The sequence below is a fragment of the Crinia signifera genome, chromosome 4 (genome assembly GCF_055691185.1).
Source record: "Crinia signifera chromosome 4, ASM5569118v1, whole genome shotgun sequence".
Classification (NCBI taxonomy): Eukaryota; Metazoa; Chordata; class Amphibia; order Anura; family Myobatrachidae; genus Crinia; species Crinia signifera.
In genome coordinates this window covers 87,750,818-87,894,996 of record NC_139220.1, presented here as the reverse complement: position 1 = coordinate 87,894,996, position 144,179 = coordinate 87,750,818, and the positions used below count along the sequence as shown (strand labels likewise).

The window sequence follows — 144,179 nt, the reverse complement described above, 5'->3', positions numbered from 1 at the left end:
CTTGATATTCAATACCGATACAACTTTTGGGCAATTTTCGGGTCTAGTCCAGTCTATTCAACTGGACTAAATCATCTATTACACCACTTAGGGGCAGTATTCCGAATCCTCTCCCAATGCAACTCCCACTTCCATGGTCCAATACTTTTAAATATTTAGGTATGTGGATCACAAATAAACCCGAGTCCTATATCCCTCTAAATCTGCTCCCACAAATCACTTATCTCCGCTCTAAAATACCAATATGGAGTAAATTGCTACTAACCGTTACTGGAAGAATTAATATGGTGAAAATGATCTTCCAACCCAAACTACTCTATATTCTCCAACAAGCCCCAATCTATATCCCTCAGAAATATTTTAAACAACTTGAAAGCTTACTCTCCTCGGTTATATGGGCGGGCAAGCGCCCTAGAGTTAATCTCCGGACCCGCACTAGAACCAAGAATTCTGGTGGGCTTGCTCTTCCAGATTTGAGGCACTATTATTATGCTTTATATGGGAATGGTTAAATGTAAAAGATGATACTACTCTTCATATGCAGCTGTTTGCCCAGCATTGTCCAGAACTCTCACCTTTACAAACCTTACTAGGGGGCACTAGTAAAAGTGTCCGAGTCCCTTTAATAAAACAAGCAATTATTATATGGCGACTGGTGCACAAATCTATGGGGGGGTCAGGGGTGGGATCCGGAAGTTTCTTTACTGAATACTTGTGCCCTACCTGAACTATCCTCTCTAAAAATGGAGAACACATGGAATAGATGGAATGTATGTAACCTGGGATATTTATACTCTAATAACACTCTTAAAACCTTTTAAGAACTACAAATAGATTTTCCCATTCACAATTCACAATTTTACAGGTACCTTCAGATACGACATGCCCTCATAAACCAACTGGGAATATCCTCCCCAACTATTATCAATTCCCTTGTTTAAACATTGCTACAGAACACCCCGGGCAAACACTTGGTATCCACTGTGTACTCAGCTATACAGCAGAGATGCCACTCGGACCTTCTCCCCTCCATTAGATCAAAATGGGAAGCTGATTTGGGAGTGATGACCGACGAAATATGGTCTAGTGCCTTAGAGGCCCATAGGTTATCCTCGACAAATATCAGATACCAACAGATACAATTCTACACCGAGTGTACATGACTCCAACCTTACAACACCGTATAGGAGGCTCCTCCTCCTCGACATGTCAGAAGGTACTTTTTTACATTTATTGTTGTCGTGTCCTAGGATAACGTTATTTTGGAAAACCGTTACTGACTTAGTCAAGACTGGTATCCCTAGAAATGTAATAACTCCTACTTCTTGCTTACTCTCAGCTATTGATGAGGAAACCCTCAATACCTCAGATAAACGATTTATGATTAATATATGTGCCTTGGCTAAGGTGGTTATAGCCAGACTGTGGATGGGCAGGGAAGCACCGAGCATACTGGCCCGGATCTCCATAGTCAATGAAACTGTGGGCCAGGAGAAATTTGTATATCTCTCCAGAAATAATAAACAAAAAATTTCATTCCATGCGGTCAAAATGGCTAGAATCTAACTATTCAACAAAAAAGGCTCCTAAGAATTATCAACATATGACATATACCTTACCCAGGGTTGCCGACTTTCAAAAAATCCTCTCCGGGAGAAGCCCGGAGAGGAATCTTGCATTACGCGTTTTGGGGGCGGGGCTTAACGGTGACATCATTAAGCCCCGCCCCCATTACAACAAATAGCCGAAATAACAGTTATCCGTGGAGGGGGCAGGGCTAAAACGGCACGGTTGTGCCGTTTTAGCTCCGCCCCCTCCCCTGAGACCCGCGGATTGCGGCATATAAATGCCGCGATCAGGGGGCTCAGTGGAGGTCCCCCTGATTCCGGGAGGGTTGCCCACCCTTCCGGGGGGCCGGGAGGAAGGACCCAATTTTCGGGATACTCCCGCAAATTCCGGGAGGGTCGGCAACCCTGACCTTACCCCATAAAACTTATCTTATAATGAATAATAGCCAATGTGATTTATTTCTAGGGCTATATATATTATATATATCTGCACCCTGACATTCAGCCGCTATTGTCTTCTACACCTACAAGTGAATCTATGCACTTTTCAATGGGACCTGATTATAATATGTGAATTTTCCCGATCTTATCAGACAAAAAGGGACCACATGTGTAAAATAATATATTATGTTGGTATACTTTATAGTCTTTATTGTTCTGATGACAGTGGTGATTGTCCATTTATTGTGGGTTACTGTGCCATCCAGCTTTTCTTTTGAGACCATATATATGTATACAAAATGATCTTGATATGGAATACTTTGTATCTATATATCTTTTTCTTGCTTTGTTTGTTTGCTTGTTTTCATGTATTTGAAAATCAATAAAAAAAATCTTGAATTAAAAAAAACCCTGTCAGGGCGTGTTGGGATGTGCAGTTTAACAGCAGTTAGAGAGGCAGAGGTTAGACAGGACCACTGTATGTAGAGTTGGTCATGACTAGGTATGTTTTAAAACTACTGTATGTTTTAAAACTGCTGTTTGCTTTTAAAATAAGCATCAGCATATAAAATGACCATAGTTATCTCTTACAGATTATTAAGGTGGGTATATCATTATATGTAGAAGTGAAAACCTAAGAAACAAAGAAAAAAAGGAATCTTCTGAATGCATTAAACATATTGTAATGCAGGTGCTTTTACACAGATGTACTTAACGAGTTCCCTAGTATTTATTTTACCATAGCAAAAAGAAGAGAAATCTGTAAGAGAAGTGTCCTGGAGTGATGAGGACTGCATAATTAGCTGTTCATGAACAATAGCTATGAGCTGGCGGAAAGCTCTTGTCTGTTGACAAAACAGGTTCTGGGCTAGTGTCTGAAGCTGTGGGTGAGATTTAATAGGATGAGAGATTCAAAAAGTGAGAGATTTGGGAAGAAATCTCTCTCTTTTTTAAAGCGGTAAACATTTACACCGCAAAATCAAACTGGTTTTGCAGTGTAAATGATTGCCGCTTTAAAAAAACCTGGAGATTTCTTCCCAAATCTCTCACTTTCTGAATCTCTCATCCTATTCAATTTCACCCTGTATTTCCACCACCTCCGACAACACCTTCGCTGGTGGAATTTTTTTATGCAAGTGCACTGCCAAATGACAGGATTTACCTGTAGATTATGTAAAAGCATATTGACCTTTGTGGTGACCCAAATGAACCCATGAATCATTTTTGTAATTTTCCAGCAGCTCTATTTTAGTTCCAGTCTTCCTGTATATAAATGTGCTCCACCAAAGAGACAATGAGGCGGGTCCTTAACCCCTTGAGTGGTGGGTTTTGCTGGGGCAGGTTTGTCCTGTCCCAGTAAAACTCACCACAAGATGTTGGCAGCCCCCCTCACCTCCGCAACGCCGGAGCTTCCCTGCCGCGGCTTCCCCGCACTGCCTGTCACATTCAGCAGTGATGTCAGCGGCAGGCTGGAGGATGTTCGCAGTGGCTCGGGAGGACTCGGGTGCCTGAGCGCTCCTGAGTCCCTCCATGCCGCACCGAACATAATCGAGCCTGCCTCTGACGTCACTGCTGCTGTAAATTGAGTGGCGGCATGGTGGCTGGGTCAGAGGAGCATCGGCGTACGCCGGAGCAAAGGTGATTGGGGGGGTGGCACTGCTCCAGTGGTATGCCCAGAAATTTTCCAGGACAGCCCACTGCGGGAAATTTCTGGGCATACCACCCAAGGGGTTAATGCTGAAAATCAATTTGTTGGTATGTTGCAGAAAACCATGGCTGCCTTTAGTGCTCACATGATAAGAACTCTATGCAGCAAACAAAATGGGTTCCAGATAGCTGACAGACAATGGCCCTTATTCCGATCTGATCGCAGTACAAATTTGTTCTCAAAATGGGCAAAACCATGTGCACTGCAGGTGGGGCAGCTATAACATGTGCAGAGAGAGAGTTAAATTTGGGTGGGGTGTGTTAAAACTGAAATTGCAGTGTAAAAATAATGCAGCCAGTATTTACCCTGCACAGAAACAAAATAACTCACCCAAATCTATCTCTGAATGAGAGTTGCGCATTAAGAGAAACTGTTCCGACCCCCTATCCTTTGAAAAACAAGCAGATGATCTCATTCTATCCTTTTTAGATCAGGGATATCCTTTTGAAGTTCTAAATTCAGCTCTAGAAGATGTCAAGAAAATTGATAGAGACTCTTTACTTACAGTTTCAAATGTTAAAACTCTGAATACTGTAGATAATACCTTTGAAAATAGCCAAGATTTTAATTTTAAACCACTGTTTATCTCGAAATTTAATTCTCATTCTTTAGAAGTGAAGAAGATTATTAATAAAAATTATAAAATCCTAAAGACTGATAGACATCTTGCTACAGTTTTAGAAGATAGACCAAAAATAGTGTTTAAGAAAAACCTTAATCTTAAAAATGCATTGGCTCCGAGTCACTTCAAAACATCAGAGTCCCCTAAAATTTCAACACAAACTGTAGGCTGCCACAAGTGTGGCAGAAATAGATGCATAACTTGCAAGTTCTTGATAGATAAAAGTAAACAATTTACGTCCTCCTCTAACTTATCAACACATAGAATTACCAGTTTTTTGAATTGCAACTCATCGTATGTGATCTATTTGATCACTTGCGAATGTGGGTTGCAATATGTAGGTCGAACTACCCGCTCTTTAAATATAAGGTTCCTTGAACATAGAAGAAATGTGATTAACCAAGTAAGAACCCACAGCATATCTAGACATGTTAAAGAGAAACATCAGGGAAATGTGGAGGTTCTTAAAATCCAAGCAATAGAAGGAATCACAAGTTCAAAAAGAGGTGGTGATCGGTTTTCCATCCTTTGTAAACGTGAAGCTTTTTGGATTTTCTCCCTAGGCTCCCTAACTCCCCTTGGATTGAATGAGTCCATTGAACTTAATAATATAGGAAACTGAATCCAGAGTGTATAATTATGTTTATCCCTGGTTCTTGCACTCCCTCCACTATACACCATCCTCAATAGTTTAATTATAACATGCTTATTGTAGCCTGATTCTTTTTGGTCAATTTTTCTAGGTGTATTGATTTGGAATACGAAGTGGTCTATTTGTGACTATTTATAGATTTTGGATTGACGATCATGATATAATACTAATATATTCGACTCTACAGAATTATGTGCATAAAATCTCTAATGTTATTTAATAGTGCTATATATAATAGCAATAAGTTTATATATATACACCAACTGTGTTTGTCACACAATTAAATGGATCCAACTCTTAGAACCCATGCCTAATATTAAAATTGATATATATCTGCTTGCCCAGTTAATTAATAATTATTATATGCTATACCTCTCTTCTGAAAATCTTCATATAGTGAAATCTATCCCCCTGACCTCTGGAAATGTACGGGTGTGTATATTACATCTATAGTAAAAGTTCCTTTTGGAAAAGAAAAGAAAGAATATATATATGTATTTTTTTCTATATATTTTTTAGGTACTTATGTATTATCTGGGCTCCCATGTTAAATGCACCCCATTTTTTCATACCCCTACTATCCAACTACGCATGGAGTTGATTTTATATAGTGTGGCGAGCGCAGCGAGCCACCGTGCCTGAAGCGTGGCGAGCGCAGCGAGCCCCGCGAGGGGACGCGGTCTCATAAAAAAACGGGAGCCCAGATATTACATAAGTACCATTTTTTATAATTAAAAGGTTTGTTTCTATTGGGAAACCCTCCCTCCCCCCCCCCCCTTTTTTTCTGAAATAAAAGATTCTCTTTGATAATGATAAAAATAAAAAATAAAAAATAAAAAATGATGATTTAGATTTGGTTATAGTTTTGTTTAGACAGAAATCTTGCGTAAAAATAAATTTATGGATTTTTGTATATATAAAAATTGTATCTAGTAATCCTTTGGGAATTATTTATTTATTTAATTAATTAATTACTGATTTTTATTGTTATTGGGATTATTATTATTATTATCTGTATGTTTTTTAGGGGGATTCTTTTCACTTAAATAAGTATAAAACTGTGGAGAATGAGTGTGTATATATATGCACGCCCGCATCGAGTTCTATTGGTGAAGAGAGAGAGGAATAAGGGCTAAATAAATTAATAAATAAATAAATGGCTATATAAATAATGAATAAATAATGCGTAATTACTTTTGGAGTCTAAAAAATATATATTAAATATCCAGGGTATTGTTCCTATTGTTATATATGTATATATGGGAGTTTGTTCCTGGATGTCCTTAGCTGCAATAGAACCCTGGTTTCCTATGTGCTTATGTCTCTGCCTTGAGCGCCGCGCCACAGCCTCCGCACTATGTCTGATGCTATTGTCAGATATCTCAACATGCTGACAAAGGGTACTAAGTAATGTGAGAAGTTCTTCGTCCTCTTTTTAATTATACTTTGTGTTCGTTTTATGCCTCTGATTATGATCAACAATGTTAGTATTACTGTCTTAAACTAAATATCTTGTTAATATATATATATATGTCTTTTCTTTTGTGTGTTTAAAGTAGGAAACTTGCCATTGAACTACATATGATTGAGATCATACTGTTTGATTACATTGATACTGCTTTAATTACAAATGCAATTCAGGTGATCCTTCTAGCCGTGCTATTCTGATTGGTGAACCACCCTTTAAATAATCACAGCGCAACAGTGGGAGTATCTTCTGAGGAAACCGTCAAATCTATATGACGGAGAAACGCGTCAAGATTCTCCCCTGCCATTGATGCCTTGATGTCCGTGAACTGATCCGTGTCCTTTGTTCACCCGCTCTCCACCACGCTCACAGAAAGCTTTGTCTCCAAACGACACAGAGGTCTGCGCACTATCGCTGGTGACGGAGTGCAGCGAAAATTACTTACAAGACCCGTCGGGAGCTGAGGTATTATCAACAGCTATTACAGCCATTACAACTATTCCCCTGCAGCGTCCGTCTGAAGGCGGTCGGCTCCCTGACACAGCGAGCGGGTCTCAGTGCTGTGGTCAGGTGTGGAATTCCTTCACAAGGTTCTGAAGGTAGCTGATATCAACACAAACATTATCTATGTTGACCTCATGCCGACTAAGTGAGTGAGCTATTTACGGGTGAATATAATATTCTGTTTCTATACCACTGACTCTCTATACAAAAAAGTCTAAGTTACGGATCAATTGCAATATCCATGTTACTGGCAAGTGCTGGACTCTGTAAACTTCAAATCATCTATTAAGACACAACTGATTACAGATAAAAACAAGTGGATACAATTATTTCAACTAAACAAAATTGCCATTTAAACACATTACTGCCAGTGTTCTGACAGTTATTGGCAAATGGACACGGCTCTTCTCTAAATGATATTTTTATTATTCCTTCAATATTCTTAAAAAGGATCATTGTAAAAAATTGCATGTTTTATGTAATGTTATTTCTATTTTTATTTTTTATGATCAATTAAATTTGTATTTTTACATGGTTAAAATCTGTAGTGTTTCTTGCGCTCTCTAGAGAAAAATTACTCTATCTGTTTCTTGTATTCAACTTTTTTAAGGTTTGCAGAGAGCCTTAATTGAGAGCAGCAAGACACACTTCTTTCAAATTATTTTGAATTAATTAAACCGATAAAATCGATTGCTGTGCGCCCGATTAACTGGTCCTTCTCACCTGCTTCGGGTGTTTTCCCTGGGACCGTGTGTCTAAATTTATCACACGGGTTCCTTGGATCACCAGAAGAGGTGTTTGGAGGCCCATACCTGTGTTTTATTGTGTGTCACAAATCTCTCTCTCTCTGCACATGTTACATCTGCCCCACCTGCAGTGCACATGGTTTTGCCAATTTTGAGAACAAATTTGTACCACGATCAGACCTGAATAAGGGCCAATGTCTAGTCAGACAGTCAATAGGTAGCCACCAAAATTTAGACATGCATTAGTCAGGCATTGACAAAAGTTAGACATGCATTAGTCAGGCATTGGCAAAAGTTAGACATGCGTTAGTCCAGCATTGACAAAAGTTAGACATGCATTAGTCAGGCATTGACAAAAGTTAGACATGCGTTAGTCCAGCATTGACAAAAGTTAGACATGCATTAGTCAGGCATTGACAAAAGTTAGACATACATTAGTCAGGCATTGACAAACGTTAGACATGCATTAGTCAGGCATTGACAAAAGTTAGACATGCGTTAGTCAGGCATTGACAAAAGTTAGACATGCATTAGTCAGGCATTGACAAAAGTTAGACATGCATTAGTCAGGCATTGACAAAAGTTAGACATGCGTTAGTCAGGCATTGACAAAAGTTAGACATGCATTAGTCAGGCATTGACAAAACTAACAACACAAGTAAAATGTTGACATGCAAACAAAATTGCACTGCCAAGGGAAGAGCAGTGGTCTGTGCAAGGCAGCTCTTTGACAGGTATCTGGATAATAGAATGACAGTGGATACGTTGACACTGTTTGGTCAACATGCAACAAAAAATCGATAGGTACAAGAGATTTACGTTTTTTTATTTGGTCCCAAATTTTGGATCTGCTTTATTTTAATATTCGCAGATATCTTGGGAATAGTAACCTGCGGCGAGCAAAGCAAGCTAACATGCCTGAATTGTGCCCGCAAGGGTATAAGTATCTACTGGTGGTGGTCAGATAACAGGAAATATGCTACATTTGGGGCAAAATGTATAGAAATAAAATCGTCAATAATGTTCGTGTTGCCCATTTTCATATATACATTTTGTACCTGTTCAACTTTATTACTCTCTACCTAGACATTGTTGTTCTATTATTCTACACCCGTGTGACATGCCTCCGAATACGCCCCACACTCTGGATCACACACTCTATTACTTTAAATAAAAAGCTCCTTACTTTAAATTATATTTTTATGGATCAATTACTTGAACAGAACCGATCGCTCGGCTGCAAATTTTCTGCCTGAGCGAATATTGAAGGGCCGCACATGCGCACGGTTCGCAGCCAGCTATCTGTGCGACCACAGTCAGAGAGAGCTAGGCATTGTTGGATGTTTGCAAGTTGAGTGGGGAACACCATTCGATGGTGAGTGATTGCGAAGGATTTTCTTCTACAATCCCCATGGCAGCCATAACACCATTTCCCTCTCCTCCTTAAGTTAGACATGATGTTTTCAGGGACTGCCCACCTCGAGTATATTATCCTATCCCTCCCCTTCCTGTATGTCTTTTCGCCTGTCTCCTTGTTAGTTAGGCAGTAGGGAGTGTAGACATTTTTTCCATTTCTGGGTTTACCTCAATTCCAGGAAATGGCTGAATGGGAGGCTCCCCTGGGAGGAATATTGAAGGATTAGTGTGGCCTCATATAGAATCCTGCCTCCTTGATACATACAATATACTTTGGGAGTATGGCCCCTTTAATTATACTGTGTTACCTGCAGACTCTGCAAGCCCGGAGCCAGCTTTGAATGTGCTTCAACTGGAAGTGCCATGATGCCTCCTACCAGTTGGTCCAGTGTGAGAGAGTCATCCGCCCGAGAGTGCAGCGGTTCACTTTAACCTGTGTCCATGTCGACTGTGTCGACATTCAGGGGAAAAAACTGTGAAACCCCCATGTTGACCTTTTGACCATCGACCTTCCCCATGTCGACCTTATGTCTGTGTCGACCTTTTTGAATGTCGACCTTTTACATGTCAACCTTTCTGCATGTCGACCTAATAATGTCAACCTGATGGTCACATCATGCACTGGGTCAACATATACCTGGAGGGGGGACATAAATCTGTGGAGAGCGAAGCAAGACACAGTACCCAAAGTGTGGCGAGTGTACAATCCAGATGAAATTAAAGAAAATAAACTTTTTCGAAGTTATAAATAAGGGCCATGTAAACATGTGTAATGTATGCATAACTATAGTCACACATGGATTTGTATATGTACGTTGGTGTTTTGTGCACTCCCCTTTTGTGTAACAATAGGAAGGCTTTGTTACGTTACGAAGTGGGCATGCATGTGTGCGGTTGCGAATGACTGGTGAGTGTGTGTGGAGCTTATGAGCAGGCAACAAGGGACTCTGCTCTTGCCTATGTATTTTTCTAAAGTGATTCCACTTTAAAATAAATATGTATTGAATTCGTAATATCCAATTTAATAGGCCTATGGATACTTGTCTTTGATTTCAAAGTCTGTATTTTTGTTTGTTTACATTCCTGTTTTTTTTTATAGCTGTGTACACATGGTGTTATTCTGGCTATGGAACTTGACTAATACTGCTTTTAGACTGCAAATGCTGGGTTGCACCTGGGTTTAGGAAATGGGTCCGTCCCGAAGCGACCCTGCATTTGAGGCTCTCAGCAACCTGGCTTAGTGCCGGATCGGTGTGGGGGGGGGGGGGGGGGGGCAGCACTGGTATGATGCTGCTGCCTCCTACATAGAAGTGATCAGGACCAGGGTCGCTTGACTCAGGTTACCCGTTAACACTGCCCAGCAACCTGGGTCCGATCCGGGTAGGACCCTTCTTTTTACGCGGGTCGGATTACTGTGTTGCTGGACCCAGTATTTTTCAAAATGCCCTTTCACACAGCAAAGTGACCCGGGTCGACCCGAGTTGGACCAGACTTATTTGTGCTGTGTGAAAGGGGTGTATATATTCAAAATAGAATAGAAAGTTAGGTACCGTATATACTCGAGTATAAATCGACCCGAATATAAGCCAAGGCACCTAATTTTACAACAAAAAACTACTCGAGTATATATGTTACTTGTTTCCTAGCATGGCGCCCATGATTTTAATCTTATGACATCGTTTTGATTGCATCGATCACATCGCATGCGACCAGATCGCATGCGATGCGATGCAATCAAAACGATTTTTTCATTGTACAGGCACCCTGATGGGTGATTACTATGTTATATGCACCCCCATTGTTAACGCCACCCCCACTATGAACGCGTCCTCCGACCTTTTCATACGCCCACTATCCACGTCGGCGTGGAGTTGATTTTATATAGTGTGGTGAGGGGACGCGGATTACTTCACATGTATTCCGCGTCCCCTCGTGGGGCTCGCTGCGCTCGCCACACTCCGGACTCGGTGGCTCGCCACACTATATAAAATCAACTCCATGCCGACGTGGATAGTGGGGGTATGAAAAGGTCGGAGTATGCGTACCGCCGCTTCGGGTTGGCGTTGATAGTGGGGGTGGCGTTAACAATGGCGATGCATTTAACATAATAATCACCCATCAGGATGCCTATACAATTACAAATCGCATGCCAGTGTGATGGCATGCGATGCGACGCAATATTAAAATTGTACAGTGCGGCTCTTAGGACCCGAAAATCGGGTCCCATCGCATACCTTAATTAGTGGTATGCGATGGCATAAGATGGGCGCCGTGCTAGGAAACAAGTACCGAAAGTTAGTCTGAATTGCACAGTGTTTAGCCACATTTGATGCAGATTCAATGTGCCGGCAAGTCTATCTCACATGAAGAATGCAAATTGCAAGATAATGTAGTCTAAATCTACAGCACATCTAAAGTACAGTTAGCCAAAATCAAATAGTCATAATTGGATAGTCAAAATCTGCCATGAGACAGAGGGGGTTATTCAAGTTCTTTCTGTCCTCAGTGAGGACCGATGTTGCGCGTCTGTGCATGTGCAGACGTAGGGTGTGTGCACCCATGGCGAACTTTTGGTTTGCCGGGTGCACGCACCCATGCCGGCGTGCTGTGGGGGGGGGGGGGCGGCGGAGAAGGGAGGGGGGCGCCGGGCTGCCCTATTCCCATTGGGAATGCACAGAGTTCCATGGGCGTTTTCATGAGAACGCTGGGCGTTCCATTGGTAATGAAGCGGTGACATGGGAGTAGGAGACTGGCCGCCCATATCTGTGCCAGCGTGCACGCATATGTAAGTGACTTAAAAGTCCCTTTTATATGCCTGAACCATGTTGGTAACGACAATTGTGAGATCACTACTGGTATAGACCAGTGCCCAGATATCCCGGCTTTCCAACTGTACCAGCACCCAGAACAGGGAGGACTCTCTCCCTGTTTCGGGCAGACCCGCTGCACATGACCATGCTCATCACTCTCAAAGCAAATATAAGCAACCCGCAAATCAATCTTGGAGAAGATTGACACCTTGCATAACTGATCAATTAAAACAGTGATAAGAGGAAGTGGGTACGGATTTTTAACCGTGATGAGGTTCAATTGCCTGTAATCAATACAGGGGCGTAAAGATCTGAACTTCTTGCATACAAAAAAGAAACCAGCTCCAACTGGGGATTTAAAAGGCCTGATGAACCTATTTTTTAGATTCTCCTCTATATATTCTTCCATGGCCTTAGCATCAGGTAATGACAAAGAGTATAAATGACCCTTGGGTAGCTTAGCATGTGGAAGGAGGGAAATGGCACAATCATACGGGTGGTGAGGTGTTAAGGTGTCAGCCTCCTTACAAAAAAACATCAGAAAATGAAGAATATTTAGGGAAGAAGAGAAATGTTATACGAACAGGTAATGTCAAACACTCAGAAATACATTCATTACCCCAGTGTATGAGTTCTCCTGTCGAATACAGAATGATGCTTCTTTAGCCAAGGTAACCCTAAAACTACTGGAGCTAAGGGACTATGAACATTGAAAAAAGACAATTCCTCTGAATGGGTAATCCCTATACTCAAGTCCAGAGGAATGGTGTGTAATGAGTCCTCTGGGCAAGAGATTACCATCAAGTCCATACACCGAGACTTCAGAGGTTAAGGGAGTGAGAGGAATTCCACGATCCTGGACAATTTGATGATCAATGAAATTCTCTGCAGCCCCACTGTCAATAAAAGCTTGACACTCCCACTTGTCCACACCGAAACCTAAGTGAACAAGTAGCAATACTGAATTATTTGGAGACAAAACTGATAGGCCCGAGAGGATGTCTCCTTGAACTCCTGGGCCAGAGGTAGCCAACTCCAGTCCTCGAGAGCTACCAACAGTTAAAGTTTTCCATGTCTCCTCACATAATTGCAAGTGAAGTATTTAGCTCCACCTGTGGATCTTTTAAAATGTGTTAGTCTATAATGAGTGCACCTGTGTACCTGTGAGGTGAGCAGGAAAATGTGAACTGTTGGTAGCTCTCGAAGACTGGAGTTGGCTACCCCTGTCCTAGGCCTTGGCGTTTCCCGGCCGATCTGGACAAGCTTTCACCACATGTCCCCTGTCCCCACAATAAAGGCAGAGACCCTGTGCAAGACAAAGGGCCTTCTCCTGAGTGGATAGACAAGTAACCCCAATCTGCATGGATTCTCAATAGTCTACACTGAGATCCTCAGTAGTGCTGGGGCAGAGAGCAGGGAGCGAATCTCATTCAGAACACCTCTTGCGGAGTCGCCAGTCAATATGAATAACCAGCTGCATGAGCTCATCCAAAGAACTTGGCACAGGATATTGAACCAGAAAATACTTTATCTGGTCCACCAGGCCTAGCCGGAACTGACTGCATAGAGACGAATTGTTCCAGGCGGAGTCATTGGTGTACCACCGGAATTCAGGACAATAGGATTTTGCTGTACGACGACGCTGCTTGAGGGACCGAAGATGGGACTCTGCAGAAGCTGCTTTATCCGGGTCGTCTTACAGAATGCCCATTGCCTGAAAATAGGAATCCACAGAATGAACTGCTGGATTGTCTGCTTTTAGACCAAACACCCATGTCTGTGGATCCCCCTGAAGGAGGGAAATAAGGAGACTTCTGAGCTTCAGAGCCCGAGAAGAGGGGGTGTAACCGGAAATACAGTTTACAAGTTTCCTTAAAGTTAAAAAAACTGGTTCATACCCCTGTGAACCGATCTGGCAGGTTCATCTAGGTAAAGCTGTGTACACACGGAGGTGATATATTGCTCAGAATTATAGTGCTGAGCAATATATTGCTCAGTGTCTCCTTTTTTTTATCAGCGACCAGAGATGGTCGCTGATGAAAGGGAACTTCTGCGGGGGGAGCCGCAGAGAGAATCAGCTGGTCGCAGGAACAAGCTCCTGTGACCAGCGATCGTAAGGGGGCTAAAAACGGGAGCGCGTCCCCAGCGATTTATCGCTGGTGCACACTCCAATCTCTGGCAATATGGCGCTCAGCGACCATATTGCCAGCGTTAAATGCCCGTGTGTACGCACCTTTAGATAGGTTGAACTCTATGGACTAACGTCTTTTTTTCAGCCTTAATTACTATGTAACTATGGGCCTTATTTTGGTTCATTCTTTCTGACAAAATCCTTCTTAGATGGGCAAAACCATGTGCACTGCAGGTGGGGCAGGTGTTACTTGTGCAGAGAGAATTAGATTTGGGTGGGGTTTTACTTCAAAGTGAGATCTATATTGCAGTGTAAAAATAAAGCAGCCAGTATTTTCCCTGCACAGAAACAAAATTACTCACCCAAATCTAATTCTCTCTGCACATGTTACATCTGCCCCCCTGCAGTGCACATGGTTTTGTCCATCTAAGAAGGATTTTGTCAGAAAGAAAGAACCAAAATAAGGCCCTATGTTACTTTAACCTGAGTTGCCATTGCAGGTGCAACTCTTCTGATCTCCTCCTGTGATTCCACCCTCAAGGTAAGATCCTGGAGTTGCTGGGTTAAGTGGTGGATCTGGTTGGGAAATACTTTGTCTTTATATATGGCCGGTTTTAATGTTAGGCAGGGGGTGCGCAGGCACCTTGTTGCACACACCCGACTGTTCTGTTAGCCTCCTGCGAACTATGGCTTCACCTATAACAACCACGTTCGTGGAGGTAGATTAGTTCCACCCCCACCCCTGTGCCTCAAGGTCTTATGGGTGACAAGGCTACTGCAGGAGGCAAGGTGCCGCAAGATGGACTAGCTAGCCTGAGTGCCCAAACCCTTCAAATTATGAAATAACCAACAAATGCAACAATGCAAGAAGACTTTACCAGATATAACAAAACACAATGATAAGTAAATGTAACAATACACAAGATGGAACCGTGAAGTAATAAAATGACTGAAATGCAACAATGCAAGAAGATAACACCAGAATAATACACAAAGAGTTAAAGCAGATATCTCCTGACTTATCTGTGAGGTGGAAATGGCAGACCAGAGCATGAGACACACACAGCTGGTTGGCAGGGAGCTGGAACGTTGGGACAGCAACCACAATGGGACCAGGAACACTCAGGACTGCAGCACAAGCAAAGCTAGGGCTCAGGATGCTATAACCGGCGTCTGACCCATGAGGAAGCTGGCTTATATTCGAATCACCCCACTAACAGGCGTGGGTGACGTGCGCTGCTGCCGCTGGGCGGATGTTCGGGGCATTGCCTAGCAAAGTCCTAACGCTTCCCTGCTGTCCATTGCGGGGAGGAAGTTCGGGGCTCCCCGCTGCCTGCATGACCGCCGACGGGCGCCGACAGCCCCTGTCCCTTAGGCTCCAGCAAGATCAGCACCCAGAGCGCTCAGGGACACAGAAGTTAGCCTAACAGGAATGCCTCTATATCATCAGCTGGGGTGAGCTTCAGTAGCCTTTCCCGTTCTGGCTCACTTTTTCTCATTGCCTTTTATTCCTCATGCAACATCTGAATTTGGGCATGTTGTTTAGCAGCCAGATGCTATTGCCCTGCATGTATCATTTGGACCAGAGCTTGTTGCCCGTCAGGTATCATTTGGACCTGATCCTGCTGCCCAGCTGCCAGTTCAGCAAACTTTTTGAGTTAATCCTCCATATTGCCCTGCGCTTCCCCTTTAAGGGCCAACCAGGAGGTTTAATATAATGTGCCAGACTTATCAAACAGACCAAGCTGACACCCGCCTTCTTTGCAGGCTATTTAACACATAACAACAAACAATCTGTTAATAATGTGGTGGCCCGCCCCATCCCCTCTGAGCCGTTTGTTAGCAGAGTTTGACCTCTATGACGTCTGGAGGGTCAAATCCCCCTCAGTTAAGGATTATACCTTCTTCTCCCATGTACATAACTCTTACTTCCGCATAGATTTAATTATACTAGATGAGTGGATCCTTCAGCACACCTCCAGAACATATATCACCCCAGTGGTGTGGTCGGACCATGCAGCCGTGACTTGGTCCTGGAACCTACACCTCTCTAAGATACCTCCCCGACCTTGGAGATTGCAGGATTATATACTTAAATCCCCTGAAGCCCTCACAGCTATCACCGAGGCCCTGCACTCCTATCTAGCTACCAACTCTCCCCTAGACACATCTATACCAACCCACTGGTGTGCCATGAAAGCTGTATTACTGGGGATAATCATCCAAACAGGAGCTAGACTTAAAAAGCAATATTTACAAAACAGGAAGACCTGGAGCGTCGCTTACTCCAAGTCGAATCTTTAAATAGATCACAACCTTCTCGCCTACTGAAGAGGGAATTAGTCTCCATACGTAACCAACTCCAGGCTTTATTCCTGCAGCGTATGAAGTACGCTTATGATAAATTACAACAGAGATATTACTTCCTGGGAAATTAATCCGATGCTCTTCTGGCCCATAAGTTACGACTACAGCATGCCAGAAATAGAATTAAATACATCCAAACCCCGGACGTAAAGAAACTCCTTAACCCAACAGACATAGCAGAAGCATTTGCTGATTTCTACAAAAAAACTATATAATCTTCAATCTGATACTGACACCATACAACCCTCCCCCTCCTTGATACACTCCTTTTTGCAAAATCTTCACCTCCCGAACCTTTCCCCGGCTGTCATAGATTCCCTCAACATACAATGGACCGAAGAAGAGATAAAGTCGGTAGTTAAGTCCCTGCCCCATGGAAAAACCCCTGGCCCAGATGGCTATACAAACTCATTTTATAAAAAACTCATTCCAGAATTGTTACCCCTACTTACTCAGAAATATCAGTATGCACTGACAGTGGCACATTTCCTGAGGAAATGCTACACGCACGAATAATCACAATCCATAAACAGGGCAAAGATCCTTCACATTGTTCAAATTATAGACCGATTTCTCTACTCAACACCGACCTAAAAATCTATTCGAAACTCATAGCCAATAGACTAGCCCCCCCTAATCCCCCAGATTATACATCCAGACCAATCGGGTTTCGTCCGAGGCAGGCAATTAACGGACAACACCAGACGGGTTTTTGATCTTGCTGAGTACGTTGCGCATAGTGGTGAGGAGGTGATCTTCCTTGCCCTAGACACGGAAAAAGCATTTGACAGGCTACATTGGGGTTTTCTCCAGGAGATATTAGTGAAAATAGGCTTGAGAGATGGTATACTGTCCTCCATTTTAGCTCTATATAGCTCCCCAACGGCTTCTGTCTTTAGTAATGGATTCTCCTCATCTCCCTTTAAGATTTCTTTTTTTTTTAAACACAATTTATTAGTTGGAACACAACCAGAAAGAACATAATCAGGTACAGAGACAAAAATCGGTACAAAAGATATGAGCAATAAACAAGTCTACATTACAATATTAGCGTGATCTAATAAAGTATTTTCCATATGTATATAGAGAAGTGGAGTAAAAAAAGGGGGAGAGAAAGGGGAAGAAAGAGTAAGAGAAGACCTCGCAAGGGCAGGGTGGCGGGTTGCCCTGTTGAGGGATGGGTGCGAACAGCATGATACTACATATTAAGCAATAAAGAAAAGGGAAGTGCGGGAAAATTTAAGGAGGGGGGGGGGGGGTGAGCTTCCTTTAAGATTTCAAATGGTACTAGACAGGGGTGCCCACTGTCCCCCCTGATGTATGTGCTAGCCATAGAGCCCCTGGTGGTGGCAATACGCCAAGCATTGGAGTTCCCAGGGATTAAAGTGGGGTCCTCCACCTACAAACTGAGTCTGTTCGCAGATGATGTTTTATTGTTTATTACAAAACCAGCAACTTCCTTACCTATCATCCACGAGATTATAGACAACTACAGTGCAGCATCGTTTTACAAACTAAATACTACGAAAACGGAAGCGCTCCCATTTAACATAGACAGCCGTAAACTTTCCCAGTTTAAACGACTTTATAGATACAATTGGAGAATGGATTCTATTGTATATCTGGGCATTCGCATCCCTAATGACCTCTCCACGACAGTGGATATTAATTATAAACCACTTATATCTCAAATAGACCAACTGCTACAGCGATGGATGAGCCTGGAGGTCTCATGGTTAGGTAGACTGGCCGCATTTAAAATGTCTATATTACCAAAGCTAATGTATCTCTTCCGTTCCATACCTTATTTAATCCCCCAGAAAATTATTGGTCAAGTACACTCTATCATTCTTAAATATATTTGGAGAAAAAAGCCTTCTAGGGTGGCATATTCACGGCTTACTAAGTGTAGGAGAATGGGTGGATTGGCAGTGCCAAATTTGAGAAGATATCAGTTAGCAAGTTTGATAGCTCAGGCGTGTGATTGGTCCTTACCTCCAGATACTAAACCTTGGGTAGATCTGGAGAGACAAATGTACCCCCAGATCCCCTTACTGGATTTATTGTGGGTCCCAGCCCAACAGAGACCGCTAGCTCACAACATTCCTTGTGCGATCAAGAACTCGTTAAAAGCGTGGGATGAGGTCTTGATCCTCTAGAAGAAGGTATCCTTACCCTCTAGATCCCTATGACTACGGGCCCTGTCAGCTATAATTCCAGATTTGACACTGACCGGCTGGACCTCCGGGGTATTAGCAACATTACAGGACTAGTAGAGGGTAACATAATTACTCCTTTCTCTACATTACAAACTCAACATAATTTGCCCCGCATTACCCGCTGGATAACTAGCTCACTTCGCTCTTCGTGGCCACTGATCGCACATCTGGAAACTCTAGAGTTTCCATTAAGTTTTGGTACACACTAGCAAATAGCTGTGAGTCGGACGCTAAATCAGCATTACAATGAAATGGGACTTAGACCTAAACCTCTCGCTTACTCAAAAACAGTGGGAATCAATCTATATGACATCTCATTCTATGTCTAGATGTAGCAACCATGTGGAGATGCATTTTAAGCTGTTACATGGCCTCTACGTCACACCGGCCAAGTTACATAAGATATGGCCGTCAATCTCCAGATACTGCTGGCAAGACTGTGCGGAGATACAGATGTAGCGGGATTCATCTTTGCAGGGGATGGCGATGGCGTCGCCATCGCCATCCCCTGCCCCGCCGCCATCTGTATGCCGGAAGGGGACACGCGTGCACGAGGTGCGCGCGCGTCCCCTTCCGACGGTGCTGCCCTCGGTAGCCCGGTGCCCACACTGGGCGACCGCACCCCCCCCCACAGTGGCCAGAGGTCCCCCCCAGCCCCCTCAAGTGGGAGGCGGACAGTATTGCGTCCTCCTCGCCGCTCCGCCGCCCGGATATTGAGACGCACGTGCGTGGGGGACGCACGCGCGTCTCAGACAGATAGAGGCACCGTGTTGCTGGCGGATCGCCAGCAGCATGATGCTGGCGGATCGCCAGCAACAATGAGGCCCAATACATCTGTAGGAGACATCTTCCATATGGAGGATGTATTTGCACTAGCCTCCAGTAGCGCACGCAGGGGTGGGGGGTTCTGAGTACCCAGAAACCCTCCAGGAGTCTAGGCTGAAAGCTGAGGGTTCCCTCTTTCCATAGGTACAATAATTTAAAAAATCGGCCCTAGGGAACCGGAGATATCTGACTTCAAAGCAGTGTGTCACGATCCGAGCTGTCAGACAGACTTTCTTACCGGCTAAGTGCCTCCGCAGGTTCAGCTTGCGGTCCAGACGTCATCTCTGCCGGCGTCCTGTCTGCCGTGCGCCATCACCGCTGCCATCCTCCAGTCCTCTCAGCGCTGCTGAGTCCGCGGCTGCGCGGCACACCGCTCTCCTGTCTCCCAGTGACAGTACTCAGTGCACAGCAATCCATCCGTCCGCCGCCATTGCTCCCAGTATCCAGCATGGCGTGCCCAAACACTCTTTCCCGCCATAGCAGACATGGGGGCTGCCATGTTCTTCCCAGTCACATGTTTGCTCTGTCCAATCCTAAAGGTTCTGATCTCCCAGTCATACCTGCCCGGCCAATCCTGGCCACTCAGTGGGTATAAGTATGCTGGGAGCTCTCAGAACCTTTGCTAGTGCTTCAGTTGTCTCCAGTGTATGGTCAGCTGTCCTTGTCTCCGTGCAAGTGTATTTCCTGCTGGTGTTGTCTTCCTATGCTGCAGTGTGTTCCAGGTTGTTCCATCTCCTGTGAAGTCCAGGTTATTCCATCGCCTGTGATCCTGCCTCTTCAGCCCAGCGACCAAGCCTAGCTCCGGGACTCTGGTCCTTCCGATGCTCCAGCATCATCCACCATCGATGTTCCATCATCGCCTGTAATATCCGATACTCCGGATCTCCAGCTTCCAAGCTTCCGTCCGTCATTCCGGACCCACAGTTCCACATCCGATACTCCGGATCCGATGTTCCACCATCGATACATTTCATCAAATCATCTGTAAAGTATTGCTATCTGCATAGACTGTATCATCTTCCCTGCATACTTTACTGCCTGTCATATTACAACCATCTGCTAATAAACTCGGTTGTATTTTACTCTTGACTTCTCATTGGCTCCGGGTGCACTGTCGCGCAGTTCATGCGCAAGGGTCCTCTCCAACCTCCCCGGTTCAGGTACCGGTCCAGGTCCCCACCAGAGGTCTCAGTCTCGTCGACTCAGACCCCTGGTGTGACACAGTGGTCCCCATCCAAGCCTGTTACTTGCTCTACCCAGTCAGATATTTCAGGTTCTGTCTGACTTAGAGTTTTTCTGAGGGTATATTCCAAAAGCTGGGACCCTCCCCCTTTGATGGACATTAATAGCTTGTCTCTACAGTGCCCAGAACCAGAGAGATTAGCCTTCCAGCAGCTGGTTACTGCTCCAGCTCCACACACCTGGTATGTAGTTTTATATACTCTTTGGCAGATTGCTCTGCCCCCTGAATTCTGATCCCCTAGTCCCCAATACCATTTGGTAGGTCGGATTCTCTAGTTTGTAATTCCATTAAAATCTAAGAAATCTATTTCTGGGAACTGGAGATATCTGCAGTCAAGCAAGCTGTCCTCCCACCAGAAAATTATGAATAATAAGCCCACTCCACTATACACCCCTCCTCTACCACCCTGGAAGTTATTGTCAGGGCCCCTTTATTAAGCCCAATGCCCCCTTCTCCCACCCCATCTGCCACCATCTGTGCAGTAAAGGGGTAATTAGTGGAAATTACTGATCCAGGCCCTACATGCTGAGCGGTTGATATAATACCACCTACCACCCGCGGGACATCAAAGCTGCCCCCACCCCTACCGCTGGAGGATCGGTAGGGGCCCCAATACATTGCTATGCCCAGGGGTTTACACTGCTGTTGATGCCCCTGTATGTGTATATATATATATATATATATATATAGCGATGCAGGAGGCTAGCACTCCAATGAGCCCAAATCACATAGGCAGATTTGTGGTAGAAAGCTGTATAAGGTCCGGTGCCTTCCAGGGAGGAAACAGTGTCCCTCGTATATAATCCATGCAGGGGGGGCGGCGGCACTCAGAAATGAAGAGTCAAACAGCGGGGTATATTACCAACGTTTCAAAACCATATAGGTTTTTTTATCAAGGTGCAGTGAGAACAGTTTTACAAGCGTCAGTGTTCTTACCTAAGTAGGGACTGGCTCCGTTCGTGTCCAGCGTCGGCGCCGGCCGGGGAGGCGCCTAGTGGTGACGTCATCTCCCCTCGGCACGCTTGCCGGGGGCACGGCAGGAGGCCGGTCCAGGGTGAACCAATAACAAACATAGCAATGACGTTTTGCTGTAAAAGATAAACAAACTGTGTGAGCGATCGTGCAAGTAAAAAAAACGGCAAATAAATGTGATAGTGAGCCAAAATATCAATACATCTGTTGCATAGGGAAGTGCCTAGAGGAAACAAAATTGTGATAAAAGAATAATATGAAGGATGGTTACTGCAACGGAAACAATATACATTTCCATTATTGGGATGGGTGTAAGGGGTTCTCATTTACAAAAAATGAATCTCTAATGAATCAAGTACTTCTATCTAATAAGATTATGGTTTTCAAGGAATCCTGATTGCCATTATAGACATCCGATGTCGATACTTCACAATAAAAAAATATATCATAAGAAACAACTCAGTCCCAAGTTTTCATTTAACCCCTTAGGGGCAAGAGTGTCCAACATAAATATCCAACGACTTTCCTTCTGGAGCAACATCAGGGATCGGTTGCCCCCTCTAGCTGGCAGGGGTACATGGTCGATTATTTTATGCCGCAGGGATGTGATAGGATGTTTGGCCTCGCTAAAATGTCGGGCAACCGGCTGTTCACTTTTGCCTGTAATAATCGCGTTCTTGATTGCAGATCTATGGGCCGCTGCTCGCTCTTTAAAAGTGCGGTCGGTTTTGCCGACGTAATGTCGGCCGCACGGGCAGCTGATGAGATATATAACATATCTACTCATACAACCAAGTCGGTGTCTGATTTTGAATTTTTTTCCCGTATATGGATGATAGAACACATCTCCTGGGATCATGTGGCTACATGTCGTACAGCCACAACAACGGTAGCAACCTGGCTTGGGTCTCCCTAGGAAGGTTACAGGATCTTTTATCGGGTATTGTATGTTATTGTGCACTAACAGGTCCTTGAGATTTTTCCCTCTCTTATAGGCACTCATAAGACTTTTAGATTGTAAGGCAGGTAATGAGTGGTCTGTTTGAATAATCGGCCAATACTTTTTCCCAATGTGGTCTATCTTATTGCTATTGGTATGATAAGTTTTGACCCATATGTGCTTATTTTGCTGGTTTCTCTGCGGTTTTTGAATTAAGGTAGATGCTCTGGTCATAGCGGCGATGTTATTCTTGGTTCGGAGGATTTCTTCTTGAGGATATCCTCTCTGTACGAACTTTTGAGCCATCTTGTCAAGTGCTGGTGATACCTCTCCCTCCTCACTGGTGATTCTGCGCACTCGCAGCATTTGTGAGTGAGGTAGTGCCTTGATCAGAGGTGTTGGATGGTGGCTGGTAGCAAGTAAAATTGTATTTCTATCTGTCGGTTTGACAAATAGTGAGGTTGAGCAATTCAAACTGCAGCGCTCACTAAAGCTACGGGAATTCTTTCAAAACAAGCCCCAAGAAGATCAGCCATTGTCATCGGCTGCACCATATCCACCATTTCCAGCACAGCTGCGCAAAAAATCTAAATTTGAGCCCATGTCATATAACCCCTCCATCAAAACATTTTGCAGGATGGTGGAGAAGGACATAGCTACCCTGCCCAACATTCATCCTACTCATACCAATTTCACCAAACATGAATGGCAGGCAGTCCAAGGTCTAAGTAAAGATCCCACCATCTGCATCCGATCAGCGGATAAAGGTGGAGCAGTCGTGGTGCTCAACACAAGTGAATATGTGGCAGAAGCAGAGCGGCAACTAGCCGATTCAAGCACGTACACCAGACTACACAACGACCCCTCGATTGAATACAAGAAGGAGCTAGATCTCATCCTACAAAAGGCGGTAAATGAGAAAATTATTGACAGTTCAACCAAAGAAGCACTTTCTACAGAATTCCCTATCACACCGCTATTATACCTCAACCCCAAAATACACAAGACTCTGGTACACCCCCCGGGGAGACCCATAATATCTGCCCGAGGGTCCCTGTACCAGCCAATATCTATTTATTTAGACTCTTTTCTGCAGCCCTGTGTTCAAAATGAACCAACGTATTTAAAAGACACCAATGCGCTGCTAGCTAAACTGGATGCCCTTGGACCTATACCAGAAACATGCCTGATGGGTACCATCGATGTGGTTAATTTATATACGTGTATTCCGCACCAGGACGGATTGGAGGCTGTGCGTCAACTGCTGACCAACAATACACTATATATGGGACCCAACATTGCCTTTTTTCTACAGCTGTTGGAGCTGACGCTCAAGAGGAACTTCTTCCTTTTCAACGGTAAATTCTACCTGCAGTTACGGGGGTGTGCGATGGGGTCCTCAGTGGCCCCATCGTTCGCCAATACGTTCATGTTTCATATTGAACAACAATTGCTAACACAGAATCCAGCCATTAACAGCCAGCTCATATTCTATACCAGGTATATAGATGACCTGCTGGTCATCTGGGCTGGCGGAGAACAAGAATTTACTGACCTCATCAATGAGCATAACACCACCAATTCGCCCATCAAATTCACCCATTGCATGCATCCCTCCCAGGTGAACTATCTTGACGTGAACATCAGTCTCCAGGATGGCAAGATTAAGACCTCACTATTTGTCAAACCGACAGATAGAAATACAATTTTACTTGCTACCAGCCACCATCCAACACCTCTGATCAAGGCACTACCTCACTCACAAATGCTGCGAGTGCGCAGAATCACCAGTGAGGAGGGAGAGGTATCACCAGCACTTGACAAGATGGCTCAAAAGTTCGTACAGAGAGGATATCCTCAAGAAGAAATCCTCCGAACCAAGAATAACATCGCCGCTATGACCAGAGCATCTACCTTAATTCAAAAACCGCAGAGAAACCAGCAAAATAAGCACATATGGGTCAAGACTTATCATACCAATAGCAATAAGATAGACCACATTGGGAAAAAGTATTGGCCGATTATTCAAACAGACCACTCATTACCTGCCTTACAATCTAAAAGTCTTATGAGTGCCTATAAGAGAGGGAAAAATCTCAAGGACCTGTTAGTGCACAATAACATACAATACCCGATAAAAGATCCTGTAACCTTCCTAGGGAGACCCAAGCCAGGTTGCTACCGTTGTTGTGGCTGTACGACATGTAGCCACATGATCCCAGGAGATGTGTTCTATCATCCATATACGGGAAAAAAATTCAAAATCAGACACCGACTTGGTTGTATGAGTAGATATGTTATATATCTCATCAGCTGCCCGTGCGGCCGACATTACGTCGGCAAAACCGACCGCACTTTTAAAGAGCGAGCAGCGGCCCATAGATCTGCAATCAAGAACGCGATTATTACAGGCAAAAGTGAACAGCCGGTTGCCCGACATTTTAGCGAGGCCAAACATCCTATCACATCCCTGCGGCATAAAATAATCGACCATGTACCCCTGCCAGCTAGAGGGGGCAACCGATCCCTGATGTTGCTCCAGAAGGAAAGTCGTTGGATATTTATGTTGGACACTCTTGCCCCTAAGGGGTTAAATGAAAACTTGGGACTGAGTTGTTTCTTATGATATATTTTTTTATTGTGAAGTATCGACATCGGATGTCTATAATGGCAATCAGGATTCCTTGAAAACCATAATCTTATTAGATAGAAGTACTTGATTCATTAGAGATTCATTTTTTGTAAATGAGAACCCCTTACACCCATCCCAATAATGGAAATGTATATTGTTTCCGTTGCAGTAACCATCCTTCATATTATTCTTTTATCACAATTTTGTTTCCTCTAGGCACTTCCCTATGCAACAGATGTATTGATATTTTGGCTCACTATCACATTTATTTGCCGTTTTTTTTTACTTGCACGATCGCTCACACAGTTTGTTTATCTTTTACAGCAAAACGTCATTGCTATGTTTGTTATTGGTTCACCCTGGACCGGCCTCCTGCCGTGCCCCCGGCAAGCGTGCCGAGGGGAGATGACGTCACCACTAGGCGCCTCCCCGGCCGGCGCCGACGCTGGACACGAACGGAGCCAGTCCCTACTTAGGTAAGAACACTGACGCTTGTAAAACTGTTCTCACTGCACCTTGATAAAAAAACCTATATGGTTTTGAAACGTTGGTAATATACCCCGCTGTTTGACTCTTCATTTCTGAGTGCCGCCGCCCCCCCTGCATGGATTATATACGAGGGACACTGTTTCCTCCCTGGAAGGCACCGGACCTTATACAGCTTTCTACCACAAATCTGCCTATGTGATTTGGGCTCATTGGAGTGCTAGCCTCCTGCATCGCAATATTAGACTCAGTCTTTGGACTTAGTTTGGCAGGCACCCAGAGTTTTTTCTATTATCTTTTCCTAAGTCGAGTTGTGAACCCTGGGAATCTGCTGTGTGCTGGTTTGTAATCAGCACTCAGAGCCACCAGTCACTAATTTTTATACCTTATATTGCACTGCACTTTTCAATTAGCACTGCACTTTTTTTGCACTGCACTTTCCTGCACTGCACTTTGTGTTGACTGCATCAACAATATAAACATTGACATCAGCCTGTCGGCATTTATTCAAGTCATGAGTCAAGTGGAACCTGAGCCTATGCTGTCTACACACATCGCCCAGTCACAAAGCCGGGTTGAATTACTGCATGGAGCCACGTTTAGCTATTCCGATAGCGATTATGACAGATTATTATTTACAGATGAATTCCCCTGCCCTAGTGAAACGCCTGATCACGCGCATCTTTATCAGGAATGGGCAAAACTCAAGCGCAAAGAGACAGATTTTTATTATCATGGGGTAACATTGTCGGAATATATCCGGGAGAAAAAAATTCCCCGTGGCTTCCGGGTCAAAAACGTGCCCACCATTGGGAGATATAGTATACCGTTCTGCAAGACCTGGACGTCAATTCTTAACAAATGCTCCTTTGACCTTATGGTCGCTGTCATCGAAGAAGTGTCAAGGGAGCTTAAGGTCATTAGAGATAAAGTCAGCACCTTTGAAGCCCTACACAAAGAACAACTGACAGCAGACCCAACCACAAATTGGCTGGAAAAACTGAATATCCAAATGGACAAGTATAAAAAAGAACTTATTCTTTACAAAAAGAACAAAAAGGAAAAGGTCAATGACGACTATGCCAGGCATTCCATCTACCCATGGCTTACAGGAGGGACCTCCAATGCACGGCCACCACCCAGACGCAAGTTCTTACCCCGCAATAGGAGATTCCTTGATAGTGACTCCTCTCGGGATGACAGATCCTCACCCTCAGATCAAGAAGTGGGCACCCATAACTCTGGTTCTATCCCTTTAGGCGGGCCATCCCAAGCCCTACCTCCAAGAGACCCAGGGCCCACACGAGGCGGGGGGGCCAGAAGCAGAGACAGAGGCACAAAAGTGCGATTCCAACCGGCACGTCACCCGAAGAATTAATTTATAATCTATCCGACAGACCCCTCTCTCCCATTGAAAAATCAGTCCTAGAAAAAGGACTCAGTTTTGTCCCTAACAACAAAATGGATCCCTTTGTCACGAAGGTTGAGCAATTCAAACTGCAGCGCTCACTAAAGCTACGGGAATTCTTTCAAAACAAGCCCCAAGAAGATCAGCCATTGTCATCGGCTGCACCATATCCACCATTTCCAGCACAGCTGCGCAAAAAATCTAAATTTGAGCCCATGTCATATAACCCCTCCATCAAAACATTTTGCAGGATGGTGGAGAAGGACATAGCTACCCTGCCCAACATTCATCCTACTCATACCAATTTCACCAAACATGAATGGCAGGCAGTCCAAGGTCTAAGTAAAGATCCCACCATCTGCATCCGATCAGCGGATAAAGGTGGAGCAGTCGTGGTGCTCAACACAAGTGAATATGTGGCAGAAGCAGAGCGGCAACTAGCCGATTCAAGCACGTACACCAGACTACACAACGACCCCTCGATTGAATACAAGAAGGAGCTAGATCTCATCCTACAAAAGGCGGTAAATGAGAAAATTATTGACAGTTCAACCAAAGAAGCACTTTCTACAGAATTCCCTATCACACCGCTATTATACCTCAACCCCAAAATACACAAGACTCTGGTACACCCCCCGGGGAGACCCATAATATCTGCCCGAGGGTCCCTGTACCAGCCAATATCTATTTATTTAGACTCTTTTCTGCAGCCCTGTGTTCAAAATGAACCAACGTATTTAAAAGACACCAATGCGCTGCTAGCTAAACTGGATGCCCTTGGACCTATACCAGAAACATGCCTGATGGGTACCATCGATGTGGTTAATTTATATACGTGTATTCCGCACCAGGACGGATTGGAGGCTGTGCGTCAACTGCTGACCAACAATACACTATATATGGGACCCAACATTGCCTTTTTTCTACAGCTGTTGGAGCTGACGCTCAAGAGGAACTTCTTCCTTTTCAACGGTAAATTCTACCTGCAGTTACGGGGGTGTGCGATGGGGTCCTCAGTGGCCCCATCGTTCGCCAATACGTTCATGTTTCATATTGAACAACAATTGCTAACACAGAATCCAGCCATTAACAGCCAGCTCATATTCTATACCAGGTATATAGATGACCTGCTGGTCATCTGGGCTGGCGGAGAACAAGAATTTACTGACCTCATCAATGAGCATAACACCACCAATTCGCCCATCAAATTCACCCATTGCATGCATCCCTCCCAGGTGAACTATCTTGACGTGAACATCAGTCTCCAGGATGGCAAGATTAAGACCTCACTATTTGTCAAACCGACAGATAGAAATACAATTTTACTTGCTACCAGCCACCATCCAACACCTCTGATCAAGGCACTACCTCACTCACAAATGCTGCGAGTGCGCAGAATCACCAGTGAGGAGGGAGAGGTATCACCAGCACTTGACAAGATGGCTCAAAAGTTCGTACAGAGAGGATATCCTCAAGAAGAAATCCTCCGAACCAAGAATAACATCGCCGCTATGACCAGAGCATCTACCTTAATTCAAAAACCGCAGAGAAACCAGCAAAATAAGCACATATGGGTCAAAACTTATCATACCAATAGCAATAAGATAGACCACATTGGGAAAAAGTATTGGCCGATTATTCAAACAGACCACTCATTACCTGCCTTACAATCTAAAAGTCTTATGAGTGCCTATAAGAGAGGGAAAAATCTCAAGGACCTGTTAGTGCACAATAACATACAATACCCGATAAAAGATCCTGTAACCTTCCTAGGGAGACCCAAGCCAGGTTGCTACCGTTGTTGTGGCTGTACGACATGTAGCCACATGATCCCAGGAGATGTGTTCTATCATCCATATACGGGAAAAAAATTCAAAATCAGACACCGACTTGGTTGTATGAGTAGATATGTTATATATCTCATCAGCTGCCCGTGCGGCCGACATTACGTCGGCAAAACCGACCGCACTTTTAAAGAGCGAGCAGCGGCCCATAGATCTGCAATCAAGAACGCGATTATTACAGGCAAAAGTGAACAGCCGGTTGCCCGACATTTTAGCGAGGCCAAACATCCTATCACATCCCTGCGGCATAAAATAATCGACCATGTACCCCTGCCAGCTAGAGGGGGCAACCGATCCCTGATGTTGCTCCAGAAGGAAAGTCGTTGGATATTTATGTTGGACACTCTTGCCCCTAAGGGGTTAAATGAAAACTTGGGACTGAGTTGTTTCTTATGATATATTTTTTTATTGTGAAGTATCGACATCGGATGTCTATAATGGCAATCAGGATTCCTTGAAAACCATAATCTTATTAGATAGAAGTACTTGATTCATTAGAGATTCATTTTTTGTAAATGAGAACCCCTTACACCCATCCCAATAATGGAAATGTATATTGTTTCCGTTGCAGTAACCATCCTTCATATTATTCTTTTATCACAATTTTGTTTCCTCTAGGCACTTCCCTATGCAACAGATGTATTGATATTTTGGCTCACTATCACATTTATTTGCCGTTTTTTTTACTTGCACGATCGCTCACACAGTTTGTTTATCTTTTACAGCAAAACGTCATTGCTATGTTTGTTATTGGTTCACCCTGGACCGGCCTCCTGCCGTGCCCCCGGCAAGCGTGCCGAGGGGAGATGACGTCACCACTAGGCGCCTCCCCGGCCGGCGCCGACGCTGGACACGAACGGAGCCAGTCCCTACTTAGGTAAGAACACTGACGCTTGTAAAACTGTTCTCACTGCACCTTGATAAAAAAACCTATATGGTTTTGAAACGTTGGTAATATACCCCGCTGTTTGACTCTTCATTTCTGAGTGCCGCCGCCCCCCCTGCATGGATTATATACGAGGGACACTGTTTCCTCCCTGGAAGGCACCGGACCTTATACAGCTTTCTACCACAAATCTGCCTATGTGATTTGGGCTCATTGGAGTGCTAGCCTCCTGCATCGCAATATTAGACTCAGTCTTTGGACTTAGTTTGGCAGGCACCCAGAGTTTTTTCTATTATCTTTTCCTAAGTCGAGTTGTGAACCCTGGGAATCTGCTGTGTGCTGGTTTGTAATCAGCACTCAGAGCCACCAGTCACTAATTTTTATACCTTATATTGCACTGCACTTTTCAATTAGCACTGCACTTTTTTTGCACTGCACTTTCCTGCACTGCACTTTGTGTTGACTGCATCAACAATATAAACATTGACATCAGCCTGTCGGCATTTATTCAAGTCATGAGTCAAGTGGAACCTGAGCCTATGCTGTCTACACACATCGCCCAGTCACAAAGCCGGGTTGAATTACTGCATGGAGCCACGTTTAGCTATTCCGATAGCGATTATGACAGATTATTATTTACAGATGAATTCCCCTGCCCTAGTGAAACGCCTGATCACGCGCATCTTTATCAGGAATGGGCAAAACTCAAGCGCAAAGAGACAGATTTTTATTATCATGGGGTAACATTGTCGGAATATATCCGGGAGAAAAAAATTCCCCGTGGCTTCCGGGTCAAAAACGTGCCCACCATTGGGAGATATAGTATACCGTTCTGCAAGACCTGGACGTCAATTCTTAACAAATGCTCCTTTGACCTTATGGTCGCTGTCATCGAAGAAGTGTCAAGGGAGCTTAAGGTCATTAGAGATAAAGTCAGCACCTTTGAAGCCCTACACAAAGAACAACTGACAGCAGACCCAACCACAAATTGGCTGGAAAAACTGAATATCCAAATGGACAAGTATAAAAAAGAACTTATTCTTTACAAAAAGAACAAAAAGGAAAAGGTCAATGACGACTATGCCAGGCATTCCATCTACCCATGGCTTACAGGAGGGACCTCCAATGCACGGCCACCACCCAGACGCAAGTTCTTACCCCGCAATAGGAGATTCCTTGATAGTGACTCCTCTCGGGATGACAGATCCTCACCCTCAGATCAAGAAGTGGGCACCCATAACTCTGGTTCTATCCCTTTAGGCGGGCCATCCCAAGCCCTACCTCCAAGAGACCCAGGGCCCACACGAGGCGGGGGGGCCAGAAGCAGAGACAGAGGCACAAAAGTGCGATTCCAACCGGCACGTCACCCGAAGAATTAATTTATAATCTATCCGACAGACCCCTCTCTCCCATTGAAAAATCAGTCCTAGAAAAAGGACTCAGTTTTGTCCCTAACAACAAAATGGATCCCTTTGTCACGAAGGTTGAGCAATTCAAACTGCAGCGCTCACTAAAGCTACGGGAATTCTTTCAAAACAAGCCCCAAGAAGATCAGCCATTGTCATCGGCTGCACCATATCCACCATTTCCAGCACAGCTGCGCAAAAAATCTAAATTTGAGCCCATGTCATATAACCCCTCCATCAAAACATTTTGCAGGATGGTGGAGAAGGACATAGCTACCCTGCCCAACATTCATCCTACTCATACCAATTTCACCAAACATGAATGGCAGGCAGTCCAAGGTCTAAGTAAAGATCCCACCATCTGCATCCGATCAGCGGATAAAGGTGGAGCAGTCGTGGTGCTCAACACAAGTGAATATGTGGCAGAAGCAGAGCGGCAACTAGCCGATTCAAGCACGTACACCAGACTACACAACGACCCCTCGATTGAATACAAGAAGGAGCTAGATCTCATCCTACAAAAGGCGGTAAATGAGAAAATTATTGACAGTTCAACCAAAGAAGCACTTTCTACAGAATTCCCTATCACACCGCTATTATACCTCAACCCCAAAATACACAAGACTCTGGTACACCCCCCGGGGAGACCCATAATATCTGCCCGAGGGTCCCTGTACCAGCCAATATCTATTTATTTAGACTCTTTTCTGCAGCCCTGTGTTCAAAATGAACCAACATATTTAAAAGACACCAATGCGCTGCTAGCTAAACTGGATGCCCTTGGACCTATACCAGAAACATGCCTGATGGGTACCATCGATGTGGTTAATTTATATACGTGTATTCCGCACCAGGACGGATTGGAGGCTGTGCGTCAACTGCTGACCAACAATACACTATATATGGGACCCAACATTGCCTTTTTTCTACAGCTGTTGGAGCTGACGCTCAAGAGGAACTTCTTCCTTTTCAACGGTAAATTCTACCTGCAGTTACGGGGGTGTGCGATGGGGTCCTCAGTGGCCCCATCGTTCGCCAATACGTTCATGTTTCATATTGAACAACAATTGCTAACACAGAATCCAGCCATTAACAGCCAGCTCATATTCTATACCAGGTATATAGATGACCTGCTGGTCATCTGGGCTGGCGGAGAACAAGAATTTACTGACCTCATCAATGAGCATAACACCACCAATTCGCCCATCAAATTCACCCATTGCATGCATCCCTCCCAGGTGAACTATCTTGACGTGAACATCAGTCTCCAGGATGGCAAGATTAAGACCTCACTATTTGTCAAACCGACAGATAGAAATACAATTTTACTTGCTACCAGCCACCATCCAACACCTCTGATCAAGGCACTACCTCACTCACAAATGCTGCGAGTGCGCAGAATCACCAGTGAGGAGGGAGAGGTATCACCAGCACTTGACAAGATGGCTCAAAAGTTCGTACAGAGAGGATATCCTCAAGAAGAAATCCTCCGAACCAAGAATAACATCGCCGCTATGACCAGAGCATCTACCTTAATTCAAAAACCGCAGAGAAACCAGCAAAATAAGCACATATGGGTCAAAACTTATCATACCAATAGCAATAAGATAGACCACATTGGGAAAAAGTATTGGCCGATTATTCAAACAGACCACTCATTACCTGCCTTACAATCTAAAAGTCTTATGAGTGCCTATAAGAGAGGGAAAAATCTCAAGGACCTGTTAGTGCACAATAACATACAATACCCGATAAAAGATCCTGTAACCTTCCTAGGGAGACCCAAGCCAGGTTGCTACCGTTGTTGTGGCTGTACGACATGTAGCCACATGATCTCAGGAGATGTGTTCTATCATCCATATACGGGAAAAAAATTCAAAATCAGACACCGACTTGGTTGTATGAGTAGATATGTTATATATCTCATCAGCTGCCCGTGCGGCCGACATTACGTCGGCAAAACCGACCGCACTTTTAAAGAGCGAGCAGCGGCCCATAGATCTGCAATCAAGAACGCGATTATTACAGGCAAAAGTGAACAGCCGGTTGCCCGACATTTTAGCGAGGCCAAACATCCTATCACATCCCTGCGGCATAAAATAATCGACCATGTACCCCTGCCAGCTAGAGGGGGCAACCGATCCCTGATGTTGCTCCAGAAGGAAAGTCGTTGGATATTTATGTTGGACACTCTTGCCCCTAAGGGGTTAAATGAAAACTTGGGACTGAGTTGTTTCTTATGATATATTTTTTTATTGTGAAGTATCGACATCGGATGTCTATAATGGCAATCAGGATTCCTTGAAAACCATAATCTTATTAGATAGAAGTACTTGATTCATTAGAGATTCATTTTTTGTAAATGAGAACCCCTTACACCCATCCCAATAATGGAAATGTATATTGTTTCCGTTGCAGTAACCATCCTTCATATTATTCTTTTATCACAATTTTGTTTCCTCTAGGCACTTCCCTATGCAACAGATGTATTGATATTTTGGCTCACTATCACATTTATTTGCCGTTTTTTTTACTTGCACGATCGCTCACACAGTTTGTTTATCTTTTACAGCAAAACGTCATTGCTATGTTTGTTATTGGTTCACCCTGGACCGGCCTCCTGCCGTGCCCCCGGCAAGCGTGCCGAGGGGAGATGACGTCACCACTAGGCGCCTCCCCGGCCGGCGCCGACGCTGGACACGAACGGAGCCAGTCCCTACTTAGGTAAGAACACTGACGCTTGTAAAACTGTTCTCACTGCACCTTGATAAAAAAACCTATATGGTTTTGAAACGTTGGTAATATACCCCGCTGTTTGACTCTTCATTTCTGAGTGCCGCCGCCCCCCCTGCATGGATTATATATATATATATGTATGTGTTTGTTTGTGTGTGTGTATATATATATATATATATATATATATTCTACTCATATGTTTGTATATATATATATATATATATTTTAATTATTATTATTATTTATATACATTTGGTCTATCTATAATACTTTAACTGACGCGGCATATACTGGGTCACCTAAGTGTCCATCTCCGTGCTTTGCTCTGCTCATCTGGAAACCCCCTTCTGAAAATCCTGCGTTTGCCCCTGGCCTCCAAGGTCTTGAGAATTTCTATCCCGGTATCACCCTCACTAGCCCTGCTCCACACTGATCCAGACGGAATCCCCTCCACAGATAGATATGTCCATGGACATATATTAATAGCTACCAGAGCAGCGATAGCACAAAACTGGAAAAACCCAAACCCCCCCCGCCTATTGCGAAGATTATACGCAAAATACATCATGCATACCAAATGGAAACCTTTGTACAACTCCCCAGCGGCTAAATGGCTCATCTGGCAGGTATACTCGACGTCTAGAGAAGGTCTCGATGCTATACTGTGTGTTCAATGACATGAGGAACCTATGTGCTAGGTTGGGTATAATGGGCATAAATTGGCTCTGAAGCAGATAAAGCAGGCATTCCCAACCACGGTCCTCAAGGCACACCAACAGTACAGGTTTTAGTGATATCCAGGCTTGAGCACAGGTGATTTAATTAATACCTGAGTGATTCTGATTAATCCACCTGTGCTGAAACAAAAACCTGCACTGTTAGGCCGGTTTCACACACTCCGACTCCTGCCGGACGGCGAAATCCCACACGGCCAGGGAGCCGTGCCGCACACATTAGTTGTGAATGGACACTATTGTGTCCATTAACACGGGACGGCCACGGCCCGGCCGCACGGTTGCAGCCGGATCCTGCCACTGCAAGGGACGGCTGCCGGGCTGTGGACATCCCCTCCATGATAATCTACTGTGTGCTGCACAGCTTCCTGGCCGTACGGTTTTTCACCGCCCGGCAGGAACCGGAGCGTGTGAAATAGCCCTTAGTGTGCCTTGAGGACCGTGGTTGGGAATGCCTGAGATAAAGGGACAAGAGGAATTTCACACAGAAGGAATATCATGTCATATCTCTTCTTTCCGCTAGGTGGAGTAAACCTCCATAATTACTATGTAAATAATTATAACTAAAACATATAATATATTTATTTGTTTTATTCCCTACATACAAATAACGTTAAAGTACGCTGAGGTATCTTCGAAAAAACGCATAGGCAGCAAATGCTGACACCAACAAAATGGCCACCCTGTCTCCTGTATGCGACGCTTTGCGGGCAGCCGCCCAGTTCTCTAATGACGTCAATTCGTTCTCGGCCCGCCTAAGCCGCGAGACGGTGTCCGCCCAGATTTAGGGAGAGTGAGGCCCCGCCCTCAGCGCGTCACGTGATTGGAGGGGAGCCCCTCCCAACGGTCACTGAGAGACACCGAAACCGGGAGACAGAGAGAGAGACACCGGGGAGATCCGGAGCCGCAGCAGCCTTACGTTAAGGGCAGCCAGCATTACACAGCGGCGGCGTGAGACATGGGCATGACCGCGGGAGGGTCACCCGGGGCTTGGAGCAGCCGCTGAGAGGAGAGACGCTGGGATAATACCCCGTACACTCGGTGGGGGGAGGAGGTGACGGAGTCTGTGCTGTGGCAGCGCCCGGGCCGGAGGCCTCGCAGGAGGTGGAGCTAGAGGTAAGAACACAGGACGGTTCTGTCCCGGTCACTGCGCCATCATCAATCCCCTCTCTTCCCTCCTCCCTTCCAGTGTCTGTCCCCGGGTGCCGCCATTGCCGGAGTGTAAGCTCCGCGGGCCACCCACCCCTCCCCCATGTCTGCAGATGCTGGTGACCCGATCACCCCACAGCAGGGGGTCACCCTCTGTCTCCTCCTCCCTGTCAGCAAGGACAGGGGGTTTCCTTGTGTAGGAGTAGCTGAGATAGTGCCCATCAGCGGCTGTAGGTGTACATCTTCTCTGTGGCACTGATACTGTGTCATTGTACTAGTATGTAGGGACCTGCTTCCAGTCATAATACTTCATTCCTGGTCTTTGGACAGTGGCTGTTTTGGTCTGCATGCCAAGAGGATGTGCAGCAGCTGCAGGCTTCTCATTTCTGTGTGTTCTTGGCCTGTATTCTAGTGATGTGAATGGTTGCGATTCTCAGCTGTGTGCATATTGGCCATTAACGATGTGCCAGCGTTACAAGCTTTGCCAGAGCACCCAATGTGCTGTTCTGGAACTGAGCATTCATCCATTTGAGCACCCCCTCTTAATATTAACAATGTGGTTTTATAGTAATTGTCTAGCCCAGTGATGGCTAACCTTGACACCACAGCTGTTGCTGAACTATACATCCCAGCATGCCATGCTACAGTTTTACTATTTTAAACTGATGCTGGGATTTGTAGTTAAACAACATCTGCAGTGTCAAGGTTAGCCATCACTGGTGTAGCCAGTCCACCTTGGCTTGTTACACTGGGGTAAATTCAGTTGGGTACTTGTGTATTATAGTGGCGCCCCCGATTTCCATTGCGCGATGTTTTAATCGCATCGCATGCCATGCACCCGATGGCATGCGATGCGACGCGATTTTTGCCCCCTATACGATGAAAGATTGTATAAGCACCCTAAAGGGTGCTTACAATGTTAAATGCACCCACACGCCACACCCCCCCCCCCCACTATAAACGTGAACCCGAAGCGTGGCGAGCGCAGCTTGCCAGCGAGGGGCGGCGGTACGCGTCCTCCGACCTTTTCGTCGCCGTGGAGTTGAGAATAGAAAGTGTGGCGAGCCACCGAGCCCGAAGCGTGGCGAGGGGACGCGGATACCTTCACAGGTATCGGAGTCCCCTCGCGGCCTTCACAGGTATCCGCGGGGCTCGCTGCGCTCGCCACACTTTCTATTCTCAACTCCACGCCGACGTGGATAGTGGGGGTATGAAGAGGTCGGAGGACGCGTACTGCCACGCTTCGGGTTCACGTTTATAGTGGCGGGGGGGTGCATTTAACATTGTAAGCACCCATTAGGGTGCTTATACAATGTTTAATCGCATCGCATTGTATGGCATTGTATGCCATATACAATGTCATACAATTATAAAATTGTATGGCATTGTACAATATCGCGTCGCATCGCATACCATCGTATGCCTTATGGTATGCGATGGGCGCCGCCAAAATACACAAGTACCTTCAGTTGTTTTTGGATTCTCGTGCTTAAATGGCACAGGGACCACAAGTGCCAACTACACCCTTTTTTTTTGTGCACGTTATGCCACTATGCTTCTGCATAGGTGCATAAAGAGGCAAAAATCATGCTGGCAGTTTTCTCTTTGGGTGTATCTCTCTGTTTGCCACCTCAGGAGGGTGCGAACAGAAATAATGGGCATCCACATCACTCGGCTATCAGTGCTCCCATTACTTTTGGGCACCTAAAAACCGTTGCGTTTTTCCCAATGTGATGAAAGCAATATGCTGTTCCAGAACATTATATTGCTCCCGCCTTCTTTGCTAGTTTCCCTTGCACCAAAAAAATAAACATTGCCGCAAAAAGCCAGCCTACAGAAATGTTGTCCAGTTGCATATCACTTAGAATTGAATTCCCTCACTTTGTTTACTAATTAAATCTATTCCTTCTAGTGTTAATTGAGTTGTGTATACAAGTCGTATTGTTTGGCATGAAAACAGTTAATCTGCAGTTGATGGGATTTCCAGTGAGTGGATTGCCCCATCAGGATATGTAATGTGTACACCTCCCCCAGACCCTATTTATAACAGTCTGGGCATTGGCATGAAATGTGTGTCAGGCTTGTGGGGGAGGTAGGAAGACACTCTTTGCTTATGACCACGGACTGGCAGTCCCTTAGTAGTTATTTAGCTGTAATTTAATAGTTAAACATATTTTCCTGACTCCAGTGAAAGGGTTTGTGGGTGGAAGTCTGTGTGGAGACATGTAAAGTGTTCTATCCTCCCCCCATCTCTACCCGTCTGATATAGTAAGCTCTGTTGACTCTGCTCAATCAGTGAAAGCAATGTCTACATGGATATAGAATTATGCGTTCAGGTGTCCTACAAATCCTCCTTTTCCTCATTTGGGTTTCAAACCATTTCTGTTTTGATGAAATATTAACAACAGTGTCAGAGGCTGAAGATTTATTACCTATCCCATGCCATTATAGCTTCCTTATTTACATTTCCCGTGAGCTGGACCTGCAGCTATAACTCGGGTTTGTGTGTCTGTTTAGCCCCGGAACTAAATAGCAGTGGATTTCTGTCCTCCCAATGTGTGTTGTGATGATCAGGGCTAAATCTCCAGTAATTGACGTCAGGGCTTTGTTCCTTCACTTCAGGCCAGTGAGCATGTCTGTGGCATCACTGATGGGGGATGCTATAATGGAGACACTGTAGTGTAAGTAGTGTTTTCACACATTTATCTGTACACATTCTCTTATGCAGATGCTTTGTAGTTTTCATTTCATCCTGTTAGTATAAATTCATTAGTAATAGGCCTGTGTATTAGTACATATTTTATGTCCTAAGAATTAATTTTTAAATGGATGTTGTGTGCTTTTTTTTTTTTTGACATTCTCATTTGGCATTGGTGACTTCCTGTGAATGTGCTTAATGATGTTTAGCGGCTTAATATGGACTACACAAAGTATATACCCTTTTCATATAAATGAGGTCTTCGGACAGCTGCAATATTTGCAAGGTTGCTGTTTTGCCAGTCCCTTTAGTAAGTCACTGATTTCCCACAATGTTACAGTTCCTAGGAGTTCATTTTTATAGGTTTTCTTGTTTACATTTATCTTCTGGTCGTGATTGGAACATGGTGGATTTTATATAAAAACAAAAAACGAATTGTCATATAGATTGCTATTTAAGTTTACAAGTCATGTTAGCGATTTGCTGTTAATTTCCTCCTCCATTTTAAGTGCATGAATTAATGTAAGATTTGTATGAAAGCCACACCGATAAGTTTATGTGGTTGTGTAATGAAAATATGGAGGTATTTTTAGGCTTTAAGGCTTGTCATTTTTTTTAGGCTTGTCACCACTGTCATCCTGCCTTTGAGGAAGATTAGGTTGTATGTCTCACATGCAAAAAGTATGTACCTTTTAGTGTATGGGCTGCTAAAAGGGCAGGTCGGTAGACTTCTATTTGTGCATATATACCCATTTCAGGCCTAAAACCCGATTTTCATTCCGGCTCATACAGCGATACTGGCTTTCTGTACTTGTCCTTGTTCACACATGGTCATTACCCGATTACCCAGAGATGGTCGCTGATGAAAAAGAAACTGCCGGGAGGAGCCCGGCAGTGGAAATCAGCTGGTCGCAGGAGCATGTTCCTGCGACCAGCGATCACCACAGGGGCAAAAACGGGAGCACGCACCCGGCGATATATAACCGGTGCACACTCCCATTGCGGGCAATATGGTCGCTCAGCGACCATATTTCCCGCGATTTTGCACAAAATCGCCCCCGTGTGTACGCACCTTTTTAGCCAGGTTTTTTTTTTGCTGGAAAGTGCGTTGTCCTGGGTCCAGCATATGTCTGAAAAGGTCTACTACTACTACTACACCTTTTCCCCAGTGGCTTAATCCGGGTTTAAAAAAAATAACAACGCGGGTTCTGTTCCTCTGCCATTTTTAATGAGAGCAGCAAGGAAAGGCCGGGCTGATCAGTTTTCAGTGTAAAAGGGCATTACTAGGGAGTAGCCCAGATTGAAGTGTAGTGTAAACAGTCTGAGGCAATTTTCCATGTTCAAATTCCCAGGTCCTACCCGGGATTCTGGTGTAAAAGTGGTATTATGCTGCGTTCTCATTGCCGCCCCTGCAAAGTCCCGGGTTTTTCTTGCTGGATTTTTGGCAGGGCACAGAGCTTGTCAGCTCCACAGACCCCCCTTCACACTGCACCTCAGACCTGGGAATTTCCCGTGTCTGCCCCTTTCACACTGCTTTACATGGTCTGCCTTCCAACAAGTGTGTGGAATTTGATTGGGTGTTGGGAAACTTGTACAAATTGCTTTGATTGGCTGTTTAAAAACCAGCTTTTATTGTCTGACTGTCACATATTACATCCCCAATGAACTTGCTTTTTTGCATTTTGTGAGAAAAACCCGTGTCTGTGCTGTTCACACTGCCATACACCCGTGTATTACCCAGGAAAAACCCTGCAAAAAAGCAATGTCTAATTCCCAGGGCATAACACCCGGGAATTTCACAAAGACCCTTTCACACTGATACCCCGTTCTCATTGCCTAAAAAACCCGGGTATTTGGCAGGGCGAGCGGTAATTTCCCGTGTCGTGTCTCAGTGTGAACGCGTCCTTTTGAAATTCCCGGGTGTTATGCCCCGGGAATTACACACGGGTTTTTTGCAGGGTTTTTCCTGGGTAATACACGGGTGTACTTCAGTCTGAACAGCGCAGACACGGGTTTTTCAAACATGATGGAAAAAAAGAAGCTCATTGGCGGATGTGATCAGGTGACGTGACGTCCATTTCATGCTGCGTCTGACCTCAATATGGAGGTAACGCTGGAGGTGATGAAAGCTCTTCTCCTTCGCACATAATGAAGGCGAGCACTGTCTCTCTCAGCAAGAAATTGCGCTCTCCTCCTCTTTAAAGTGCATTGTGCAAGGTAGCACAATGTAAGCAGCTGCAGCAAGCTCTCATTTGCTGCATGAAACAGCAAAATGGTGCAAAACAAAAGCATCTCATCAGCCATGATTCCAGCAATGCAGTGTGCTTGGAAAAAACAGGCCACTTTATATGACATCATCCTCAGCCAGCCAATAACAGCTGCTTTCTAAAACAGCCAATCACAGCTACTTTTTCAACAGCCAATCAAAGCTGCTTTTATATTCACACACTTGTTGGCAGGGCAGACCAGGGGAAGCAGTGTGAACGCGTCATACACGGGAATTTCCCGGGTTTAAGGTGCTGTATAACGGGGTAGAAAAGTATCCATTCTCTGTGCCCCGCCAAAAACCCGGCAAGAAAAACCCGGGATTTTGCAGGGGCGGCAATGAGAACATGGTATGAGACAGGACATGGAAAATTACTGCTTGCCCTGGCAAATACCCGGGTTTTTGCGGCAGCGATATTAGTTAAATAGTCCCAGGTTCTGTGCCCCTTCAATTGGCCAGTGGTATTACTGGGACTGTGCCCTGCCTCTTGTTTCAAAGTTATGACCTGGGTCATGCATAAAAAGAGCCAATTGCTGATGAAAATCTGCTATTGGAGATAACATAATCTCCAAGAGCCCATGGTAAGCTGGAAGACCCAATTCCATTGTGAAGGATGACATCCTGGAACCTTGATTGCTAACCTTGACACTCCAGCTGTTGTTGAACTACACATCCCAGCATGCTCTGCATCTGATTTAGCATGGCCAAAATAGCAAAACTGAAGCAGAGCATGCTGGGATGTGTAGTTTAAAAACATCTGGAGTGTCAACGTTGGCCATCAAGGTCCAAGAAATAGCCCGTGCGCGTATTGTTTACCACCCAATCTGCTGTCTAAAGTGATGAGAGATTGCAGGGGTGATATTCAATTGGTGCTGGTTATTGCGCTGATTGTACTCCTGTTTGGGTTTAGTTGCATAAAACAGCTTAAACTGACAAAACTAATGGTCACAATGCAAAAAGTAGAGTTTTAGCAATGAAATGGGTAACCTTTAAACTCGCCAGCAGCTGTTAAGCCAGGCAGGCACAACAATTGCTGGACAGCTGCTGGTGCTAACAATTGAATTCCTCCCCATTGTTTCTGAGCCGGGTCCAGTTTTTCGCTTAATAAAGAAACATGCCCAGAAAATGTCATCCATTCTGGGTTTTGAAATTGCCCCTTAAACTAACCAAAACATGTTCCACCTTTTGCGGACTTATGGGTCACTTCAAATTTACACTGTTGAAATAGTAAATATGCAGTTTAGGAGTACCCTGTGCATTTATTGCAACATGACTTTGCTTCAATTATGTATTAAGTGATTAAGATTAAGGGGATGCTTCACTTTTGTATATTATACCCCTTTTACACCAAAATCCCTGGTCGGTCCCTAGTCTGTGAACACGGGAGTTTCCAGGGTTGGACCCAGCTTCATACCCCATTTACACAGCAATGTGACCCAGGTCGGACCCAGGTCTGCACCGTTTACACTGAACCTGGGTCAGCCCTGCTTTTCCCTATGGATGACATTAAAAATGTCCATTTTAGGACTAATAAACTGCCATCCAACCTTCCCTCAATATTTTAAATAAAAATTAAAAGACATGACAAGTTAGCATTGAAAAATGTTGGTTTGTTTATTTTGTAAAATATTTTTTAAAAAGTTTTATTCAGTGCTCAAGCACACATAGCGGTATAAAATAAAAGTGCAGTATCACCCATGTGCTCCCCCCAGCCCCCCCCCCAAAAAAAATATATAAATGATACTGCATCCAATTATGATTTCTGTGTGCACTGCCCGTATCCTTCCTGACTGCTGTATTTTGCCACTGCAGCGCACTGTGGAAAGGCATCCAGCACTTCTGGTATCCTTTCAACACTACCTGGATGTCCCAACCTGGGTTGGGACCATTTACACCGCCTACGACCCAGGTCCAACCAGTGTTCAACCCTGGTCAGGACCTGGGTAGGAGACCAGTGTTACTGGACCTGGATTGGCGCCTTTTACACCAACGCTGACCTGGGTCCGACCTGGGTCCAACCTGGGTTATTCCTTGGTGTAAAAGGGGTATTACAATGTTTTTATTGCAATTGAAATGTGCAAGTAGTGCGTCATTTATTTGCTTTGCCTCTGCACGTGCCACTCGGATTTGCCCATGTGTGCTTTAATCTAGCTACACTAATTAAATCATTAATTGAATTACATTAATTGTTGTGAGGCAAAACAAAAACCACTAGAGGGAATAGAGCAAGTTACGCTACCAGGTGAGACTGCACTGCTGAGATGACTCTTTGTCCTCAGTGATTCCTAATTATTAAAACAATAAAAATCCATTTGTTTGTTAAGAGTAGCAATTGTTTTCTAGGAATATAATCTAAATTAGTCTTTAAAATACCAAAATGAATTGGAGTTTATGGGACTTCCATTAAAAAGGGAGCACCTGTGCAACAGTTACAAGTCTGCTGTGTGAATATAAAAGCATAACACCTTTTGTCAAATGCTGTGTTTCATGGTTTTTTGGACATCTGCCAAAACAGAATTTATACGCGATTTATGTGCTGCACATTGTAATGTGATTTTCCTTTATGAGCCAGAAATCCTATTGTAAAGCTAAAAGGATGCCAGACTTGACACTAATATGAGCTATCAAAGATGGCCATAGCTTATTGTAACTAGTTACCAGTTGCATGTCGTAGATTCGGTTACCACTTTACAGTGTGTGGTGACTGGTCCAATATGTGCTTTTTGGAATGGGTGAATTTCTGTTTTAGCTCTATTTCTCACAACAAATCTGTTCTGGTATCATGCTAATTCATTGCACCTTTTACACACTTAATAGCATTGGATAATTAAAATGATTTCTTGACCACATATGCATAATGTAATCCATGTTATCACTAGGCAGAATTAGTTCTGCTTTTTATTGCCCATTCATTCTGATATGCCCCTTGGATGACTTGCTACATGCAGCTAGTGTAAGCTCTGTTTGTTATGTATTTTGTATGTATCTGTCTACAGTATATATTATGCAACAATGAATTCTCTACACTCCAGGCATAAATATACCCTGACGGTGTGATTAAACACTTAAAAATGTGGATCTTCCAGTGCTGGGAATTTTCCATTGCTTGGCAGCGGTCTGTGTTTTTCTGTAGCATTTGGGCGTTCAGTTTTACTTATTTGCGTACATAAATTTATTGGGCATTTGTCAGCAACAACTAAAACTTTATTTCTGGGGAAGTGTGAACATTTTCATGTGACCTGGGATACATGTAGAACAGATATGAAAGCTCTTAAAGCACTTCTTATATGTTTACTGACTTTATCCCTACAGACCAGGCATGTCCAAACTATGGCCCTCCAGCTGTTGTGAAACTACAAGTCCCATCATGCCTTGCCACCATTTTGCTATTAGGTAATGCTAAAACTATGGCAAGGCATGCTGGGATGTGAAGTCTCACAACAGCTGGAGGGCCACACTTTGAATATGCCTGCTATAGACTGTAAGTCTGCGTACAGGACCCTCTAACACCCTTTTGAGTTTATTACCCCATCTTTTATGATTGGTCATTAATTGCAATATCAGCCATTTTTATCTGCTAAAAATGCATTGGGGCCAATAGGATACCGTTGTTAATTGGAAAAACTTATCACAAGAGGAGTACGTCATTGTGGATGGTCCACTCTGTCGCCATTTTGAAGTTATGAACATAATTTGTTTTGTGACACCCTATCTAGGATAAATAGTGGCATGAAGGCTGGCACAACTCCGTAGTAGTGCAACTTTAAACTATATTTTATACACCTGAAAAATGAAACAGTTTTTCAGGGCACAACATTGGATTCATATTTTGAGTGTTATACCTTCACAATCGCATTTTAGAATTAACTATTTGAATTTGAATGTTTTTAAATAATGTATATTAAGTTTGACACCTGCCTTGTGAACATATTACTCTTAAAGTATCTTTGCTCTGGCCAATAGCTTCTAGGTAGAAATTGTGTAATTATAACATTTGTGAACCCTGCGATTATTTGTAGGTGTTTGGGTAAGGCATATCTGATATAATTACAAACCAGGCCATGCACTGCTGAATAAGAATGATGCGATCGTTTGGGTCCTGGTTACATCAGACTGTTTACCAACAATCTTTATACACAAACCTATGCATAGCCTTAATATTACACCGGATACCATTGTAAAATCACCAGCCTGTGCTGTCTAAAAACCTGACAGCTGGCTTTCTCCACATGGCCTTTTGTAAACTCTCTTTGGTTATACTGCATGGGAGTGAACACTTTAAAGGAGCATACATACTGGGCGATCTCAGCCTTTTTTGTAAGATATCTGATTAGATTGCTAAGAAAAGGAGCAGGGGGCGCTACGTCTTTGTGTGCCCTGCAGCGATGCTGATGTGCGGTCCTGCGCCTCTGTATCGCCGTCTGTGAAAGAAAGTGCTTGCACTGGCTTTCAACAGATTGCGGGGCTTTGACTATTATAAAAATAGGCAAATCCCCGTTCAGCACACAGCATTGTGGTTTGCTGAGCATTTGTGCTGCAGCACGTCGCTCTGCACAAAAAGCCGGGTCGCCCTGTGTGTATGGCGCTGAACAGTAGAAGAGTTCAGATTTGAGATGAGTGCTTGCGTGCCTCTTAATAGTTCACAACTGCTTGGCAGCCTTTTATGCATTGTACGAAAAGAGCAAGCTCATATGGGGCCCATACACGGTGTGATTTATTTATGCATCTTTAACTTTTAAGTCCAAAACTCATTGCATGTAGTTAAAATTGCACCCTGTTTCTGTGGGGCTTGCAATCCGCACTCCTGTGTACTTTTTATATTGCATAGTACAAAAAGTATGTGCAGTACTTTTTCTACTACACCGCATTGCATCATTGTTGTAGCACTTTATATGCGATATGAACTAATTACATCTAATTTAGTCCTAATTGTGCAGTTTAAATGGCATACAATTGAAATCTCAAAGCATTGCATAGCACTGAAGTTCAAATTGCATAGGACTCCTTGTATAGTTCAGTGGTCAGGGAACTCGGTCCTCATTACCCCACACAGTGCATGTTTTGCTGGTAACCCAGCAGGTGCACAGGTGTACTAATTACTCAGACACATTTTATAAGGTCTGCAGGTGGAGTTAATTATTTCACTTGTGATTCTGTGTGGAGACCTGCAAAACCTGCACTGCGTGGTGTAATGAGGACCGAGTTCCCTGACCACTGGTATAGTTCAACTCGCACCTACAACACATCGCACCGTGTATTGGCACCTATAGACCTAGGATCCATTGTTTGCTTTTGTTGATTTGAGAACACACTTTTTGAATTCATCCATCAGGGACCATGACACAGAGCCGTTGCCCAAAAATCTCCTATATAATGTTACATGAGCTTTTTTTTTTTTTAAGCAAGTGTTTTTATTTTCTAAACTGTCAGCTGTGTTTTAACCCCTTCCCGACATTTGACGTATATATACGTCATGGCCGGGAAGTACTTCCCGACACATGACGTATATATACGTCATGACTTCAAACTGTCACTGCGTCTAGAGACGCAGTGACAGAGGGACGATGTCTGCTGTCCCTGACAGCAGACATGTCCCTGCATGCCCAGGGGGGGCTGCGATGCCGCCCCCCCGTCGGCGATCGCTGTGATTGGCTGTTCAGTGTGAACAGCCATTCACAGCGTTTTCTGTGTCACCGGCGAATAACGTTCGCCGGTGACACGGGATCGGAGGTGATTGGTGCTGTAAAGTACAGCACCAATCACCGCGGGGTGTAAGGGTGACACTGGTGTCACCCCACCTCACCCCGCCCGCCCCCAAAGGCCGTGATTGGTTCGTCGGACCGACGGACCAATCACAGCCATGGAGGGGGGTTTAAACTAACGGTGACTGCACTGCAGACGCCATTCCGGTCTGGAATTGCATGCAGTGCGGTCACCGTGCCCAGCTGCCGCCATATACTGACCAGAACCTTGCTAAATACTTACCTGATCACTGCCTGGATCTTGCTTCTTCTTGTGACATCCTGTGCTGTGTTGTGCTGTGCTGTGTTGTGCTGCTGCGAGTTATTAGATAGAGATCTAGAGAGAGTGACAGAGAGTGCTATATTTTGTGCTGCTGCAGTGTAATAGAGTTAGAGATAGAGAGATAGAGATAGAGAGATAGAGATAGAGAGAGAGAGATAGAGAGATAGTGACAGATTGTGCTATATATTTTTTATATAACTGACTGCTACCCCCCCTTTTGTGCTGATCAGTATAAATTAACTGATCAGCAACTTTTTGGGGGCGCAGGTTTTTTTATTATATATATATATATATATATATATATATATATATATATATATATATATATATATATATATATATATATATATATATATACCTGTCAGTGCTGCTGCTGCAGTGTCATAGAGTGATAGATAGTTAGAGATAGAGATAGAGAGATAGTGACAGAGAGTGATAGAGACTGCTATATTTTGTGTCTGCTGCCCCCCTTTTGTGCACCCCCAGCAACTTTTTGGGGGTGCAGGGGTTATTTTTCATATATATAACTGTCAGTGCTGCTGCTGCAGTGTCATAGAGTGTCATAGAGTGTCATAGAGTGTGACAGAGAGTGCTAAATTTTGTGTCTGCTGCCCCCGCCTTTTGTGCTGATCACTATATCTGAGGTGATCAGCAACTTTTTGGGGGTGCAGATGTTTTTTTTTTTTTTTTATATATACCTGTCAGTTGCTGCCAGTTGCACTGTCAGTTGCACCAAAGGTTGTGCACCTGCTGCCCCTCACTGGTAATCAGTGTCGCATCACTGATCACCTTTTTTTTTTTTGTGGGTGCTGTGGGGTCTTTTTTAAGAAAAATTTTTACACACACTGTGATTTTGTGGGTGTCCTGTGGCCACTGTGCGCTGATCAGTGACGTACATCAGCTTTTTCGGCACAGGGTTGATCTATTTTTTTTTTTTTTGATCAAATTCCTGTTGCCTTTGAGCGCTGTTCAGTGACGGACGTTACTGACCAACATCTGTGCTCAATTTTTGGCGCAGGACCTTTTTTTTTTTTTTTAACCCCTTCAATTTTTTTTTTTTTTGTATAAAGTATTTTTTTTTTCTGCACTACATACACACTACATACCCCCCGGGTTAAAATAAAGTTTGTACCCCCCCCTACACTATACACGTGTTGAAACATTTCACTACCAGTAACACAAAAATAAAAATGGCATCCCAAATGTCATCCCAGTCATCCAGAAGAATGTATTCAGCGGAGGAGGCATATGCCATGCTTGCCTCTGACTCTGACACAGCCAGTGATGCAAGCGGGGAATTTGAAGGATTCGTCTTAAGCTCCTCTTCCTCCTCTGGTGATGAGGGACCCCCTCAAAGACGCCCCCGTAGAGCAGCTGAGACCCCCCCCCCCCCAATAATTGATCTCGTATGGACCCCACCACCAGACAATTTTGAGCCCCAGGTTCCTGAGTTTTTGGCCATGCCAGGAATCCAATTTGATTCCACAGGTCTCAGAGAAATTGACTTTTTCAAATTATTTTTCTCTGATGATTTTATAAATTTAATGGTGGACCAAACTAATTTATATGCCCAGCAGTTTATTGCTCAAAACCCCACGTCATCATTTGCTAGGTGGACCCCTGTAGATGCAGTAGAGATGATGACGTTTTGAGGTCTGGTGTTTCATATGGGCATAGTAAAAAAGCCAGAAATTAGGCAATATTGGAGTACAGATGTTCTGTACAGCACCCCATTTTACCGTATGGCCATGCCCCGGGCTCGATTTGAGACGATCCTTAAATTTTTGCATTACAACGATAATGCACAGTGCCCACCCAGAGATGATCCCACCTTTGACCGGCTATTCAAAGTCAGGCCGGTCATTGATCATTTCAGTGCCAAATTTGAAGAGATGTACATCCCAGATAAATTCATTTGCATAGACGAGTCCCTTATACATTTTAAAGGAAGGGTTAAATTCCGCCAGTACCTTCCCAGTAAGAGGGCAAGGTATGGCATAAAAATGTATAAGCTGTGTGAAAGCACCTCAGGGTACACTAACAGGTTTAGGGTATATGAAGGGAAGGATTCAAGAATTGAACCGCCAGAATGCCCCCCCTCCCTCGTAGGTGTTAGTGGAAAAATTGTCTGGGATTTAGTGCACCCCTTCCTGGATAAAGGTTATCACCTCTATGTGGATAACTTTTACACTAGCATCCCCCTGTTTAAGGCCCTTGGTTCAAGAGGTACAGCAGCTTGCGGTACTGTGCGCAAGAACCAAAGAGGCCTCCCAAAAACGCACATTGCCCAAGTAATGAGAAGGGGTGAAAGCAGGGGAATATGCACCGAAAATATGTTGTTGGTCAAATATAAGGACAAGAGGGATGTCCTTATACTGACAACAATTCACGGAGACAGTACCACCTCCGTCCCTGTACGAGGTACCAGTACCCACACCTCCAAACCTAATTGTATCCTGGATTACAATAGGTACATGGGCGGAGTGGATCTTTTGAGATCAGGTACTGAAGCCGTACAGTGCCCTGCGGAAAACAAAAATCTGGTACAAGAAGCTGGCCGTGTATATCATCCAGATGGCACTGTATAACGCTTACGTGCTATTCCGTTCTACCGGCCAGAGGGGGACATTTATGCACTTTCAAGAGGAAGTCATAAAGGGCCTAATATTTGGGAACCAGCAGGCTGAGGGCCCTAGTACTGGCCCCCGTATTGTACCAGGGCAGCATTTTCTGAACGAAATCCCCTCCACTGCAAGAAAGGGCAGGACACAAAAAAGGTGCAAAGTTTGCTATAAAAAGGGAATAAGAAAGGAAACTATTTTCCACTGTGAAACTTGCCCCGACAAACCCGGCCTATGTATAAAGGAGTGTTTTAAAATATACCACACATCTATGGATTATTAGGTTCATCATTTCACCGTGCTTCGGGGGTCTTGCTAATGCCACATAGCACCCACCAACATTCCACCAGAATCTGAGCTGCAAAATCCAAAAATCACTCCTTCCCTTCTGAGTCCTGCCATGCACCCAACTGGTATTTTTTGGTCACATATGAGGCATTGCCATACTCGGGAGAAATTGGGGCACAGATTTTGGGGTGCTTTTTCTCCTTCATACCTTCTGAAAATGAAAAATTTTGAGCCAGAACTGCATTTTTGTGTAAAAAAATGTAATTTTTCATTTTCACTGCCCAGTTGTATCAAAATTGGTGAAACCCCTGGGGGTTTGAAATGTACACTATACCCCTAGATGAATTCCCTGAGGGGTGTAGTTTGCAAAATGGGGTCACTTGTGGGGGGGTTCCACTGTATTGGTGCTTTGGGGGTCTTGCTAATGCGACATAGCACCCACCAACATTCCACCAGAATTTGTGCTGCAAAATCCAAATATCACTCCTTCCCTTCTGAGTCCTGCCACTTTTTGGTCACACATGAGGCATTGCCGTACTTGGGAGAAATTGGGGCACAGATTTTGGGGTGCTTTTTCTCCTTCATACCTTCTGAAAATGAAAAATTTTGAGCCAGAACTGCATTTTTGTGTAAAAAAATGTAATTTTTCATTTTCACTGCCCAGTTGTATCAAAATTGGTGAAACCCCTGGGGGTTTGAAATGTACACTATACCCCTAGATGAATTCCCTGAGGGGTGTAGTTTGCAAAATGGGGTCACTTGTGGGGGGGTTCCACTGTATTGGTGCTTGGGGGGTCTTGCTAATGCGACATAGCACCCACCAAAATTCCACCAGAATCTGAGCTGCAAAATCCAAAAATCACTCCTTCCCTTCTGAGTCCTGCCATGCACCCAAATGGTATTTTTTGGTCACATGTGAGGCATTGCCGTACTCGGGAGAAATTGGGGCACAGATTTTGGGGTGCTTTTTCTCCTTCATACCTTCTGAAAATGAAAAATTTTGAGCCAGAACTGCATTTTTGTGTAAAAAATGTAATTTTGCATTTGCACAGCCCAGTTGTATCAAAATTGGTGAAACCCCTGGGGGTTTGAAATGTACACTATACCCCTAGATGAATTCCCTGAGGGGTGTAGTTTGCAAAATGGGGTCACTTGTGGGGGGGTTCCTAAATTTTAGCATCTTATGGTGCCTAGAAACCTACATGGTGCCTAAAAAATAATCTCATAAAAAGGAGGCTCCAAAATCAAGTAGGTGCTCCTTCTATTATGAAGCCTGTGGTTTGGTCAACGTGCACACTAGGGCCACATATAGGATATTTATGAAAACAAAAGAATTGGGGGAATCAATTTTTAGTCACATTTCTCTAGTAAAATGTACTGTGTTCCTTAGAAAAATGTATTAAAATTGCAAATCTGCAAAAAAAATGAAATTTTGAAATTTCACCTACACTTTGTTTTAATTCCTGTGAAACACCTAAAGGGTTAACAAACTTCCAAAATGCTGTTTTGAATACTGTGAGGGGTGCAGTTTTTGAAATGGTATCATTTATGGGGGTGTCTTACATACAAGTCCCTCAAAGTCACATCAGAACTGAACTGGTCCCTAAAAAAATCAGTGTTTGAAATTTTCTTGAAAATTTGAGAATTTGCTATTCATATTGTAAGCCTCCTAGTGTCCAAAAAAATTAAAAGGAAGTTGAAATAATGATGGAAACATAAAGTAGACATATGGTCTATGTTAGTTATTAACTATTTTGAGTGGTATGATTATTTGTCTCACAAGCAGAAAATTTAACATTTTGCAAATTGCTAAATTTTCCAATTTTTTACGACATTTTGGTATTTTTCACAAAAAAACACAGACTGTATCGACCCAAATTTACCACTAATTTGAAGTACAATGTGTCACGAAAAAACAATCTCAAAATCACTGGGATAAGTAAAAGCAAAAAAAAGTTATCCCCACTTAAGTGATACATGTCAGATTTGAAAAAAAGGGCTCTGTCAGGAACGCTAAAACTGGCTCTGTCAGGAAGGGGTTAAACCGGTGTTTAAAACGCTCCCAATGAAATGCTTGATCTCTTAGCAGATCTGTTCACCAAAAGCATTTTATCTGCTCTGTACACGCGGTTAAGTGTTGCTAACCGTTTAACATTTTTATAGTTCAACTATTCACTATTGTGGTTGGTGGTTTTCCATATATAACCCTAAAGGCCCCCATACATCGAGGCGATATGGTCCGATGTCGGCCGATTGTGACCAATCGGCCTGTTAAATCGGACCAAATTGCCGCCTCCTGACATGCCGTCGGGTCCGATGCGTGGTCCCGTGCGCATCGGACCCGACCAGGTGGTTGGACCGGCAGGCCGTCCGACCACCCATTCCTCCAGATGGCGAGGCAGGAAGCAGGGACGCACGCAATCCATCACAACGGATCGCATGTGTACCTTCCCGGCGGCTCACTCTGTCGGGTGTCCGTACACTGCTGCGAGACGTCGCAGGCAGTGTATGGGCACCTTAAGTCCCTGGATACTGAGGGAGGTGTAGTACTACTAATTTGCACAATTTAAAAGAGTATAGTAAGTTTAATTTGTATAGTGCACTTTCTTCAAAGGGACTCAAGGCTCTTTTAGCATTTGGATTTGTATAAACAATTAGCCTTAAATTTGTCTTTCGGCTTTACAAATATACGTTGATTTTTAAAGGACCCTTTATCTAAATTGCAAGATGCTTTATATAGAAGGGCTGAAAATAAGTCTAATGCGCAACGGATGCACATGCAATGCAATGTGATCTGTGCTAGTACAGCACGGAAAGCACGCCCTCATAGCAGCGTGTATGGGCTGCTTAAAAATTGTGTACATTTTAGTAGCTTATCAGAATTGAAGGTATTTGAGCCCTCCCACCTCCACCCTCTCCAGTTCTGTTCTGAACAAAATACCTCACTTTAGAATTCCACCACCACCTTTTCTCTGGATTCCTCTGCCTCAGCTGTCACTCTAATACAGCTTTCACTCCAGTAGCAAATTACTGGGTTAAAACTTTTCAACCTTGGAATTTGTTGAAAAACCCGGGTTTTCTTTGGTGTGAAAGGGTTAACACGGGTCTTAAATCCTGGCACTCCGTCTCTGCTCTTGACCAGGGTCGGTGAGCCTAAATTTAGGACCAGTGTTGACCCATTCACACCACAGAAATACCTGAATTTTTCTGCAAATTCCCAGGTTGAAAAGCTTTAACCCGGTAATTTGCTTGTGGTGTAAATTGGGGTCAGGCAGCACCTGGCAAAATACCAGGTAATTGCCAGGTGGCCGGTGTGAAAGGGGTATTAGATGGACTTTGTTCTACTCCCTAACCCTGACTCTCTGGAAAGACGCTATGTGTACACCATCTATTTACTGCTGCTCCACCGCACGTCGAGGCGGGACAGATGTCACCCCTATCCCCCTTGCACGTCTCTATTCCCCCCCCCCCCCGCACTTCTTCATCCCCTTTTGCACCCCTCCACATCTATCCCCCCCCATTACTCCTTCACCTCATGTACCCGGGTGGGCAGACGACAACATTGCACCCCTCCACATCTATCCCCCCCCATTACTCCTTCACCTCATGTACCCGGGTGGGCAGACGACAACAGGTAACAATCAGTCGCGTGAGCAGCAGACGGCAGGAATCTATCACACAATCTCACCTGCCTGAGACTGACGCTAGAGGTCATATTTCACCTCTAGCATCTGACGGGCGTACAGTGCTGTAATGTTACCTGGAAGTGCCGGGAGCGCTTAGCGCTGTGCTCCCTGTCAAATGCTAGAGGTGAAATATGACCTCTAGAGTCAGTCTTAGGGGAAGGCAGCGGGTGATGGAGGGATGGGCGGGCGCAGAGTGGTCGAGCCACCCAGCTTGCTACCAGTTTGCGAGCGATGGGTTGGTGACCACTGCTATATACCTATTATCTGGAGTTCTCCCTGTGCAGAGCATGTGCAGTAGTATACAGTTGCAGCATACACTATTCAAATATTTCCAATTTGTCAAATATGAGTATGTATAATCTGACAAATGTAGTATGAGCATCCACAAATACAAAACAGGTTCCCCCTGTCGCACACTGTGCTCACAACCTAATAATAAAGTCCAAAAAGTGTCCAAGGGTATGTTTCTAATCCTCTTGACTGGTTTTACCGTATATAGCTTCTTCTCTTTCTCCCTACATATTTAAGGTACATGAAAAAGAGATACTAAATATGGTGTAGTACGTTCATACAATGTGTACACATATTTAACGGTTACCCAGTGGGGATGTTTGCTATATAGAAGGGTAGAGTACCCTGCTCACACCAAATCGGAGTGGGTTCCTCTTATAAAGGTTTCTTTAAAGATATACAAGTTTTGTACCCAAACTCACATAGGATGAATGTGAAAACTTCACATCAAGGTATCTTTATCACAGACCCGGGTCACCTTCACCAAGGATCACGAATATTGTGGGTATAAATTCAAAAAGAATGTAGCCGGGGAAATACCCCACTTATACAATACAATGCGATGTCAATTATATAGAGGTTTCTTTAGAGGGTCCTCTGACCCAATGTTCCTTCTCTCATGGATATACCAGTATAAAAATCAGAAGAAAAGTGCAATCTGTATTTTATAGGGATAACAAAGTAATTTATTTAAAAAATATAACCATTAAAAACAGTGCATATCTTAAACAGGGCTGTAATCAAGGCAACTGCATAATAGGATGGAACCACTTAACTTATTTCAGGGGATCAGGTCTGGACTGATACCCCTGAAATGACACCCTGCAGAAGGCCTGTAAAGGTTGAAACGCGTTAGTGGAGAGTCGTGGGGTTCCAGAGGCAAACTTACTACTGCACGCATTGCACTTCAGATTTAGGGCTATCAGTCCGCACCTGATCCCCTGAAAAACATACCCTTGGACTATTTTTGGACTTTATTATTAGGTTGTGAGCTCAGTGCGCGACAGAGGGAACCTGTTTTGTATTTGTGGATGTATATGCTAACGGTTGGGTGACCTTTTATTCTCCTGTATTTACTGCTGCTCAAGTGTGCGCCAATAGGATAACTGTACTTTGTTAATTGAAATGTAGTATCAGCATGCACAGAAAAGTGGTAACCTAATTATGACCTTTTCATTTGCCCTAATATGCATTCTAGTACTAGCCCTATATTATACTTTTTATGAATGTGTTGTGTTTTTTTTTTTTTTGTCCTGCATGTTGCTATAATCGTTGTTGCATTGTGCCTGATTCGTAGTTGATCGCAAAATCTCTGAAATGGGCAAAACCATGTGCAATTCAGGTGGGGCCAATAACCTGTGCAGAGAGAGTTAGATTTGGGCGGGGTGTGTTCAAACTGAACTAAATTGCAGTGTAAGAATAAAGTATCCAATACTTACCCTGCACAGAGACAAAATAAACCCCCCCCCCCCCAAGTCTAAATGCCCATACACACTGGGTGACATTTAGCTGAAAGCAGCTCGATTTTACTCATTTGAGTTGCTTTCAGCTTGAAAGTTTCCCAGGGATAAGCGGTGATGTGTGCTACCATATCATCGCTGGCCCGGCCGCTCACCTGCTGGTATTACCAGCAGAGGAGCGACTGAGTGGATAGCTTTCAATAGCATCCTGCTATGGAAAGTCATCCACCCCCGCGAAAATCGCTAAAATGGGCGAAAAATGCTCACTGTGCATTGTCCTTAACTCTATCTGCACATGTTACATTATTATTGAAATTATATTAACTACTTGTGGAGAAAACAATGTGACTTGTCTCTGACATTAGAATGGAATTGAATCGAGCCTAGAAGGCACTGTGCTTCTTTATTCCCAAATAAGGAAAACCACCAAGCTAATAAATGAGACTGTATTAAAAAATGGACTCTTTATTTACAGCCTTAAAACCAGGGAGGGTACTTTGTAGCAGGTCTTCTGACTTAATTGCATTTACCCTTTATCGCTTATACTTTTCGCTGATGAGATAAATACTTTGTCATTCTAAGAAAAGAAAAAGTACAAAAAATTACTGAGTTGAGGGATAAAGTACAATCCAATCGGCTCTTGAGAATAAAAAAGTCACCATGTTTAACTTCCATTTATAAGCTGATAGTTATTTATTATTATAAATAATGATGGCATGCTTTAAATTGGATAGTAGATTTAGAGGTGTATTCAATTTCTGTTGGAACTGCCGCCTTGTCGGAAAGATGGCCGTTTCTGACTTGAATAGGATGAAAGGGGTTCCAACCTATTCAATAAGCATTTTTTTTTTCCCGACCGGTCGGAATACTCGTCCTGTCAGAAACCCTGGTGGATTGGCAGAATAGCTGTTAATCTGCTTGCTTTTGTCTGAAAAGGGATCAATCCCGACAGGATTTGGCCCCATTTCCAATAATCTCAATTTGGATTGAGGCAGGAAGGACAGTGCCAGATTAGCTCACCCGGCGCCGTCCTCCTGCTGGGTCCCACTTCTCTATCTGTCCCGTCTCCTGGCTAGGTCCCAGCCGGGTGAACAGCAGCAGTCAAATCCGAAAAGTGAGATCTGGATGCTAATTGAATAGCCGAAGTTTGATCCAATCTGACAAAAGAATGTCTGAATAGATCCGACTTTAATTGCATATACCTAATAGTGCAGGGGTTCCCAATCTTTTTCTAATCACGGCACCCTAGAGTATCAGAATTTTTCCACGGCACCCCATAGGCCCCCAAAAATATATATCAAATTAAGTAGATTGTGTTTATATGTGCTACTTAGGTTCAGTTATGTGGTAAAGCGCAGGATTTGGTTCTGATTGTACACATTTTATGATTGGCAGCCACCAACACTGGTTTTGTCCAGAAATAATTGATCATAAATAATTTGAATTGGTCCTGGACGACCAACCCGAGGCACCCCTGCAAGTGTCCCAAGGCACCCCAGGGAGCCTAAACGCACAGTTTGGGAACCACTGTAATAGTGGTTAATCCTTTTTAGTGTGATATACTCGTGGGGGTGCATTCTCAACAGCAGCTGCACTTTACGGTGGCTGAAGTGTTCATTACCCTATAGGGCTCCGGACTGTCTTGTATGAAGTGGGGCAGATTAAAGCCCCTGAAGGGTGCAATGTAACTTTGTTTTTGTCTCTTTGTTAAATTAACCTTTCTGAGTGTGATATTTGATTCCATACATGTAAGGGATTTTTTTCTTTCTTTTTAAAGCTGGCTCATTAGATAACAACATTTTATCATACTGTTGAGGTTATGAGTTTGATTCCAACAAGAAGATCTATTGGTTCCGTATGTCATTTTTTTTTCTGCCTAGGACCAGCAAGACTCAGCTGTGGCACTGCCCAGCAACCAGGATGTGTGGCTGCGTGGTTGTTAGAGGTCACACTGCACCTGCCCCCCCCCCCCCCTCTCAGCTGCTCCCGACCACATCAAACCGTTCCAGAGGCCAAATCCCGGGTTGTGTGTGCAGGGTACACAGCCACAGTGGAAAAAGGACAGTCCCTGGTCTTACCAGTGTTCCGAATCTGGGTTAGACCTCAGACTTAGGTGGAAAAGAGATATATGTATGACTTTGTGTGGTTTGTACACATTTTCTTGTCCTCCTAGACAAAACGCATGAGATTTTCACATGATCTTACCTTAAACAACACATTATATAGAGGAAATAGCCATGGTAATTTAAACTGGGTGAATGATCCAAAAAACTTTTTCTGTATGGGCTCAATTTAGTCTGCAGACAAAGCTTAGCATTTGTCTTCACTTCCTCATAAAACCTTAATCCTACCTGCAGAATTCTGATGTCCATTTTATTATGGAGTTAATCCACGAATACAATGTTTATCAAACTCTGTCTTCAGGACCCTACAGCGGTACAGATGGCTAACCAGGTTTTTTCCCCATAGTATTAGTATTCATAGGATTAACATAAAAATAGTGTAATATATAATGAGATCCCTGTGTACTACTCATGATTCAAGATGTTGTTTTTAAATACATACTGTATTTTTTTGTTTTAGGGAACTTTTTTAGTCTTTATTTTTTCGATATTCCATCTTGTGGCCTATTCAGTCGTGTTCTGGGCTTCTAGGATTGTTAGAGGGTTTTCTTCCCCTTTACGGTAAAGAGTGAGCGTATACTTGAGTGTAACGTGAAAGAACACTTTTACATTTTTTTTTTTAAATATCTTGTCTAATGATATTTTATTTAATTTTCCTTTGAAAACCGAGGTTATTTCATAGTGATTGCAGAGTTCAGAAGTTAGTGTTGCTGTTCGCTTTGAGACGGAGGTGCAGCCAGAACTCCATCCTGTCTGCATAAGGAAACACAGGAATGTTTGTGGCTTGTTCCAGGCAGACTGCCCAGCACTGGCTGTTATGGGCTTGCTTCCAACATTAACTGGATTCCTGCACCCTGCTTTATTTTCATAGCTAGCAGCGGTCCTGTTATATGACTAAATGTCATTGTTAAACTGTCTAACATATATTTTTGATAAATTTCCTTTAGTGTTAGGAATGAGCTAATTTTGGCCTGATTTCTAGATTTTATTTAATGGGAGGAGTAATGCTTGTTAGTGATTGCAGGTTTTATTGCAGTTGCATGATCTCCATGTAATAAATGCTTACGTGCAGTTGAACAGCCTGCCAAGGTAGCAAATGGACAAAAAAGGGTAAGGTGTGACTGCGCTGTGTGGGTGACAACTTATTTACTGAAACTGTATAATACATATAACACAATTTAATAATATATATGAGTAAACATACAGCAATATGTGGATAAAAAACTATTTAAAATAGGAGACTACAAGCTCAGTTATTCTGTGTATTGTGGTATAATCAGGTGTAATGGTTAGCATTACTGCCTCACCGCAGTAAGGTCAAGGGTTTGATTCCCACCATGGCCCTAACTGTGGAGAGTTTGTATATTCTCCCCATACTTGCGTGGGTTTCCTCTGGGTACTCCGGTTTCCTCCCACAATCCAAAAATATACTGGTAGCCTAATTTGTTCCCAACAAAAATTAACCCTAGAATGTCTGTGTGTACATGTGGTAGGGAACATAGATTGTAAGCTCCACTGGGGCAGGGACTGATGTGAATGTTCAAATATTCTCTGTAAAGAGCTGTGGAATATGTATGCGCTATAGATTGTAAGCTTGCAGCAGGGCCCTCTAACCTCCAAGTCTGTCTGTCGTTACCCAGTTTGTTTTATCACTGTCTACCATTGCAAAGCGCAATGGAAGCTGCTGCCCTATATAAGAAACTGTTAATAATGATCACCCGTAGGTCATGTGACCACCTAGAATAAAGTGTCCATTCCTAGTGATGCCTTGTAGGTGTAGCAGTCCCATGGGAGCAAGTTGTGGTGCTTTTTCCTCTGGCTTTATGGAGGAGGCAACCTCTTGTGCTTGTTGTAGCCTGCAGTGGTGATGGACGCACTCCACTGTGGGGTAGACAAAGTTCTCAATCGGGTCATCACCTGTGAGAACAATGGCTTTGGTAGGGAGGCTGTTCCGGACACTCTAATGGTTATAAGTCTCTGAGCTGAATGGAACAATTGGGTTGGGCACCTGCAGAATTCACCAACGCGTTTCGTTGCAGCAGCTTTACCAAGGTCAAAGGCCAAGGTAGCAAATTATACCTAAATCACTAAAAATGCCACTACTCAAAATTATAAACTATTTTGTTTTCACAATAGAACATTAGTTATACAAACTTCTTAAGAAATAAATAAATAACTTGTGCATTACAGTTTGTAAAGTCTGCAGCAAGTTGGTTGCGTACATACTTACTGCATATGAGTAGACCAGCTGTGTACACGCCTCCTGATTGGTGTCAGCAGTTTTCCACTGGTTCCTCTTATCCTAATCCAACATCATATCAAAGGGGGTAGTTCTGCCATGTGTTTTTTATTCAACCAAGTAAAGTGCATGTGCCTGGCTTGCACAAGGTATGCTCACCTTTAACATTGTGCCCAATCGGACAGTGGGGAGTGGTACTCTTCTGTGCAGAGCCCAGGGGCATGTGAAGTTACCATGCAGGTGCCAGCTTGTCTAAAGTCAAGGGAAAGTTCCTTCCAAACTGAATTTCAGAGAGCTACTAAGGTACAAAGCCTGCCCCCTCTAGCCTGATTCCGAGCTCAAAAGATGGTCAACAAAGATCTCCTGGACAGCAAGTGGTAGCCCTTTAGGGCTCCAGATAATATAAATAGCTGGCTGTGTTGGCTAGATTATACCAGGGCTCGACAAATTTCTTTAAAATGTAGGAGCCAGATAAACTAATAAGGACAGTGCGCACCTTAATGCCCATTACACTTACCAGACGCCATAATGTCTGTTACACATTATACCACATGCCATAATTACATATTATGCCACATAAGTTCCGCTTACCTACATGCTTGTTGCTATGGGTTTCATGCTTGATGCCAGAGGTTAATATGCTCTGCCAGGGGATCGCGTGTGGTCCAGATTTCCAATATGGTGGTGGAGGTAACGCTTATCTGCGGCAGGGGAGCAGATTCAAAATAGCCAGCCACCGCACACAGTATTATATTCAGCAGGACGGCTGCGGCCATGCTAACATCCGCTTTCTGAGAGTGGAGCTGAACACAGCTATGAAGCTTCTCCACTATGTGGGGCAGGGGTTTGCAGGGGGGTCCCTGATCACCAAGATATGCAGATGGCAGGCGGCACTTCAGGCCATGCACGCCCCTGAGTTCTAGTTGCCAGACAGGAAATTCTGGTCGCCATGGTGACCAGGGTTTGTCTAACCATGTTTTATACTACTTTGAAAATAGAGTACTTGCCCTGCAGCCAACTAAAGCAAAGTCCCTAACATGGGACCAGTAAGCCCTACCAGATTCTGTCTAGACCACCAGAGAAAGTGTAACTGCATTTTACTTTTTTGTAAATACATTAATTTCCTTTTTTTGTTTTTGTTTTAGTCTGTGCTCACCACTGAGCTACACTACGGTGCCCTTGCAGCTAGGCTTGCCAATGCTCTCCCCCTCTGCAACGCAGCGTGGTTTTACAGCTTTAAGCACTATCCTGGAAACCACACTGCCACCTGAGCACTGGGGCAACAGAACAATGGGCAGATTTATTAAACATGGTGTAGGGATAAAGGGCCGGTGATAATGCAGCAGCCTGTCTGCTCCTAACTAATTTTTCAATCCCAGCCTGTAAATTGACATTTAGGAGCTGATTGGTGCGTTATCATTGGCAACTTCATCACATCACCTAATCTTACCTTTGGTTTGAGCTGTGCCTGCTCCCCATTTTTGTCTCTAAGCACAGGAAAGGGGGGTGGTTGTGTTTACAGGCAGCATGGGGTGGGGGGAAATCCTTAGATCATTGGCTCCTAAACTGTGTGCTGTGGCACCCAGGGGTGCCTGGAGACACTTGCAGGGGCGCCTGCAGTTTGTGGTCAAGGACCAATTCAAATTATTTATGGTCAATGTCCTAGGCAAAACCATTGCACATATAAAATATGCAACAGCAAAGAGCAGCAATTATTGTTTTTTACCCCATAATTACACCTAATGATGACCTATAAACACAATCTACTTAATATAATACTTATTTATAAATGGGTGTGCTGCAAAAGAAAATTCTGATACACTAGGGTGCCGTGATTGGAAAAAGTTTGGGAACCACTGCATTAGATGTTCGCTGATTCTTCGCTCGGCTGCGATCACATTTGCAGCCTTGCACAGGGGCGGGCTTTCACTTGGGCGGGGAGGTTGGCTACCTGTTCACTGGGCTACGAAGGTTTGCTGCCCAGTGGTCCGGTTTGAATCGAGTCCTCCGTCATCATCACTGAGTTTTAGGTCTTGGGTGTCCCTGCTTCAGAGGCTCTGGGTTACCAGCTGCATAAGATCTCCTTTCACTTGCAGGAGGTGTGGATCATTAGGCCAACACTAATTGGGTCTACAGTCAGTTCTAATCTTAAGGCCCCCATACACTAGGGCGACTTGTCCTTAGGACAAGTCGCCCCCGACTTCCCCCTGAGCTTCCCCGGCTGCTCCCCGGGGGAGCTTGATTAGATTGGCACTTGATGTGCAATTTTTTACATGTGATAAATCGTCTCGATTTATCACATGTAAAAAACCCAGGGAGCAGGGGGGGGGGGGGGGGGAGCTGCAGAGCAGGGGGGGCTGGGGACGCTGCGGGGGACACAGGCGGCATAGAGCAGGGAGCTGTCAGTGCTACAAAAAAAAGCCTATACAATGAATGGGCAGCCTGTGATTGGCTGAGCGCTCTCTCAGCCAATTGCTGACTGGCTGAGAGAGCGCTCAGCCAATCACAGGCCGCCCATTCATTGTATGGGCTTTTTTTTTTTATTCAGTACTGACAGCTCCCGCCGGCTCCCCCTGCCCGGCTCTATGCCGCCTGTGTCCCCCGCAGCGTCCCCAGCCCCCCCTGCTCCCTCTACCGCCGCGCCGCCCCACTAGGTCCCAAGTCGGGTGGTCGGGCAGCAGGTCCGACCACCCGACGCAGATCCGATGCGCACGGGACCGCGCATCGGATCTGAGGGGACATCAAAACTAGCCGATTTTGGTCCGATTTCGGCCAGATCCGACTGATCTGGCTGAAATCTGACCAAAATCGGCTAGTGTATGGGGGCCTTCAAAGTGGCCATCAGATTTATCTGCAGATCTGGCTGGTTGGAACAAAAACATGGTTATGGATGAGAGCAAATGACAGTTGACCATTTGCTTGGAAATGCTGGAAAACTGCCACTCATCCATAACCATGTTTTTGTTCCAACCAGCCAGATCAATCTTACTAGTGTATGGGCACCTTAACTCTATGCCCACTTGGATCGTGAAGTAAGAACAAGTCGGTTTTGTCAATCCTATGTTGATCATTTCCTTGTCGACCTAAAGCCTGACTACCTTTTTTCATGTGATGACCAATAGTGGCTGACCTATTGTCTTGATTACTGTTGATTAATTGACCAACCGGATCCCCTTGTAGGATGCAGAGGTAATCTTCCACACCCCTTGTCAAATCTTTGTTTCTAGTAATGTTTTTCCTCTGTTTCAAAGGCCCTACTAGGTTCTGATTACATCTAAAGAGTTTCTGTTCAATTTAGAAAAGAGCTGCAATTCCACTGCACATTGCATTCTTCTACATTATTTATTGCATCTCTTTGGCCTACTTTGGACACTGCATACTTCTTATCGATAATAGAAAATGCACCTAGCCTGGTTTCTTCAAAAAAAGTAGCAGGATGTTTCTATATACCTGTAGTTTCAATATTGTGTAAACTGTTCAATCAGAACTTTACAGGGATAAATCCCCATAGCTTCTGTACAGACAGAGCCCCCTAGATGGGTGTGTGGCTTTGCACTAGCATAGTAAGATGATTGTGTGCTGTGCACTGCATCAGAAATGCACTGTACAGTGTTTCATACATTGAAATCCTTACCCAGCAGCTAATCCCTCCTAATCCTGACATTTGTTTCATAAGATCTGTTTAACAGCTTGTCAAACACAGATCTGTTGCTTTGCGCACAGCAGATGGGGGTCTTTAAGCCTACTGTGAATGAGTTAAAATGATTTGTTTCAGGGATCTATCTAAATGTTCGGTATACTTAAATGTAGTTAAGTAAAAGACCTTGATATTAATATCATTTGTGCAGACTGTAATAACTATTCAGTTATATTTGTGTCTATATTGGTTATACCAGAGAAGTAGTATCACTATGTATAGCTTTTTGCTAAACCACACCAATTGTGTTGGCTTTAAGTGAAGCTAGCCACTCACAAAACAAAATTATTTCTTAATGTTGTCACAGAAACATGGAATTTGACGTCAGATTGGAACCACTTGGTCCATCTAGTCTGCTCTTTTTGTCATCAAATTTAAAAATAAAATCTAAATGAATTGTGGAGGAAAACATATATGATTACATTTCATCCTCACCTGTACGGTTAGTAAAAAGTTAAAGGGGTGTGGTATGGGGCTCCGACAGTGGAGATCCTGACTGCTGGTACTCCGACAGGGGGGCGAGCGCAAAGAAGCCCCTTGCGGGCTTGCTGCTGGCCTGGTAACTCGCTACGGTCGCCACAGGTTCTATTCTCCCTCTATGGAGTCGTGGAACCCCACAAAGGAGAATAGCCCCTGTGAGTCTGGATCCCCCCCTGTCGGAGCACCGGCAGTAGGGAACCCACTGTCGGAGCGTTATCCTGCACCCCCTTTAAAGTGTCTACCGCCTCTCTAGGTCTGTGCCCTCATTTGTGTATTACGTCTGTCAAGGGGACTTTAACTGTGTGCTCTGTTAGAGGTACACCACCCAATGCCATCCTGTTGCATTCTGCGGCAAGGCTTTCTATTGATATCCTATGTCGTCTTGCATGTACAGATGATGGAAATTGCTACGACCTACAGGATCATGCATTAAGTATTTAGCGCGTACACACTAGACAATAAAAATATTGTTAACGATGGTCATTATCATGCACATCACAACTATTTTATTGTGTATGTACAAACCTTTAGTAATGGAATGGCATTTTAGGTAAATGTAACCAAATGTCCTATTCCATCACATGGAATGTCCCTAAAAGACCCCCCCCCCCTTTTTTTTTTTCCATACAAAAATAAAAACCTGATTTAGTCTTGTGCGGTGACAAAACATGTATGGTAAAGAAGCCATAGTATCCATTTTGAGGAGACACAAAATAGATCATTTATATACAAAAAAAATCTTGACTTCAAGAGTTGAAAATTTCACAGCTATGTGTTACAAACTATTGTGGCATTTTGTCAATTTTTTAAAATTTTATATATTCTGTTGTGGCCGCTGGCATGAATATACTGGATGTTAGTATTTTTAAAGGTTCAGATTAATGACTTAAAACAGGGGTAGCCAACTCTAGTCCTCGAGCGCTACCAACGTTTTCCAGCTCATCTCGCAGATACACAGGTGCATTCATTACTGATTAGCACATTTTAAAAGAGCCACAGGTGGGGCTAAATAATTCACTTGTGATTCTGTGAGGAGACCTGGAAAACGTTAACTGTTTGTAGCTCTCGAGGACTGGAGTTGGCTATCCCTGACTTAAAACCTCCACTAGAGAGACAAATCCATAACCTCGTTCAACTTTAGCAATACAAGGCAACACTCCTCGTTGTGCATCCTCCCAGTGTATATTTTGGTTATGTTAATTCATGAGCCATAACTTTAAAAACCACATGCCCCATAGTTCATTGACTCCTACATATAAAACAGCTGTGGCTTGTCGGTACATGCGTGCCACGAGACCTGCTGAAGGTGTACTTTTAGTATCTGGCACCATAGCTCTGACTTGTTTTTCGAAAAATATACCACAGGCGCTCGATCAGATTGAAATCGGGGATATTTGGAGGGCAAGGCAATACTTTGAATTCTTTGTTCTTCAAACTATTCCTGAACGTTTTTTTTCATTGTGCATATTATCCTGCTGAAAGGGAGTACTGCTGCCATGAAGGTCTGTACTTGGTCTTGATGCATATATGGTATGTGTCAATGTAACATCCACATGAATGCAATCCAGAGATTCCAAGCAGGACACTGCCCAGAGAACCACACTGCCTCTTACCATAGTGCATCGTGGTGCCATATCTTCGCCAAGTGAATGACTTGTGAACACACCCAACCAACCACATTATGTAAAAAGAAAGCATGATTCATCAGACCAGACCTCCACCTTCCGTTGCGCAGGGGTCCAATTCTGCCACTAATTTGCCCATTGTAGGCACTTTTGACATTGGACAGGGAATCCGCATGGGCAATCTGACTGGTCTGTATTCTTATCACTATTTGCCATATCCAGCATTTTCCTTTTTTTGTGATTTTTGATCTGCATTCGCTCTTCTGTGAGGTGCTGAGATAATCAGTGTTATTTACTGTACCGTTCAGGAGTGTTAATGTGTTTGCCCATGTGCCCTCTACAATGGCAAAAGCTGTACATACATACCCACACAATGTCAGCACTCTGCTCGCCTGGAGCAATTGTTTTATTATTGACAGCCCCTGAAGAGAAACTTAAGGCCCCCTTACATTATGCGATTTGGGCACGATTTTGCCCGATTCCGATGAATCGGGCCGTGAAATCGTCCCAAATCGCATATGGAGACATCCCCTCCGACCCGATGCGCGGCCCCGTGCGCATCGGATCGGAGACGGGAGGTCGGACGGGCTGCACATAAGATTTGTCAAATCTTATGTGCTGCCCGGAGCCATGCTCCCCCGCAACAGGGGACCTACCAGAGCAGAAGGAGCCGGGCAGCATCAGCGGGAGCAGGGGGGCGCAGAGTACCAGGGAGCCGGTCAGGAGAAGACGCTGCAGCAGCACTTCCAAAAAAAAAAAAAGCCCATACAAACGCATAGGAAGCCATTGATTGGCTGAGACCTCTCTCAGCCAATCAGCGATTGGCTGAGACCTCTCTCAGCCAATCAGCGATTGGCTGAGACCTCTCTCAGCCAATCGCTGATTGGCTGAGAGAGGTCTTAGCCAATCAATGGCTTACTATGCATTTGTATGGGGTTTTTCATTTTTTGGAAGTGCTCTGCTGCTCGTGCCACTCGCGCTGCTGCTGCATCGTCTTCTCCTGCCCGGCTCCCTGGTACTCTGCGCCGCCAACCCCCCCCCCCCCCCCCCCCCCCCTGCTTCCTGCCCAGCGGCTTCTTGCGCGGCTCCCTGCGCCCCCTCCACCCCCGCCCGCTCTCTGGTAGCGGGCATATCCCCGCTGCTGTCCCCCGCTCCCATTGTCCCTGCAGCACCCCGGGAGTGGCATGTGATAAATCGCATGCGATATATCACATGCAAAACTTGGCACATGAAGTGCCATCGCATGTGATCCCTCCCGGGGAGCTGCTGGGACAATCGGGTCCGACTTGTCGTTATGACAAGTCGGACAAATGTAAGGGGGCCTTTAGATAGTGAATCTTTGATTTCTAATGGTTCAATGTACACAAACGTTGTTTGACTTACATTATTAAAAATATTGTATAAAATGATCTTAAGGCTGTGTGTAAATGATGCTTATAAAACCTAAATTCATGTCGTGTTTGTTCATATTTTGGAATATTGCATCATAACAATCTAAAATACTTCTGGTCCCAAGTGTTTGGTATATGGGAGACCCCACCTGGTTGTCATTTCCTAGGAGTTTGACACACAAGGAGAGAGCGACTAATTGTCATCCATATAAGTGTTAATAAAACAAAATGTCCTTTGTGTGTCTCTAGTATGTGAGATTGAACTGTACTACTTTCCTTTTGCTGGTGCACTCCATTTAGTGTCCTGTGGACATCTAATGGATGCTTGAACATGCTGTGTTGCTATGAACATAGTGTTTATTGTACTTAGAAAGATTTAATTTTCCACAAGATGCTTGTTGTGAACCACAATTTTGCTGACTTCTATCCTTGATTAGATCTCCTGTTCTGAAATGATATAAAACCTTTTAGCTCTTAGGCATTGATTGGTGGTAGGTCATAGGATGACATCTAACATTGTTCAAGTGGTAACTACTTTCATTGCAAAGTACTATAAGATGGGAAATGAAATATATATTTATTTTATTGTGCTTTATGTACTCTGCAGATATATCTGTAGACGTGTCATTCAGTGTGCTCTGCATACACCCTGCCGGAACCAGTTGTGTTGTCAATTGCTGCTGGCTTGTCCAGCAGATGAACGGGCGGTTGGCGGATCGCCTTTTCACACAGAATGATGCGCCAATATAGGGTTACATGTATCTGCCATTGGAGGTGCGACTGCGCCATCACGTTATGTCTGTGAAACATAGTTCAGTCATTGATGGTACACACTGCAATGTACTGGCTGCTCAGTTAAATGGCCAATATATCTGCCAGTGTGTTCCCAGCTTTAGTGACCACATAATTACTGTGTTTGACCATGAAGAAAGCTCTGACACTATGGGACTGTTTTTCAGTGGTGGTTTTGTATTTTGTTTACGTAAAAAGCTGGGGCTGTATTTTTTTTCTAGCTGTAACTTTTGTTATTGAGAAGTGTTACTGTAGATACTTCATAACTTTTCTGTTTTATTTCCTGTGCCATTTACTTATGTAAGCTAAAATGTAAAATATTCTTTTCCCCTCTTAGGTGCAAGTGCGGGAAGGCCAAACTCTCAGAAGCATGTTTGAAGCGCAGGCGTTCATTCTGCACACAATCGGAGTGGTGGTGATAAGTGGTAGGATATTTCCTATAATACTATTTAACCTATGTATAAACCATTTTAAAATAGTAGTGCATGATTTTAGGAAACTACTCTATTCTAATAATTCTAGAAACTAGCTATAACCTGTGTTAACTGGGGAGACTTCTTTTGGTGAAGGGAGAATGGAACAAACACTTTTTGTCAGTGTTTGAAGGGGACAAACCCCTGTAAAATATAAGTTCAGCAGTGATTTATGGGTGAACATCAAGATGTGCCTTCTAGCAAGGTATGACTAAACTAATTTAAAACAAAATAAGTAACCGTAATTACAGGTATTCAAACATGTAGCAGATTTTAAAAGGAATGTTACCCGATCTTAAGATCTGTGATGGTGCTATAATATTTTGTTGAAGTTCCTGTGACTTGTCCAAATAGCTGTTAATAGCTTAGTTGCTATTATAAGGCAGCTAAAGTCCTGAAAAAAATAGTGGAGCAGGTAAAAAAACTATGTTGTAATTTCAAGGGGAATATTCAATTATCTGTGGTACATTGGGTATGGTTTTGGTCGACGTGTGTGTTTTTTTTTTTTTTTTACAGGAATATCAACATAAACACTGAAACACGTAGCACATCGTCCCCCCGCATGGCTCGCTGCCCTCGCCATGCTTCGGGAACGGTGCCTCAATACGCTCAGCACACTATTTTGGGTACTTGTATACTATCACTGCTCCCATCGCATGCCATATGTAATGGCATGCGATGCGATTTTAACGCATTTGTGTAAAAATCGCATGCGATCGCATCGCATGTGATCGCATGCGATGTCATTTTTCACAGAAATCATGGACATGTGTTCAAATCATGTGAAATGCACCCCAAATGTAATTTTTCACACTATCACCCCCACTATCAACGCCAACCTGAAGCATGGCGAGCGCAGCGAGGCCGTGAGGGGCGGCGGTACGCGTCCTACGACCTTTTTCATACCCCCACTATCCACGTCGGCGTGGAGTTGAGAATAGAAAGTGTGGCGAGTGCAGCGAGCCCGAACCGTGGCGAGTGGACGCGGATACCTTCACAGCTATCAGTGTCCCCTCGCGGGCTTCACAGGTATCCGCGTCCCCTCGCGGGGCTCGCCACACTTTCTATTCTCAACTCCACACCGACGGGGATAGTGGGGGTATGAAAAGGTCGTAGGACGCGTACCGCCGCCCCTTGCGGGCTCGCTGCGCTTGCCACACTTTCTATTCTCAACTCCACACCGACGTGGATAGTGGGGGTATGAAAAGGTCGTAGGACGCGTACCGCCGCCCCTCGCGGGCTCGCTGCGCTCGCCACACTTTCTATTCTCAACTCCACACCGACGGGGATAGTGGGGGTATGAAAAGGTCGTAGGACGCATACCGCTGCGCTCGCCACGCTTCGGGTTGGCGTTGATAGTGGGGGGTGATACAGTGTGAAAAATGACATTTTGGGTGCATTTTACATGATTTGAACACATGTCCATGATTTCTGTGAAAATCGAAAATGCGATTTCTCATTGTGCGATGCCCATCGTTGGAGCCGTGATAGTATACAAGTACCCTATTTATTTTCCCATTACGCCCTAATGGATGGTAGGGCATGAAATACCGCCTGTCGGCACATTTTGGCTCAAAAAAACAGTAAAAAAAAAAACCCTTAAATGCTTGTCGACCCTCATGCTGGTGACCCAATGACCGTATCCCGGTACATAAGAGCGGCTCATTGAATATCCCCCATACGCTATTTAATTAGCCCCAGAGGCTGGCCCGTTTTCATGATAGGGGGTGCAAAAACACATGGGTTCAGGAACTTATCACAGATCCTGTTTTCAACCGAAATGTGGTCTTTTTTAAGTGGGTACAACAATGTCTGAAGCATGCTCCAATTGATCACAGGACCCGCATTTCATGCTGGTCAGTTCTGTTAGATACATTCTATATTCATATTACAGGGTGGGTTTGAAAAATTACAGTAAGGAGCTGATTGGTAGTTTCACTCCATTTTATCACTTGAAGCTTGATGCATCCGACCCTTAATGTTAAAACCAGGTCATTTTAATTTAACCCTTATATTTGGATTTGTACACAAATATGGATATACTCTTTGTGTACTGCATATAGACTAAACCAAATCTCCAATAATTAGCTGGATTCCCTTATGCTGATGCAATAACACATAGGTCCATTACTTTTACTGATTCTATAGGGAGAATGAAATAGTTTTATGCACCTGATCTGTATACAGCGACTGGGTATCATGGGATGCAATTCAATTTGAGTTTTTTGTTCAATGCTGATCAGACCCAGTTAGATCAGGGTGAGCCACATAAAATAAGTAAACCCTGCCAGAGTTCTGGGAGCGACGGGAAAAGTGCCATTTGGGTGCTGAAACAGGTCACTTTTCTTTTATATCCCCTCGTCCGCACAGGGGGCTGTGAGTTTAAATGCCGGTGCTGACAGCTGTTTAATAATAATTGAATTGGGTTTTTTTTGCGCACAAAACTATTGCATTCCTTCATATTGCTATGTGTTTTTCAGTTTTGTAAAACGATTTTGCCCACACACATTTTAAAGCTATTTATTTTGAGGTTGTGGTCATTATCTTCCTTGTACTTGTGCCCAGCATTAATTTGTGTAAGCAAAATAAATTAAGCTTGATTTGACAAGGACTGTCCCAGTCATGTGACCTAATAGCTGGGAGGTTGGAGAAGACTATCGCTAGGTTGATAGGTTAGGTGTTGGCATTGGTTTAAGATTAGGGTATGATTTCATGCAACTTTGTTAGAAGCTGGTAACTCACGCATCCTCTGTAAAACAAGTAAGTGAACGTGTACAGTCATACAACACAATGAGTTAATGGGTTTGCATTAACATATGACCATTGCTTCCTGCTCAGCTAGGATGAGCAAGCAAACATTGTATGGATTAGGGCTTGGTTTAGCAAATAACCCTTTGAGTGTGGGGAATGCTACTTCTACAGGAGAGCAGAGTGTTTATTATTCTTTTCCTTTGTTTTATTTTATTGTTTTATACTTTTTGACATGAATATTTTTATTGAAGATTTAAAAAATACAATTGTCATATAATACAGAGCAATGTGAAACAGACAAAATACTCAAAAGAAGATTGGCATAAAACATAAATCAAACAGTAAAGGTGCATACACATGGGACAATTTGTAGAACAAGGTGGGCATTCCCGATCGATGGGACAACCAATCGTTCAAATAGTTCTGTCCATCGTTAACGATGCACATACCACATGGTCTATGATCTTCCCTGCATGCAGGAAAATTATAGACCCAATCTTTTGTGAAGTGTGTCAAATCTTTCCGTGTGTACGCACGATGAATGATTTGATACACTCGTGAACGATGTCGGAAAGCTTCTGGCATCGTTCCATGTGTATGCACCTTATCTGAACATGGCAAGTTTGTTTGGGGGAGAAAAAAAATAGAAAGGAGGGGGGAGGGAAAGAGTTCAGTCACCAGTAAGTAAAGAAAAGGATCAAGACTAAATATCCTATGTAAGGGCATAAAGTCAAAATGCAATATACATACAAAGTAGTGTCCATCAAAATTGCAAAAAATAATTACCCAAGATGGCTATAGTGAGGGTTATAGGAGTCTGCACAGAGGAATAATACTCCGCGTCTTAAATGGAGACTATGGTTAAAGGTGGAATATTTGAATCCTATTGTAAGTTTTATTTATATAGCGCACTTTCTCCAACTGGACTCGAGGTGCTTTAAAGACATCAAAACAATGTACATAATACATATGATTTGGGTAGTACAGCAATAGATAAATCACAGACCTAAAAGCCTTGAGAACACAGTAGGCACAATGTTGTATTGGTGAATAATAACTTTCACGAGTTGTGTATTCCAACCTAACAAGGTAGCAGGGGAGGCAGCCATTATCCTGGGTGCAATATCTTACCCCTAGAAGAAATGACACAAAATTAAGTGATTGCAGTGTAGCGTCGGGTCCATGTATTTTTCATCCCATCAACAAATGTACCAGATGAGGCAGCCATGTTGGGGCGCACTAGGAAGGTTACGCTGTGGGAGGTGAGCCTTGTGTAGTGGTATCATCTACAACCTATGGAAACCTCCACGTGAAGCACATTCTGCCCACAGGGGAACATCCTAGGTAACCAGCTGAGGTGTAGTGAGTAGGTCACTGCTTGCAGGGTGTGCAACCTATGGAGGTATACATTACAGGAATAGCACATGGGGAGGTAGAAATAGTGTTGGAGGGGAATAAAATGCATAATAAAAAATGTCTCCATCTAATAACTCTCTTTTGGACAAATTGTACAATATTATTCTTAAATTTTAACAAAAAAAGTCATGCAAATAGAAGTTAAAATATTATACATAATATATTAATATAAATGTCATTTTTCTGAGAAGTATTTGCTAAATTATTTGGTCCATTCAGAATTAAAATAGAATTATTTCAGTGTGTCAATCTAAATCAAATAAATGATGTTAAGTTAAAATGTAAATGTCATCCTTTTAATGTAAATATTAATTCTTTTTGGACTTTATCTAGATGTTACCAGTCCTATTTAGTGCATTAAATTGTATCCTGCTAGCTGTAGGCATGGGTGGCTGAGAGGTTAAATGGCGGGGATCGCCAAAAACAAGGCACCGTCGCCGTTTAACCCCCACGCCGGCCACTCACCCTATTCAATATCCCGGGGAACCCTCGCTGACGGAGGAAAAAGCCTCATGTCATTGTCGACCTTCCAGCCCTGTTGACCTAAGCCCTGTTGACTTCAGTGGTTAACCCAATGCATGTTGACCTGAATAGGGTCAACCCATACCTGTCTCATTTCTACCTACTTACAATGCACTGCTGAAGTTTTTCTCATCCTCTTACCACCCAATCACTTGTGGCTTGGTGGCAGTGTTTGCCTTAAAGTGGCTATATATCAGAAAGACATTGCACCCAATCATACAATCTCAATGGATTGTATGCAGATTGTGTGTACACAATCTCCCAGCCCCAGGAGATTGGAGGATTGGTCCTCTGATCTGTTGGGATTGGGAGCAGATTGCATGTGCTTTTAAGCACATGCAATCTGTCTTTAGATGGCTCATACAACCAGAGTCATGTGACCATCCCTCCCTGACTAGCCAAGAAGAGGAGCTGCAGCTTCTGGGCAGCCTGTGGCAGTGAAGATGCTGGGAGCTGCAGAAGTTTCCAAGCGGCAGACGGGCCGGCGGCTGAAGAGAGCGGTGGACGTCGTTTTGCATAATTCTGTCACTACTCTGAAAACAGTTTTCAGAGGATTGCTGCATTTTGGCTATTTAATAATGGCATAACACAGCATATGTGAGCAGATAGGTAGTTGCTGGCAACCTGTAAATTAAAAATAAATAAATGATTTTTGGTACTCCTATCCTAGTAGGCCAGCCCCCTATTTACATAGGGGGATTGAAGCTTCAATCATGCAGCAGATGGATTGTATGACAGATTGTGAGTACATTTTGTGTCCAAAAACCACCAAGAACTACCATGGAGTTGAAGGGAAATTGGACACAATCCTGATTGTAATGCTGGGTACACACCAGGATGACTAGGGCCGGATCCCCACAATCTAGATCCAATTCCGATCAATTGGATGTAGATTGTGTGCTGATTGGGCCCTTTTCTGACCTGGTGTGGACCGATACTGATCCGATGCGCGGTCCCGCGGGTCGGTCGGTTGTTATTGAGATCCTACCTGCTGCAGGTAGGATCTCAATGACGACCATACAGCCGGGTGCGGGTCGCCATCGGATCTGACCCGCTCACGGTGCACATCGTGAGCGGGTCGTGCCCCCCCGCGTCACCGTGAGCGGGTCGTCCTGGTGTGTACCCTACATAAGACCAGTCTTTCTGATGTATGGCCAACTTTAGTCCCAACAGGCTAAAAGTATGTCCGCAAATGATAATTGACCTTTTGCTCGGAAATGTCAGAAAACTGACAGACAAATTTCGCCTTTTTGTCTGCAAATTATCATTTTTTATTTCACCTATATATTAGCAGATTTTCATTCCAACCAGGCAGGGTGTACAATACACGTTTAATGATAGGTACACACTACACCTGCTGGTGAATCTTTGCTAGAGACATCCCCTGGTTGGGCAGCATGTACATTTTGATGGGTATGTTGCTAGTGACCTGCAGGTGTACGTGCCACTAGCAACACTGAGTCCATACTGGTAGATCATCTTTTTTTTTTTTTTGTAATGAATGGTCGTTATCAGCAAACTTGTATAACATGCCTAGTTTGTACCCAGCTTAATCCTCGTGGCAGCCGGGTCATAGAAAGGTGGCTAAGAAGGACTCCAGAATAACTTGTTGTGCTCCTGTTGTGTGTACTCATGATATCTGTTTCTTTTATACAAATACAGGGGGCTCAGCACTCAGCATAATAAACTGACTCCCCTTAATATACAAATGATCAAATGAATATGGGGTTTTAGTTCATGAATTGATCAATGCATTTAAGCTTGCAGCCGATCGCCAAGGGACCCCATTTCACTGCAAGTCCTACACTAACAACTGGCTTTCATATGAACATGTTTTTTTTTTCTTAGTTTAGAGCTCACCTGCCAAGTACCTTATGGCTTTTAAAGGTGAGAATCCCAAACACAGCACCTGTATTAGTATTAAAGGGGCAGCTGTCACAGGTTTCAGGTAAATGAGCTTATCTAGGGTGCATGAGAAAGCTATGATCACAGTAACAGAGGTTAATAAAAAAATCAACCCAAATATATAGATACAGAAGTACCAACACACTTGCCATTCCTACGAATGGGGTGCAAACAGCACCTACACTTCCCAGGTTGGGGTGCAGTGGCTTGTGACCACACACTCTAGTAAATACAAATACAGGGGGCTTAGCTATCAGGCATCTTCGATTCCTGGAGATCCCCCCCACACACACACACACACACACACCTTCATGTGCGCGGCCGAAAAAGTGGGCGTGGCTTTGTAAACCTGGCATGACCTTTTCAGAAAAGCGGGCGTGGCCTCTAATACTGACATGTATTGAAGTCCCCTATTGTTACATTTAATAACACATTTACCCTACTGACAACTCCTACACAGAGATACCTCATACATCCACCCCTCACCCTGACACCAATGACAACTTCACCCCCTCACTTCTCTAACATGTATATCTGCCCCAAACACTGACCGTCCACACACACAAATCCCTCCCTCCACACTGGCGTCACCATTTTCTCAGCTGACGGCAGAGGTCCCCTGGGATTGATACACCGTAGCAGCCGGCTTATCTCTCCTCTGAGGCTCAGTTTGGGAGGAAGCGCTGCTGCAGCATCCTAAGCTGTTGGCTGCACAGTGCTCCTCCTTCCTCTCCTCTCCCATGGCCCAGTTTAAATATTTCTGTAGGTAGAGGGAGCTGTGGAGTGGGCAGCAACTCGCAAGTGCTGGAGACGCACTGTGCATGCCCTGTGGTCTTTCTGGTGCCCGGAGCTCACGCTCCGCTGGAACCACCCTCTCTATGCCCCTGACAGTGTGCACACTCAGTTGGGAGTCTGTGAAGGCTTTCAGTCACCCGGATTCTGGGAGAATCCCAAAATCAGGGAGACTGCAAAAACGTCCTGGAGGGTTGCCACCAATTCAGGGAGAATCCAGGAAATCCTGGAGAGGTGGCAACCCTAGGCTTGGCACTCATCACTTCTTCTTTTTAGTCATTTCAGTGGTGAGCTGTATCCAGCAATAATTATTTTTTTTTTCCCACTTTTTATTTTTACTGTATCTATATATAGTATAGCAGAAGTGATCTCATGGGTACAATAAACTGGGCACGTTAGATAATAAATATTTTTTTTTTTCTTTTTTGTAGTGGCACTTCAATAAAAAAAAAAGTTGGCCATATTTACAGTGTGCAATACTCCGGCAGTCTGGCTCCAGAGAAGTAGGAAATTCCGCACAGAACCCATGTCTTATTTTGTTACTTCAATTAATTTACAATATTGCAGTTTTAAACAAACTTGATGCTAGGCTTTGATTAACATCCTGTCTCCACGAACACAGGAAGTTAGATTGCTGTGGTGGCTGAAGTAAGGTTAGGTAACCATTCCTCTGTATTGAAGTTTTTATGACGGGGAGACTCCAACTGTACAAGCCATTTGTCACAGGGCATATTTATCTGGCTCTCTTCAGTGTAAAATGTTTGATTTAATAAAAACATATTTAAGAAGCCCTTTTCAAGTAAGTGATATGCTGTTCTGTGCTCATTTAGCTGCAACCAGTTATAAAAGGTCCTGTCATGGGCTAGTGCCTCAACATAATGTAGACTTCTCGTCTTACTCAAGCTTCCAGGAGTGTTTTTACAAGGAAGCTTTTCCCTTTAGTACCCAATTCCAATTTTACCAGCATAATCTTACTTTTTGTTGAGTCTAAAGTTGAAAAATAATAATTTTATGTAGAATGTCTATCTGTAGGCTATGTGTGTACATCGCATTTGTAGCTCTGGTGTATTCTCCTATGCTCCAACAACACCGCACTCACTAGTGTGATCAGCTATGAACACTTCCAGCAGAAATAAACACCCTGATCACAAGTTGCCACTTGCTAAAATCTTTTTACAGGTCACCAAGCAGCCAAAATCTGTAGTCATTAGTTTTGTGACCTGGCGTTGGATTTCAGAAGTTTGCTGAACAGTGTCCTTTTAACACATCTGTGTCTGTTTGACCATGTTAGGGTATGCTGGGCTTAAAGGATTGGCACATTTTGTACTGTGGACATCACGATGAAAGTTGTGCTTAAATGTGTGCACAATGTTGGTGGTGTGCCTACCTACAGATGCATCCTTGCTCAGGCAGCACCAGGTCTTGTGCTATGGCATTGCCAGTGTTCAGTTTAAAGCTGCATACACACTGTACAATATGTGCTTTCCATTTTCAATATGTAGGCAAAATCTGAAGAAAATTTAATGCATATCTCACAGTGTGTATACAGTTTGTGATGCTGATACAGGGCTCCTGACACAAATAAAAATAGACTGATAGACTGTGTAGGCAGGACCATTTTCACTATATTGTATACAATCTAGTGCAGTCAAAATCACACAGTAATAGATTCAAATCGCATAGTCAAAGTTGTCCATAGCCAAAATCGCAGCTGTGTTGCATGTACTTTATCCTAGAACTTTCAGATGCACAGAATTTGCAGAAATGTGTGTAAGTTCAGCTTAGTGACCAAAAAGGAGCAACATAGTGTGAAGACTGACCGTATGTCCTGTTTGGCATGTTTGCCCCGGTATCTACATTTGTATCGCGTATCTGCTGGTATTACCTGTGTGCGGTGAGTGCTTGGCTCCAGGCAGTGCACGTAAGAACTTGCGTGCCCAGTGTGGATGGCCGGGAGATGAGACTGTGGGCCCTGGCGAGACTCGCCACGTGTGGTTGGTTGGTTTCACTCACCCATTTCGACATACAAGATTTTAACGCATCTTGTTGGTATTGCTTCCTGCTTAACATCGATAAAGAGGCAAACAGGAAGAACTACAACTGCAAATTATGGGGTTTAATCGTTGTTTTTATTTTCTAAAGCAAAATAATCTACACTTCAAGTGCATGTGCTTGTTTACTAGACGCCTTTTTTTGTACAGATAGAAGTAGGGTTTCATATATGCATTTTTTTTTTTTCTACACCATCGCTAATGGGCTTTTTCTCGTAAGGAAAAAAACCCTACAAAAGTGTCAGGAGGACTTGCTGAAAGATGGTGATGCATCAGTGCTCAAATTGTCACAAAGACACTACTAGACTGATTTGTATTTACCAGCATCTTTCAGTTGCTCTAGGAAATGCAAACACTTCAGTATTACCCTTTTTAAAACCCTGGAAGCATTTGATCATTTCTGCCTGTTGAATCAATCAACAAGGTGGTACAAGATCTTTGTGTGTACATTAAATAAAATCCTCTAGATTGTCAGTTATGGTGTGTACACACTGTCAACATGCCGTGCGATGCGAGTCCCGATGCGATCTAATCGCATCGGGACTCGCATCGCACGGCATGAAGGAGAGAAGAGGAGAAGACACGATACCTGTCACCAGGGTGCCGGGCAGGGGCACAGATGGCATGGTGACCAGGTCACTACGCTTCAGCGTTCAGCCCTGCAGCCCCAGGAGAAGCCGCCGGAGCTATGTGAGTAAAGGCACAATGACTATATAGTCTTGCCTGCCCTCACTATGTCGCTGCCGATTTGCGCTCACTCGGGAGCGCGCATCGGGCTCGTTAGCCCTAAAAAGTACACAATCCGCATGCGATATGGCATCCGATGTGCACTATATCTGCAACATCGGAAGCCGTATCGTGCCTGTGTGTACACACCATTACAATAAGATTAGAAGTTGTTCATTTTGCCCATCAAAATGATTGCTTCTGCAATGTGGGCTGAAAACTGACACCGCTCATTGTGAAAGTACAAACTTTCAGCCCCAGCAGGGCGGGCAACAGAAATATTGGGGCCCTGTGCAATGATATTTGGGGGCCCCCACCTAATCCCAAATCCACACAACCCTCTTCTGCATGAGCCTAATTTAGGCTTTCAGGTGTAGACTTCTCTCGTTCCCAGTCCTGGCTTCTGGCTGATGCTGGCCTGTCACTTTTCACAAAAGAACGAGCAGACAGGGCAGGCTGTTCACAGAGCATGGAACAGATAATCCGTGCATGCGCAGTAAAAATACAGGAGCAAGAGTCTGAGGCCACAGCACCAGCGGCGGGTATGGCAGTGCACCTGCGGCCTCAGGCCAAGCAGCAGGGCGCACACAGTGATTCAGTCAGATGGCCAGGCCGCGAGGGTCACTGGCAGGCCAGCTAGAACATGCGGTGGCTGTACAGGGGCATGGAAGCTCTGGGGCCCATCACACTTGTCCGCCCTGTAGCCCAGTCCCTATTTGCTCCTACCTCCAATCTGTCTTGACAGCTCCCTCTCTCCATATCCAACCAATGTTTGAAACGGTTGAAAGTGTCCCTGCAAAATTTGCTTACACTTCCTGTTATGACCTCTTTTAGCACACAAAGGCACAATGTGTGTGTGTGTGTGTGTAGAGATGCAGAAAATTAATGATTTTGTGATGGCATCTCAAACGGTATAATGTCATAGAGCTCTTAATACATTTTGCTAGTGAAGCTTTATTCTCAACAATGGAGTGATTTTTTTTTTTTTAGGCAGAGTACGTATGCAGCTTTTGCCACTTGATAATTAAATCAGTGCTGCCATGTAGACTGTCATTCAAGTACTTGAATAGTGTTATATACCCTTGTTCACAAAAGGAGAACTTTTAACATCTACCTAATTTCTTATTGTAAACCGTATATTTCATATTCTTTATCAAAGTGTTTTTGTAAACGCAATACATTTTTACATGAATACATATTATACACTTTTGTTTTATTTAAGGTTACAGTATTTCAGACTAATGGGGCCTACACACTGGGTTATTTCAGCCCATTTTCTAAGCTGCAGTATCTGATTAGATTGCTTAGAAAATGGCCTACATTGCTCAGTGTGTAAGGGCCATATCGATGCGTGGAGAGCTCTAATGGTGCCCATACACGTTCCGATGCGGGCGGTGTGATCTGTGCTTTGAAGTGCACGCTCCCATGGCACTTCATTGCACAGTACAAAAAGTATGTGCTTCACATACTTTTTGTACTTGCGTTTTATCGCATCGCATTGCATTGCATGCACAAGGCATGCAATGCCTGCTAGTTAAGCTGAAAATGCACGCCCATATCGGGACGTGTATGGTCACCTTAAACCTGACAGTGCTCAGTGCACTGCTGAACATTCAAATATCACTCAGATTGCTCAGCACAGTTGCCTCATGTGTAGGCCCCTTAATGGAGTTCTTTGTCAAATAAGCCCTATTCAACTTTTGTGGAACTTGCTAGAAGAGAGACATTTGAAAGTATTAATATTTGTCCTGGAGAAATGAGGTGGCCTTTTTCCCTAAATGGGACTAACCTGTAAACATCGTGGCAGATGTATTCAGCCTAGTGAAGAGATAAAGTGGAGCTAAAGTAGAAGGTGATAACACACCAGCACAAGCAGCTCCATTTTGTCTTTTAAGCTGCGTTCACCTCAAAATCCGCACAGGGTGGTTCGGCGTGGTGGTGAGCGTTGATACACGCTCCCACATCATCGCCGGCCGCCGCTCATCTGCTGGTATTGCCAGCAGATGAGCAATGTGGTGGATGGCTTTTCATAGAGTTCTGCTATGGAAAAGTCTGCACCCCCAGGAAAATCGCTTACAGGTGCTTACACACTGAGCAATTTTTCGCCCGTCTTCTAAAGACTTTGCAGTCTTCAATTTTAGTATTCGTCACACAATGCAGAATTTTCTGCTACAACTCAACATAGCCGGACTCAGAGGAGCCATGCAGCACAACTGTCACTATAATTTACATGAGCCTAGCAATCACCAGTGATGGAGAATTGCTTCAATGCTGTAATCCACACTTTTAGTCTACTAAAATCACACAAATGATAAAACTTGGCTAATTACTATGACAAAAGTTTAACATTAAGGTAAGATGGATTTTGTGTAGTGCCAAAAGAGTCCATTACTTTAAATCAACCATGTAAAAGCATGTCTGACATTCAAAGCAGTTGGCCGTGCAAATCTGACCAATTTTAAACCAGGGAGCAGGCACAGGGTATCTCGTGCAACCGGAATGGTGCAGAATGACTTGTAGATTGTGACTAGTAAATGTAAAAATTTCTAGAGAACAAAGATAACCTTTTTCAGTCTAATGAAAACTGAAGGGCAATGGACAAAGGGCCAGATTGGTGTGGCTCAAGAATAACCTACAGTGGCCTAGATCCTGAACTCAATCCAATTAAGAATCTTTGGCACTGTTTAAAAATAACTGCATAAGTAACATTCGGCTGACCTGAACAACTGACGGTGAAAAATGCTTTCCCCCTAAATGCAGCGTTTTTGTTGGAATGGTAATTCGTGAAGTGGAAACATTCAGGCCTGGATTAAGTACTACATTGGCCTGGAGCTAAAATTGATCAAGGAACTATTGTGAGAAGCAGAGGAGGTGTGGCCAGTAATGTGGGTGTGTACACCCCTCCACTGTTCCCAACAGTAGAAAAATGGCATAATTTTCTAAAAGAAAATAGAAATAGTTTCAATAATTAATTTATAAACAGTGTGGTCTGTGGAGAGGCTGCTTATTACCAGGCTGTCTGGATGATCTGCCTATTTTTATGGCATTATAGTTCCTTATGCCTCATTAGTAATTTGGCCCTGCATCCAATGAAACGTTGGTACTTGTTTAGTTTCATGGCGGCAGCGTGTGCCACTCTAGCTATGAATCTTGGCAGCTTGCCAAACTGCCTTCTGTAATCTACGTTATCAGCGTCCTACGCTGACTCCGCGGCAGCCCGGCGCTGCTTCTCCTAAGCTCCTGTCAAGCCTACTGAGCACCTCACACAGCGCTGTGGAGAGGGGATCATGCGGGCGCCAGCAGAGAGGCTCTCCATCTGTGATAGACGTAGGAGCGTCTCAGGCACTCCAGCAATTAAACGCTCCTGCATCTGAGTAGCGCGTGCCTCTCCTGTCCATGAAGGAGGCATTTTCCAGTGTTCCATGTTACATACTGGCAAATGCCTCCATTTGATACCCCCACTATCCACAACATCCCGAAGCGTGAAGAGCGAATGCAGCACGTGTCCTCCCAACCGTTTCATACCCCCACCATCCATGTCGGCGTGGAGTTGTTTTTCTGTAGTGTGGCGAGCCCGAAGCGTGGCGAGCGCAGCGGAATACATGTGAAGTTATCCACGTCCCCTCGCGGGGCACACTTCGGGCTCGGGGGCTCGCTGCGCTCACCACACTGTATAAACTCAACTCCACGCCGACGTGGATGGTGGGGGTATGAAAAGGTTCGGGAGGATGTGTAACGCATCCTCTCGCGGGGCTCGCTGCACTCTCCACGCTTCAGGCTGCCGTGGATAGTGGGGGTGTTTCAGGAACACATTCAGACCTGCCATATCATACATCTGAGCAATAGCTACTCAGAGAGGTCAGAGGCAGGAGCGTCTCATTGCTGGAGCGTCTAAGACGCTCCTACGTATCACACAGATGGAGGATATCATGCGGGCGCCAGCACTGTGTGAGAGGCGCTCACTAGGCTTGACAGGAGCTTAGGAGTAGCAGCGCTGGGCTGCCGTGGAGTCAGCGTAGGACGCTGATAAAGTAGATTACAGAAGTAAGGCAGCTGGCGAGCTGCCAGGATTCAAACAGGCGGTTCGCTGATAACGTAGCTAAGAGAAGTAAAGCCGTTTGGCAAGCTGCCAAGATTCATAGCTAGAGCGGCACGCGCTGCCGCTGTGAAACTAAACAAGTACCGAAACGTTAATGCTATTAGATTATGTACATTGTAGTAGCATAATTACACATTCCATGATTCTTTGTTCTAGAGAGAGGGGCTGTAACAGACAGCAGATATGTATTCAGACCAAATTCCAGTTAAATCTGATTGGCTACTTCTGTATTATGAACTGATTTAGGTTGTTCATCTGTGTGGTGGGATATAACATTCAATTTTGGGGGATGATTTCTTTGCAAAGCAAAAAATGAGTAAAGGGGCCATACACAGGGGGTGATTTTAGCCCTCTTAAGCACGGGTCACTCCCTGGATATGCCCCTGAGCGAAGGTGAAATTGCCCAATGTGTACGGACCTTTAGGGTCAGTTATGTGCTGGTGTACAGCTGTGCTGTGCTCTGAGTATAACTATATCCTCTGATTTTGTCCTGGATCACCAAACCAAGGCACGCCTGCAAGAGCCTCCGTGCACCCCACGGTGCTTAGGCACACAGTTTTGGGAAATGGTATATGTAATTGTTCATTGTAAATTTTACCTGAAAATATAGTTTTGCTGTAAAATAAATGGATGTAATGTCGCTTGTTACTCCACTTAGAAGGCTTGCTAAAACAGCAGACCTAACTATTATTTCTGTGACTGTACTCCTTTTCTATCCATAGCAACATTCCCAAACAAGACAATGATTATCTAGGTTACAGTCAATACATAACTTCTTTTATAGGCTTACAATCTTGCAGCGCTGACTCACACCTATAAGTTGTTAATACACATTGCTGCCACTATTGCCTGAAAAGCATGGACAGACCAGGAAACCATGGTTTAGCTTTGGGCTCTGATTCATAATTTACACATGCTTTGGAGGATGGCTAACCCTCGTGATTACATAGACTATAGCTATTTTCTTTGTATATTTTGGCTACAGCATGTAACCAAATTATGTTATTCTTAAGGCACATTTGAACCCTAATTCTGAAAATAGTTAGTAACTACAGAGGTAATGTCCTTCCTATCTGGTGAGACTAGTTTTTACTTAGAGATTTGTTTCTTTCCTTTTTGTTTTAGCAATATGAACCGTGAAGAACGGAACGTGCTGCGTATGAAAGAAAGGGAAAGGCGAAATCAAGAAATCCAGCAGGGCGAAGAGGCCTTTCCATCCACCTCTCCTCTTTTTGCTGAACCTTATAAAGTTGTAAGTGTATTAAATATATTTGACTCATGGGTGGAAAGATATTGGCTGGATTACATTCATGATCTTATATCCTTTATGCAATTCCCAGTTTTTGTTACCAGCAGTCACTGTAGACTGTAATGGCCCGGACTCATTGCTGTAATTGGCAGTTCTTGCTGCAATTAATTTTCATGACTAATAGGGCAGGGTTTCCACAAGGCTGTCTGTCATTTTAGCATTCGAGAACACGTGTTGTGCAGCACGTTACATGTCCTGACTTGGCGTTATGTAGTTCTGTGTACCTAATGCGTCAGTGAAATTCTGGTCCTTCCAAATGCTGAGCTTATTGCTTTTGGATTGATGATGAGATTCAACAAACATGTTTTCATTGTTTTTATTTTGTTTTGAGGAAGCTTAATTTTATTTTTATATAATTTTGTTTTATGCAGGTGCTTTTCTATGTTAGCCAGATTGTGGCTATGGCAGATTTTAACTTTATGATTTCCCTTGAACTGCCCAGAGCCATACAATCTTGACTATGGGCTATTTGCCCTATAGCCAAATACGTTACAAGGGAGTCGGAATTGCATTTCCTGCACATTCTATTATTCCATGCGATACCGACCTCAGAGGGCCGCACATCTGTATCGCAAGCAGGGTTAACACGATAGCGATTTTTGGCTACCTTTCTGTGATAGTTTGAGATAGTCAAAATTGTAATGCAAAATTGCACCGTGTGCACACTTAGGTATTGTAATCTATAAAAAAAACTGATGTAGTCTGTCTTCCTTTCCTTTCTGGTGTTTCTTCTGAACTTTTTTTTTTTCTTTAGGGGGAGGGGGTTTGTTTTTTCTTTTTTGACATGTAAGCGCCACGACATAGAGGATTATTAAATACATCCTCTTCTGGTTCTATTCTATGAAGACTTTTTGTTCATTTATGAATGATTTCTCTTTTTGCGGAGCGCCTTGTAACTGAAGTCATAAAGAAAAGTTCATTATATTGAAATAAGTTTATACTTTTGGAAACTCAATGATATTTGGTAACATACTGTACAGTTTCCTTGTATTGTTGTACAGATTTTCTGTCTCTTATCCATCTCTATATAGTAACCAGAAACTACTACTATCTGTTGGAGACTCAAGCTAACTGCTGTCTTTCTGTGGTGGGGTTGTGTTGTAACAGCTGTCCTTCAATAAATACACTAATTTCATGTCTGTTAAATATGTGGCTCTTACATAAGCTTTCCAGTTCCTTCCTTCAACTGGTAAACAATATTTATTATAGAAATGTCTTAAATTATGGCTTCACCGTTGTGCAGTACAGACAGGATTGAGTTTCTCAACACTGGTTGCTAGAGCACTGACCAGCCCATTCCCCAATATTCTCTTACTATCCATGTCTACCCAATCTAAGCCATGTTACCCTACTGCTGCTTTCACACTGCAGAAACTGGTAAAGACCGGTATTCTTAAACGGGATGTCAAAATGGGTCTGAGCCTTAAGACCTTTCACATTGCAGGTGAAAACCGTTTTAAAAAGCATTTAATACCGTTCACACATTCAACCCGTTTAACCATCAAGGGACACGTTTTAAACCATAGAAATAGAGCCGTTCATACTGCCATAAAAACGTCTCTGAAACGGGTAGGACACTGCTTTTTAACCGTTTAACAAATACTGATATTTGTTAAATGTTTAAAGCACCCTGAAGCTTTCACACTGCAGCTCTACCCGTTTAAAAAAAGCTAAAAAAAAAACGGCAATTTACAGTTTTTAAGAGCTTTAGTGTGAAAGGGGTATAATTCTCTACTCACTTAGACAGAGCCCTGTATTGCAGAAGTGCACGCTGTTTAAGTGGTAGTGGCTGTCCCACTTCCCCATGTCCTCAATTCTGCCCACTCTGTGTAACTTTTTCTGCCCAACACCAACTCCCCTCATTATTTTCTGATATCTGCCGGCTGTATAAGACATCACTAGCTCCCCCCTCAATGACGAGAGACAGCAGGAGTAATACACGTGCAACACCATGCCAGGCTTGGTCAGCATAAATGACGAGGCTTGCAGAACTGTAAAGTAAAGCACGGAAGGCTTTACAGAGATGGTGAGGGATAGGATGGGGGTGTCGAATGGGAATGAGAGGGCAAAGGTAGTGGAGGTAGATGGGGGGGAAGGAGCGAAACAAATGGCTGAAGGGATACTGCAAGTGCAGAGAGGGGAGGTAGAATGATATTGACTGATACTTTATGCAAGTTATTTTAAAAATAATATATGCACAATTCTATACTATATTGCAGTGATTTTCAACCTTTTTACCTTCAGACACACTAAATAAGATTTTAAAATTGCTAAGGCACACCACATTGGCCCCACAGGAAAAAAAAAAAAAACCTATTGACACCCATATAAAAAAAAAAAAACAATCACACTGGTCCCCATAGGTAACAAAACTAAAATACATTGGCCATTTACATGAAAAGAAGAGACCAGTAAATAACAGTTGAACTGGTGGTGGTTGTAAACTGGTGTGGACATCTCTAGATCTGGTGTGGACATCTCTAGATCTGGGGGCACACTTGAGAACCGCTTAAGGCACACTAGTGTGCCACGGCACAGGGGTTGAAAAACACTGCTATATTGTATTACCTTGTATTACCTGGACTGTTATGTTTAAGTACATTTTATGAATAAACTGTAGGTTTACAGAAATACATTTTTATTGGCATTGCAATGGTCCTTTGGTATTACCAGCACAGTCCTACTGGTTCTTATGTTTTTTAGACAGGCACGCAAAGGTTTGACAGACTGGTTAAGGGAAGTGGCGAGACCAAGGGAAAATGGTGCAAAAAGACAGAGAATAAAAATAGACAGTTGAGAACTCAAAAAATAGGAAGATGTGGGCATAAGAGGAAAGGGATTGGAAGGTTAGGGAAGAGATGAGAAAAAACAACCACAAATGACAGTCCAAATACTCATTTATAATAGTTTGGATATTATTTGGTAGTGCCAGCTTTTTTGGGGTTATGCCAAAACGTCCTATGCATGTAAATTGTCTTTTGTTTGTTTCAGACAAGTAAGGAAGATAAATTATCAAACCGAATCCAGAGCATGCTGGGAAACTACGATGAAATGAAGGATATGATAAGTGACCGCCCTTCGCCAATTGGCATTCCCAAGCACGCTGTCCCTCCACCACCCTCTGATGATAAATCTGGACAGGGTTTCTTTGGTGAACAGAGACACAGTAATTCTCACCAAAGCAGTAAATGGACTCCTGTGGGTCCTGCAGCAAGCACTTCTTCTCAGTCCCAGAAACGTTCCTCCTCTGGTAACCAAGGAGGGCACAGCAGAAGCAGCAGTGGGAACAGCAGCAGTCAAAGGCATGATAGGGAATCCTACAGCAGTAGCCGTAAAAAGGGGCAGCACGGGTCCGAGCACTCCAAATCTCGTTCTATTAGCCCAGCAAAGCAATCTGCATTAAGTTCTAGCCATTCCCGTGCCCATGGGAATGATCATCACAGCAAGGAACGTCCACGCCCCAAATCTCCAAGGGACCCAGATGCTAACTGGGACTCTCCTTCTCGAGCACCTTCGTTCTCAAGTGGACAACTCTCCTCACAAACATTTCCCCCATCTCTGATGTCCAAGTCTAGTTCAATGCTGCAAAAACCTACAGCTTATGTACGACCTATGGATGGGCCAGAGTCTATGGAACCAAAGCTATCCACTGAACACTACAGCAGTCAGTCTCAAGGCAATAGCATGAGTGAGCTGAAATCGAGTAACAAAGCAAATTTAACAAAGTTGAAAATGCCTTCCCAGCCTTTAGATGTAAGTTATTACTGCATGTCTGTTTTCTGATGGAAGTTACTTTTAGACTTTCTATTTGAATACATTTATCTTGTTACTCCTAACTAGGAGCCCCCCTATCTCCCCAGTATACTTGTCTCTCCAGAAATGTGCCCAACACAAGACCAGGCTAGCCCTGTTTCTGGTGTCAACATTGCCAAATTAGCTTCTGTTTACATGACAATTCAAGTATATTGCATTGACATGAGTTTTTGCCATCAATATAGCTTGCGACCTAGCCAGTTATGTCACTTGGGTCAACATGAGACCTAACAAGCTTAGAGTCTTGCCACAATATGAAACTTGAAGTAACTTGCATTGACATGACATCTAGCTAGTATTATAGTTTTAAGTAGAAGTGAGAGAGTCCTAGCTTGTTTATGTCTAGGAGTAAATTTGGCAAACAGCCCACCCATTCCCTCTGAGTTCACAGACCCCTATTATCAAAAAACTTACCACTCCCCTATTTTTAATAGACCTCCCCCAGTAGTCTTAAATCCTAATAATGGTATGTCCTATACTTGGAATATTTTAATAATTCTTAGGACACCGATAATGTAAGACACATATACACGAATGCATTCCCGTATGTCATTTATTTATTTTTCTGGGTATAGAAATATTATTAATAATTGTCCAATATTTATTATTTTTCACTAGATTCATAGAATGACAAGCATGATCAATTTTGAAAATTTTGACAACTGTTTGCCTAGATGAATTGATAGGTCAATAAATAAAATCAACAATTGACAACCCCAACAATAAAAATACAGTACAACAAAAATACAAATGTAAAATGAAACGGGATGATATTGGATGATTATAATGGATAACAAATAATAGATGGAATATAATATGGGAGAGTCCTAGTGGATTTGAAACTAATAAATATTATAAAATATTTAAAAAAATAAAAAAAATTATTAATCTGCTTAGTCATTTATCCAACCACATGCATACATTGCATATAAACGATAGATATGTCTGCCCGTTCATCTATTAGATTGTAAAATAAAATGTAGATAAATATTAAATTCACAGATAAAGAATTTGCGGAATAGTTTATTGCTCCCCTCTGACATAAACAAACGCTCACCTGATGAGTGGGCAAGACAATGGGCTGGGAATGGATGAAAAAGCACATTCAAACATTACAGTGACCGATAACGGCCCGACTAATGAATGAAATACGTGGCAACAATTGATAGGCTTCTCAAAATGCATAAATGTGATACCGGATGCCAGGGCTCGGCTTAGCCTCTCAAAGCACCAGCGAACCGCTTGTCGGCCTTCACTGTGTGCCAACCGGCTAGATCTAAATGTGTGTGTGTGTGTGTGTGTGATCCTAACATGTATTGAAATGAAGTAATGTCATGAAGGTGATTTGTATAGATTATCTACATACAGGACAGCAACTAGAACCTGTGAATTTCCAGCCATAATATGAACAGATAGTGATCCATGACAGAACAAGAGTAGTAAGCAGCACGGATGGAGATTTGCTAATCCAGTCTGTGGATTAGCACCAAAGAATTAGTCCTTGTGCGGGTATCTCTCTTGTATTACCTATGTCCCATACTCCCCTGGTAGCATTAAAATAATCCACGAATACCCTGTGACCAAGGTTTTTTTCCTCTGATTACTCTCCCCCTATCCCCTACACGCAGAGCACTGTGGAGCATGTGTCTGGGACTGTGATGATCAGTTCTCTCTGCTAAATTGTGTTGGGGAAAGAGCAAAGTTTCTCTTACCACAATGAAATGCCTGGTACATGCTTTCCACAAAACAAGTTGCACAGCATTCTGGGGTGCCTTTCTACCAGTGATGGCAGCAGTTATACTGCCGCTCCATTGTCTGGCACATAGGGGGTTATTCTAGTTCACTCTTTCTGACAAAATCCTTCTTAGATGGACAAAACCAAGTGCACTGCAGGTGGGGCAGATATAACATGTGCAGAGAGAATTAGATTTGGGTGGGGTTTTACTTCAAAGTGAGATCTATATTGCAGTGTAAAAATAAAGCAGCCAGTATTTACCCTGCACAGAAACAAAATAACTCACCCAAATCTAATTCTCTCTGCACAAGTAACATCTGCCCCCCCCTGCAGTGCACATGGTTTTGTCCATCTAAGAAGGATTTTGTCAGAGAGTGAACTAGATAAGGCCCATAGTGCGAGCAGCACATCATGTGACGCAACCATGCCAGGTAATGTACTAGTGAATGTGGTCACATCACATGCAACCCAAACCAGGCAAGTGGATAAGTAGCTTGCAATGATATCGCTTTAGTGTTTGTTATAGTTTGCCATGCCATCTATACAATAAGGCTATAATACACAGTTACCTATTGTAATCGTCTACAAAACCAATTTACCGCTTACATTGAGTGTATCGCTATCTATGGACACATTCTAGCGTGAAAATAAATCCATTGATTAGTAGAAACCTTTAAAAGTAATAAGATTCTAAGCTTACAAGCAGGGCCCTCCTACCTCTTGTTTGTTACTACCTAGTTTGATTTATCATTGTTTCCTATTGTAAGGCGCAACGGGATTTGTAACTGTAATAAAATAAATGAAAGACCTAAAATGTAAATATGAATTAATTATAATGTATTTATAAACCAATGGCTTGCAGTTTGTTAGTTTCACAAGTTTCCCTTCTCTTCCTATTCCAGGCTTCTGCATCTGGTGATGTGAGCTGTGTGGATGAAATTCTTAAAGTAAGTGAATATTTATTAGTCCAGATAGCAAAGTAAGCCTATTATAATGTAATATTTACAAAGCATGAACATTTTACCCCTTACTATTAGTGTCCCTTTTAGGAACTGGCCAGGACAGGGTGGTCATGTCTGGCAGCCGACCTCAGCAAAGGTCATCATTGGGGCTGGGCCAGGCCCCGCTAAAGTCACTGCCAGGGAAGCACCGGGCATCTACAGGGGTGCTGGGCTTCCCGTGCGCACCTGCGGAAACAGGCTGTTCTAGCAGGGCGCTGCTAGAATGGCAGGGTGCATTTTGCCCTTAAAAAATCGGGCAGGGCGCCCTTTTAAAACAGCCTAGTGTGAACTGTGTACACTATTATATCTTCTAAAACCTTAAACCGAAATTACCTCAAGAAAAATAGCTTGCAGGCTACATATAGTGCCACAAGAAAATAGACATTTGCGAATTGCTGTCTCCTTATATTTGGTTTATATAAGGGAGATTCAATGACATTTACAAAAGTTTCATAAATTGCGTCCCCTCCCTGACGGATGACATGGGGCTCTATATTTCAGTATGGGCAGTTTGCTATCATTTTCACAGTATGGAGTCTGGCAACACTCTGTTTAATATGAAGAAAAATCGGTTGCGTTCCTGCCCGCTGAACAGTTAGAAGAATTGCTGTGCAAGGCATCGACCAAGCACCGATGTCATTTTCAGGTCACACACCGGTTACAAACCCTTTATCCTCGCTGTAGGAGGACATGGATAAATGTTTTTTATAGCTATGTTGGATTACTCTATAGCGCAGTTGTCTAAGGACACTATTCTTTATATTCAGAATGTCTCAGTTTTTAAGAATGGTATGGCTAAAACATTAAACACGATTTTCCAATGAAATTGTTGCTGCTTTGCACACTGTATCCTTGGATTGGATGAACAAGGAAGGGAAAAAGTGGTTAAACCGGTTGCATGGTCTGTTGTCTGAGTCAAGCTTCCAAAAAATGTTCTCTCATTTAGAGGCTTTCTTAAGTCTAGATCCGGGTGAGCTATTCAGAGGAAAACCCGTATCAGATACAAGTAGGATGTTCCCACCACTGAGTAGTATGTACACCCCTTTTATGGGAGGTCTTTTCCTCATCTCCGCCTCAGCAATAGATCATTTACCGTGAATGCATGTCCGAGTATTCTTTAGCGCCCTTTAGAGTGTTTTGCCACCACCATAAAGCTAAGTTTAATATAGTCAAAATGGAAAAGAAAATATAGATGGTATAATACCAGTTTTAATAGAGGATATATATAAATAAAATGTTAATATACCCTTTATATATTATAGCTTCTTTATGGTATGTTGCTTTATGGGGGTTGAGAGAGCCACCTCTCTAAGGGCCATAAGGAATACTCCTACATGCATTCACGGTAGATGTGCAGTTGCTGAGGCAGAGCAGTTGAGCCTACTGTCCCATAAAAGTGGTGTACGGTACCACTTACTATTGTTGCGCCGGTGGAGGGAACATCCTACTTGCATTTGATGCTTACCTTTTGATTTACTTATCTATTGGTGGGGGGTGTCACAAAAATGTGTATTGAACTCTCCATAGACTGCCTACATATTGCGCATGAATAGAAAGTTTCAGTACTATCTTTATATTGTCAAATGGAAAACTCATAACAATTCAGTCATATGCCACTTCTGTACATCAACCTTTTGAAATGGAGGAAAGTACAGGATCATACTGAGGAGCAGGGCTTAAAATGGTCCTGGAGAGGTGTGGGAACTAATTTCTCTCTGCCATCTTATTATCCCCCTCTCATCCCCCGCATTAGGCAGGGGCCAGTAGTAGGGTTTTTGGCATCCCCATGCAAACTATTATGCTTTTCTGTTCAAAGTGGAGGTTGAACTAGTTCCACCTCACCATTACTGGTGGTGGTACTCTGTTCCAGAGAATTACAGCTGCTAGGCAAATTTGCCCACTTAAATTGTATTATAAACAGTCACACTTGTGGTTATTTGATTTCCTTGATGTAGTGCACAGCAGTAATAATACAGTATATGAAGGCCACAGTGTATAGAATCTAACATAATTGTAATCTACTACACTGCACACAAGAAAATGCCTTTATATTATCATGTCCTGTAAAACTAATTATTTTTTTTTGTTTACAGGAGATGACACACTCATGGCCTCCCCCTCTGACTGCAATCCACACCCCTTGCAAGACTGAGCCCTCAAAATTTCCATTCCCAACAAAGGTTGGTTTCACTATGCACTTTACTCTTGATATTTTAAACCTGTTTTAATCATTTAAATTGAGTTTTATCAAAATAAAAAGTGTAACGTAAGATCCTCCCCAGGGCTACCACTAGAAATTGTAGGGCTCGGGACTGACAAAGCCTGCACTACAGTATAAAAACCAACCACTGCTCCTACCCTGCTTGAATCAATTTTATGTAGCAGCTACAGTTCCACTTGTCTCACCCGTTTTAATGAACAGCAGCCAGCCCAAGTTGGGAGGAGGCAGGAGAGCTCAGGGCTGGACAGACCAATGGATGGCTCCCCAGCCACTGGGCAGGAGTAGAGGGCTCACTGCACAGGGAAACAGAAGGGCCGGAGGCTCCTCAGCTGCGGGCTAGCTGCATTGAGTGGAGGGCAGTAGGCTCAGAACAGAGCGGAGGGCTCCTCAGCTTGGGGCAGGAACGGAGTTACCAAAGTGCTCCCCAGCAGCCTCAGGGCAGGGAGTCCGGAGAGCAGGTAGTTACATAGAGCAAGGCAGGATGAGGATCAGAGGAGCAATCCCCTCATAGCCATCTGCTGACTGATTACTGGCAAAAGCGTCAGCCTGGTCCTTATCATCCACCTCATCTGTGGCAGTGTGACCGGAGCTTGGTATGCCCAGCACGTCTGCATATCACTCCCCCTCCATATCCAGCTGTCACATCGAGTGGGGGAGGTTACGGCGTTGTGCCCGGCTCCCATCCCTTGCTGCCTTTGTATAAGGAGTGCATATGACAACATGAGCACCTGAGAAAATGCAGGTCTTTAAAATATCATTCTGTAAATGTAGCTGAAGGCAGAAAGCAGCCGGGAAACCTTTGGTATCCAAACCACCTGTACACAGATGTCTTATAGCATGCCGCTCTCCCTACAACCCCTGGCTGCATCGGACAACTGCCGAATCCAGCTGTGCCAACAGTACCCCCATGATGGTGGCCATGATCCTCCCCATCTTCTACACTGTATAATTATTTTCCCAAAATGACTTGGGAGGAGAGGCAGATGTACTGTGGAACAATATGCCACTAGTCTTAAGCACTTAGTTAATGGGTATTATGTGAAAAATGACTTGTTGAATCAACATTTGCATATGTGCTATGTTGTGGTAAATTAGACATTTTTTGTTTCGCTTTATATGCTATGGTACATAACGTTTAATGAAATGCAAACCTTTTTTTGTTTTATTGTATATTTACAAACTGTTTTGTGTTGTAAGTCTTAAATTTAAATTGTGTAATTGAAACCTTTTTGTTTTAAGGAGACGCAACAGACAAACTTTTCCTCCACTGATCAAAGTGAGTATATTCATTCCTCTAAAGCATGAAACATTTCTGGTTTATCTTTTTATTTGTATTGTAGCCTAGAAGTGACAGATATACTTGACCTCTTATTATTGTCCATAAAGTCTGCAGTAAATGCATGCCATTGGTTGTGTTTTGAAATAGGGCATAGTGGGAATTCAGTTAGCTTCTGTAATGTACCGCAGGGTAATTGTAGCAGGGGACCTTATCAATTAGTCTGTGGGAGCCTCCAGACTGCAGTTAATGAGATATTTTTTTGAGTTGATGTATCATGGGTATGTGTGCAGTGGCTGATAAAGCCTATTGTGTTTTTTTCCTACCAGCCATTGATGTAGAGTCTGGGGAGCCGCATAGTGCAACAGATTTATAAGCTGGGAATACACCTGACAAACACTTTGGCAGAACCACTATTGTGCCGAGTGGTTGATCCAAGTGTACACACTTACCGATTTGGCTACTCACCGTGCCTGTCAGGGTACCTAGCTGGGTGTGGAATTGAATTTGCCTGCCCACCTTGTGACATTGGCCTCTGCAGCCAGTCTGTGTGTGGGCAGTGGACCACTGTACACACAACCTGATGCACTGATAGCTGAAGATTTATTGGCAATAGGCTGTGCAGCACATCTGATGTGATATGTCTCTGAATTATATAATTCCCTAAATAGTTGGGGGTACACAACTGCCCATGGCCAATATATTGCCCAGTGTTTACCCAGCTATAGACACTACAGCAGCTGTACACAGTATTTCACTTATCAGTATAAAAGTAGAAATATTGTTACATTGTGTTGTTTTTTTTGTTTTTTTTTAAGGCATTTCTTTTCCAACTGTAGCCATTTAAGTGAGAGAGTCCTGCCTCTGGGGACCTGTTGCCATGAGGACTTTAGTGCCAGGTCCTGGAGCCACTTAGAGATGTGTACCACCAAACACTCTGAATGGTTACTTTATTTTTGTGATTCAAGTGTAGCAGCGATTCTACTAGAGATCTGGTGGAAAGAAAGTAGTGTTTCAGAAGGGGTGCACAGGCTTCTGGGGGTTGTGACCTGCCCCTAATATGAGCGCTCCAAAACTGTCCATAATAATAACCACTGTTATGTAAATGTTTTGGTAGTTTTTCCCCCTTAATCTCAGCATTTAGGAGGCTTCCTTTCTGCAGTCATTGTCATGCAGGTTTTCATATAACCCCACATAATGTACAAATACATTTATATGGAGATATGTTTTCAGTTATATAATGGCTATCTCCCATATTTTTATAAAGCCTATGTTATTTTCTAGTTTAATTGGCACTCATAGCCTAGCTACTTGTGATGTGAAAATTCCATAGGTGTTTTTTTTTAATAAAAAATGCAAGAGTAAAAGTGAGGTTTATTTCATCAATATGCTTTGTTCCTTTTTTTTTAAATCCATTATTATATCAATCCACAGTAGAAATAATGTTTTGCTCAGACCAAAGCTGTAACAGAAATCCATTAAAGTGTTCCTTAATGCACAGACAAACATTGCCAATGCCTTTATTGTTAATCCAATTGTTTCAGAGTGTATACAGAACTAACCTTTGTATTTCAGCATCATCTGTCCGTGTAAGGGCCGTATAAGACTAGTGTTCAATTACCATTTAGATTACATTTTTTGTGAAGTAGGAAATAAATCTGCCTTTGTAGCATACAGTTTTCTGTTCAAACACTTATTTGTAACTTTTTTTTATGTTCATTTAATGTGTGTATTTATTCACAGAAAGATACAGTACATCAACGAAAGCTTCCAATGGTCATCCTCCTAAAGCGTAAGTACTCTTTGCTTGCAAAATGCTAAAATTCACTATACTTGAATATACTTTTATGCTGAGCATAGATAAGTAAACAATTGTCCTATATATGCACCAATCGAAAATGCGCCAATACATTTGGAGTAATACTTTTAAAACTTGTGCCAATTGGCGCTGGGAAGAATGTCCTGTATAGGACAAGTTCTAAATTGCTAACGATTAGTGTGTGTGTGTGTGTGTGTGTGTGTGTGTGTGTGTTCCTGGATTATGTGACGGAGTATAAATAGATCACAGGGAGTTTTGCTAATGCCATAAGCTGGGAACAACCTTTTATCCTGAAAGAACACTCGTGGTCCTGTTAATTCGTAGTGGCATCATTTATTTTTAAATCTATTTTGATATTTTTTTGACAAGCAAGATAATGTAACTAGGCAGATGAACTAATTGGGAAATCCCACACAGTATAATCACAACATAAATAACCAGTTTATAACTTCTTGACAGCTATGTTGATTTTTTTTTTTTTGCTATTTTATAATAGAATGTTAAATTAAGTAATCTCATAATGAATGAGAGTCTGGGATTTTAAGTGTGTGTGTTTATATCTATATACTTACAAAGTATAAATTATATTTTTATATTTCTATGCAGTGGGACAGATCACAGAACAGTCCCATTAACCTGTATTGCAATATGTAAAACTATCATTTCCCTATTTTTACAAACGTGGGTAGATGGCTTTAGAGCAGGCATGTCCAAACTATGGTCCTCCAGCTGTTGTGATTGCCACAGTTTTGCTAATAGGGAATGCAGCAGCTGGAGGACCATAGTTTGGACATGCCTGCTTTATACCCCTTTTACACCAGAGGTTGGACCCGGGATATTGGCGCTCCAGTCCGGGGCGGGGTGTGGTGGAAATAGGCTGAAAAAAAATAACACGGTTCCTGTTTCCCGGGAATCTGACCCGGCAAATGTTCAGGGTCGGACACGGGGCTTATCCGGGGCTCAGGGTGGTGTAAATGGTCATTACCCTGGTTATTTGGCGGGGAAAAGGCTGTGAAGAGCTGATTGGTGCTTTGCGGCTCTGGCAGATGATGTCATCCCGCACAGGTCACATGGAGCAGCACATCAGCAGCAGAAGCAGCATTTCCACACTGTTTGCAGCCTGTACCCTACACTACAGCAACAGTCTGTGCTGGAGGCAATCTCCCCAGTGTGTCTACAGCGTCATCTGCAGCAACACAGGCTGGCTGTCACACAGTGTGTCCCACAGCATCACCCTCAGCCTGACTATTTGCCATCTTTGCTGCAATGCTGGGAGCAGACCCCATCCCCTCCCTTTTCCCTTTCTTGTGACCTCATCTCAAACAGCCCAAAAGGTCCATTTTTAATGACACCAGCAAGGAAAGACAGGGCTGATCCCTTTTCAGTGTAAAAGGGCATTACACAGGAATAACCTGGATTGAAGTGCAGTGTAAATGGAGTCTGAGGCAGGGCATGCCCTGGCAATTTCCCGTGTTCAATTTCCCGGGTCCTACCTGGCATTCTGGTGTAAAACTGGTATTAGAGGACCACTTAATGATGTTTAATCATTTTTTGCCATTGATAGTACTAATTTAGTTCTGTTTTTGCAGCAATTTAAAGGAAGACTTAATGATAACCACCAGTGAAGAAAGTGATCTAGATCAGGTACATTTACAAGAGTGTTGTTGTGTTTTTTGTTGTTTGTTTACTTGCTATAAATCTTACATGGCCAATATGAGCAGTAAGTCCAATTTCAGATATCTGTTCTAGCAGGGTGGCTGAAAATGTAATTATAGCTGCTAAATCCACCCCATAAAACAGGCGGTGCCTGCAATTCGCAAGTTGTTACATTTACCCTATTACATCTACATCATGTGACTATAATAGACTGACAAACTATCAATAAACAAATCAGTAATGGGATACCTTTACGCGTCTTACAGTGACAGAAGTAGCGGGGTGCAATTCCTAGCTCTAATTTAATCTGTGTCCAATAAATTGCTTAATACAATTTCACTGTTTTTAAGGTGTTTGCTGATGCTACACTTTCTTGAATCATGGTGCCTTAGAACACAAGTTCTCAAACTCTGTCCTCCGGATCCCACACAGAGCATGTTTTGCAGGTCTCCTCACAGAATCAAGTGAAATAGCTCCACCTGTGGATCTTTTAAAATTGTAGTGAGTAATGAGTGCACCTGTCGGGTGACCTGGAATACATGAACTGTGTGGGACCGAGATTGAAAACCCCTGCCCTAGAATATCAGCATTTTTTTCCAAGGCTGCTAATACAAAAGTTTCTTATTGCTACATTTTGAGCTTACCTGTCACCCTTAGGTTCAGTTAAGTTGTGGTCAACATAGTTGTGGTTCTATTTGTCCTCGTATTTTATGATGGCACCCACCAGCACTGGTTGTTCCTATCACTTTGACCATAAATTTGTTTTGTTCCTGAACCCCAACCTCATGCACCCCTGCCAAGTAACTAGGCACACCTTTTGGGAACACATGTTGTATGCTAATAAACTGTTCTATGTGACTGTTGACCAGTATATCAAGCACTAGCATCCTTTAGCCTTCCTCTTTTTGCACAAACAAATGCAGCTCCCCTGAGATTCCCTTACAGACACTACCACCACATTCTCCTCAGTCTCGCAGTACTGTCAATGTAACTTACAAAAAATTGCTAGAATTGGTTTTCTTTACCTACTTGCAAACCAAACTTATTTTATAATCCTATCAACGGTCCTTGTGTATTATCACTGCGCCCGGCTAAGCTACGTTTTCAGCGTAGGCTAAGCTACGTTGCCAGCATAGCCCAATGGCTGCCTAGCGTAGTGACTCCGCGGCAGCCCTGTGTAGTGTCCCTGTCAGGCAGCTAGTTACTGTACTGTCCCCAGGAGATGCAGCCATGTCCATGGCAAGCCTAGTGAGCGCCTCTCACACAGCATTGGCACCCACATAATACCCTCTCCGCTGGCGGAGCCCCGCGAGGGGACGCTTTACGCGTCCTCCCGACCTTTTCATACCCCCACTATCCACGTGGAGTTGACTTTATAAAGTGTGGTGAGCCCGAGGCGTGGCGAGGGGACACAGATTACTTTGCATGTATTCCGCATGCCCTCTCGGGGCTCACTGCAATCGCCACCCTTTTCGGGCTCAGCTGCGCTCGCCACACTTTATAAATTAAACTCGATGTGGTTAGTTGGGGTATGAAAAGGTCAGGAAGACTCGTAATGCGTCCCCTCACGGGGCTCGTCACGCTTCGGCCTGGCGGGGATAGTGGGGGTGTTTCAGGAACACATTCACACCTGTCATATCAGGCAGGACAAAATGGTCAATGGTTCCCACACAATGTAATAAGCGCAGACTGACTATACATGTACTTGTACCATACATTTTTTTTTTTTTTCATTTCACTCCCTTATCTGTCACCACTTTAATGTATCCTAAGTATTGTGGCAAGACTGATCTTCCTTGCTCTTCCTCAAGTACACTACTGGCCCTTTTCTCATTTTATTGTAAGTACTCATGAGCTATCCCATTTAAGAGCTGGTCATGGATTCGCTTTAACTATTGGGTAAGAGCGCTTTCCAAGCTACTTGTAAATGTTTCTCAGAATTATTTATTTCCATATATCATAAATGCTGTACACCATGATTAATGCTACTGTAGTGAGTTCAGTTGTTTGAGACCTTTACATATCACCTTAAAATGTAGTGTCTTTTTCTGCAGGACTGTGATAAAACTGTACCAACCAACACACCAGGAAGGTAGGTTTGCATATCACTTACTATTGAGAGTTTCTTATTATGTTACTATATCATGCTTAACTGCTGTCAACTCTTCAGCTACCTTGTGGTTGATTTGAAATGCCATCGCATGCATCTGAGGGCAACCTTTATACAATGGCTTTGTGAAGATCCTAGTCGGGTCTTTAACTTGGATATTGGCTAACATTTCTTTTGAGGATATGGTTAAATATGTTGTACATCTGTAAAGGGGCATACACACGAGGCGATTTCAGCCCCAGTTTAATGGTATTGTTGGGTTTAATCAATGTAAAACGAGTAATTTGAAAAGCTTTTCTCTTTAGAATTATTATTTAAGATTAAATGTAAAAGTTATTTTATAACATACTGGTTTTTTTTTTGTTTGTCTTATAAAACTGTGTTTGTACTTTGTAAAGGAGTGCATTTTTAGTGATGCACTACTGAGCAATAACCTTTTCATTCATTTTTATTTTTTCGTAATTGCTAATTCTCAAAGATATCCTAGATTTAATTTCTTTTTTTCTCTTCTCTCGTCAGTAATTCTGAGCCATCACAACCTAACAGTGAAGGTGCTGAGAATTCCAGGGATGATTCGAGCAGCCACAGTGGGTCAGAGAGCAGCTCTGGATCCGATTCTGAAAGTGAAAGCAGCTCCAGTGACAGTGAGGCAAATGAACCATCACGCTGTGCCTCTCCTGAGGTAATATTGCAGTCTGAAAAGGTGTGCTAAATGTTCTGTGCTTTTAATCTCGTCTCATATTAAATCCAAACCTTATGGTGTGTACACACGGTGAGATTCCTTTGCTATTCAACTTAAGATACGATTGCTATGCAATCTTTGCTAACTCTGTACTATGTAAATACAATTCATGCTATATGCTTTAGATTTCCACTGTACAGTCATTGCTACACGGTCTATTTCGCTATTCAATTTGTGCTGAGCAGGAGCGCTCATCGGAATGGGATCGAAAGGTTTAAAACATGTTCTATCTCCATACGATGTGTATGCAATCCCGATGCGATTTTGACTATATAGTCAAAATCTAATGTCAAATCTCACCGCGCGTACACAGCAGACTATATAGTTTCTTGTACTGTGTGCACCTTAAATGATGAGCATTTCTTTTTTGCAGGTTTTTTTTTTTTTTTTTACCAATTAGTTGCTAACGAAAAATCAGGATTAGCTTTTTCATTAACATTAAAAGTGTAGGGTATGATTGAACAGAAAAGTCAAGAAGAGCATGGGTGAAAACATACTTGCAGGCGCCTAAAACTAGTGTAGAGTTGATCAGAATAAAAGCATTTATAAAAGTTATGATATCCTTGGCAGAGTATAACATAATTATTTAATATGTATAATAAGAGTACAAATATATATATAATGTCAGCCGCGCTACTCTCTAACAATAACAGATTACCTGGGAGCTGCATTTTATTGATTTGATATTATTTATTATTGGTGTTATCAGTTTCTTTGTGTAACTTTGATAAGTTTTGCACCTGATATTGTATTTATAACTTAATATATTTATCTGAATGAAAACGATTGTGCATTGTTATCTTGTTTAGACTTCCTGTAATGTCCTATATTAGATAGCTAAACTGATTTACGGAAGTTATTTTTAACAGACTTTTTTTGCATTAATTAATTCAAATAAGGGGATTCTTGTTATGTAGTACTTCATAATTTGCATCTTTTCCATGAAGCCTTTTGAATGGATTTGACTTAATGACCTAAACAATGTAATTACACTAAGGGGAGGGGGTTCAATCCTGGATTACGATTGTCCTGTTTTCGCCTGTCTCGACAGGCAAAATTCAATGTTCCGCCTGTCGAGTGGCAAAAATCTGGCGTGCCGGGGAAAACTGCTATAGATTTTGAGAAATGACCGTGAATTTGGCAATCCATGGCTATTTCCTACAAAACCGGTCCATCTGGTTTTTGAAGGGTGATCTGTTTTTGTCAAGATCCACCCTCAGTGCTGTCAGAAAAGACAGCATTAAATCGGCGGCGAGCATTATTTCCCCTGTCAAATATAGCGCCCAGAATTGAATATCCACCTTAGTCCTTCTCACGGCTACTGCTTGCTTCTGCTTCTCTATTAAATGGCAGCTACTCCTATGAAGAGTACTTGGTGCAACATTTTAATGACTCAAGCTCCTTTTGACGATTGGTTTATTAAAGATTCTTTGTGGTACATTTCTTAAGATGGCCATTAATGGTAAGATTATTTGTCCAACCAATTCCCTGAAATTAATGCGTTTTTGGTAATGTATGGAAGTGAATGGTAATCAACCATTTGTTGCCAAACAATGGAAACTGACCAAAATGGTCAGACATATATTTGAAAAATGAATCAGAAAATCAGTGGAAAGCGTGCGTTTTTCAAACCAGATGTTTTGAAAGGGGGTAATTGGATACTCCCATAATCTTGCGGTGTATGGCCAGCTTTAGTTATAATGTTGTCTGTTGGTGTAACTTTTCTGTTTCTTTACCAGTGTGCTTAATCTTCAGCTTTTGTTAAATATTTGCTTTACTTTGTATTCTATTTAAGCCTGATCCTCCACCATCAAATAAGTGGCAATTGGATAATTGGTTAAATAAAGTGAATCCACACAAAGTGTCTCCCGCATCTTCAGTAGAGAGCAATATTCCGTCATCACAAGGTTACAAAAAGGAAGTTCAAGAGCAGGGAACAGGATCTAGCTATACAGAACCAAGTGGGCCAAAGGAGTCCAATAATTCTACCCCAGTCAGAGACTCCAAAGCGGCACAAAAAGGCTCAGAGGGGAGCCGCGGGAGGCAGAAGTCTCCAGCTCAAAGTGAGAGTACAACTCAGAGAAGAAATGTTGGTAAAAAACAACCAAAAAAAGTTGAGAAAGCAGCTGTAGAGGCACCAAGAAGAGAACTCAAAATAGAAAGTGTAACAACTGCAGAAACAACCACCAATTTGCCTGTTAATAGACATAAGGCCGCCACAAAGGGCTCCAGAAAGCCCAGTATTAAAAAAGAGCCTAAGTCGTCTCCTCGGCCTGCAGCAGAAAGGAAAAAGTACAAGCCTTCAAATAAACCATCTCAGAAATCCAAGGAGTTTATTGAAACTGATACCTCATCTTCTGACTCTGATGAAATTGAGAGCCTCCCTCCTTCATCCCAAACCCCTAAGTATTCAGAGAGCAATAGGACTCCTCCAGCCAAACCCTCCGTTGAGGAGGATGATAGCTTTTTTCGGCAACGATTGTTCTCTCCTATGGAAGAGAAAGAGCTTCTTTCACCCCTAAGTGAGCCAGAGGACAGATACCCCCTTATTGTAAAGATCGACTTGAGCCTGTTATCACGAATACCTGGGAGGCCTTTTAAGGAGACTGAACCACTGAAGGTAGAAAAGAGTGCACCAGAGAAACATCCAAAAGAGACCCAGAAACAGACTGAAAAAACTTCAAACAAGGGAAAGAGGAAGCACAAGGTTAGTGGTGGTTTGTCTGGACCCGTACAGTAATGTTAGAATGAGCATATTGCAGTTGTGTTTACACTTCATTTCAACTCTAAAGAACAAGCAATACCCATTGGGTTATTTTCCAACCAAGGCCCTTTTTGTGCTATGTTTTGACCATTCCTCAAGTCTACCTAGACCCTCAATCATTTTTGCATATCTTTGTGTGCTCTGCAAAAAGGCATACTTTTAATTCAATTCCATTTGTCGGTCACCAACAAATATATTAGAGCACTAGTCCAAGTATAGATCCCTGTAATAGTCATCTGGTAACATTTTGTCCATAGAATGCACTCCCATTTACTACAAGTTTCTGTTTCCTCCTGCAACCAACCTAACCAATTAAATGTTTTGAAAACCAATCCTAGGCTGTCAAGTTTATTCAGCAGTCCATGTGTGACCGTGTTAAAGCCTTACTTAGGTCTAGATATGCCACATTGACATATCCCCCTATCTGGTCTGCTATTTTAGTTGCAGTGTCAAAAAGTCTGAAAGATTTGAGTGGCATGATCTTTTCCCAGTAATTTCATTCTGTTTAGGATTCTGGAAGTTGTTTTAACATATTCTCTTAGTTCCTCCATGACCTTTTCTACTACGGATGTAAGGCTTATTAGTCTGTAGTTATTTGCTTCTTCCTTGCTTTCGCTTTTTTCATTCGCACTTTTCCAGTGGTATTTATATAGAGCACATATATTAAGTGACAGTTTACAGAGAATATTTTTTTGTCACAGAATTTACAATCTATATTCCCCACAACATGGATTTCTTATCACTGGTTATTTTTTGTAGAGTTGTGTGGTTTCTGTTTTATGTGGATTCTGTAGTTCTCAAAGTGGGGATCTTATTGGCTATCCGAAACATGTGACAGCCAATCAACAATAAGATCCCACTTCGAGAACAGTTTTTTTGTTAAAAGCCAATTAACCTACCAGAATTTTGGAGTGTGGGAATACCCCAGAGAATCTGGTGGAAGTGCACACAAAGCTTGGTGATGTACAAACGTTCGCAGTGCTTATGTCGGGAATTTATTTCATGACCTGAGGACTGTTGCTCAGCATTGCTATCCACTATCCATGTTTAAATTCCGTATGTGGGCACTTTTCTGAATTTGGCAGACTTTAGCTCATTATAGAGGAATAGTCTCATACCAGTTATAGATGAAAAAAGGAGGTTTACCTGTAGCCTAGAGGTGCACAGTAGTGGAAACAGTATTTGAGCAATTACTAATGCTACAGATATAGTGAGTACAGTATATGACCCTGGCTGCTCCAGTTACAGCAAGAGATGCATTTCCTGCTGAGCTAACTGCATCTTCAAATATTTAAACGTTAGTGATGGATGATTCTTAAGTACAAAAAAATTATTATTATTTTTTTTTTTCATTTGTCAATTCACACGTTTTTTAAAATGTAGAATGTGAGTTATACTTTCTGACGTGTGCTTGAGGTGCAGTGCTTTGCCTGACACTCCCTAAAGTTCATTGAAAGTTTAAGACCATGCATTTGGATCATGATTACCGTATGGATTTGTTCTAAGTATGCCCAGTTAGGCAGCAATGGTTATCACTTTGTCACACTAAGCAGGCCCCATGTTTTTTGCACACATTGTGATTGAATCCATTGCCCGCCTGGGCTGCCCACATTTAAAACCGAATTTAAAAAGATGTTTATTATCTGCAGCCTTGTCCGCTTTTACTATCTATCTGATCTTACTAATTAGTGCAATACACACTACTTTTCTCAGCCACTGACACCCTGCAGTGTTCTTCACTTCTGCATTTGTCTGTATTTGATGACCTTACTGATAATCACTCAGTCGATAGAGGGCATTTTGGTTAAGGAAAATCTGTTTCCTTTTTGTTTACGTGTTTAAATAAATGGGAGTTGCACATGTTTTGTTCTTATTAATGCTTCTAAAGGTGCCCACACACTAGAAAGATCTAGGATTTTAAGATGTGCGCATAAGTTAGCCTTCAAATCATTTGTCTGTCCTGGACAAAAGATTTCAGGCAAGCGCACATCTTTACCAAAGATATTTCTTAAGATCCCATGTGCGTTCCTATGGATCTTTTGTTAAATCTTTTGATCTTTCATGCAGCACGTAAGATCAGAAGATTTAGCAAAAGATACACGGGAGCGCGCATCGGACCGAAATCGGCCAATTTTTGACCGATAATCGGTAAAAATCGGCCATTCTGCAAAAAAATCGTTCTAGTGTGTGGGCACCTTTAACGCAAAAGGTGTAAATGCATTAGTTGGGTGGCAGATCATGCAGCTTTATTGATATTGCTTCCTTGTTGTGTTTTCTCTTTACAGAATGATGATGAGGTCAAGGGTAATGAGAGCAAAAAACCAAAGGTGGAGGAAAAGACGTCTAGCCACAAAGTGTCCAATAGAGAGTAAGTAAGAAGGGTGGGATTCCATTGGCAGTGATGTGCAACTTCTCACTTCGCCATTAATTTCAGTAAAATAAATCCACAGATGTTCTGGTACACCTCTATGGGGTCCAAAGGTGAATCTGTAATAGTGGTTTTGTATGCTGGTGAAATGGTTGAGGCATTGGCACAATGTAGCCATTGCTGCCAGTTGATAAACACACACACACACACACACACACCCAGTTATGTCTTGTGCTACATAGTGTAACCATTTTTTTCATTGCTATTTGCGTCAAGAGCACTGCCAGTATGGTTTGTTCCAGTATTTGGTTTCTTACCTTGTCTATTGTTAAATTATAATTGCCTTTTCTTCTAATTAGAATAAAATTAATTTTAATTGTAAAACTTGAAATGCTTGTAGGTTATCCAAACAGAATCCAGCTAAAGAAAAGGATCCCCTGCCTTCTCCTGCCCCACCTGCACTACAGAAAGATTCCAAGACAGAGAATGGACCACGAAAAAGAACAGTTAGCCAATCGTCCTCCCTGAAATCTGGCAGCAGTGGCAGCACTAAGGAAAGCAGCACCAAAACCAGCTCTTCTGCCAAGCAGAGAAAGACTGAAGGGAAGTCCTCTAGCACTACAAAGGAGCCCAAGGTAGAGTTACAGAGCACTCTTACTATCTGAGGAGCTAATAAGTATTCACATGTAAAGTTTGCTATACATTTCATTGTCAGTGGGTTTTTTTTTGTGTGTATTGGTTTGAAAAGTCCATACTGGATTGTACTTTTAAAATGATGCATCCTTTCATGGAAATACCCCCAGTCTCATAAGGTAATAGAAATGCTCTGTGCAGACTTGCACATAGGATGTAACTACTGTACACTGGACCTGATTTTGAGGTGCATGCAATTTCAAATGCGGATGGGTCTGAGATTTCTAGCAAACTACACATGCATCTAAAAGTACTTATGAATAGTTTAGAATTGTGCACTCCGTGCAGACTTGTCACTTAAAGCTAAACTGGCATTGAGGCACAATACCTGTTGAATTCAATTTCTGCGGTAGTCTACATCCTATGTGGAGCGGTTTCTATGTAAACTTCCATCCTGTCAAGTTGCTGTGTCTGACTGAGTGCTGCTGGATGGGATGTTCAAATGGGATTTCCAATCATTGGAACATCCACAACTGCATCCATATTACATTAGACTAGTAGTAGGACACACTGGGCCAAATGTAATAGGGTGAGAGTTTCAGAAAGTGAGAGTTTTTCCCTTTGTTTTTTAAAGCAGCAATCAATTACATGGCAAAATCAACCTGGTTTTGCAGTGTAATTGATTGCTGCTTTAAAAAACAAAGGGGAAAACTCCCAAAATCTCTCTCTTTCTGAAACTCTCACACTATTACATTTGGCCCACTATGTTCTCTGTCAGCATCGCCTTTACACTGCACAATGTATGCTTGTTTTTAACAAGGCTACAGTAGAAGGCAATTACCTTAATACTTCTATATTTTTTAACTTTTTGGCCTTTGCTGTCCCTCATTGAACTAAAGCATTTTTATAATATTCTAGTATAATACATCCCTTTGATATTTGATTGTATTTTTTTTTAATGCTAGCATTTTTTTAGTAGCATAAACTTTTTGTTTTTATCTTGGTATAAGATAATTCTGTAGGGTGGTTTGTCCTTCGTGTATGCAGTCCAGAGAGATAATTTGCTTAATAAACGCCACCAAGTGGCGTTTATTAAGCACTTATACCCCTTTCAAACCAGAAATGCAGAGACTATCCCGGTAATGAATTTCCTGGGACATGCAGGGACATTCCCACCTTTCCCACTGAACCCGAATGACCCTGCATTTCTATGAGAATCTCATTGAAAATGGCCCACAAAAGAACCAGTGCCAGGTGTCTGCATGCTTGGACCCACGTTTACACGTGTGCACTGTGCACTAGCACTGTAGAGTCAGACTTAGGAGTGGCAAGTTCTGTGAAAGGATTCATGGTGACCCCTGATCTTTGGCTACACTGTCTCTACACATGAGCAATGTTGCATTTCTCTGTCTCACTGCGAGTTGGATACCTAATTATCCGGGGCCATCATGCCCTCAATTACTATAATGAATAAATCACTTTATTACCTGATACTATAGTTTGCTCTAGAGCAGGGCTGGGCAACACCAGCCCTCCAGTTGTTAATGAACTACACATCCCAGCATGCCTTGCATCAGTTTCAGCATGGCCACATAGCAAAACTAAAGCAAAGCATCCTGGGATGTGTAGTTCATTAACATCTGGAGGGCCGTGTTGCCCAGCCCTGCTCTAGAGGGATTAAGATTGCCCAGATATGGGTGTGAAGTATTATTGATTTGCTACAGTAAAATACTTTGTACCAGTTTAATTGTATTACAATCATTTAATTATCTAATCATTTAAAACATTAATTTGCAGGAAAAAAACTCAAATAATACCACTGCTGTAGCTTTCGTACCACCAATTGATAACAAGTCCCGAAGGGCTAAGCTGATTTTTGAAGACAGGTAAGGTACCGGTTAGATCACTTTGCAATATATTTTGCTGGGAATCATGTGCCTTCTGCACCCAGAATATATGATTTCATATTATTGGTTCTATCTTAGGAATCATTCGGCTGATCATTACCTTCAAGAAGCAAAGAAACTCAAGCATAGTGCAGATGCTTTGGTAAGAGTCTTTAAAAATACTGAAGCAAAGAAACTCAAGCATAATGCAGATGCTTTGGTAAGAGTCTTAATACTGTTGCGTAAACCCTTTATTTTTATTATTAACATTTTACAAAGTGACAACATATTCCACAGCGCTGTACATTGAGATCACACACAGAAAGCCAACAGGGATAGAAGCTAGCCTAATCCAAATAAGGCTACAGTCTGACATTTGGGGAATTTAAGGCCATAAAATAACAATTGTAACTGTTGGCTAAAATAGTACATGACTACTGTGAGGACGTTTATTGGCCACCAGTATTAAATCAGGCAACTGATATAGTTGGAGTGAGGATGCTACTGGCAACCCTTTATTGTAAGCTAAACTACGAGCTGTTCGAATTGGAGGTGGCAATCATTTTGGTGCTAACCTGCTGTTTCCTTAATTCTAAAGCCGGTCATATGCAAGTATCTCTTCCTTCCCACACTGCTATATAAGACACAGTGGCCAATATTGTCTGCAAATTTGCAGCATGTCTGGTCTGAGTAAGACTCAAGATGAGGTACACCGTGCACATTTCACAGATTACACAAACGTAAATCTACACTTAAATCATGCTATCATGGTTGATTGTTTTTGTTTGTTTTCTTGTCTTTTTTTATAGTCTGACCGATTTGAAAAAGCAGTATACTACCTTGATGCAGTGGTTTCTTTTATTGAGTGCGGCAATGCATTAGAGAAGAGCATCCAAGAGTCCAAATCACCGTTTCCTATGTACTCTGAAACAGTTGAGCTCATTAAGTATGTATTGCTCTTTGGTATTTTAGTTTTTAGTGTTTTTCACTAGTTTGGGGAATAACAGCCTTCTAATTTGGGTATTATGTATATTATGTGCTGTAAAAATTGGGTACTTGTGTAGCTGGCGCCGTGCGTCTGAGTCCCCTTGCGGGGCTCGATTCGCTCGCCGCGCTATCTAAAATCAACTCCATGCCAACGTGGATAGTGGGGGTATGAACTATCCATGTTGGCATGGAGTTAAGTTACTTTATTTTGGATAGTTTGGCGAGCGTACCCAACCCAGAAGTAGCCAAAGGAGAACCAAAAATTGTTTATGCATTGAAATACTAGGTGACTGAATGCCACTACCATCTGTGCTTGGGGAGCGATTGGGAAAGGGTTCTGCTCTCAACAAAACTTTTACCTTTTTATATGTAATTTGCTTCACTGCATGATCATTTTAATAAAGCAGAATCCTCCTATACAGCATCCTTAACCAAACATATACAGTAAGACAAACCATAGTTGTCGCATTTTTGTCTCAAGCTGCTTTGTGTACAAGATCAGCTCCTGTAGTCTTTATTTATTTTTATTTTTTTTAAGTATTTTTATTTGGTTTGCATTTGTCCTGTAGTCTTTATGATCTTTGCAAACCCCCCTACCCCCACGCACCGCGTTGCTCATGACTGTGATACCACAGGCTCTTTCCTGTATTGTACATGGCTCTCCTTCCTTGCTATAGTAAAATGTTTTGTTGGAGGAGGTGCTTGCAGAATTTTGTAAGTGGTTTTCATGCGTCTCATATTATTGTGTTACATTTGAGAACAACTGAATTATTTAAAGACACATTATTAGAAATATCTATATCTTATCTCAATTTCTTTTATCAAACTGTGGACACTTCTGCTTCTGGCTGCTTGCCAGTGTTGGACACAATTTTCTTTGGCCTCAAGCTTTTTGCAATCCCTGGTACTGGTGCATGTGGGGTGGTGGCATACTTGTTCAGAACCTCCTCCTTTTGTGGGCTTCCACCACTAAGGTAAGCCTGCCAAGAAGTCAGACACACAGCCTGGCAACTCTTTATTCTCTTCTTTTTTTTTTTTTTTTTCTTCCCAACGTGTGGCCAATAGCATGCTGACACTTTCGCAGTGCCGGCTCGGAGTTCTACTGAAATTGCAGAACTAGCTGTAGTGAAATTTTGAGCATGATCTTTTGCTCTGTAGTTTTCTGCAGGGGAAAAACTGCATTTTTCAACTTCAAATACCAGGATTGAAAAAAACAGCTTGGGAGAGGCCTCCCTTATTCCAGGGATGTTCACACAGTTCATTGTGTTCCATGCTGCACTTTTGAGGTTCATTCCCCACCCTGTATGATCATCTCATTTATGCATGATTTCCAGTCTTTCTGTAGCCCATATACAAGACATGCTGCATAATACATTTTGCAACAGGTAATATTCCTGGGGCTTTTTTTAGGCCTCTGACATCAGAAGGGGTCTGCCCCAAAGCAGATGGCTTCTGCCTCTAAAAAGGTACAGACCTGTAAAGTCTGTACCCATGCATCTCTGGGGCTAAAGGTTTCTCTGGCAGCACAGTGTTGTCCAAGTCAATTTACCTCTTGGAGGTCGATCCTATTAACCCCGAAGGGTGCGAGTTACTGTTCGGGTGCTGTTTTCAACGCTGAAACCGACACACTAATTCAGCCTAACTCGCACCCTTCGCAGGGCCGAATTAGCTGAAAATTGCTTGCACCCACATGGAGTTGCAAGCACTTTTCAACAAATCCAGCCCGCCGTAAAGTGCGTCCGGTTTGATGATTTGCAATTCTCGAACCATCCGCACCGTTCAGGGTTAATAGGATTGACCCCTTGGTGTGAGATGTAGTTTTTTGGGGTTTTTTTTCCATCTAATTTTATCTTCCCATCTACTTTTGCTTGTGCAGGAGGTCATGCAATATAGCTCAAAACTTAGATACCAGGTTGTTCCCTCCTTAATTTTTTTTTTTTTTACTTCTACCCCTGAGGTGTGTAGCGTTGTTTACAGAGATGTGCTGCGTCTATACAACCCCCTCATATCAGCTCCTTGTTTTTTTTCCTACCTGGTGTTGACAACCCTTTAGTTTCAATGGAGGTAAACTGCCTTGACTGGAAGAACGCTTTTCTCTTGGCTTACACCAGCTTGATACTGGTAGCTTTCTGGAAGAGGAGTGAATAGTTAGGGCTTTGAGGAATCATTTTCTTAGGCTCTGTAAGGTGTGCAGGACAAAATGTCCTTTATTCATTATTAAAGTGCCCAAGTGAGATTTGTCATCATTCCACCAGAACATTGCTAGATGAGCAGGGCAGTCAGTGCCAATTCCACCTGCTCAGTGACTCCATTCTAGTTGGTGTAGCACAGTGCCTTGGCTGAGCGGCTTTGCCAAGTGGCCACCATTTTTTTTTTGGACCACAGATGTCACAGAGTAATAGAAGATGCTGCATGTGGCAACTTCTAATTGTACCCTTCAGTTGGAGTAGCTTAGCATAGTCCCAAGTGTTAGTGTCCCCATGGGATAAAATAAACCAGAATATCACTTTTCTCTGAATTGAGTGAAGGATGGAGAAACATTTCCTGTGGGCCCTGCAGCAGATTATGGGCGTATAGACAGGGACATCAACTCTTATCTGATCATCCCCACGTTTCTGTGTTACACGTTTTCCCAAATGGATTCACAGGAAAAAAATGAAAACCATTAGTATAAAAATCCTGTTAAATGATTTACAAGGGGGAGATTTATAAAAATTTGGTATGAGATAGTGCCAACCAATCACCTCCTAGCTGTCATTTTTTCAAACGCAGCGTGTAACAATGGCAGTTGATTAACTGGTATTTTATTACTCTCCAAGGCTTTAGTACATCTCTCCAAACATTGTATTAAATAAATTGAAGAAATGACATAGTTCAATAATAAATGTTGTGTGACTCTACAGGTACACTATGAAACTGAAGAGCTCTTCTGCCCCAGATGCTACAGCAGCTGATAAACGGCTTGGTGTTCTTTGGTATGTATAAATTAGCTTTTGGTAAAGTGTACAAACCATTGTATTTGGTGAAGCATACAAAGTGGCAAGCATGTCTGAGGGGGATATTTAAGAAACGTGTTTAAGATTTTCATTTATTTTTCAGTCTCTCTCAATTTTAGCACTATTTTTATTTGAAACTAATGCACCTGCCTGTGCAACTAGCTGTTCCAGTAAGCTTTCAGTTATCGCTGTATGATAAAAAAAAATAAAAATTTTTTATTTATATATATATATATATATATCATTTTTTTTATTTATTGCCTGCTAAGCGTACTGGTGGTGTGAGGTGTCTCTGGCCGCTGCTTTATACTGATAGGTGGTGTTACTTGTGTACCGTGGTTGCCTGTCTGCAGGCTGCTGCCCTCTGGGGGAAAGGAGCAGTGGAGAATCCGGCCACTGCAGTCCTCTGACGAATGGGAGTGACCACTGTTGTCCTACATAGAGAGGGAGCAAGGGTGGGTTAGAGTGGGGTGAAGATTGGGAGGAATGAGGGGTGTAGGGTATGAAACTGGCCGCTGCCAATCTTCAGAGCTTGCAGCCTCATCTTTTGCTAAGAAAAGCAACCGATGGGCCACACTGACCTCCATTCTGTCACATTTGCGGGCACTAGAGCAGCCTTATGGAGGCTCTGGCGTTGCTGGCTAATTCACTGCTTTAGCTATAATTTTTACTAATATCTCATGACGCATGATCAAGCATATAGAAGCATTGAAACATTACTTACATTGGACTTATTAAAACCTCAAATATGTGTATAGTTCGTTTAAAATGAACCATTAAGTGTTGGTCACAAATTATATCTTATTTTTTTCAAAAAAGCTGAAATTTACTATTTTGTCATTTTGTAGTCTCCGATGTCAATCTCTTCTGTACTTACGATTGTTTAAACTGAAGAAAGAGAGTGCATTAAAATATTCCAAAACATTAACTGAGCACCTAAAAGTAAGTTAATGACTGATCATTTACCATACTTTACCAACATTGATTTACCGTATTTTCTGCACTATAAGGCGCAGTCTCAATTATGGGGTCTATTTCTGTACTTGACCCATACATAAGGCACACCGTGTTATAAGGCGCATGCTAAAACAGCATGTCTCTTCACTGGTGCCATTTTCTGGGGTCATCACAGTGTACGTAATACGTAGTGTACGTATTACGTCCCGGTGTCAGCAGGAAATGGTTCGACAGTCAAACTCCAGGCGCACCTGATTATAAGGCGCACGGCCTATATTGGCAAAAGTTTAAGGCTATTAGGTGCGCCTTATAATCCGAAAAATACGGTAATTTCTTGTGGGAAACAAGTTCTCTTAGGTAGCAGAATGGTCACCTAGTACATTCAGAATGTAGTAGTGGGGACATCTTTCTGTCTTGTTGACCATGTGCAAATGTTAGCTTTCCATCCCTTCAGGTTTGTGAAGTTGGCAGTTTAAGCAGAACTTGTTTCCAATATACAATCAGGAAAGTTTGTGTATTTACACAATGCAGCATAGTGCTTTTATTTTCCTCCTTCTTGTTTCCAGAATTCATATAGCAATTCGCAAGCTCCATCACCTGGAATTGGAAGGTAAGAAAACAATTGGCGTTCATAGATGGTTTGATATATTGGTGTACAAAAAATATGGGTAAAATTCTGAGGAGGGGAGGGAATATAAATGATTTTGGGGGGGGGGTTTGACTGTTAATGCCGGCAATTATTACTTGTCGCACCCAGAAGCATTACTTTTTGCTGTGTAAAGTGTCTATACACATGTAAGGGGCCAGTTTGGGGGCACAGTACAGGGATTTTTTGCTTTCCACCTCAGGAGAGTGTGGGCGCAAATAATGGGCACACTTTGTCTGAGCAGAGCAATAGCTGTGTTAAGCACACAAAAGCTAGTTAAGATACACAGTAAATGGGATGACATGGACTTGGGTGGACATGTTTGTGTCATTTTAGCCCTAATCTTACCCGTCGTCTTCAGCGGAGTAATCTTCCACCAAGTGCCTAACCTTAACCCTGACTGCAATCCAAACCCTAAATCCATGAAAAAAACCTTATCCTTTTTTAGGTTTCCATTTGTCAACCGGTCAGCCATCCGGTATTGACCTATGAATTGTTTATCTTCCATACGGGTACCCAGTCTTTCATTGCTTTGAGCCAAGAATATCATTTAGCCAGGAAAAATGTGTTTTTGTTACCTAAAATATAAATGGCGGGTCAAACTTAATTTAGATGCAAGCATCAATGTTGTTAGTCTGAGCATTGGCTAGCTCGTTCCTGCAATTTGTACAGATTTGTATCAACCTCTTACATTAAACTTTGTGTTTTTTATGTTTTCGTACAGTAAGTCTGTGAGCATGCCCTCACCGGTTTCCCCCAAGTTGTCCCCTGGCATTTCAAACAGCTATACCTCTAGTGTGTCCAGTTCCGCAAGCGGAACAACTTCAGTAACTATTCCACAGAGGATCCATCAGATGGCTGCCAGCTATGTCCAAGTCACATCTAACTTTCTTTATGCCACTGAGATTTGGGACCAGGCCGAACAGCTTTGTAAAGAGCAAAGTGGTAGGTTTTATTTGCCCATGTAAATGTAGAGTGTAGATAATAATAATAAAAAAAAATAAATAAATATATATATATATATATATATATATATATATATATATATATATATATATTTTTGTAATTTTTTTCCCCTGTAATCTGTGACCTTATTTTGCACTTTATTTTTCCCCCCCTCAGAGTTTTTTACAGAACTGGACAAGGTAATGGGCCCCTTGATCTTTAACGCGAGCACCATGACAGAACTGGTACGCTACACCCGTCAAGGCCTGCACTGGTTACGCTTAGATGCCAAGTTGAAACATTGAGGACCCAAGTGACTAATGACTCTGAAAATTTTCTTGCTGCCTCTAACTTTTTCCACAACACTGTGTCCTACTGAGAAGGAAGACTGCCATAACACAATGTCTGGCTGGCACTGAGGACAAATAGCTCTGCACATCTTGGTTTCAGCCATATCCATTACAACACTTTCCTGATAATCATGCTAAAAGACATGTTCAAACTTCACTTTTTATTTAAAAAAAAAAAAATACTTATTTAAAAATATTTTTCATAGTAGCATTATAAATGTTCTGTTTTTTTAGCATAATTTTACAGAGAAATGCATACTCCCAATCTCATGCACGTTAAATTGTTAAAACTATTTATTTTATTAGCTTATTGCAAATGGGAAGCCTACCATACGAGTCTGCATCCTTCCCTTGTTGTCTATTGTCAAACCTTCCAGCATTGTGGGGGATGGGCAATATGCGTGCGTCTGGGCCTATAGTCTGTAGTGCACACCTGTGTTACATTGCTTTAGTACGTCACAGGACTGATCCGAGTATATGAAAGGTAACTCTCCAAACCTGACTAAGCAGTGAAACAGGATTACATTGTCTGTCTATATCCTAGAAATTTAGCCTTCCAACTACTTTTTATGATGCCATTTTATGCATTTCTTGGTTTTTTTTTTCTATGGTTTGTGGTTCTGTCTTTTTGTGTTAGGGCAAAGATTTTAAAGCCGTACATTTTATTGTAGCCATAAGGTCTTTCTATATACAACTGTTAAAGAATAACCACATTTTAATGAGTTCAGCAGAAACTTGTAAGACACCTGAAATGCTAACGGTCATATACTGTAAGCAAAAGAAAACTGCTTTGGACCACATAAAAAGGACACTATGTTACAATCAATAGAGTACGTAGTTTGAAAGGCAATCTTTAGATTGGTTGAACAGGGTATGATGACTTTACATGTAGCCTAGCCGTTGGTTGCATATGACAGACTAAATTTATTTGTATGATATTGTATTCACACAGCCTTGCATAGTTCCCAGTATTGTGCTTTGTGGAGTGTACAGGTTGACCCATAACATAAATGTAGCTGGTTGTCAGCTAAAGTATATGCATTATTCTTTAACACAAAGCAAAGCTTTTCTGTATTCGCCCATAAAATGGGATTATGTGGGTTTGGACAAGTTGTGTATGCTTTGCAGCAGATGCACATTTCAGAGTTGTCCCCCCTCATTTAAAGTGTAACTGCTATATTTGTTGAACCCAATGAATATTAAGAAGTGTTATCTGGCTTCAGTGTTTCAGGATCTGGATGGAGTTGTTGGGTTAAGTTTTTATATGACAGCATGCTGTAACATTTACAATTTTGTATATAAATCCTGCATCTAAAAGGGCTCAGTTTCTGAGAGCTGAACCCTGTGTGTGCATCTCCGCCAGTGATCAGCACTGCTGGATTCTGCACATTCCTGGTCCCATATTCCCTGACATGGCAACTGAAAAGTGTGCTTCTGAATGTCACAGAAATGTTTTTGTGTGTATTTTTATACACTTATATATATATAAAATTAGCATTCTTTAATGGCTAAGAATGAGAATTCTCAGATACCCTGTTCTATTGACTCAAAGTGTCCTTCATCCCACCAAGTTTTATGAAAATTGCATTTTTAACCACATTTTTAGATGGAGATCTTGAAACTAAAAGCTCTGTTTCCAGAGTAATTTTAATAGCCATGCTTTGCCCACGACATGACCACATGACTCTTTGCACTAAAATGGTTGGATTGCATCTTCAGTGACTTGTCATATGTAGATAATGGTCAGCATATTTTATTGCATCACTAACAAAGCAGTAACGGATTACACAGATTTGCAAAGTACAGTATTTCAAACATCGTTCTCTTTGTCAGTAAGTAACTCTCTGTAGTGTCTGACATTACATAGCAAAACCTTTCCAACAGACTCCTCCCAGTCTTTTAGCTATGAACACCAACAAGCACGCTGTGAAGTATTAGTGTGTTAGTTCTTTTTCTCCAAATTATATCAAAGGAAAAGGCAGTAATATATTCTAGTATTTCGGCACAGTTGCAATATAGTCTTCACACCTGCCATGTTTGTCCATGACCTAGCACAGTATAGTTGTTGGCTGAAAAAGGGGGGGGGGGGAATACTACATGGGTGCAGATACTAGCCGTTGTGCTATTGCACATTCAGTGTTTCTGCTTCCTAATTTACCACATTTTGGAAGTGCTGCTTTCAAATCTTTTATCCAAAGTACAGTGAGATGGTGCATCTTAGATAGGAGGAAGATGATGGCTGTTATCAGCTTTGTGCCACTCTCTTCTAGTGTGCCTTACCTCAGTATCTTTTCTATACCTTGTCCTGGTAGTGTCCGCAAGAGACTGCATTCATAGGGTTTGGTATATACTGTATTATTAGGCTATTACTTCAATCTGTGGAATGATTAGGCACAGTTAAAGGAAAAATTACTATAAAAATATTAATGCCATATATTGTTTTTAGGATTTTTAGCTTTGACCCATATAGTTATTTTTTAGTGAACTAAAAAACTGAGGGCGTAGATGTGAGCTCAAACTTACCTTCCTACTTCATATTTATTATGCTTCCTGTACTTAGGACAAACCAGAGTTCAAGATTCACTCTATTGTGGTGTTGACGGTTACTGACTTTAACCAACAATAAATGCAAGATAAATGTCTAGTAATCTTTTCTGTGGTAATAGCAGAAGGCAGAGTATATATCACAGAGGGGAAATGCAGCCTAACACATACTAGTGTTGTCAGGAGATTCCCTATTAGGCTGTCCTGTCCTTTGCATCAATCACTGTCCACATTTCGTGCTGCTGTGGATCACTGGGACGTCTTCATGTATTGCATATCATTGTACACAACAGTGATTTGTATTCAGTTTAAGAATCCTACTATTATAATATCAAGTGTTTTCATGATCTGTTCATTACTTTAAATGGCTCTGTGGCTTTCAGGTTATCTGCTAATGATCCAAATATAACTTTCAGTATCTAACCATGAATTACCCATTATGGTATACACATAAGACATAGTTTATGTTCTATTTGTATATTTAAGTCTCCTTTATGCTGCTTTGTGCCCCAGCAACGCCCCCTCTACCAGCGTCAGGGTTGGTCATTGCACATCTGGATCATATGAGGTGGTGTCTTGTGCCAAAAGAATAGGTTAGCTGCTGAAGTGCACCGTGTGTGAAATAAGACTGAACACTATATAGAATAAGCTCCTTTTATCATACAGTATGTACATTGTTTGGAGGAATACATGATCAATGGAATAAACCTCAGATAAATAGATTATTTTTGTCACAAGCAAATGTACATTCTTATTAGATCATGACATATTTGATTATACAGATTTATTTTACTATCATGAAATACTCATATATAATCAGATGTACAGGTTAATTGTATTCACAGATAATTTAATGTATGGAACTATCTCCATGATAATTACTGTAAACCTATAATAAGTCTTATTTCATCGTGTGCAAGTGAAAATGTATTATAAAAAAAATTGTAGAGACCAAGGACTTAAAACGGACGATGACTGCCATTTCCCATATGTGAGACATGGAACTTAGAAGGATTTATGGTATGGTGTAGTGCGTACCACCCTGTTTTATTCATGTTATTGTCCTTTTTACATGGTGTTTTTAAGATCAGTCAGTAAATCCAGTGTATTGGGCGAGACGCCACGAAAAGTTCTCCAAAGTGCGTGAACGGGCCGAAAGAGATGATCATAGCATGTTGGGGAACAAATCTCTAAATATATAGCCTACATAATTGTCTCCTCTTTAGTGAGATCTCAGCGTTCCGTTTATGCTCTTACTGTAGTATGCAGTGTGTATAGTACTTGTTCAATATGGTTGTATAATCTTGGTCTATAATATTCCTTTCTTTAGGTAGAACTAGTGCAAAAGACCATATTATTATTTATTTAATTTGCGGGAATAAGGCCGTTTCCTTCACTGCTGTTCTTGCAGGTTAAAATTCAAGTGCAATGTTCTCCTTGTAGATTGAGGCTTGATTGCTGTTATTTTTTATTACTTTTTTTTTTTCTTTTTAAAGGAAAAATTATATTTATAATTGTTCATACATGTTGAAGGATACAGATGTGATTTTTTTAAGAATACTCTTTGGACAAAGGGATTTTAATTTTGTTTTACAATATCCCCTGTCAATATATGCTACCTGCAATTACCTGTGTTTGGCTCTGGAATAGAGCTTAGACTTTAAAAGTCTGATTTTTATAGAAGTCCTAAATGGCTTTTCCCGCACCGGTTTCATTTTTAAATTGGATTAAGAGATGTCCTCCGAGCAGCATTTGTCATGTTTAAAGCGGAAGTAGTCGCACTGCACTGCTGACGTGCTCCGACCTGTACTCGAATAGCATCTGCCATGTGATTGGTCACTGCATCTTGATGCGGGTGGGGGAACGGTTTATTCGAGTAGCTGTCTAGTTTCTTCAGAATCATAAAGTTTAAAATGCCCAGGTTTTAATAAGAAGCCAGCTAGACCTATGAAGTATTTACAACATTTAACTGTTGGCTAAATAAAGCATACAGTATTCATGCTTTCTAAGTCAGAATGTCACTTTTCAAAAGTTTTATTCTGTGCTGTGCAATTGTCCTATTCTGATCGTGCTGTTACCAGTGTTGTCAGTTTCCACAAGAGAGTAGTTAACGCAGTACGTTATTGGCCACTGTTCCTCTACCTTCCATTCCGCAAGGTTTCCCCGGTCACCTTATACTTGATTATGCAGAGTGTAGACTGGGAAATAGGGTTGTGTTACTGTAGACTAGCGCCATGCTGTGAATTGTAGGAGATTAGGTGCATGTCTGAAAGAGCCCCTAATCTCCAGGATGGTAAGAAGCACTGTATTTTGGCTGGAGGAATTGTGACCGTTCGCTCTTTGTATTCTATAATCATGTTTCATCCATAGAAATGTGTATTTTCTACTCCAGTATATTTTCCATAGGGTCAGTAATGTGATTAAACCCGGCCAACATTGGTTATCCTTTAAATGACTTTGGCTCTATAAAGCAACACTATTCTTGGTATGTAACACTTGTTTTGGGTTCCCCTTTGCTTGTCATATCATCAGTTAGCACACAAAAGTAAGGAACTTGTAAAGATTGATGTAAGAACCATCCTGTCTAAATGAGAAAACGAATGCAGGCAGTGTTGTGTGTTCTGCGGAAGCCATTGACACCTGTCATCCTTACACAGTCAGTGTTTTGAGCATTTACATATCAGTCATATAATAGACAAATGTTTTATAATACTTTGTTGTACACCAATGTACGCTTCCCAACAGATCATACGTATCTTTTTTTTATTTTATTTTTTTTATTTATTTTGGTGTGTGTGTTTTTTTTTTTAATACATTTACTGTCAGCGATAGTTCTTTCATCCAGATGTATTCACAGATATATAATGTGTAAAATAGTTGTTTTCCAACTTTGCTAACTTTTTAGTCACAATTGTGCAGCTGTCACTAGGAAAGCCGTTTTGTGAGCTGAATGTATTAATCAGGATGTAACGGATCAGTTGGGAACCCATAATCTCATTGGTGCCCATTGAATCAAGATTTTTGTTACCGCCATTCATAAGAGCGTAGCCTGTTAGTCAGTACTGCCATGTTGTGTTTTCATGGTGTATGAAGAGCAGCTCCGCTCACAGAATGGCTACATATTGACTAGGTGACAGCTCCACACTAATGGAACCTATTTGCAAAAAATAATTGTGCTATACCATCTCTAGATGCCCTCTACATTATATCTATCCAGTAAGGTTAAATCTGAACATGGAACTTGTGTATCACTGTTCAATGGATTATGCGGGAGGTAACATCTTTGTGTATTCCATTAAAACAAATGTGGAAACTGCATGTTTTTATAAATGTTCTAAAATACCAATATTATCTTGTCATCTGTCTTATATACTCTTATGTGTATAGAGGTATGCTTGTCATTCAGGCCTGCAAATCATTGTATTGCTAGTATTATTTCCAGTAGCAATGTTATAACAGGGGTTAATCTGGTGATTAGTCCCTAGGTCATTCGCATGTATTGCAGCAGATTTTAATTTCGGTGTTTGCAGGGATCCTTGTTTTGATGGTATTTTGTTGTTTTTAAAGCACTTTCCATCATTTTAACTTAATGATGCACAGCAACACAGACACCCATCCTTGCCCCTCCATTAGCCACCAACATAATGGATGCAGTTCTGCAACATGACGTAAGCAGTGTGTAATGTATGGCTGGAGCTGGTTACACTCAAGATATTTTTAATCTGCTTCTATTTCCCTGAAATTGTCCAACACACATTTTAGAAGCCAGAGCTTGGAAACTCGTCTGTATTTATTAAAATAAATCATTTTTATTGTTGAAATGTAGTATACATATTTTTTATTTAGTAATTAATTTTTACCACTGAAAATTGCATTTATTAAGGTACTTCCAGATCAAAAAAAGCTTTTATTAATCAAGTTTTGTACTGTGCGTCAATCCAAAATGTGTCATTTTTTTAACCAAATCTTTCATTGAAAATGATTTTTATTTGTTGCAATACATTTTTAAATTGCAAAATGTACTTTATGTGCTCAAATTTTCAATTTCTATGCAAATTTGAGCTTTTCACATCACAAAGCTGTAATGTTAAGCAAAGTAAACTTAACTAGTTTTTTCTCTCCCACACCTGTATAGTATATGTATTTTGTGGTTTTTGAGAATATAGAAAGTTTAGAATGTCCGAAGCATACGTTTTAATGTGTATTTTTAAACAAATGTATGGCAATTCAGATACTTGGAGAAAAGGGTATTGCATTTCAATTTGTAAAAACAAAATCTTTTTAACTGTCATTAAAATGCTTTGTAAAATGCAAAACTGTAACTGGAGAAACTATGTTTAATAAATATCATAGATTTTCTGTATTATTAAACAATTAGCATTTTCTCATTGTTTTGGGAATGTATGAACAAATGCATGTTGTGCGAGGGTGGTACCTTTCCTCTGTGGGAGCCATATCTGTTGATGGTTAATACATTGCCCTTCTGGACTTTCTCCTATCACACCAGGGACCCTCAGTTCTTGTTACCTCATTGTTTTTTCTTTAACCGTAATTTAAAAACCTGCAGTTGGTTTGTCTACTGCATATTACACAGAGATGTTGACCCTAATGTTTAAGAAACTAAACATTCCCCATATTTTTTTTTAAAGGTTAAGGCCGTAAATCTGTTCCATTTTTAGGCATTTTATTTTCCTAGCATAAAGAGGCACATTTCTCAACCGCTTCAGAAAAAGTCAATATACATTGTACTGTCCTATTTATCCGGGATCCCAGATTAGTAACACCACACATGTCCGAGTTCACTCCTGCTTTGTGTCTGTGCCATATTTTCCTTGAATTCCACAATAAAGGATTGTCGCTTAAGTGCACTTGTATCTCCTGTACCTAAAGATGAATAAAAAAGGAAATTCTCTCACTGCCCCTTTAAAAATACTGTTTTCATAGCTGTATTGGCATAAATATCAGGGTCATGGATCCAGTCTGACAAATCTCTAAAATGGCCGCTCTGTTACATAGTTGTTTGTCAGGGAAGCCAACCCCACCATTTGATTTTATGTTGCTGTAGTTTCAATAAACTTCTGTGCCTTTTCCCATGCCAAATAAATTTTCTATAAACTAAAGTTTATATGAATCAGATCGGGGATGTCCAAACTTCACCAACGTTTCACAGTTTCCAGGCCACCTAGCGGTTGCACAGGTATATTCGTTACATCTTCAAACCTGGAGAAAGAAAAATTCCCAGGGAAAAAACCAAGGGAATAGAATCATGCGCTTGACAGGATATGTTTTTCGGGGTGTTAGCTGCTGCTCAATGGGGGGATAGTCAGTCCCCACCGCAAGAAGACACAAAAACCAGTCACGCCGAAGCGTGTGAGCAGCGCTAAAAAAGGGTGACACACACCAAGGTACAATATAATATTTTACTTGTTAAAAATTAAACATATAATAAAGTACAGTACAAATTTACAATATAAAAACAGTATAGGTACCATATGAGCCGGTTCTTCACGTCACAAGCAAGGGTGGGCGTGACGGTTTTAAGTCCAGTTTAGGACACGGGGTACAAATGAATGTGATGAATTAAGGAAAAAGGGGGGGGGGGGCAATTGATCACAGGTAAGTGCACTTTACCATTTGGTGGACGATCTGGATGTAACCACAGGTGATTGTTGGAATCCTCACCCTGGTATATGGTGATGAAAGGATGCTAGCGGTCGGCTTCCGCTTGAGAAGATACCCCTTATGGATGCTGATGGTAGTTGAAGGGGAGGGGGTGAAATACCCCAATGATTTTTCAATGAGCGGTGTCCGCCAAACACGACTGTGACAACTTGAAGAGGTGGTATCGGTTGGTGAAACAATGTCCTCCTTTTTTATGGCACACTGGAATTATGCCGCTGAATGATCCAGGAGAAACCGTAGCCACCAAACACAATGGAAAGGGTGGGGTGGTGGAGAGGATATTGAAGCAGGTGAATCCGTGGGTGATGGTGTACCGACAAATGAGTCCAATCTGGGTACAGGATCCCACACTTGGAGTGAAGAACCAGAGGTCTGACTGACGCGTTTCACTGCCAACTGCAGCCTCAGGCCTTAAGCATGGGCTCATATCACAGCATTGCCCTGGAGGGTACACTTCCCCAAGCCATTTATCCATTGCTGTTATTTTTCAGTACTTGTTTCGGTACTCTTTACTTAGAACGGCGCCCATCGGGGTGATCGCGGGCAGTACATAAACGGCCGCGACGCGATGCCCGCGATCACCGCGATTTTCCCATAGGAAACAATGTTAAAAATCTAGATTGACCGCGATTTTGCATTCAATGCCTCAATGCCCGCGATTTTACCATAGGAATCAATGTTAAATGGGCTACAGAGCCCAAATAGGCTCAATTAACCCTTAAATGTCACCCCAATTTTTTGACGCCACCCCACGATCCACGCCAACCCGAAGCGTGGCGAGCGCAGCGGCGGTACGCGTCCTCCGACCTTTTCATGCCCTACTATCCACGTCGGCGTGGAGTTGAGAATAGAATAGTGTGGCGAGCGGACGCGGATACCTTCAGAGTTATACGCGTCCCCTCGCGGACTTCACAGGTGTCCGTGGCGACGCGGACACCTGTGAAGCCCGCGAAGGGACGCGTTTACCTGTGAAGGTATCCGCGTCCCCTCGCGGGGCTCGCTGCGCTCGCCACGCTTCGGGCTCGGTGGCTCGCTGCGCTCGCCACACTATTCTATTCTCAACTCCACGCCGACGTGGATAGTAGGGCATGAAAAGGTCGGAGGACGCGTACCACCGCCCCTCGCGGGCTCGCTGCGCTCGCCACGCTTCGGATTGGCGTGGATCGTGGGGTGGCGTCAAAAAATTGGGGTGACATTTAAGGGTTAATTGGGTCTATTTGGGCTCTGTAGCCCATTTAACATTGATTCCTATGAGAAAATCGCGGGCATTGAGGCATTTTACATGAAAATCGCGGTCAATTAGGCTTTTTAACATTGTTCCCTATGGGAAAATCGCGGTGATCGCGGGTACACGATTTTGATGTACCCGCGATGCCCGCGATTTTTTACCCCCGACGCCCGCGATTCTGATCGCGGGCGCCGTTCTAGGTAAAGAGTACCCTTGTTTCCTAGCACGGCACCCACGATTTGAATCTTATTACATTGTTTTGATTGCATCGATTGCATCGATTGCATTGCATCGCATGCAACCAGATCGCATGCGACGCGATGCGATCAAAACGATGATTTAATTGTACATGCACCCTGATGGGTGATTAGTATGTTATATGCACCCCCATGGTTAACGCCACCGCCACTATTAACGCCAACCCGAAGCGTGGCAAGCGCAGCGGTACGCGTCCTCTGACCTTTTCATACCCCCACTATCCATGTCGGCGTGGAGTTGAATTTATATAGTGAGCCCGAAGTGTGGCGAGCGCACGCAGATAACTTCACATGTAATCCACGTCCCCTCGCGGGGCTCCCTGCGCTTGCCACGCTTTGGGCTCAGTGGCTCGCTACACTATACTTTACGCTGACGTGGATAGTTGGGGTATGAAAAGGTTGGAGGACGCGTACAGTTGTGCTCGCCACACTTCGGGTTGGCGTTGATAGTGGGGGTGGCATTAACAATGGGGGTGCATTTAATTTTTGTCATAAGCCACCACGGTGGCTAATTCTTCCTTTGATATTTCCGTGTCAGTTTCTGCGAGCTTTCCAAGATTCTGTTTCTGGTATGAGACTCACTGGTGGCCTCCGGTGGTGAGTCTGTGCTATTGCAACTCTATTCTGTGTGATTTTTCTGCGCAAGGCTGTCTCTTAATTAACTTGTTACCTTAGGTTTCTGCTGCAATAATTTGTGCTTCAGGAGGCCTTTCTAGCAATCCTGATATTTGGTGAACTGTGATTTTTCTTTATTTCCCAATTCCTCTGGGTTCTGCTGAGTTCACCGCAAGTCTGTGCCATTTGCTTATATTTTCCCCAGTGGGATGATTTCCTGTTTATGGTATTTCTCCATATCTTTGTGTGGTGTAATAACGTGTTTTATGTGGTGTCATTTCCCTATGTATGTGACGAGGTCACTTCTGAGTTTTGCTTCCTGGTTTGTCTGTTGTTGGCGGTGTGCTGTTACTTAGTTTGATATTCCTGCCAGGTCCCTTTAGTTAGTTTATCCTCTTGGTCATTTCCTTCCAGATTCTGGTACCTTGTAAATACACAAGACCTGGTGACACCGGAGTTAAGGCGGACTTAATCTTCATTTCTAAACGTGGCTATTATAGGCAAAGTCCTAGTTTCCACAGGTATCCACCATCTTCTAGGAGGGGCCAAGAGAGGCAGAGTAGGGTACGCCGTGGCCATCATAAACAGCTGTCACGGCTGTGGGCTCACACACAAAAAACAGTAATAGTTTTACATTTCCTTTAGGTAATTAACACTTTGCATGCCAAAAAGCATAAAAATTGCCCAGCAAACATTTTTATGAAATGAAAATTGAATTCAAATTTTATTAAAATGACCTGTAATGATTACATGTGTCCAAACTGTTGCCCTCCAGCTGTTGTGAAACTACAATTCCCATCATGCCTTGCCACATTTTTGCTTTTAGGGAATCCTAAAACTATTGCAAGGCATGCTGGGATGTGTAGTTTCACAACAGCTGGAGGGCCATAGTTTGGACATGCCTGCCTTACACTATATAGGAATTTTAATATTTTTTACACCCTATTTTTTTAATATAAAAAAATGTAAGCGACATTGACATTTTTAAGACAATATTCATCTTACTAGACAATTAGTGGTTAAGGTTTTAGGCATTAAAGGTCTTATTTTATCTTACATTTTGTCTAATCAGTAGACTGCATTTACTATTCTTAGTGTAAAAGTCACAGTTCCCACCTGGATGTATACGTGCTGGTATGTACGTGCTCCTGTGACTATTTTGACCTATGAGAGAAATTAACAGCACAACTACATTTGGTAGATTTTATCTCCAGCATTCCTTTATGAACACATGCCTGTTATCCCAATCAATAACGCACTGGCCCAGGTTGCAGGGTGCCCTTTGCCCCCCAGTCTGCTCTGTCATTTAGTGCCCAGGGCCACTTCCTTGGTAAGAAATATCGTGATGGTCCAGCTGTGTATGCGACTGCAGCTGTGATCAGACGGTCACTGAAAGGCACACACATTAATCCACCATACTACACTTTTTCATGTGTCCTACAGGGATACGGAAGCCCTGTAGGTCCACAATGATTAGCAAAGCAGTCTGTGATACAGCCGTGCTGCAGCGCATAGGTGGCCATATCACCAGTGGCGCAACTATAAGACTATAAGGTGTCCCCTCTGGCCAAAAACTTTCATGCACCCTCTCTCATGAGGCACCATCTCCTTGCAAGGTATTGCCGCCCCCCCCCCCCCCCCCCCCCCCCTGCAACCAAGGATGTGCTCTTCCTCTGGTGAACCGGTTGCATCTGACCCCATAAAAATGTGTCCCCCCACAAAAAATCCATCCTTAGAAACTGTCTCCTCTGTTGTGGTGGCCATTTCGGAAGGGACATTTTCAATGGGGTAGATATACTGTAACAGACCACAGATAAGCAGGCTGCAGTTCCAGGCAAGGACTTATCAATAGCTCCAACAGATCCCAGGGCCCAAAAGGCACCCAGCACCTCCAAGCAGAGGCGGATCTACCATTGCTGCAGCAGGTGTTTTGCACTGGGGCCCCTGAGGACTAAGTGGCCCACTGGTGCCACCCACTGCTGTGTGGCATATTGTGCAAGATGCGGCTGGAAAAGCAGACACACTGCTAAACTCAGAACTTTTGCTGTTCCTGCCATATCCCACCCCCTGCTGTGCTGACAGGCCCTGCAGCCGCCGCCGTGGGACAGGAGAAATCTAAGCCGTGGTCTCATCCTCAACACTTGAGCATTGCTGCCTTATGCCACCCTAGGATAGAAGGGGCGTCGGTCCCCTAGCTACCGGAGCCTGCCACTGATGAATACAGTGAGTAGTAGAGGGGGGATGGAGGGGCTGAGCATGTAAGATAGGTGTTGGGGCTGTGAGAGAGCTATAATTGGGGAAGGGGAGCAGGGGTTAGTGCTGTGTGTGTGTGTGTGTGGGAGAGAGGTGTCAGTGGTTGGGGGGGGGGGGGTTTGGTGCTGTGTATGAGAGGTGTCACTGAGGAGGAGGTTTTGGTGCTGTGTGTGAGAGATGTCAGGGGGTGGGGGTTGGTGCTTTTCGTTTGTGCGAGGTGTCAGTTGGGCATGGGTTGGTGCTTTGTGTGTGTGAGAGAGCTGTTAGTGTGGGGGGGATGGTGCTGCATACGATGCTGTCACCATTGAAAAGTCCAGTTCCTGATTTTGAGATTGAATGTATCAATGTTGTACACCAGGAGGAAGATATTGATGTAGCTGGAGCTGAGGAGGAAGTTGGCGAGGAAGATGGTGATGTGGTTTGCTTAATTGAGGCACCGGGCAAGGCAGCAGTTGTCCATGGGATACAAAAAGCCCTCACCATGGAAGACCAAAAAAATCCACTTCTTTGGTCTGGAATTTTTTTTATGCAGATCAGAACAATTGTTTTTCTGAGGATCCCATACATATACTCCTGTGTAAACCTTCCATATTTCTTTCAAAAACACAAACTGCTCTATGCAATCATGTATGTAACGCAGCAAAAATTCTCATTGCCTCAAACTGGAAACAGTGCCAAGCTCCATCTATGGTGGCCCTAATCATTAAAATTTGGTATTTGGCCTCTATGGAATACCTAACAACCCTAATCCATAACACTGTCCCAAAATTTTGCTCGATTTGGGGCCCATGGTATTATTTTTTTTCAAAGAAGACTCCCTGTTACAATATAAAGTTAGTATTTTACTTTATAAGTCCATAGGTTGTTTACCAATCTTTAATTAACACATATTTTTATATATTTTCCCCCTCTCTCTTTCCTTTTCTTTTCCTCCTCCTCTCCTCTCTATTGATACATTATAATTAATAACGATGATAGGTTGTTAATGACTCACTTTTCTGTTCATAGAAATAAAAGGATTGTTTCATAATATGAAATTATTTATAAGGTTCCTAGTTTAATATTACATTTAATGTAATTGAAATGAATACATTTTTTTTATTGTTTTATCTTTGTATATGTTTATATTGGGGTACATCTGCTGTATTTTTATGATTTCAATCCTCTACATAAATAAAATATAATATTGAAAAACAAAAAATGGTGGGGGATTACTTTGGTGACGGCATCCAAGTAGACATGTCAGACAGTCCGTACCTTTACTTGCAGGAAAAAAAGGCAGTTTGGAGGCTCCTGTACAAACTGGCTCTATTTTACCTGAGTTGTCCCTCCAGTGTGTACTCCGGAAGAGTTTTTTAATGCAGCCAGGAGGAACCTGGTCAGTGAGCGGCATAGCAGGATGCTTCCGCAAAATGTGGAGATGTTCATCAAAATGAACTATCAATTCTTCAACGAAGACCAGCAATTGCCTCCAGAGACTAAAATGGGACCTGTGATGGTGGATTTCAGTGGGGACGAATTGATAGTCTGTGAGGATTAGGATGTGCGCACTAAAGGAGGTGAGGAATCCGGAGGATTAGGACAAGATCTTGCCTCTGTAGAGAAGGTTTGGTACTCTTTACTTAGAAGGGCGCCCACGATTTTGATCGTGGGCATCGTTAGTAAAAAATCTCGGGCATTGAATGCACTAAAAAAATCAGGTGCGATCAACCGACGAGATGCCCGAGATTTCCCATAAGGAACAATGTTAAATGTCTCAATGACCCAATTTTCCTGTTCAATGCCCTCAATTGACCCGATTTTTCCATAGGAAACAATGTTAAATGGGCCACAGAGGCCAAATAGGCACCCTGAAGTGTATAATGGCCACCCGAATTGTTAACGCCACCCCACGATCAACGTCAACCCGATGCGTGGCGAGCACAGCGGTACGCGTCCTACGACCTTTTCATACCCCCCACTATCCACGTTGGCGTGGAGTTGAGAATAGAAAGTGTGGCGAGCGCAGCGAGCCACCGAGCCCGAAGCGTGGCGAGCGCACGCGGACAGCTGTGAAGCCCGCGAGGGGACGCGGATACCTGTGGAGGTATCCGCGTCCCCTCGCGGGGCTCGCTGCGCTCGCCGCGCTTCGGGCGCGGTGGCTTTGTTTGTTTTATTTTAGCCCCCACAAAAAAAAAAGAATCATTTCAGCTACAGTCGTGTGTGGGGGGGGGGGGGGGGGGGGCTAAGGACAATTCCATCTTGCACCTCTTTTTTTGGCATTATGTGCTCTTTTGGCCTATTTCTTCAAACTGCCATCCTGTCTGCCACTGCAGTGCCACTCCTAGACGGGCCACGTGCAGGGGTTAAAGTGTGTGTGGGTGGGGGGGGGGGGACTGGGTGGAACTGAGTTCCACCAACTCTATTGGCAGGGGGAACTCAGTTCCACCTCCACCACAACACTGCACAGTTATACCAACAGAAAGGCCTGTCCTAGCCTCTTCCTTTTCTGGCACAGTGTATGTGATGTCATGCCATCACTGCCTCTGAAGTTAAGAAAAGCCACTAAAATAAGCAGGCTTTGTGCATGCTGAAGACAATATGTTCTTTTTATACACGCATGTCTGATATACATGTATAATAAATACTTGAATAAGGGGCACTACTGTATATCATAATGTGACTACTATGTGGTATTATATGAACCAGGAACACTGCATGTGGTCGATATGATTGTGATGTGTGGTATAATTGGAATTAGGGGCACTATTGTGTGACCACACCCTTCCCTTGTGAGACCACTGTCCCTTTATAAAGTTTGGCAAGTAGAGCACAAATTTGCAGTTTGTAGGGGGTACCAAACCGGCCTTTCTAATTGGGGGGGGGGGGGGGGGGTTGTGGGGGCCATGAGTTCCACCACCTCTCCAGGACCTCTCCAGGACCACTTTAAGCCCTGGCCAGTATAGACTGTAAATGAGTGGCAATTCATGTTATTGAGGGTAATAATAGCATAGGATTGGTGGTGTTTTGGAACAGATCCAGATCCAAAACACGTTTCACAAAACACTAAAGGCCCATACACACTGGACGACTTTGAGCCGAAACAGCAAGTTTGAGCGGCTTTTAGCTCAAAGCCGCCCAGTGTGTATGGCCCGATGATGAGAGGTGAGCACTTTGCATAAAGCAGATTTGACTAATCTGATACCTTATTTACTGCATCCACTAGAAGTATTTACTAATTATACTAATCGAAGGACCCAGTCCAGGCACTTTCTAATGCAGGCATTCCCAACCACGGTCCTCAAGCCACACCAACAGTGCAAGTTTTAGTGATATCCAGGCTTCAGCACAGATGGTTTTATCAGAATCCCTCAGATACTAATTAAGTCACCTGTGCTCAAGCCAGGATATCTACAAAACCTGCACTGTTGGTGTGCCTTGAGGACCGTGGTTGGGAATGCCTGCTCTAATGGTTAACCTTTGTTTCGATGGCCACACCCCTTCTGGAAACAGACCACTCCTCTACACAGGAGCCCCTAACACTGTATTCCCAGTCAGATATTGGGGAGCAGAGCATCTGTCCAACTTTACTTGCACACATGATTTGTTTCTTGAATTGCGCTATGCAGGACCATGCAGTGAAATGAAGGTGCCTATACACGGTACAATTAATGTATACAATATTGCATCGCATCTCATCTCATTGCATCGGTTTTGCAATACAATGCAATACAATGCAATGAGATGAGATCTAGTACAAAAAGTATGTGCAGCACAAACTTTTTGAGCTGTGCGATGAGATGTGTGACGGGAGCGCCCAACAATTCTACCGTGTATGGGCACCTTAACTTTATGATGATCATGTAGAGAAAAAAAGGACCTAGGGTGTTTACTGTATGTATTAAACCTTGAAGAGAGATACAGTATCAGCCATCTAGCTTTATCTCTCTCCACTTTATCTTTATTACATCAGTTTGCAAAACTGATGTAATAAACCTATTGGGCCAAATGCACGAAGCTTCAAAAGTGATAAATTGGACAGTAATAAACAACTAGCCAATCAGCTTGTGTCTGACATTTTTTGACACAGCCTGTGACATGGCAGGGAGGAGCTGATTGGCTGGTTGTTTATCACTCTCCACTATCACTTTTGAAGCTTAGTGCATATGGCCCATAATCACCCGTCTGCAATAAATGTGAGATGACCAGCATGGAAAGACACCATTTGTTGCCACTGAATGCCTCTCAATAAAATGTTGGTTATAAAATATTTTATTACATATTAATAAATATACACAAAACATGAGTGCAAGTTAAACAGGTGAGCGCGAAAATTAATAAATTAATCTTGTACATAAGCAGAAAGAACTAGTTGTATCTGCGTTCATTGATGCATTATGTATTCCTTATTGCTGCAGATTTCTTGCTTTAATCCGCGTATGTCTTTAAGGAGCAGCGGTTCTTTCTGCAAGAAATAGACATAGACTTTATATATCATTTCAGGTGGTGGCCCAATGCCCTCATAGTGTTATAAGTCTTTAACCTTTCTTACTCATGTTACATATACAGTATGGTAATATACAGTACCGGTCAGTGCCGGACTAAGCCTTCAGGGGGCCCCCTTGCACTTGTCATTACTGGCCACACGGGAGAATATTACACTGTCAAAACAGAGTAAATGCTCAGCACCATTAATCATGGGCCAATTGGCAGATAGGTGAAGCTGCAGCACTACCCCCTTTGCCCCCCCCCCCCCCCCCCAAAGTAATTAATGCTGCTTTCAGACCGCAAAACTGGCTCTGACCAGGTATTTTGAAACGTTTCTAAAAACGGGTCTGCCAGGTAAAACCCCTTTCACACCGCATCTCTTAAACGGGATATTACCGTTTAAGTGCCGTTTTTTGACACTGGCAGACCCGTTTTTGGAAACTTTCCAAATACAGGATCAAAGCCAGTGCAGTCTTCAGCAACCCCCCCCCCCCCCGTAACACGCTGTGTGGCAGCGTGTTACAGTTAACACCCCCCCCCCAACCAATAGGGCTAACACCCCCCCCCCCTCCACCCAATGTGTTTAACAAAGCCCCCGTGCAGCCAGTACCTCATGCCTTGCGGATCCCGGATGTGCAGACTCCTGCTGCTTATAAAAAAAGTGACTTTCGGAAAATGGTTGCCCCTATACCATACATATGCGCATATGTAATGAGCGGCTAATTACATATGTACATATGTAATGAGCGGCTAATTACATATGTGCATATGTAATTAGCGGACAGCTAATTAGTGCTCACTGCTGCCTGGGTACCGTTTCAGACCCGTTCAGACCGCAAAAAAAAACGGGTCTGAAACGTGTAGGACCCTGCTTTTTTACCGTTTTAAAATACCGGTTATTTTAAAATGGTAAATTCACTCTGGACCTTTCAGACTGCACATATTACCGTTTTGAAATGGTAAAGAAATGGCAATATACCGTTTAATTTGTGCGGTCTGAAAGGGGCATAAATGGAGAGTGATAAACAGCCAGCCAATCAGCTCATGTCTGACATTTTTCAAACACAGTCTGTGACATGGCAGGTAGGAGCTGATTGGCTGGCTGTTTATCATGCTCCATTTTATCACTTTGACGCTTAGTGCATCTGGCCCAGTATCAGGTATAGAGAGGTACAGGCAGGAGAAATGTTGTGTCTGAGGTGTAGCTTCAATACTCCTGCTGAGTCATTGTAGAGGTGGAAATATAGGTTCCACCATTTTAAAAGTTAACTCATCTGTCTTTGATGTGATATTGGTTGGAGCAGAAACAAAATGGAGGAGCAGCACTAAAAACCATAAAAAGATTGGATTGTCTTCACAATAATATTTATAAAAAAAATAAACACTGATTAAAAAAAAATTCAATCTCAAATTGCATATGTATATTTGAGATATTCTAGCTGAACAATATATGGAGGCAGACTGTTCCTATGATACCTCTAGGACCTTAAAATGAAGTTCCTCGTGAGCCAAATTGTACGGAAATGATGTAAGGACCTTTGCAAAAGCTGCTAGGGGTTAGCAGTGAAATGCGTAAGGGTCCCACATATTGCGCATCCGCTCTATTGGAAAACCGGGTTTAACCCTTTCCAGTCTGAACCAGCCTCGGACCTACTTTTTTTTTTTTTTGCTGTTTTGGAATTAAAAGAGTCTTTGGACATTTGCTAACACCACCAGGAATATTGTGGCTACCAGCACTCTCTCTCCAGTGGATATAAGCAAGCTCCTTGCCTTGGAGCATAAGACCATGCCATATATACGGAGATTACAGTCAGCTGGTCATCACCACATCTCTACAGAACTGGTAATACATCATTTCCATACAAATTCATCTCACAAAGAACTTCATTCTAAGGGCCTAGACCAGGGGTCCTCAAACTATTTTGCTCTGGGACCCCATCAGACAATAAAAATAATGACAGGACCCCAGCATGTTACTGCAGAAGGTCATCACATCACATGTGTAGTCAGCAGACGGCACATACATGGCAGCATTGTGGAGGCAGAAAGTGATGGGAGGAGTCTAAAATAGCAGACGATTCAACAGATTTTCCTGACTCCTTGAATCACTGACTGAGATTAGAAAAGATCTACTGTTTGAGAACCACTGCCATAGAGGTATAACAGGAACAGACTGCCTCCATATATTGTTCAGCTAGAATATCTCAAATGTTCATGTCCAATGTTTTTCTTTTAATCACTGTTGTTTTTAAATGAATATTATTGTGAAGACAATTCAATATTTATTTTTTTAGCGCTGCTCTTCCATTTTGTTGTTGGTTTCTTTGTAATATGTTACATATGTTGTAATGTGTTATTTCTGGTCAGCTGTTTTGAGCAGTAGCTTTGTCTGACAGCCTGCTAAGTGCCACCCTTTCTTCTCATTTGAGGTGTATTGTTTGTTGTTGTTCTGCTTGGAGTAGGTCAGGGAGGTGCAGTGTGGGCTTGGTAGGGGCAATGTTTGCTACAGTGTGGGTGCCGGAGCACCCATATGAAGGAGACCCTGGGTGGCCGCATTTCCGTTCGTCCCTGAGTCCAGATGGATATTCATTAATTTATTTTTTTTAAATGTGCCTATAAAATATGTTCCATGTAACACGTGTGAGGATGCGGCCTAAATGGGATTGCATTTTCAAGCATTTTTTTAAACACTATTCATACAGCAACCAAAAAGAAATTCTTCTGAATAGTTCACACACTAAAGCGCCCAGTTACTATACAACAATTGTGTGCTATAAAGAGGATGTTTATTCCCAAAATAATAATTGCATAATTAGTTCCACTAATCCATTGTTATTCTCCTAATTTCATCTAATTCTATTTCCATATAATATAAATGCCATGCAACTGTTTTTTATTTTGGCAGGTCCTGTTGGTAAATTACCTGCACAGTTTTGTAAGACATTCAGTATCATCTCTGCATGAGGCACCCATAGGACGCAAGGACAGTCCCCTCCAAAATGGCGTCATCCTTCTTAGCCTCACTGCTGTTTTGGGGCCATCATTACTAAGGGGATTTGCTTTCATCTGTAGAGAGAGTTCTGTACAATTAGTGCTCTAAGTAACTAGGGTATTTTATCATGTTAAATGCCATACATCACAGTTACTCAGTGAAACTAGGATTACACAACAGTCCAATGATGGATTCATGTTTGACATTTTTGCATGTCTCTGTCAGTGTCAGGGACACACAGTTACTACAGGCATCTCATTGTCTGTAAATATACCCTCTGTTACCGGCTGTAGTTCATTTTTATCCTAGTGCTTCCTCCCTGTACTTTGACCTAACAAGAGTACAAAGGGAGAACTCTCTGACCCAGAGTGGGATTTCATAGGCGAGCATAATAAAGGATGGATTTTGTTCATATCTGTGGTTTCTATTTCTTCATGTTGTGTAAGTTATGATACATGAAATAAGGTAATGCTGCATAACTGCCAAGATTTCCAGTTAGTGCTTGTGCCAGATCCAACCAACCAAGGCTCATTTGCAGTTACGGGGCAGAAATGAATGAAACCATCTAAAAGAGTGGAGAAGTTGCTGAGAGTCTATCTGACCCTGAAACAACTCTTTAGATTTGGAGGTAGAGTTGATCCAAGTTGCCCCAAGTGCTCCCCGGGAGAGGTGAACCTTTTGGCACAGCGTGCCCCGCTGTCTCAGATTTCTGGTCAGCGGTCATTAATGTCGTGGTGTCCACCGGTGTACTCGTAGCTGTGTTTAGCCCTACGGTCTGTGCTTTATGAGTATTGGATGAGGAATCTCTGGATAAATGTACTAGACACTATGTCTATAGCCAAGATAGGCATCGCTAGGACCTGTCTGGCCTCCACCGCCCCTGTACTGGCTACCTGGAAATCCTTGGTCAATGATACTATTGCTCATGAAAAATACATATACATGGCTAGAGGCACAGAGCATGAATTTCACAATATATGGGATAGATGGTTAGACACTACACATGCCAATTCCCCTTGAATATTTTGCTATCATATATTTGACTATAATGTTGTTTTTGCCCCGAGATGAGTTTTCTGACTCACAGATCGCAGAATACCTATATATACTGTCTTTGTGCCAATACCTATGGTGTATTGCGTTATAGTATGTATTTCTTTAATATTCATACGAACACTTTGTAACCACTGACACTGTGCCAATTTATTGGGTACTTGTGTAGTTTCACGGCGCCAGCATGGCACCGTGCTACTTCCGGGTGTACGCTCGCCACAAAATATGTCCAAAAAAGTAACTTAACTCCATGCCAACATGGATAGTTCATACCTCCACTATCCATGTTGGCATGGAGTTGATTTTAAATAGCGTGGCGAGCGTAGCGAGCCCACAGCGTGGGTGAGCGAAACTACACAAGTACCATTTATTATTTTATGTTTGCATGGAAAAATCAATAAAAAATTATTGAATAAAAAAAAAAAAAAGAGAGTGGAGAAGTTGCTGAGAGCAGCCAATAAGCTTCTTACTGGCATTAGTGCATTCTATAAAATGGTAGCTAGAAGCTCACTGGGTGCTATGCGCAACTAATCCACTTCTGTACTCTCTAGATGGTTTCACACATTTTGCTCTTGTTGCAACAAAGTAATGGGATTCTTTCAGTACAAGTCAGGACATTTAGCAAGTATGTTGCTACTGTAAATTAAGACTCCCCTGGAGAGGCTGAAAGGCCCCCAAAATTCAAGTTGCATTCCCAGCCCCCTGGAAAATTAAGCAAGTGACCCCATGTCCCCAGACCGCCCCTCCTATTCTAGCAGTGCACCCCCTGTTTTGCTGACCTGGACACTCCCTCTAGGAGAAAAGTTACTCCTTTCATTTGGTCAGTTTCATCAGCTCACAGGAGCTAGGAGGATATCATTTAACTCCAGGGTTCTTAACTCCAATCCAGTATCACCAACAGGTCATGTTTACAGAATTTTTTCCAGCAATTATTCAACCAGTTTCTACAGACAGGAACCCTGAACTTGTCCTGTTGATGGTGCTTGAGGACTTATGTTGAGGACCCATGATTTTGGTGTTGCAACATAAACTGCATGACCCTTGCAATACAGATTGCATAACATTATTAACCTTAAAAGATAAATCAAGTCATGAATATACTATAAATTACAATAGAAAGGGATTCAATCTGGTAATTGTTGAATTTGAAATAGACACAACCATCGGTATCGAAATACCTGCTGTGACCGTGGGTAATTGCTTTGTTTTGGGTTATCTAATAAGCCATCACAAGCCACTGCTTTTTGGGGATTTTACTTTAGGCATAGCAAAATCCCCAAAACGGCAACGGGTTGTTTTTTTTAAGGGGGGGGGGGGGGGGGGGGGGAGTCCAAGATGGATAGTTTGAAGAAAAATATCAAAATAACATTGGTAAAAATCAGGGGGGAAAAGGCATTGTTTTCACATTACCTCCATATGTTCCTTGTAGCTAATTGGATACCCCACTATGTCATTAATTAAAAATTACCAGCAACATTTCTTATAGATATCATTGGAGTCATGATGAAATTATTATAAATAGTGTTTCCTCCTCATCTTAAATTAAAAAAAACTAAGGGTGACCACAAACATGCTCTTATTTGTTCACATAACCAGAGGTGAAGAGATATTGTGTATAATATGTGACTATGGGGTAGATTTATTAAGCTCAATGAAGTGATAAAGTGCCTGGTCTTTATCTCCGGCCAATCAACTCTTACCTATCATTTTTCAAACCAATCCTATAACTTCACAGTTAGTAGCTGATTGGTTGGTGATAAAGTACCAGCCACATTATAACTTCACCGAGCTTCATAAATCTGCCCCTCTATCTTTTTCATGTCATACACAACTTTATAATGTTACTGTTCTTTAAATGTAACACCTAAAATATTGTAATCTTTTGAGATGTTATACCAGAATAATGTTTGTTCCCATTGAATTTGCTGTGACAAGGAAGGACAAGGCTAGTTACTTTATTGGGTACTTGTTTCCTAGCACGGCACCTGCGATTTTGATTGTATCCATCGGGTCCTAAAAAATCGCGTTGATCGCATCGCATGCAACCAAATCGCATGCTATGCGATCAACACGATCGATGTGATTTTTACATCGGAACCAATGTAAAATGGTCCCTGAGACCCGATTTTACATTGGGCCCAATGTTAAATGCCCCCCAGACCCCAATTTTCATTGTATACCCACCCCCCCATTGTTAACGCCACCCCACGATGAACGCCAACCCGAAGCGTGGCGAGCGCAGCGAGCCCGCGAGGGGCTCGGGTACGCGTCCTCCGATCTTTTCATACCCCCACTATTTACGTTGGCGAGTTGATTTTATATAGTGTGGCGAGCGCAACGAGCCTCCGAGCCCGAAGCGTGGGGAGCGGACGCACATTACTTCACAGGCATTACGTGTCCCCTCGCGGGAGTTGCTGCGCTCGCCACGCTTCGGGCTCGGTGGCTCGCTACGCTCGCTACACTATATAAAATCAACTCCACGCCATTGTGGATAGTGGGGGTATGAAAAGATTGGAGGACACGTACCCCGCCCCTCGCAGGCTCGCTGCGCTCGCCACGCTTTGGGTTGGCATTCATCGTGGGGTGGCGTTAACAATGGGGGGGGGGGGGGGCATTTCACATGTAAAATACCCATAAGGGTGGGTATACAATGAAAAATCTGGTCCATTGGCCCATTTAACATTGTTCCCTATGTAAAATCGCGTCCATCGCATCGGTCGCATCACATGCCTTAACTTAAGGCATGCGATGGACGCGATTTTTTAATTGTCGGGGAAAAGGCTAAAATAGCCCTGAAATCGCGTCGGTCGCGTCCATCGCATACATTAACTTAAGGCATGCGATCACCTGCAACGGGCGCCGTGCTAGGAAACAAGTACCCTTTATTGTAAGGTCCACATCTCAGCCAGAGGCTACTGTTCTCGCTTTCTAGAGTAACTCATTTTCCAACTGCATGAACCCTAACTGGAGTAACTGATACTAGCTTGCTGTGCAGCCCTGGATACAGTTTCCAGTATTTCTATGACCTTGGGGTTGTTATGTAATAGGTAAGTATAACATGATCTACCAGTAAATTATTCTGCTTACTTAATTACATGCTGCACCTAACATAAATGGGCCATATCTATAGCAACCGAGCTATATCTCAAATAAGTTTATAATTAGTTATAATTATAAAATTAATGATATATTATAATTATATATTTTAATAGTAGATTGAAATTATATATTATAATTATATTTATGTATCTTTGATGTGTCTTATAAGTCTTTATAAGGAATTATAATACATGTTAGTAAATATATTTGTAGATTCCTTAAACAGCAACCTGGATCCCATTCATTCAGGAAAAGCAACTATTACCTTCAGATGCTCTACAAACTGCAAATGCATTTCTTAGCAGGTATGTGATGAGGATAGATCTACATTGCCGGCAATAGTAATGTTTATCTAGGCTCACCTGATGTACTAACATGATACACAGCACAAAGATAGCTGTCCACTTCCCAAGCTGTAGACTCATGGTGCTGGCTGGTTCAGAAAGGCCGGGTGCAGTGGTAAGGAAGCATTTTTCTTCATGCCGGTAACTTTATGCAGACTGGGCTGGACTGATTGCATCATTTGGAGCCTGAAAAAGGGCAAAGTGTACGTGACAGATTTAATAAGTTAATACCTACCAACTGACTACATTAACACTGCCAGCATTACTCAATATCCCACTGTCATGGTACTCTAACCCTTGTCCCACTGGCGTCTGGGTGATATTAACATTCAGGATTTTGGTGGACTTTGAGATATGTATTTTATGTGAAGCACCTGGAATTTTATTGTTCTTACATAGAATGAGGTGGTAAACCACTGAAAAGTACGGCAATCCATTTTCAGATAAAAGCCACGAAGTGCACAGTCCTCGCCTCACCCACAGAATAGAATTTCATCTAGTATTCATCTGTACATTATTTGAATTTTTCCAGAACTTTCTGAAGTGGCTGTGTGTGGATACGGTGTGGTATATGAAGTCATCATTCAGAATGTTGATATGGAATGTCAACATTGGCAGTGTCGACGTGACATATGTTGACATTCACCATGTTGTCACACTGCAGAATGTTGACATGCTGAGAATGTTGACATGCTGACTTGTTACCTAACCGTAATAGAATCTTAATCTGTTGTAGACATTCTGTTCATGTCTGTAGTCTAAACCAGTGGTTCCCAACCCTGGTCCTCAAGTACCCCCACCAGTGCACGTTTCCAGGTCACCCAGCAGGTGCACTCATTATTCAGACACATCTTAAAAGATTCACAGGTGAATCTAATTATGTCACGTGTGATTCTGTGTGGAGACCTGTAAAACGTGCACTGTTGGGGGTACTTGAGGACCAGGGTTGGGAACCACTGGTCTAAACGTTGAAATCCTGATGGTATACCAATACATCAATATCATCACAGAGAATTGCATTAATAAAATATAAAACATTCTGGACAATGCATTTTGTCCTGTATCCTAATGTGATATTATAATTCATATTGGATTTGTGAACATAGAAAACCACATGAAAGTGTATCTGTAAGTTTAGTTGTAAGTATTGGTCCAGATGCACCAAGCTTCAAAAAGTGATAATGTGGAGAGTGATAAACACCTAGCCAATCAGCTCCTAATTGCCATGTTTCAAACACAGCCCGTAACATGACAGTTAGGAGCTGATTGGATGGTTGTTTATCACTCTCCACTTTATCACTTTCTGAAGATCAGTGCATCTGGCCCATTGAGAGAAGTATACAGTGCTCATGGTCATAGTTAAGTATCCTTAGTTGTTGTAATCCTCATGGTATAACACATAAGAGCCATACACACTGGGTGACTTTCAGCTAAAAGCCACCCAGTGTGTATGGGGCAGCTATAAGAGGTGAGCGCTGATTTACGCTCCTGCATAATCGCTGGCGCGGCCACTCACCTGCTGGTATTACCAGCAGCTGAGCGACGGGGTGGACGGCTTTCCCTAGTGTCCCGCTACGGAAAGCCATCCACCTTGAGGAAAAACGCTAAAACGGGCGAAAAATGCTCAGTGTGTATGCACTGATCATTTCTCACCCCAGCAATTTTCCCCATCATCATTATCCATACATGCTGGGCAAAAGCTCCCAAATGCTTAATTAATTAGTGCTGCTGCTGGAGCTACAATTGTATGGCAGACACCAAGCATCATACATTGTGCAATCACTGTATCACATTTAAAAGTGGGTATGGGTCATAGGGTCAACCAAATTAAGGTCAACCACTGAAGGTTGACACATGGAAAATGTCAACATGCCTAAGGTCGACAAGGTCATAAGCATTAGGTCGACATTGGGAAGGTTGACAGTCAAAAGGCTGACATGGGTTTTTTCACAGTTTTTTAACCCAAATTTCGACACTGAAAAAGTGCACGTGTGCCCTCGCATGGCTCATTGTGCTCGCCATGATTCAGGCACGGTACCACGCTACACTCGGCACACTATTATATTCTTCCTATATGCCCTAGTTGATGGTAGGGCATTAAATACCTCCTGTTGGCACATGTCAGCAAAAAAAAAAGTGAAAAACCCATGTCAACCTTTTGACTGCCAACTTTTCCAATGTTGACATAAGTAACATCATCGCATTACATATACTACACAACCAAATCGATATTTAATAAAAAAGTACACAAAAAATATACAAAAAAGCACAGTAGATGCGGAGAGAGAAGGGAGAGTAAGTGTGTTAATATAACAAATTAGCGAGATAATTAGAGCTCGATGATAATTAGTATCTCAGAAACAGGGAAAGTACTTAAAAAATAGGTTTTTTTATAAGGTGCGTACACACGGGGGTGATTTTGTCCAAAATCGCGGGAAATATGGTCGCTGAGCGACCATATTGCCCGCAATGGGAGTGTGCACCGGCGATATATCGCCGGGTGCGCGCTCCCGTTTTTGCCCCTGTAGTGATCGCTGGTCGCAGGAACATGCTCCTGCAAACAGCTGATTACCACTGCCGGGATCCCCCCGGCAGTTTCTTTTTCATCTCTGGTCGCTGATGAACAGGAGAAACTGAGCAATATATCATCCCGTGTGTACACAGCATTACTGTATATAGAAAATATTTTAAAAACTATTTCATATGGTCAGTCATCTTTATAAGAGAGAAAACAGGACAACAGTGCAGCAATAAGAACCCAACATCTTTTTGCACCTTGTAAACAATCCCACCATGCCCATGGGATCAGAGGAGCTAGCAACTAGGGTGACCAACCATCCCGGTTTGCCCAGGACTGTCCCGTTTTTCACTAGTAAATTCCGCGTCCCGGCCAAACCCATCCCGGGATGCGGAAAGTCCCTGTTTTAAGTGTCACTGAATACCTAGAGACTGAGCTCCAGGCTGGAGCCTCCAGCTATGCGGTCATAAAGGGCCGCAGCCATGTTTCTGAACACCAATTGCTGTGCAGCTATGTGCAAACTTAAGGTAACCCGTAACCACCAAAATGGCTGCCGTCATCAGTCAGACATTGTGCTGAGGCTGAGCGTCACGCTTGTACAACGCTGATGGGCCACGGCACCTGTCCCTCCTCCACGCTGACGACTTCTCTGCGCGGGGCATGCGCAAGCCACGTAGCAGCAGTCAATCACGCGGCGGCGGCGCTCAACTCTCCCGGGCCACGGCGGCGGGCGATTACAGCAGAACGCAGCTATCCCGTCCCCGGCGAGTCCATGAACGGTTCGTTCATGTCACAAATTGAACGCAAGCAAGTGCATAACACAAGTATTTACGAAAGGAGAGGGTATTCAGTCTTATGACATCTCATTGGACTGACACCAGGAATAGGTGTAATGTTAGTCTGATGAGAGCAGAGTTACAGGTAAAAGTGAACTTTCCATTTGACTGTGTTCAATTTTATCAGTATATCAAAGAAAAGAGAGATGTCCTAAACTCCTAAAGGCTGCAGGGAAATTAGAGAAGTATTATTAGAAACATAAATGAAAAAATTAAATTAGGTAACCAAATCACCCTACAGATTTTTAATTAATTTCAATCTATTTCATAGTTTTAACTTCTAAGCTTGTATCGTACATTTGTATTTCAAATTGTTTAAACACTTTTGTACTTCTGACTATTGTAGCTTATTTTGTTTAAAGCCATTTAGGGGCCTACTTGTGACCCATATATCTATAGGGAATCGGTACATCTGTCAGAACAGACTTAGGTCTACAGTCATTAGGTCGACCCCGGAAGGTCGACTGTCCCCAATGTCGACATGGTTAAAGGTCGACATTGCTCAAGGTCGACATGACTTTAGGTCGACATGGGCCAAGGTCGACATGGTTTTAGGTCGACAGTCATTAGGTCGACATGAGTTTTTCACTGTTTTTTTACCCGAATGTCGACACAGTCGACATGGACACAGTTGGAGTCGAACCGCAGCCCCTCGCATTCCTCGCTTTGCTCTCAATGCTTCGGGCACGGTGCCTCGCTGCGCTCGGCACACTATTTTATTCTCCCACCACGCCCTAGTGGATGGTAGGGCATGAAATACCGCCTGTCGGCACATGTCGGCTCAAAAAAACAGTGAAAAACTCATGTCGACCTAATGACTGTAGAGCTAAAACCATGTCGACATTGGCCCATGTCAACCTTAAGTCATGTCGACCTTGAGCCATGTCGACCTTTAACCCTGTCGACCTTGGGGACAGTCGACCTAATGACTGTCGACCTAAGTCTGGTCTGACAGATGACCGTTTCCCATCTATAGGCAGTCATTTAATATACGGTATTTAATGAAGTATCTCCTTTTTGGTACTTATGTATTATTCGGGCTCCCATGTTAAATGAACCCCATTTTTTCATACCCCTACTATCCAACTACGCATGGAGTTGATTTTATATAGTGTGGCGAGCGCAGCGAGCCACCGTGCCCGAAGCGTGGCGAGCGGACGCTGTCTCATAAGAAAAACGGGAGCCCAGATATTACATAAGTACCCTCTTTTTTAATTCTCTTGTGTTACTTTATTTTGTTTCATTCTATATGAACTTAATTCCATAATTCCATAACAAAAATCTTAAATACTTAAATATATGCCAAAGTGGTCTATAGATAAGTCTGCAGTTAGGAGTTGTCAGGTATTTTGAGAGTGGGGCCTTTCCAAATGAATTAGGTTGCGCATCCTACGCGTTAAGTACAGTTTTCTGCAAGGAAAACGCACCTAAAAGTACTTCATATCCCAAAAAAATTTGGAGAGCTGCTGCCCCCCCTAAACCCCAACTTTCCTGGGGGGGGGGGGGGGGGGGGTGTAGCCCGCCCAGACCCCCTGTCCCGGGTTGGCCCATTGGAAAGTTGGTCACCCTACTAGCAACCCAACAGCAAAGTCCCACAGGGAGGAAAGCTGGACAGCCACAATTAGTGCAAAAGGTATGATGACAATGTTTTCATTAAGCCCAGTTGGTGTTAGAGTATTAATGCTATATATCCAGTAAGTTTCTATCTTGCTAAGCTTATCTAGAATGTCTCTCCCACTTTCATCTAA

The 144,179-nt window shown here is 42.8% G+C and overlaps 2 protein-coding genes across 10 annotated transcripts; one reads left to right on the top strand and one right to left on the bottom strand.

Moving 5' to 3' along the window:
- Positions 1-35,578: 35,578 nt before the first annotated feature.
- AFF4 (ALF transcription elongation factor 4) lies at positions 35,579-121,999 on the top strand. Of its 9 annotated transcripts, none has more exons than XM_083181953.1 (22): positions 35,579-35,880; positions 67,932-68,019; positions 83,455-83,581; positions 86,630-87,391; positions 90,089-90,133; positions 92,281-92,367; positions 93,651-93,684; positions 95,428-95,476; positions 97,093-97,147; positions 99,199-99,251; positions 99,789-99,972; positions 101,807-102,718; positions 105,061-105,143; positions 105,544-105,778; positions 107,574-107,662; positions 107,762-107,882; positions 108,472-108,608; positions 111,553-111,624; positions 112,494-112,587; positions 113,169-113,212; positions 113,973-114,193; positions 114,371-121,999. In XM_083181953.1, the coding sequence occupies exons 3-22, from the start codon at positions 83,459-83,461 to the stop codon at positions 114,496-114,498; spliced, it is 3,528 nt and encodes a 1,175-aa protein (XP_083038079.1). In that variant the 5' UTR covers positions 35,579-35,880; positions 67,932-68,019; positions 83,455-83,458; the 3' UTR covers positions 114,499-121,999. The 9 variants fall into 9 exon arrangements, with proteins under 9 accessions (XP_083038079.1, XP_083038080.1, XP_083038084.1 ...); XM_083181954.1 differs by having other exon boundaries at positions 93,648-93,684; positions 99,214-99,251; XM_083181958.1 differs by having other exon boundaries at positions 93,648-93,684; positions 99,789-99,951; positions 107,762-107,825.
- Positions 122,000-131,357: 9,358 nt separating this feature from the next.
- On the bottom strand, positions 131,358-139,253 carry LEAP2 (liver enriched antimicrobial peptide 2). The gene is made up of 3 exons (XM_083181951.1): positions 139,096-139,253; positions 134,513-134,655; positions 131,358-131,566 (listed from the first exon to the last, which is right to left on the bottom strand). Exons 1-3 carry the CDS (start codon positions 139,156-139,158, stop codon positions 131,530-131,532), a joined length of 243 nt encoding a protein of 80 aa, XP_083038077.1. The 5' UTR covers positions 139,159-139,253; the 3' UTR covers positions 131,358-131,529.
- Positions 139,254-144,179: the final 4,926 nt, after the last annotated feature.

Bases quoted from the DNA above. Each gene is read 5' to 3' on its own strand.
- AFF4 (XM_083181952.1), top strand. From the start codon at position 83,459: ATGAACCGTGAAGAACGGAACGTGCTGCGTATGAAAGAAAGGGAAAGG. The intron at 87,392-90,088 runs GTAAGTTATTAC...TTCCTATTCCAG, and splicing joins TGCCTTCCCAGCCTTTAGAT to GCTTCTGCATCTGGTGATGT. The intron at 111,625-112,493 runs GTATGTATAAAT...GTCATTTTGTAG, and splicing joins AAACGGCTTGGTGTTCTTTG to TCTCCGATGTCAATCTCTTC.
- LEAP2 (XM_083181951.1), bottom strand. From the start codon at position 139,158: ATGAGTCTACAGCTTGGGAAGTGGACAGCTATCTTTGTGCTGTGTATC. The intron at 134,656-139,095 runs GTGAGCCTAGAT...CTCTCTCTACAG, and splicing joins GTATCATGTTAGTACATCAG to ATGAAAGCAAATCCCCTTAG. The intron at 131,567-134,512 runs GTAATTTACCAA...TATTTCTTGCAG, and splicing joins TGTCTTACAAAACTGTGCAG to AAAGAACCGCTGCTCCTTAA.